At 48.7% G+C, this 140,903-nt stretch overlaps 5 protein-coding genes, 2 long non-coding RNA genes and 1 pseudogene across 9 annotated transcripts in view; 2 read left to right on the forward strand and 6 right to left on the reverse strand.

The window, feature by feature from the left end:
- The window catches only part of CEACAM16 (CEA cell adhesion molecule 16, tectorial membrane component), a 9,982-nt gene extending 9,910 nt beyond the window's left edge, over window positions 1–72 (reverse strand). The window contains exon 1 of the mRNA XM_031660365.1: window positions 58–72. Within this exon, the coding sequence (XP_031516225.1) occupies window positions 58–72 (15 nt within the window). The remainder of the gene's footprint in view (window positions 1–57) is intronic.
- Window positions 73–16,399: 16,327 nt separating this feature from the next.
- CEACAM19 (CEA cell adhesion molecule 19) lies at window positions 16,400–28,693 on the reverse strand. The gene is made up of 8 exons (XM_003915687.5): window positions 28,040–28,693; window positions 27,066–27,434; window positions 23,600–23,750; window positions 20,945–21,028; window positions 19,560–19,606; window positions 18,583–18,668; window positions 17,252–17,305; window positions 16,400–16,456 (listed from the first exon to the last, which is right to left on the reverse strand). Exons 1-8 carry the CDS (start codon window positions 28,092–28,094, stop codon window positions 16,400–16,402), a joined length of 903 nt encoding a protein of 300 aa, XP_003915736.2. The 5' UTR covers window positions 28,095–28,693.
- LOC108583294 lies at window positions 22,307–23,107 on the forward strand. The gene is made up of 2 exons (XR_001897757.3): window positions 22,307–22,594; window positions 22,898–23,107. It is a non-coding gene; the product is annotated as an uncharacterized LOC108583294 (long non-coding RNA).
- An 11,510-nt stretch (window positions 28,694–40,203) lies between the features above and the next one.
- On the reverse strand, window positions 40,204–50,536 carry PVR (PVR cell adhesion molecule). The gene is made up of 5 exons (XM_031659169.1): window positions 50,160–50,536; window positions 47,886–48,182; window positions 44,030–44,147; window positions 41,391–41,539; window positions 40,204–40,561 (listed from the first exon to the last, which is right to left on the reverse strand). The coding sequence occupies exons 1-5, from the start codon at window positions 50,419–50,421 to the stop codon at window positions 40,374–40,376; spliced, it is 1,014 nt and encodes a 337-aa protein (XP_031515029.1). The 5' UTR covers window positions 50,422–50,536; the 3' UTR covers window positions 40,204–40,373.
- A 1,352-nt stretch (window positions 50,537–51,888) lies between these two features.
- On the reverse strand, window positions 51,889–52,550 carry LOC108583293 (annotated as a pseudogene). The gene has a single exon (XR_001897756.3). The product of XR_001897756.3 is annotated as a mitochondrial import receptor subunit TOM6 homolog pseudogene (transcript).
- A 1,748-nt stretch (window positions 52,551–54,298) lies between these two features.
- Window positions 54,299–60,991, forward strand: LOC108583295. The gene is made up of 2 exons (XR_001897758.2): window positions 54,299–54,350; window positions 60,771–60,991. It is a non-coding gene; the product is annotated as an uncharacterized LOC108583295 (long non-coding RNA).
- A 6-nt stretch (window positions 60,992–60,997) lies between these two features.
- On the reverse strand, window positions 60,998–88,493 carry IGSF23 (immunoglobulin superfamily member 23). Of its 2 annotated transcripts, none has more exons than XM_031659168.1 (4): window positions 87,846–88,493; window positions 69,316–69,585; window positions 65,682–65,835; window positions 60,998–61,448 (listed from the first exon to the last, which is right to left on the reverse strand). In XM_031659168.1, the coding sequence occupies exons 1-4, from the start codon at window positions 87,970–87,972 to the stop codon at window positions 61,415–61,417; spliced, it is 585 nt and encodes a 194-aa protein (XP_031515028.1). In that variant the 5' UTR covers window positions 87,973–88,493; the 3' UTR covers window positions 60,998–61,414. The 2 variants fall into 2 exon arrangements, with proteins under 2 accessions (XP_031515028.1, XP_031515027.1); XM_031659167.1 differs by lacking the exon at window positions 87,846–88,493 and adding an exon at window positions 76,610–77,961.
- Window positions 88,494–123,820: 35,327 nt separating this feature from the next.
- Window positions 123,821–138,417, reverse strand: LOC100999467 (poliovirus receptor homolog). Its single transcript, XM_031659170.1, has 6 exons — window positions 138,354–138,417; window positions 135,337–135,684; window positions 133,107–133,403; window positions 129,261–129,378; window positions 125,560–125,708; window positions 123,821–124,730 (listed from the first exon to the last, which is right to left on the reverse strand). The coding sequence occupies exons 1-6, from the start codon at window positions 138,409–138,411 to the stop codon at window positions 124,543–124,545; spliced, it is 1,158 nt and encodes a 385-aa protein (XP_031515030.1). The 5' UTR covers window positions 138,412–138,417; the 3' UTR covers window positions 123,821–124,542.
- Window positions 138,418–140,903: the final 2,486 nt, after the last annotated feature.

The raw sequence follows: 140,903 nt of genomic DNA on the forward strand, positions 1-140,903 counted from the left end.
GAGGCACAGAGAGCGTCCTGGCACCTCCTGCTCCCCCCTCCCCACCTGTGACCTCACCTCACCCTTCTCCATCCTGGCCCAGAGCCCTGGGACCTCATCCCAGTATCAATCAGGATGCCTCCCCGATGTCCCTGGGCACCTCTCACTCACCTTGTCCCAAATTGACCTGGGAGTCTTCTCCCAGAAGTGTTTCTTCTCCTGGTTTCCTTATCAGGGAAGGCGCCACTACCCACCTCATCAATGCGAAAAGAGACCTGGGGCCTCCTCCCTGATGCCTCCCCCTACTCCCCGAACATGCCACCCCTTCTGGCAGCTGACTCTAAGTATATCTTCTCTCCATCCCTGAAGCCCCTGCCCTGGTCTAGGTGACCACCTCACCAGACCACCTTGCGTGGGTCCTCCTGTCTCCCCACCAGCCTCCTCCCTAGTCTCTGGCCCTGGTCTCCCCCTCTCCCATTGCCCCTCCACATGGCAGACAGAGGCTCTTTCTAAAACAAAAACCTGCCTCTGCCCCTCCCTGCTCAGAACCTGCTGTGGCTCCCCAGTGCCCTTGGGAGGAAGCCCAGTTTCCTCGCTGTGGCCCAGGAGGTCTTGCCCGGCCTGACTCCTGCCCACCTGACCAGCTACATGGAACACCTCTTGCTTCTGGGAACCCTCTGCTTCAGTTCTTCTGTCTCACTTGCACTCTACCCAGAATATCCCTGCTTCCCTCTGCTGTATTCCACTGCCTTCCCCAAACCCCCTCCTCCAGGAAGCCCTCCTGGACTCCAAGGCCTGGAATTCCCTGTCCCAGCCCTGACTGCCTTGGGTTCTCGCTGTCTGAGGCTGGGTCTTTTCCCCCCACTGGCCTAGGAGCCTCAGCTGGGCAGGGCTGGGCTGTCACCACCGTGTCTTCAGCACTGCCTAGCAAATCGCCTGGCAAGCGCAGGGGCTCTGAGCATGTTTGTGGAACTGGACACCAGGTGTGGATGACACAGAGAGAGAAGTCTTCAGAGAGGCTCAGGTTCCTTGTGATCTGCTGTCTGCCTGCAGAGTGTGACCAGGCTGGGCTCTAGAGGCACTGCAGCGTCACACCCACCCTTCCCAGTCCGCCCCCATCCTCCATCCCCCGGCCCCTCCTCTGGTGCTTCCGGCTGTGAGCCCAGATCCTTGGTTCAAGCAAGAGCTGCAGGCTCTTTAGCACCTGCTGTGCGCCGCCCCGCTGGGCAGAAAGCAGACAGAGTTCTCATGGGCAGGGGCTTTTGCCTGCTTGTGCAGTGGGTGGGGGGCGGTCATGACACCGACTTCCCTGGGACTCTTCTGAGGATTAAAATAGGCACATGGGGTGCTCAGTGCTGGGCCTGCCTCAGAGCACGTACTGGGGGCACTGCGGCCGTTGTTCCTCCACCATTTGGCAAACGTTTATGGAGCACCTACTATGTGCCGGGCACTGCGCTAGGCGCTGTGGGGTTACAACCATGAATAAAATAGACATAGAGCTGACCTGTTGATTGGGGAGACAGTTAATAGACGAATACAAACATGAGCAGTATTAGAACAGGTGGGGACAATGCTATGGAGAAAAATAAAGCAGGGGAAAGGATGGAGGTGGTCGGGGCACTGGTTTATGCAAGGCAGCAAGGTGACATTGTCAGAGTGACATTGGAGTAGAGGTTCAATAAGAGGGGCCGGGCGCAGTGGCTCACACCTGTAATCCCAGCACTTTGAGAGGCTGAGGCGGGAGGATGACTTGAGCCCAGGAGTTCGAGACCAGCCTGGGCAACGTAGCAACACCTATCTACAAAACATTTAAAAATTAGCCAGGAGTGGTGTTGCACGCCTGTAGTCCCAGCTATTTGGCAGGCTGAGGTAGGAGGATTGCTTGAGCCCAGGAGATTGAGGCTGCAGTGAACTGTGATCTCTCCACTGCACTCCAGCCTGGGTGACAGAGCAAGACCTTGTCTCATTAAGGAAAAAAAAGCACACACCCACAGTAACGTAAAACAGATAATCAGTTTTTTTACATTGATTCTGTGCTGAAATGACATTTTGCATATGTTGTGTTAAATACATTCATTTTGCCTTTCTTCATGAGATGAGGCTGGGAAAGGTCGAACTGTGTTCGTGACTCCAGTCTTGTTCCTGTTGGGCAGTGCTGGACCAGGCAGGAGGTAGTGGTGGCTGAACCAGGGATGGGAGAAGTGGTCAGCTTGTAGATGTATTCTGCTGATATCATTCTTCTTTTTTTTTTTGGAATGGAGTCTTGATCTGTCATCCAGGCTGGAGTGCAGTGGCGCGATCTCGGCTCACTGCAACCTCCACCTCCTGGGTTCAAGCGATTCTCCCACCTTAGCCTCCTGAGTAGCTGGGATTACAAACATGTGCCACAATGCCAGGCTAATTTTAGTAATTTTAGTAGAGATGGGGTTCTCCATGTTGGCCAGGCTGGTCTCAAACTCCTGCCCTCAAGTAATCCACCTGCCTTGGCCTCTCAAAGTGCTGGGATTACAGGTGTGAGCCACTGTGCCTGGTCCATTATTCTTTTTGACAGCTTCAGCTTTTCCTGTTATCTCATCCAGCTCCCCGCTGCCCACCCCCAAGAAAACCCATTTTGCAGACAAGTAAACTGAGGCCCCAGGCCATTGCCTCATGAGGTTGGAGCAGGTGAGTCTTAACTTCTCTGCACAGCCATCTGGGGACACGGTCTATGACCTTGTTTGGTCAGGGTTGCCCCTTGCCCGCCCAGCCCTCCTATCTCACCAGTCACTTAGTTCCCTCGGGAGTGGGAAGGAGGCTGGGAACTCCTTTATCTCCTCTTCAAGACCCTGCCCACCACTGACATCATCAATATGTATTAGATGAAAACGGTGGACTTGGGCCTCCATGGCACAATCCGTGTCCCGTCCTCCCTAGGCAGGGATGGGGAGGCCTCGAGTCGGAGGATTTGGCTGGAGCTAATCTCTTAGGCTGAAGCAGGTTTCCGAACCCCTTTCAGCCTCCCCTTATCTTGGGCGGGGCAGCGGGGGCCATAATATTTGCTCAGGGATCTGACCTCAGGGTGTGGCTTCCTGTTCCAGCCTGGCAAGGCCTGAAATTGACTCTGTCTGGGCCTGGAGAGGTTGTTCTTGGGGAGAAAGGACCAAATGTCCCCTTAATTCCTGGTCCTAGAAAGAGCACCCAGGCGGCCAGGTGCGGTGGCTCACACCTGTAATCCCAGCACTTTGAGAGGCTGAGGCGGGTGGATCACCTGAGGTCAGGAGTTCGAGAGCAGCCTGACCAACATGGAGAAGTCCCATCTCAACAAAACAAAACAAAAAAAATTAGCCAGGCATGGTGGCTGGCACCTGTAATCCCAGACACTCAGGAGGCTGAGGCAGGAGAATCACTTAAGCCCGGGAGTCAGAGGTTGCTGTGAGCCGAGATCGCACCACTGCGCTCCAGCCTGGGTGACAGAGTGAGACTTCATCTCAAAAAAAAAAAAAAAAAAAAGAGCACCCAGGCTTCCATGCAGGCTTCCATGCAGGCTTCCATGCAGGAGAGGAGGCAGGTGGATTGGAGAAGCCCCGGACCTTTCCATAGGCTGTTCCCTGTGCCTGGATACCTGTCCCCACCCTCCTCACCTCATTCATTTGGGTTTTTCCAAGCCATTCAATCATTTAACAAATATTTATCAAGCATGGACTATGTACCAGGCTGTTTGCAAAGGCATATCCTTTCCTTTATTGGGCTAAATCCTATTGGAGGGAGATGGGCAATAATAATTAAAAAAAAAACCCCTGATATGGCATTTAATGCCAGGCAGAGATAAAAGCTATAAAAAGTAAAATAGGTCAGGTGCAGTGGCTCACGCCTGTAATCCCAGCACTTTGGGAGGCCAAGGTGGGTGGATTGCTTGAGGCCAGGAGTTTGAGACCAACCTGGGCACCATGGTGATATCCTATCTCTACAAAAAACATAATAATTAGCCAGGCGTGGTGGTGTGCACCAGTAATTCCAGTTACTTGGGAGTCTGAGATGGGAGAATCGCTTGAGCCCAAGAGGCAGAGATTGTAGTGAACTGAGATTGCACCACTGCATTCCAGCCTGGGCAACAGAGCGAGATCATGTCTCAAAATAAATAAAATCAAATAAAATAGGGCAAGTGGGTAGAGAGGAGCGGGGGTTGCTGTTTTAGTTTGGGAGGTGGTGGTGGTGGCGCTTTCTGGCCTGAAGGAGGTGACAGAGGAGGAGCCTGTGGGTGTGTGGGAGGACGGTGTTTTTGGTAGAAGGTACAAGTGAATTCAAGGCCCTGGGGCAGGAGAGGCTTTGCTGAGCATAAGGACGTCAGGGAGCCTGGTGTGGCCGGAACTGAGTGAGGGACAGGGGAAAGTGGGAGAAGGTGGTCAGAGGGGGACCAGCCACCTAGAGCTTTTCTGGAAGGTGCTGGAGGGGAGGGAGTGAAGGTCAGAGTTAGGGGGATAGAGGCCAGCAGAGAGTGCCAGGGTTCTGTGAGGACCCTAAAGGGACCTGGTTAGGGGTTCCTTCCTCTCTCTCCACCTCATTTTTCCCTTCAGGAAAGTGGGAAGGGGTTGGACTTGATTGGGAATGATGGTTAGGCCTGGGTCAGGCATGGTGCCTCACTCCTATAACCCCAGCATTTTGGGAGGCTGAGGTGTGAGGATTGCTTGAGCTCAGGAGTTTCAGACCAGCTGGGGCAACACAGTGAGTACCATCTCTACCAAAAATAAAATAAAAAGAAAGGCCGGGCACAGTGGCTCACACCTATAATCCCAGCACTTCGGGAGGCCAAGGCGGGTGGATCACCTGAGATCAGGAGTTCGAGACCAGCCTGACCAACATGGAGAAATCCCGTCTCTACTAAAAATACAAAATTAGCGGGGCGTGGTGGTGTGCGCCTGTAATCCCAGTGACTGGGGAGGCTGAGGCAGGAGAGTTGCTTGAACCCAGGAGGCGGAGGTTGCAGTGAGCCGAGATCGCACCATTGCACTCCAGCCTGGGCAACGAGCGAAACTCTGTCTCAAAAAAAAAAAAAAAAAAGAATTTTTTAGAATTATTTTCTCATTCCATTAGAATGGTTAAAACAATTTTTTCTTTTTTTTTTTTGAGATGGAGTTTCACTCTGTCTCCCAGGCTGGAGTGCAGTGGCACAACCTCAGATCACTGCAACCTCTGCCTCCCGTGTTCAAGCGATTCTCCTGCCTCAGCTTCTCGAGTAGCTGGGATTACAGGTGCATGCCACCATACTCAGGTAATTTTTATATTTTTTCAATAGAGATGGGGTTTCACCAGGTTGCCCAGGCTGGTCTCGAACTCCTGACCTCAAGTGATCTGCCCACCTCTGCCTCCCAAAGTGCTGGCTGGGATTACAGGCCTGAGCCACTCTGCCAGGCCAATGGTTAAAACAATTTAAAAACCACTTTTTTATTATGGGAAATTTTACACACCCATTGAAAGCAGAGAGAAGTGTCTCCCCTAGCAACCACATACCCGTCACTCAGCTCATGAGCAATCTGGTTCCCTCTCCTCACCCACGGCCCTCTCCTGTATTATTTGAAAGCAAATCCCAGCCATCAGATCATTTTATAGCTATTTCCGCCTGTATCTTTAAAAGATAAGGACTCATTTTAAAAACACACTCACAATGCCATCATTTCACCAAAACAGTGAACATAAAAATCAACAATTCCTTAATATCTTCAAATGCTCAGTGTTCGAGTTTTCAGTTGTTCAGAAAAGCCATGATTTCTTTAATAATATCATAATTCCTTTTGGGCAGCCATCACTCAAATCTAATTTTAGAACACTTTTATCACCCTGGGAAAATTCCCTTCTGCCAGGATCCAAAAGTGGTTCAATATTTTGAAATTTCTGCCTCAGCAGTGAAGTGCTTTTTGCTGACAGAAACTTACCTGGAACCCCAGTGTGTTCAACATATAAACAAAACCTCAATCCATACCTGTCCACACCTCCCCCAGGTACAGGATCCCCATCCAGGGCTGTAGGCAGACCCGGGGGTGGGGGAGTTGGTGGACGGTGGTGAGGGGGCTGTGTATACCTCTAGTAATCTATCTACATACATTGACTGTGTGACCCTGGGAACCCGCACAAAGCCTTTTTGCACACAGAGTTGAATCGGGAGGGCAGGGTTTTCCCCGTGAATCATAATGACTCTTGGTCATGGCCCAGCCCACTTCCTTCCCTGCCACCAACTTACTCATTTGTAAAGCAAGGAGCCACAGCCCTGAGAATGTAGGGTGTACCAGGGCTCGTGGGAAGAAGAGGTGGCAGAGGGAAGCAGTGTCCCCTGGTGGGCAGAACTTGGGTGGAGAGCCTGGGAGCCAAGGATGGGCATGGAGGAGCATCTTATTTCCAGTCAAGGACATTGGTCTCAACCTAATTAGGCCAAACGCACACACAGTGCCTGAAATTCCACCATCAGCGAGACCTCCTTTGGGTTAAGCATCACTCTCTCCTCTGTGCCCTTTGTAGAGGGCAGACAGCTCTTCTTGGACACACAGATCCCGCTTGAATGGGCACTGGTTTCATCTTGGTTCACCTTCCTTTCAGGTTGGAATGAGCAGAAGACAAAGTTTCGGCGTTAGAAAGACTTTGGTTTCGTTCTCAGCTTGTCCACCGATACCCTGTGTGACCTCACCTTTTTTTTTTTTTTTTTTGAGACAGGGTCTCGCTCTGTCGCCCAGGCTGGAGTGTGGTGGCACAATCACGGCTCACCTCAGCCTTGACCTCTTGGGGTTAAGTAGTCCTTCCAATTCAGTCCCCCAGGTAGCTGGGACCACAGGCACACACCACCACGTCTGGCTAATTTTTAAATTTTTTTGGCTCAGTGTGGTGATTCACGCCTGTAATCCCAGCACTTTGAGAGACTGAGGTGAGTGGATCATTTGAGGTCAGGAGTTCAAGACCAGCGGGGCCAACATGGTAAAACCCCCGTCTCTACTAAAAATACAAAAATAAGCCGGAAATCATTTGAACCCAGGAGGCAGAGGTTGCAGTGAGCCGAGATCATGCCACTGCACTCTAGCCAGGGTGACGGACAGAGGCTCCATCTCAAAATAAATAAATAAATAAAAGTAAATAAATAATTTTTTTATGTGTACAGACTGGGTCTTACTATGTTACCCAGGTTCATCTTGGACTCCTGAGCTCAAGAGGTCCTTCTGCCTTTGCCTTTTAAAGTCAGGGGATTAGGCCGGGCGCGGTGGCTCAAGCCTGTAATCCCAGCACTTTGGGAGGCCGAGACGGGCGGATCACGAGGTCAGGAGATCGACCATCCTGGCTAACACGGGAAAACCCCGCCTCTATTAAGAAAATACAAAAACTAGCCAAGCGAGGGCGGATGCCTGTAGTCCCAGCTACTCGGGAGGCTGGAGCCATGGAACCCGGAGGCGGAGCTTGCAGTGAGCCAGATCCGCCACTGCACCCAGCCTGGCGACAGAGCTTCAGACCCGCCCCCAAAAAAAAAAAAAAAAAAAAAAGTCAGGGGATTAAAGGCATGAGCCACTGTGCCTGGCCAGCTTCACTTACTTAACCTCAATTTCATCTCCAAAATGGGAATACCCTCATAGTATAGTTGGTAAAAAAGTAATTGGGCGGGTTTTGCCATAATATTTTTTTGGCTTTTGTCGCTCACCCAGGGGGTTGGAATGTGCAGTGGCACCATCTCAGCTCACTGCAACTCCCACTCCTAGGTTCAAGCTTTCATTCTCCTGCCTCAGCCTCCCGGAGAGCAAGCAGCTGAGACTACAGCCCACTGCCATGACCCAGCTAAGTTTTGTATTTTTAGTAGAGATGGAGTTTCACTGTGTTGTGCCAGGATGGTCTCAATCTCCTGATCTCATGATCCACCTCAGCCTCCAAAGTGCTGGGATTATAGGTGGTTGTTTTTTTTTGAGACAGAGTCTTGCACTGTCGCCTGGGCTGGAGTGCAGTGGCACCATCTTGGCTGACTGCAACCTCCACCTCCCGGGTTCAAGCGATTCTTCTGCCTCAGCCTCCCAAGTAGCTGGGATTACAGGCACCTGCCACCACGCCCAGCTAATTTTTGTATTTTTAGTAGAGACCAGGTTTTACCATGTTGACCAGGCTGGTCTTGAACTTCTGACCTTGTGATTTGCCCGCCTCAGCCTCCCAAAGTGCTGAGATTACAGGCATGAGCCATTGCACCCTGCCAATTTGCCATTCCTTTTTTTTTTTTTTTTTGAGATGGAGTTTCACTCTTGTTGCCCAGGCTGGAGTGTAATGGCACGATCTCAGCTCACCGCAACCTCTGCCTCCTGGGTTCAAGCGATTTTCTTGCCTCAGTCTCCCAAGTAGCTGGGATTACAGGCATGCATCACCATGCTCAGCTAATTTTTAGTAGAGATGGGTTTTCTCCATGTTGGTCAGGCTGGTCTCCAACTCCCAACCACAGGTGATCTGCCCGCCTCGGCCTCCCAAAGTGCTGGGATTACAGGCGTGAACCACTGCACCTGGCTTGCCATTACTTTTAATGGCAAAGCTTCCTTCCAGAACAGTTGTGAGGTTATCAGTGAATAAATGTAAAGCCCTTAGCACAGTGCATGGCGTATAATAAGTGCTCAATAATGTTTATTATTAATTATTATTATTACATTAGTTCCAGGTCATCTCCCCTACTAGACCTCAAGCTTCCTGAAGGTAGGAGCTGGGCTGATTCATCTTCACCTCTCTCATGCCAGTCAAGTTCATGTAACAGAGTTTGGTGATAGTAATTGCTCAATAAATGTTTGTCAATGAATGAATGGGGACTGCTAGATTGGAAAAGGGAAGGATGTGTTTAACGAGCATCCACACTCCTTGGGCCTCTGCCCTGTGCTGGTCAGTGCTGGAGCCCTTCAGTGATGGAGACAGCACTTGTGCTTATAGGGCTCATAGTCCAGTGGGACAGACCCGTCCCCAGGCAGTGATGGCCCAGAGTGGGCAGGGCTGGGGTGAGTGAGCTCACAGGAGGGATCTGACCCAGCTTGGAAGTCAAGGAGGGCTTCCTGGAGGAGGAGATGAGTTGAGACTTGGAGGGTGAATGGGGTGGGCAGGAAGAGTGGAACTGTGTGCCTGGGGGTGTGCAAGGGCCTGGAAGTGAGATGGAACACAGTGTGTGGGGAAACAGAAAGAAGTTAAATCCGGTGGACTTAGGGGCAAGGGTAGACCAGGGGCAAGGGTGAGAGGGTGGTGGGTGCTGAGAGGTGAGACTGAGCGTCCCCTGGACTTTGCAGGTGTTAGAGGCTGTGGTGAGGAGCTTGGACTCTAAGGGCACTGGGGAGCCACGGATGGTTTTGAGCAGGAAGGGGCTAGGTTGAGTTTGGACTTTAGAAAGATCATTTGGGCTGCTTTGTGGTAGGAGAATGGGAGTGGGGAGGAGTCCAGGTGGGAGGCTGGGGCAGGGAGAGGAGAGAAGCTGCCTGGCCTAGGGCTGGGCTGCAGGGACAGGGGAAGGCCAAGTTCAAGAGGCCTGGAGGGCAGGGCCTGGTGCCTGCAGTGAGCGGGGAGGAAGGTGTCCAGGTTTGGGCTTGGGCAGCTGGATAGACTCTCTGGGTTCCCAGAGGGATAAAGAAGGGCAGTGACAGGGTGGGTGCATTGGGGGGCTCCAGGTAGCTGTCGCGCTTGTGCTTGGGTCTGTGTGGTCCTCTGCTGCCCCCTGCTGGCTCAGAGCTGACCCTGTCTTGCAGCAAGTCTGGCAATAGTGACGACTCAATAAGCACAAACCCCAAACAGTGAAAGAAGGTGACATTTCTGGAGCGACAATGAGTCAGGTGCTACAAGGAGCACTCATGTTCACTGTCCCCACTCCCACACCCCGACCCCGGTCTCCAGCTGTCCCCTCCTGCAGACTCAGGACTGAATTCTCAAACCCGTCTGCTTTCTCTCTCCACTCTTCCTCCCTCTTTCCCTCCTCGCTTTCTTTCCCTTTCTTTTTTCTTTCTCTTTCTTTTCTTTCTCCACCTTTTCCCACCCCCCACTCCTCCTCCCTCCCCCACCCCATTTATTTCTTTCTTTTTAAAAGTATTTTGCAAATCTGGCAGCCTCTGAACCAGATTAGGTTCAGAAAGTCTCCATCCTTTCCTCTTTTTTAAACAGTTTTGAGGTGTAATTCATATACCACACAATTCATCCATGTAAAGCATACAATGTTGGCTGAGTGCCATGGCTCACACCTGTAATCCCAGCACTTTGGGAGGCCAAGGCAAGCAGATCACTTGAGGTCAGGAGTTCGAGACCAGCCTGGGCAATGTGGCGAAATTCCATCTCTACTAAAAATACAAAAATTAGCTGGGCATGGTGGCACATGCCTGTAATCCTAGCTACTCAGGAGTCTGAGGAAGGAGGACTGCTTAAGCCCAGGAGGTTGAGGCTGCAATGAGCCCAGATCGCAACCACTGCACTCCAGCCTGGGTGAAAGAGCAAGACCCTGTCTCTTAAAACGAAAACAAAACCAAAATAAAGGGTATACTTCAACAGCTTTTAGTATATTCACAGAGTTGTGCAGCCATAGTTACAATCAATTTGGGAACATGGCTGGATGCAGTGGCTCATGCCTGTAATCCCAGCATTTTGGGAGACTGAGGTGGGCGGATTGCCTGAGTTCAGGAGTTCGAGATCAGCCTGGCCAACAAACCCTGTCTCTATTAAAAATACAAAAACTAGCCAGGTATGGTGGTATACACCTGTAATCCCAGTTACTCGGGAGGCTGAGGCAGGAGAATCGCTTGAACCCGGGAGGCGGAGGTTGCAGTGAGCTGAGATCATGCCAGCCTGGGTGAACGAGCAAGACTCCATCTCAAAAAACAAAACAAAATAAAACAAACAACAAAAAAAATTGAGAACATCCTATCACCCCTAAGAGAAAGCTTGTATCCACGAGCAGTCACTTCCTCATTCCGCCCTCCCTCCCAACCCTAACAACTACTACATCCACTTTTTGTCTTGATGAATTACCTGGGCATTTCATAGAAATGGGATCCTACCATATGGAGTCCTTTGCGTCTGGCTTCTTGCACTTAGCACAGCGTTTTCTGGGTCTTCTTTGCTGCAGTATGTATCAGGGCTTCATTTATTGTCATGGCTGAATAATGTTCCACTGGATAATACAGCCATGCATCGCTTCATGATGAGGATATGTTCTGAGAAACGAGTCCTTAGGCGATTTCATTGTTGTGTGAACATTATAGAATGTGTTTACACAAACCTAGATGGTAGAGCCTACTACACACCTAGGGTATAGGGTACAGGCTATTGCTCCTAGGTTACAAACTTGCACAGTCTGTGGCTGCGCTGAAAACTGTAGGCAATTGTAGCACAATGATAAATATTCGTGTATCTAAACATAGAAAAGATACAGTAAAAATACGGTATGACAGTCAGGTGTCCTGGCTCCTGCCTGTAATCCCAGCACTTTGGGAGGCCAAGGCACATGGATCACTTGAGGTCAGGAGTTCGAGACCAACCTGGCCAACATGATGAAATCCTGACTTTACTAAAAATACAAAAATTAGCTGGACATGGTGGTGCACACCTGTAATCCCAGCTATTCAGGAAGTTGAGGCAGGATAATCACTTGAACCCAGGAGGTGGAGGGTGCAGCGAGCTGAGATTGTGCCAGTGCACCCCAGCCTGGGCAACAGAGTGAGACCTTCTCTAAAACAAACAAACAAAACAAAACAACAAACAAAAAACTGTATTATAATCTTATAGGACCACTGTCATACATGTGGTCAGTGGTTGATGGAAATGTTACGTGGTGCATGACTGTACCATATATATATATATTTTGACAGAGTCTCACAGAGTCTCACTCTTTTCGCCCAGGCTGGAGTGCAGTGGCACGATCTCGGCTCACTGCAACCTCCACCTCTCAGGTTCAAGCTCCTGAGTAGCTGAGATTACAGGCACCTGCCACCACACCCGGCTAATTTTTACATTTTTGTAGAGACAGGGTTTCTCCATGTTGGCCAGGCTGGTCTCAAACTCCTGACCTCAGGTGATGCAGTCCACCTCGGCCTCCCAAAGTGCTGGCATTATAGGCATGAGCCACTGTGCCAGGCTGACTGTACCATATATGTTTATTCATTTATCCTGACTGGAAGTGATGGCTCATGCTTATAATCCCAGCACTTTGGGAAGCTGAGGCAGGAGGATTGCTTGACCCAGAAATTTAAGACCAGCCTGGGCAATATAGTGAGACCCCATCTCTATTTTAAAAAATACATATCCAGCTGAGTGCAGTGGCTCATGCCTATAATCAGCACTTTGGGAGGCCGAGGCAGGTGGATCACTTGAGGTCAGGAGTTTGAGACCAGCCTGGCCAACATGGTGAAGCCGCGTCTACACTAAAAATACAAAAATTAGCCGGGCATGGTGGTGCACGCCTGAAGTCCCAGCTACTCGGGAGGCTGAGGCAGGAGAATGGCTTGAACCCAGGAGGTGGAGGTTGCAGTGAGCCAAGATTGCGCCTTTGCACTCCAGTCTGGGCAGCAGAGTGAGACTGTCTCAAAACAAAAACAAAAACATAAACAAAACAAACAAAAAACCCATTCATCTGCTCATGGACATTTGGGTTATTTCTACTTTCTGGCTATTGTGAATAGTGCTGCTGTGAACATTTACACAGAAGTGTTTGTGTGGCCATGTTTTGATTTCTCTTGCAAACCTGGCCCAGTCGCAGTGTGTGCAACACTCCTGCTCCACACCCTCCCATTGCTCGAAGCAGTCCCCCAGGAGTTGACCCTCTCCAGCACCTCTTCAGCATGCCAGTTCCAGCATCTGCTCCATTCCTTCACAGCTTCATCACCCCTGACATTGTGTTCCATGTGCTTTGTCTGTGGCCTTTCTCCCACTAGCAGGTCAGCTCTCCAAAAGCAGGCATCACTGTCTGGTTCATGGCTGTCTCCCCAGAGCCTAGAATAGGGCTGTCCACAGCAGATGCTCAATAAATGTTCATTGAAATGATGAACAAACCAATGATTGGCACACTCTTCTCTCCAATCCCCTGTATCCAAACCAGAACCGAATTCTGTCAATGTTTTGTTCTAGAGTGTTGCTCTGTTGCCCAGGCTGGAGTGCAGTGGCATGACCTCGGCTCAATGCAACCTCTGCCTCCCGGATTCAAGCGATTCTCCTGTCTCAACCTACCACCATGCCTGGCTAATTTTTGTATTTTTAGTAGAGACAGTGTTTCAGCATGTTGGCCAGGCTGGCCTTGAACTCTTGACCTCAAGTAATCCGCCTGCCTTGGTCTCCCAAAGTGCTAGGATTACAGGCATTTGCCACCATGGATTTCAGTCCTCCTGCCTGCAGAGCCAGGAGTTCGAGACCAGCCTGGCCAGCATGGTGAAATTCGTCTTTACTGAAAACACACACACACACACAAAAAGTAGCTGGGTGAGGTGGTGTGCACCTGCAGTTCAGCTACGTGGTAGGCTGAGGCAAGAGAATTGCTTGAGCCTGGGAGGCGCAGGTTGCAGTGAACTGAGATCGCGCCACTGCACTCCAGCCTCGGCGAAAGAGCAAGACTCTGTCTCAAAAAAGAAAAAAAAGAAGAGAGAGAAAAGGTGGAATCCCTCACACTTCTAGCCCTGGGCCCTGGCTACCTGGCTGACCTGGTTGACCATCTTAGCAAGGCGGTCAAAGGCCCAGGCATTGGGTGTCTAGAGTGGTCTGGGGATGGAGAAGTCTTCCAGGGAGTATTTGCATACTGAGTCAGCATGAGACGCAACTTCCCCTTCTGTGATTTCTTCCTCATCCTCTGTATTAGTTTCCCGTTTCCTGTAAAAAATTGCCACAAGTTCAGTGGCTTAAAACAACACAAGTTTTTTTATCTTACAGTTCTGGAGATCAAGAATCCAAAAGGGGCCTTGCTGTACTAAAGCCAAGGTTTCAGCGGGACTGTTGCTTTCTGGAGGTTCTAAGAAGAGAATCCATTTTCTTGCCTTTCCCCAATTCTGATTTTTTTTTTTTTTTTTTTTTTGAGACAGAGTCTCGCTCTGTCACCCAGGCTGGAGTGCAATGGCGTGACCTTGGCTCACTGCAACCTCCGCCTCCTGGGTTCAAGCGATTCTCCTGCCTCAGCCTCCCCAGTAGCTGGGATTACAGGCGCCTGCCACCATGCCTGGCTAATTTTTGTATATTTGGTAGAGACGGGGTTTCCCCTTGTTGGCCAGGCTGGTTCTTGAACTCCTGACCTCAAGTGATCCCCCTGTCTCGGCCTCCCAAAGTGCTGTGATTACAGGCGTGAGCCACCACACTTGGCTCTGATTTTTTTTTTTTTAGAGACAGGGTCTTGTTATGTTGCCCAGGCTGGTCTCCAACTCCTGGCCTCAAGTGATCCTCCCACCTTGGCCTCCCAAAGTGCTGGGACTGCAGGCGTGAGCCACCGAGCTTGGCCCTCTTCCAGCTTCTAGAAGTTTCTTGCATTCCTTAGCTCATGGCCCCCTTCTGTCTTCAACCCTCACAATGGCCCACGGAATCTTTCTCACACTGAATTGTTCTGACTCTGAAGTGCTGCCTTGACTTTCGGCTCCTTTTCCCATTTTCAAAGGGTTTTGCTTCCTTTGTTGTCATAGCCCCTCTGACTTACGCTTCCTGTGTCCTTCTTGATTATAAGGACCTGTGTGATTACATGAAGAGCCTGCCAGGGCAATCCAGGATAATCTCCCAAAAGCAGGATGCTGAACTTAATCACAGCTGCATTCTTTTGTCATATAACGTAACATTCATAGGGGTTAGTATGTAGACGTCACTGGGGGCCCGTTATTCAGCCTTTCACAGCACCCTGCCTCCCAGAGCCACAGTCTCAGCAGTGCCTTTCCTGGCCCTGCGCCACGTGCCCCTCCGTCCATCTCCTGACATCAACACCCACCCACCCTTTCCTGCTTCCCCACTCTCTCCACCACACTGGCCTCCTTGCTGCTCTTTTTTTTTTGAGGCGGAGTCTTGCTCTGTCACCCAGATTGGAGTATAATGGTGTGATCTTGGCCCACTGCAAACTCCGCCTTCCAGTTTAAGTAATTTTCCTGCCTCAGCCTCCCCAGTTGCTCCATTTCCCCAATACACTTATCCCCATCTGACAGACAGCGCATGTTCATTATTTTATTTCCTGAGTCTCTCTTTATTTACAGGCGCCCACCACCATGCCCGGCTAATTTTTGTATTTTTAATAGAGATGGGATTTCACCATGTTGGCCAGGCTGGTCTTGAACCCTTGACCTCAAGTGACCTGCCTGCCTTGGCTTCCCAAAGTGCTGGGATTACAGGCGTGAGCCACCATGCCCAGCCGCCTTGCTGCTCCTTGAATGTGCCAGGCATGCTCCTGCCCCGGGCCTTTGCACTTGCTATTCTCTCTGCCTGGAATGCTCTTCCTCCAGAGCCCCACAAGGCTTCCTTCTTCCCCTCCTTCAAGTCTTTGCTCATTTGTCACCTTCTCAGCGAGGACCTCTCTGCCCTCTCTAATTAAAAATCTCAGTCCCCCGATACTCTCGACTCCCCTCCATTTCTCCAATACACTTATCCCCATCTGACAGACAGCGCATGTTCATTATTTTATTTCCTGAATCTCTCCCCTGCCAGAGCGACCCTCTGGGAAAGCAGGAGTTTTGTTTTACTTTCTATCAAGGCTGCAAGAGTCTAGAACTGGGTCTGGCATACAGCAAAGGCTCATTTATTGCTGAATGAATGCGTAGATTGGGGGAGGGGAGGACAAGGTGAGGCCACATTTGGGACCGGGGCTGGGGTGGGGTGGAGAAGGGAGCTGCTGCCCAGAGGGACTCGGTGAGATTCAGGGTGGGGGCCAAGGCCAGCAGCTGGCAGCGGTTTCTGAGAGCGGCTGGGCCTGCCTGAAGGGGGAAGGGGTCCGGCAGCCATGGTCACCTTGCTGGGACTGGCGTGTGGGGCCACAGGCCTGTCAGGCTGGGTCTCTCTGCCACCTGAGGCCTGCATGGCGAGGTGTCTGCCTTGTCCCCAGGGGAAAAGACTCAGGGTCACTGGTGGAGTTGGGGTAGGGCATTGAGGACAGACAGTTGGGAGCCCAGCCAACTGCCTGGGAGGCAGGCCTGAGGCCACCCCCTTGTCCCCAGATATCCAGATCTTGGGGGACTTTGGCAGGGAAAGGGGCCAGAGCCTGATTTTCACAGGCACATGGCCCAGGCCAGCTTGCTTGAAGGAACAGACCGAAGGTGGGCATGCATTCAGGGGCTGTACAGGGACCCAGGCCTGTTACAGTCTCCTGTCCCCCTGCCAGGACACCTGCCCCATGTGCTGCTGAGTCCTTGGCCGAGTCCACCTCATCGGCCCCACAGCTCCCCATGGCCTTGTGCTGCTGGTCTCAGGTGTGAGGCTCCCAAGGGAGGGCTAGGGCCTTGTCTTCTCCCCGGCTGGCCTGGGCCAGGACTCATCAGGAGGTTGGCACCAGCTGGCAGTAGGGGGCAGGGTCGGGGTTTAGCAGGTCCTGCTTGGGGGGGAGAGAGAACAGAATTATGACTGGGTGGAGGGTGAGAGTCTTGGGGAGACAGAGAGGGACAGAGGATGAAAGACAGAGTGAGATGGGGAGAAACCCACAGAAAGAATGGAAGAGCAAGGTGGAAAGAGAGTGAGACGCAGAGAAAAGAGGTCCTGGAAGAACCAGGAAATGAGGTGAACACAGTGCCAGAGACAAAGAGGCAGGAGAGACAGAGAATGGAGAGAGAGACAGAGATGCAGAGAAACAAAGATGTGTAAAGAGATGCATCTTAGACAAGGCAGCATGAACAAACTGGAAACAGAGAAAGAGAGATTAAAAAGGACACAGCCAGAGAAATTGAGAGAGAGAGAGAGTCTAAGAAAGGGGAAGACAGACACACAGACATATGTAGGCCACTCAGAGAGAGACAGAGCCACAGGGACAGACAGCAGACAGGAGGGGATGGAGAGGGACTGAGCCCTGCGGTGGGGTTTCACTGAGGACCCGACTGGCTGTGTGGCCCCGGGCAATCCCCTGTCCCTCTCTGGGCCTTGTTCCTCCTGTGCAAATTCAAAGTTTTGGATCCCTTTTGCAAAGAAGGAAATCGCAGCCTTGGGAGGAAAAGGGACTTGCCAGGGTCTCTCAGGGAGGCGGTTTGGGCTTCTCCGAGAGCTGAGACCATGAGGCTTGTGGGGACGAGGGGAGGAGAGCCCCCAGTTTTGGTTGTCTTGACCCCTCCCCACCCAGGCTTCGGGGCTCCTGGATCCATGGGATCCCCACCACCCCTCCCAGCTCCCAGCTCCATACCTGGTACTGGTGGTTCTCTGGCCCCGCCTGTAGGGGTGGGAGCGTGGGCAGGGGCTGCAAGGCAAGGACACAGGTGAGTGGGCGCTCGGCACCCCCACCCTCTCATCTTTGACCTTTGGTTCTGGGACACTCTCAGATTCCAAGTCCCCATCATCCCTCCCAGACTGCGAGGCCCCTGGGCAGAGGGGATTAGCTTCCTTGCACCTCAGCGTTCTCTTCTGACAAATGGGTACTGGGCCCCAGCTTTGTGTGGTATCCTGTCAACCACTCCGTTAACTCTCAGTCTACCCCTGTCAACACCTCTGGTTCTAAGCTCTTAGCCTTAGTGTTTTAAGTTTCTCTTATTTTTCGCTTTTTTAGAAAAAGACAGGATCTTGCTCTGTCACCCAGGCCAGAGTGCAGTGGTGCAATCATGGCTCACTGCAGCCTCAAACTCCTGGGTTCAAGGGATCCTCCCTCCTCAGCCTCCCTGGTAGCTGGGACTATAGGTGCACACCACCATGCCTAGCTAAAATTTTGTAGATATTTGTAGATATAAAATTTTGTAGATTTGTCTCGCTATGTTCCCCAGGCTGGTCTCAAATTCCCGGCCTCAAGTGATTCTCCCACCTTGGTCTCCCAAAGTGTTGGGATTTATAGGCGTGAGTCATCATGCCCAGCTAAGTTTTTCTTTTTATTTAATCTAAATAACCTCTTTTTTTTTTTTTTTTGGGGGGGGACGGAGTCTCGCTCCTGTCACGCAGGCTGGAGTGCAGTGGCATGACCTCGGCTCACTGCAACCTCCACCTCCTGGGTTCAAGCGATTCTCCTTCCTCAGCCTCCCAAGTAGCTGCGATTACAGGCATGCACCATCACACCTGGCTAATTTCTGCATTTTTAGTAGAGATGGGGTTTTGCCATGTTGGCCAGGCTGGTCTCAAACTCCTGACCTCAGGTGATCCACCCACCTCGGCCTCCCAAAGTGCTAGAATTATAGGCGTGAGCCACCGCGCACAGCCTAAGTAACTCATTTTTATACACTTTTTGTTATATATATAAAACCTCTCCATTATAAAGGGAGTAGCTGCTCAGTGCAGAAAACACAGACAAGTATAAAAGAAAAGAAGATAAAACCCACCCACCAGCCTTCACACCCCAGAGACAAATGCTGCTTCTGTTGTGCTGTTTCCTTCCAGTCTCTTTTCCTTAGGATTTTTAAAAACAGGGAACAATATATAGAGAGTTGAGATTCCCAGACTTGGTGTCAAGGTGGCCCAGAGGACCACGGCCAGCTCAGAGGGGAGGCGCCTGTTAGCATTGGCTTCAGGGGAGAGGCTGGGGACGGGACTCACCTGGGCTGGGTTTATGGACTTCATGTCACTGATGGGGGACACCAGGAGGACCGGAGAGGGCATCACTTCATAGATGTTGTTGTCACCTGAAACAGGGGACAGGGGAGGTACCAGCTGACAGATGGGTCCCACAGGCCACTCTGGCTGCCTGTTGACATTCATTTATTTATTTATTCAACGAACATTTGTGAAAATTCTTCTTCTAGCCAAACCCAGTGCTGGGGACACAGTGGCGACCATGTCAATCCCGGGCCTGCCCTTCCGGGACTCACAGTCCAGTGGGGGACACAGACCAATCTCCAGAGTGACAACCTGGAGTGTTTAGGGCTGGAGTGGGGGGACTAGGGGTGGGTGGGAACCCAAGAGGGGGTGCCTAAGCAGCCTAGCACTCAGTGAGGGCTTCCTGGAGGGGGCATCTGAGATAGTAGAGAGAAGTAAGAGTGAAGCTAAGGCAGGAGAGGGTGAATGCAGAGGTCTGGTGAGAGAGCCAGCTGTGTTTCAAAAACGATGTTTGATCTGTCTTATGAAGGGCCTTGAGAACCATGTTAAGGAGACTAAACTTTGTCCCAGGGGCACAGGGGAGCCATGGAGGGCCTTTGAGCAGAGGAGTAACAGGATCAGAATTTTAGAAAGATCTTGTCTCAGGATGGGTTGGAGATGTCTGGAGGCTGGGAGACCAGTGAGGAGCTGGGTGTGGGGGGGTCTAGGAGGCTGGTAGTGGCCTGTGGGGGTGGATAGGATCCACTCACATGATGGGATGGGGGTGCCAGCCACTGAGAAGAAGAGAGAAAGCAGGTTTGGGGTGGTGCCGATGTGCTCAGATTATGTGGGTGGAGTTCAGGGGGCCCCAGGGAGGTCTCGGGCAGGTGCATTGGGAGGCCCCTGAGTGAGGGAGAATAAGGGGGCTTGTGGCTATGGGGGAGAAGGGAGGAGCTGAGAGGAGGGCTAGGTAGCGAGATCTGGGGCTCTTGCCTTACCAGCATCATGAGCAGGGCCCAATTCTGGCTTCTCTGTGGTCGCCATCCTGGGGACACATGGAGGGAATTGATATTAGGATAGAGAGACACTCAGGTGGGTGGAGAGAGACTTAGAGAGGCTGGAAATCCCACCAGGCCCCTGAAAGCCACATGGTCTCTCCTTCAGAGTGAGCTAGGATGAGGCCTGAACTATCCCAGACTCTTATTCCATAATCCCCATCCGCAGTCCCTCAGTTTCCCTAGCCACCACCTCATGCCAATGAGCAACGTTCCCCAGACATCACAGACATCACCATTTACAGAGATCACCCACATGGTCCTGCTCCATTCATCTGTCTTAGATTTCCTTAATGTTTCTCTTTATATTGATTCATTTGAATATCCTTATTTATTTTTTATTTTTATTTTTATTTTTGAGACAGAGTCTCGCTCTGTTGCCCAGGCTGGAGTGCAATGGCGTGATGTCAGCTCACTGCAACCTCCGCCTCCTAGGTTCAAGGGATTCTCTTGCCTCTGCCTTCGAAGTAGCTGGGATTACAGGTGTGTGCCACCATGCTCGGCTAATTTTTTTTTGTTTGTTTTTGAGACGGAGTCTCGCTCTGTTGCCCAGGCTGGAGTGTAGTGGTGCAATCTCAGCTCACTGCAAGCTCTGCCTCCCAGGTTCATGACATTCTCCTGCCTCAGCCTCCCTAGTAGCTGGGACTACAGGCACCCGCCACCACGCCCGGCTAATTTTTTGTATTTTTAGTAGAGATGGGGTTTCACCGTGTTAGCCAGGATGGTCTCGATCTCCTGACCTCGTGATCAGCTCGCCTTGGCCTCCCAAAGTGCTGGGATTACAGGCGTGAGGCACCACACCCGGCCCATGCTTGGATAATTTTGTATTGTTAGTAGAGACAGGTTTTCACCATGTTCGTCAGGTTGGTCTTGAACTCCTGACCTCAAGTGATCCACCCGCCTTGGCCTCCCAAAATACTGGGATTACAGGTGTGAGTCACTCACCCGTCCTGAATACCCTTAATTTAAAAAGTACACTGGAACCAAGTGAAGTGGCTCATGACTATACTCCCAGCACACTGGGAGACCACGGCAGGAGAATTTTTTGAGGCCAGGAGTTTGAGACCTGCCTGACCCACAAAGTGAGATTCCGTCTCTACAAAAATTAACCAGGCGTGGTGGTGCGCACCTGGGGTCCCAGCTACTTGGGAGACTCGGGGTAGGAGGATAGTTTGAACCAGGGAGGTCGAGGCTACAGTGAGCTATGATTGCACCACTGCACCCCAACCTGGGCAATAGAGTGAGACTTTGAGTCTGAAACAAAAGTACTCTTGACACCACTATAGCGAGTTTGTTAATTCACCAAATAAGTATTTACAAGCACCAACCATGTGCTGGGCGTCACTGAAGGCACTGGGGACACAGCAGAGCACAAGATGGACAGAGATCCCTGGCTCCCTGGAGCAGGCAGTCTAGGGGGGAAAGAGAGGGGAAGAAAATTGGAGTAAAGCATTGACAGTAGAATATCAGAGAGCAACATTCCTTCCCTATGAAGGAAAATGGAGAGGGGGGAGGGGGTGGAAGGTGTGCGTGCGGTTTTGAGTACAAAAAATAATAATTGACTGGGTGCAGGGGCTCACACCTGTAATCCCAGCACTTTGGGAGGCCAAGGCGGGCAGATCACCTGAGGTCAGGATTTGAGACCATCCTGGCCAACATGGTGAAACCCTGTCTCTACTAAAAATACAAAAATTAGCCAGGCGATGTGGTGGGTGCCTGTAATTCCAGCTACTCAGGAAGCTGAGGCAGCATAATTGCTTGAACCCGTGAAGGGGAGGTTGCAGTGAGCTGAGATCGCGCCACTGGATTCCAGCCTGGGCGACAAGAGCAAAACAAGAAGCAAGCAAGCTTGGAAATGGTGCATTCCTGTAGTCCCAGCTACTTCGGGGGCTAAGATGGGAGGATGGCTTGAGCCCAGCAATTCAAGACCAGCCAGGGCAACACAGGGAGATCTTATTTTTACAAAAAGTAAAAAATAAGCTAGGCATGGTGGTGCATGCCTGTAATTCGAGCATTTTGGGAGGCTGAGGTGGAAGGATCGCTTAAGGCCAGGAGTTTGAGGTCAGCTTGGGCAACATAGCAAGACCCCATCTCTACAAAAAATAATAATACAGATAATTAGCCAGGTGTGGTAGCACAGGCCTGTGGTCCCAGTTACCCAGGAGGCTGAGGTGGGAGAATCACTTGAGCCCAGGAGTCTGAGGCTGTAGTAAACTATGATCACGCCACTGCACTCCAGCCTGGGTGATAGAGCAAGACCTTGTCTCTCTAAAAAAGAAAAAAGAAATAGACCAGGCGCAGTGGCTCATGCCTGTAATTCCAGTACTTTGGGAGGCCGAGGCCGGCGGATTGCCTGAGATTAGGAGTTTGAGACCACTCAGGGCAACATGGTGAAACCCCATCTCTACTAAAATACAAAAAAATTAGCCGGGTGTTGTGGTGCATGCCTGTAGTCCCAGCTACTTGGGAGGCTGAGGCACGAAATTGCTTGAGCCCCGGAGGCAGAGGTTGCAGTGAGCCAAGATTGCTCCACTGCACTGCGGCAAGACTGTCTCAAGTTCAAAAAAAAAAAAAAGAAGAAGAAGGAGGAGGAGGAGGAGGAAGAAAGAAGAAAGAAGAAGAAGAGGAAGAAGAGGAAGAAGAGGAAGAAAGAAGAAAGAAGAAAGAAGAAAGAAGAAAGAAAAGAAGAAAGAAGAAAGAAGAAAAGAAAGAAGAAAGAAGAAAGAAGAAAGAAGAAGAAGAAGAAGAAATCCATGGCACATAAGGGAAGAGTTAGGAAAGGAGACAAAATTGCAGCTTTCAAATTCTGGGAACTGGTGAGTGGCAGAAAAATTAGACATCTTATCTACAATCAGTTCAGAATCAATTTCAAGAGACAAAGTTCTGAAGACGCTGATGTCATAAGAAAGGAATTTTTCACGAATAGACTCTCCCTGGGGGAAACAGGACCCCAACTCTCTCTCTCTCCCCACAAAGAGGTAGGTGGCATCTGATAGCTTTGCCTGCCGCTGGCCACTCCCCTTCTTTGAGAATAGCATCCAGTTTTCCTTTGGAGGGCTGGTCTACACTCTCAATTCATTTGATTAAACGGAGTTGGATCTATCCCAGGCTCTGGGGCTGCACAAATAGCCCAAGTTTGGCCAATCAGGGCTTTCCCTGGCCACCAACCCCTGGCCACAGTGATTGGGTCATGAAAAGTCAAGTGATCTGAGTTAAGCCAATGAGAGGTAGACTTGGGGCTTTTGCTGGAACTACCAGGAACAAGGTTGTCTTCTTGCTAGGAATGGCTGAACCGGTGGAGTATAAGCCTGCCCCTTGGGAGTGATCTTGTCGCAACAGGGGAGAGCCTGCCTGAGAATGAAGCCACCGAAGAAAAATAGAGAGTTGAGGAGTATATAAAGGAGTCACTTGAGAACATTGAGCCCCTGGATGCAGCCCTACCTGAAGTTAATAAGTTATGTAGTATTAAACAATTCCTTGTTTTTGGGCAGGGAACAGTGGCGCATGCCTGTATTCTCAGCACTTTGGGAGGCCAAGGCTGGAAGATCACTTGAACCCAGGAGTTCAAGACCAGCCTGGGCAAAACCTCATCTCTACAAAAAAAAAAAAAAAAATTAGCCAGGCCTGGTGATGCACACCTGTAGTCTCAGCTACCTGGGAGGCTGAGGTGAAAGAATCACCTGAGCCCAGGGAGGTCGAGGCTGCAGTGAGTCGTGATTGCACCACTGCACTCCAGCCTGGGTGACAGAGCGAGACCCTGTCTAAAATTCCTTGTTTTTGGTAAGTCAGTTTAAGAATAGGTTTCCTGTCCCTTGCAATGCAGAATTCTGTTTTACACAGGATAGAAAGATCCTTTTCACCCCAGGAGTTCCAAGATTTGATGAGATTGTGTATGAGCCGGATGATGTGACTTGTGGAAGAATCCACGGGGCTTGAGAAGACAGTGGGAGGAGACAGGAGAGGGACGCCTGGGGACCCTGTACCTGTGGCTCTGGCCCTTCCAGTTCCTTGTCACCAGGAGATAGGCAATGCAGCTGATGAGAAGGGCCCCAGCAGCAAGAGATCCAATGATGGTGGCTGCCAGGATCCCAGCGTTGGTGGGCAGGTGTGTACTGGGCAGTTCCTTATTCTTTTCTGAGGGATGAGAGAAAGAAAGAGAGAGAGGGGGGACTGTGCGACGTCTCCTGAGGGCTCCCCCAATCCCCCACCGACTGTATCAGTGACTGCCTGGAGAATTGAGGTGCAGTTTCCTATTTCTAGCCCAGAGCTTTCTCCTGCTTTTCAGATTTGAGTATCCAACCATCTGGGTGGCACATAAAATCCAACATGTCCCAGTGGGCCGGGCGCGTTGCTCACGCTTGTAATCTCAGCAATTTGGGAGGCTGAGGTGGGAGGATCACTTGAGCCCAGGAGTTCGAGACCAGCCTGGACAACATAGTGAGACCCTATCTCTATTAAAAAAATTTTCAACATGTCCCAGATGGAACTCCTCAGCTCTCCCCTATCTCAATGTCACCAGTTCCCTAGGGTTTCATATGATCCTCAGCACATCCAAAATCTGTTTGCTGACAAGCTCCCCAACTCTACCCCATCAAACTGATTTTTTTTTTCTTTTTTGAAACAGCATCTCACTCTGTTGCCCAGACTGGAGTGCAATGTCATGATCGTGGTTCACTGCAGCCTCGAATTCCTGGGCTTTAAGCCATCCTCCCACCTCAGTCTCCCAAGTAGCTGGGACTACAGGCACACACCACCACTCCTGGCTAATTTTAAAATTTTTTGTAAAGAAGAGGTGTCACTAAATTACTCAGGCTGGTCTCAAATTCCTGGACTCAAGCAGTTCTCCCGCCTTGGCCTCCCAAAGTGTTGGAATTACAGACGTGAGTCATCGAGCCCAGAGCCAATCTGCTTTGCTTTTTCTCACCTCAGTTGATGATACCTGAATCCTTTTAGCAGAAGGATGAGGTTCTGGGCTGTGTTTTGCAGGAGATGTAGGGGACTCGGAGGATTCTTAAATTGGACTTGCCAGAATTAAGACCACGCCTACCTGGCTCTTACTCTCTGACCTCCCCGCTTTACTCTCAAACTGGACATCTGTTCTATCCCAACCCTTCGTGGCAGCTAAGCTCATAGATTACGAGATCCTAATGCTGCCTACTGGCTGTGTGACCTTGGGCAAATTACTCCATCTCTCTGTGACTTGGTTCGTCTGTGAAATGAGAATAATACGAATGCCTAGCTCTTAGGGTTGTTATGAAGTTTGAAATACACACATACACACACACACACACACACACACACACACACACACACACACACACACACTGTTCTCTCAATGATCCAACAAAGAAACTCTATGCCATTTTACAGATAAGGAAACTGAGGCATGGAACAGTAAATTGCCTTGCCTGATGGCTCACTATAAGTGCAGTGCTGGGATCATACCCAGGCCACCTGAACTCCCTAATGACCATGCTGTGCAGCTTCCAAAAGGGGCACCTGTGACCTGGGAGCCCCGGAAACGTGGGGAGAAGCCACCTCAGGCTCCATGAGTGAAGTAAGGACTGTTGTCTCCAACCGGACTAGAGGGTCATTTTATGCAGATTTGTGTAATCAAATGAATGCATGTGTTGAATTAACTTTTGCCTATTTCATCCATTTCTCTAAAATTTTTTCTATCCACTGTCCAAAACCCATTTTAAAATTTAACTAGGGACCAGGAGTGGTGGCTCACGCCTGTAATCCCAGCATTTTAGGAGGCTGAGGTGGGTGGATCACCTGAGCTCAGGAGTTGGAGACCAGCCTGGGCAACATGGCAAAACCCAGTCACTACCAATAAATAAAAAAAAATTAGCCGGATGTGATGGCACATGCCTACAGTCCCAGCTACATGGGAAGCTGAGGTGGGAGGATCACTTGAGCCTGGGAGGTGGAGGTTACAGTGAGCCGAGACTGGGCATGATGGCTTACTCTTGTAATCCCAGGACAGGGAGGCCAAGGTGGAAGGATTGCTTGAGGCCAGGAGTTTGAGACCAGCCTGAGCAATACCAGTAAGACCCTGTCTCCACAATTTTTTTTTTTAAAAGGCATGCAATCTATTTACAAGTGCTCTACCCTCATGATCTAATCACCTCCCACAAGCCCCACTTTTTTATTTTTTGAGATGGAGTCTTGCTCTGTTGCCCAGGCTGGAGTTCAGTGGCATGATCTTGGTTCACTGCAACCTCTGCCTCCCGGGTTCAAGTGATTCTCCTGCCTCAGCCTCCCATGTGGCTGGCATTAGAGGCACTTGCCACCATGCCCAGCTAATCTTTGTATTTTTTAGTAGAGCCAGGGTTTCACCATGTTGGCCAGGCTGATCTCGAACTCCTGACCTCAGGTGATCCACCCACTTCAGCCTCTCAAAATGCTGGGATTGCAGGTATGAGCCACTGTGCTTGGGTGGGACCCAAGTCCCACCTTTTAATACCATCATCTTGGAGTTTAGGATTTCAGCATACGAATTCTGGGGTGATCTGCATCCTGTGGAAATGCCAAGGGGCCACAGCACCTCCATCCCTCAATCACCTTCTTCTTGTCTCTCCTCTAAGGTCACTTCTTGAGTGAGGTCTCCCTGATGACCCCCCTTCCCATGTCACATCATTCTGGTTCATGTTCTTTACTCAGCAAGTCATAACCACTGCGTGCCTCTATTTTTCAATCTGTAAAATGGAGACAATAATGGCACCCACCTCATGGAGTTGTTTTAAGGTAAAAATGAGTAAATATAGGGTAGTGGTTCTCAACCAGGGGTGATTCTTATCCCAGGCTGGAGACATTTGGTAATATCTGAAGACATTTTTGATTGTCATGACTAGGAAGGTGCTACTGGTACCCAGTGAGTAGAGGCCAGGGGTGCTGCTGAAATCTCTGCAACGCACAAACCCTCTAGTGGGAAGAACTGGCCAATACAAAACATCAGTAGTGCTGAAGCTGAGAAACTATGCTTTAGGGAAAAGGTTTAAGATGGTGCCTGGCTCTTCACAAGCACCCAAGAAATGCCAGCTGTCATTATTGTCCACCACCCTGTTCCTCACACTTTGCCCCGAGTGGATTCATCAGTAAATACTCGCCTTATGAACATAAAGATTGAGGGATGCATTCCTCACAACCAGGCATACAGTAAGTGCCCAATTAAAATGTGGTTAATGTCAGTGCATGTGAAAGGTAAACGAGATGGTACATTCTCCAGTGTCAGGCACAAGGCAGGCATTTCATAGATATTTTATTAGTTAATGCATGTGAGGGTTAAAGACTATCTCTGGGGACTGGTACACAGTAGACGCTCAATATGTGTCAAGTGAATGAATGAGAGGACCAAATGAAATGGTGTTTGCACAGCACCTGGTGCATGGTAGCTGCTCAGGGCTCATTAGCTTCCTCACCTTATCCCCAGACCCTAACACTTACCAGCTACCTGGACCTCAGTCTTGGCCTTCATAGTCCATTCAGAGTTGATGGTAACGGCTACTTGGTAGGTGCCACTGTCTGTAGGCTGGGCGCGGCGCAGCAGCATAGAACCATTGGGGAAGCCCACGATGTCTCGCTGTCCCATGGCACTGCCATCCCTCTGGGGCCGTTGTATCCCAGGGATGTAGGTAAATAGCCTCGTGCCTCCATACATCTCCTCCCCCAGGTACCAGTTGAAGTCCTGGAAGGTGTCTGGGACACCCTGGACTGACAGGAGAAGGTCCTGATTCTTTTGAGGCTGTTCTGGAATCTTCTGGATGTGGAGGGCTGCCTGGGAGCCTTGGAGCATCCAGAGGACCAGGATTGAGGCTGTGGGAAGTTATAGGGAAGGGCTGAGATCAGGGGTGTTGCCAGGGACCATGGCATGCTCCTCTCTAGACAGAGATCTTCAGCCGGGAGCAAGGACTTTGAGTGCTGCTCATTGGAAACAATGCTGGGATTGATTAGTGATGTCTGCCCTGGGTGCAGGCATGGGAACATAGGCATAGATACCACAGATTTGCCATCCTATTGATCCAGAGGTTTTTCTACCTTGAGATGCTGTGTAGCCTGCTTCTAAACACATAGACTCTCTGAATTCATTCATTCATTTATTCAACCAATACTTATAGGCATATGTAATATATAAACCATAATACCAACTATATATAATACATCTAAACTTCCTTCAATTTCTAGACACTGGAGATATAGCAGGGAACCAAACATACATAAATTCCTGACTTCATGGTCCTAACATTATAGAAAATTCCATAGATAAAATGGCAATGAGGCTGTGATTCTGTTGCCCCTCCCCCATCATACTCTCATTTCATCCTCTCAGGTAATCTTTCCCTACTTCTAAGAGGAAACTTCAATCTCTGGGCTGAGTCCCCATTTTTCCCCTCGGCTTTTAGGGTCTATTTCCTCCTTACCTGAGAGCAGGAGGCTCTTTGAGAAGCAGCCCTGGGTCCCCATGGGAATCTCCATCTTGGCGTCTTGTGGAAATGCCAAGGGGCCACGAGCTGGACACTAAGGGGGCCAGAGGGGTGGGCCCTGGCTGTCTGAAGTAGGCCAGGTCAGTGGGGATCCCAGGGGTGCCTTAGAGACACCGCTGAGGCTGGCCCAGCCCCAGCATGCCCTGTCCATGGGCTCTGGAGGCTCCACCTATACTCCCTGGGATGGAAGCACAGACAGAGGTTGAACCAGTTTTTCAGGGTGACTGGAGAACTTCCCAGGACTCCTCCCCTGACCCTCTTCAACCTCTTTTTCTCACTCAGCGTGACTACAACAGCAGTCACTATAGCAATAGTCATAGCAGCTGCTGTTTGAGCAATTCCCCTGGGTTTGCTCAAACACACACTACCTCATTCAGCAGCCACCATAAATAACTGTTCCCATTGCACAGATGTGGAAACAGAGGCCCAGGAAAAGAAACAAGTCTGCCAATAGACAGAGGTGGGATTTCACCTGTGACTGACTCACTTGAAGGCTCTGAGACAGGCCGGGTGCGGTGGCTCACGTCTGTAATCCCAGCACTTTGGGAGGCCAAGGTGGGTAGATCATGAAGTGAGGAGTTTGAGACCAGCCTGGCCAACATGGTGAAACCCTGTCTCTACTAAAAATACAAAAATTAGTCAGGCATGGTGGTGGGTGCTTGTAATCCCAGCAACTGTGTAGGCTGAGGCAGGAGAATCACTTGAACCTGGGAGGCAAGGGGTTGCAGGGAGCCGAGATCGCGCCACTGCACACTAGCCTGGGTGACAGAGCGAGACTTGTCTCAAAAAAAAAAAAAAAAGCTGTTAGCCTAGTGGTTTTTTATTTTAAGTAATTTATTTTTTTTGAGATGGAGTTTCGTCTTGTTGCCCAGACTGGAGTGCAATGGCGTAATCTCGGTTCACTGCAACCTCTGCCACCAGGGTTCAAGTGATCCTCCCACTCAGCCTCCCGATTACCTGGGATTACAGGCATGTGCCACCACGCCCAGCTAATTTTGTATTTTTAGTAGAGACGGGGTTTCTCCATGTTGATCAGGCTGGTCTTGAACTCCTGACCGCAGGTGATCTGCCCACCTCGGCCTTCCAAAGTGCTGGGATTACAGGTGTGAGCCACCGTGCTTGGCCTGTTTTTTTTTTTTTTTTTTTTCTCTTGAGTCAGGGTCTTGCTCTGTCTTTCCATTCACGAACATTATTTTGTAGTTTTTAAGAGTGTGTGTGTGTTTTTTTTTTTGAGACGCTGTGTCACCCAGGCTGGAGTACAGTGGCACAGTCTCAGTTTACTGCAACCTTCCCAGGTTCAAGCGATTCTTCTGCCTCAGCCTTCTGAGTAGCTGGGATTACAGGTATGTGTTACTATACCCGGCTAATTTTTGTATTTTTAATAGAGATGGGGTTTCGCCATGTTGGCCAGGCTGGTCTCAGACTCCTGATCTCAGATGATCCTCCTGCCTCAGCCTCCCAAAGTGCTAGAAGTATAGGCATGAGCCACTGCACCCAGCCCCAGAGTGTATGTTTTGTACTTTTCTGGATCATGTTTATTCCAAGTGTGTTATTCTTGTTTTTTTTTGTTTTTTGTTTTTTGTTTTTTGAAGACAGGGTCTCACTCTGTTGCCCAGGCTGGAGTATAGTGGCATGATCATTGCTCACTGTAGCCTCCAACTCCTGGGCTCAAGCAATTCTTCCATCTCAGCCTCCTGAGTAGCTGGGACCACAGTTGTACACTAACATCCCTGGCTAATTTTTTTATGTTTTGTAGAGATGGGATCTCACTATGTTGTCCCAGGCTGGTGTTGAACTCCTGGGCTCAAGTGAACCTCCTACCTTGGCTTCCCAAAGTACTGGGAATACAGATGTGACCCACCACACCTGGCTTAGCCTAGTTTATAAAAAGTATTCTCCATTCATTCCAGCATACACTCCCAGTGCCCAGTCGTGGGTGCTGGGTGATGTTGGTGACACAGTGATGATTGAGACCATCTCTGCTCTGCCCTCCATCCACAGTAGGGCACACAGTCCTGTAGGGTGTGGTGGGCAGACCCCTCTCACACAATTATGATCCAGGGTGATCAGGGCTGAGATGGAGGAGCCCAGAAGTCTGGGAGAACCCAAGGAGACACACCTCATTCAACCTGAGGGCTAGGGAGGGCTTCCTGCGGGAGGGGGCATCTGAGCTGAGACCTGGAGTGAGAGTAGAAATGAGGTAGATGATGGGGTGAGGCAGCGTGAGGTGCACCAGGCAGCATAAACAGCAATGCAAGGATGTGGAGGCTGAGATAGTCATCAAGGCGTATTGAGGAGGTTGCAATATCTTGGGTGAGTGGAGGCAGGAAGGAGGGCGTGGGGCATGTGTGTGTAAGGCTGGGAGGTGGGAGAGATCAACTATGCTCTGTTGGTTGGATCAACAGAGCTTGGGTGATGGAGGGTCTAGTGTTATGCTGTTTAATATCATAGCTATTAGTCATATTTAAATATAAATTTAGGCCAGGCACAGGTGACTCACACTTGTAATCCTACCCCTCTGAGAGGCTGAGGTGGCAAGATTGCTTGAGCCCAGGAATTTGAGACCAGGCTGGGCAACATAGTAGGACCCCATCTTTACAGACAAAGAAATTTAAAAAATTAGGTAGGCTTGGTGGCTTTCAACTGTAGTTCCAGTTACTCAGAAGGCTGAGGCAGGAGGATTGCTGAGCCTAGGAGGTCGAGGCTGCAGTGAACTTTGATCATGACACTGCACTTCAGCCTGAGTGACAGAGTGAGACCCTGTCTCAAAAAAAAATACTGAATAGGCCAGGTGTGGTGGCTCATGCCTGTAATCCTAGCACTTTGGGAGGCAGAGGCAGGCAGATCACTTGAGGTCAGGAGTTCGAGACCAGTCTGGGCAACAGGATGAAACGCTGTCTCCACTAAAAATACAAACATTAGCTGGCCGTGGTGGCGCACACCTGTAATCCCAGCTACTTGGGAGGCTGAGGCAGGAGAATCGCTTGAACCTGACAGGTGGAGGTTATAGTGAGCTGAGATTGTGCCACTGTACTCCAGCCTGGGCAACAGAGCAAGACTCCATCTCCAAAAAAAAAAAAAAAAAATTGAAAAAAAAAATATATATGTAAAAGTGTATATATGTGTATAAATATGTATACATAAATGTATATACATGTGTATATATATTCAAAGTAATTAAAATTAACTGCATTAAAAAATGCAGTTCCTCAAACTAGCCACTTTCAAGTGCTTACTAGCCTCATGTGATCAGTGGCTACTCCACTGAACTGCACAGATGGAGAACGTTTTCATCATCATCTCAGAAAGTTCTGTTCGGGAGCGAGAGCTGACCTTGGGAGCCGAGGCAGGCGGTGCCAGGCATTTCTACCCGGTGAGGTCCATCAGGAAGAGACAGCTAGGTCGGGGTGTGGCGTACCCATAGCACTTTGTGTGTGTCTGAGTGTTCCGGACACACGTCTTCAGCTTGTCAGGGGTGATGTATCTTCTAGAGGCCTCAGGTTGAGGCAGATCAGGAATCTTGACGTTAAACTGCCTTGAAGGATGGAGCGGCCCGGCTATAGACTGAATGGCTGCAGACTCCAGGGCAGCTCTGCCATGAGCTGGTGAGTCTGGCTGAAGACCTGGTTCTACCCGCATTTGGCTGGGGGATTTTGTGGCAAATGACTTCACCTCTTTGGGCCTCAGCTTCCTCCACTGGAGAATGGGGATAAGCATCACCACCTCACAGGGATGTTGGGAGAACTGGATGCAAGAGGCCCGGCAAACAAGCAACAAATGCCTGTCATTGTTATTATTATTATTGCTGTTGACCTTGTCTTTGGACTTGCCCCATCTCCCACATTGCCCCCACCCCTTGTGACCCTGCTCAAGAGAAGTGTGTTTTCCCTGGAGGGATTTCCAATCCTCCACAGCCTCAATGTTCCTTAATGCCAGGAAGATTTCATGCTGGGTTCATGGGGTCAGAGTACCCTCAGAATCCACCTTCAATCCTTTTTTTTTTTTTTTTTGAGACAAATTCTCACTCTCTCCCCCAGGCTGTAGTGCAGTAGCACCATCTCAGCTCACTGCAACCTCCGCCTCCCGGGTTCAAGCAATTCTCCCGCCCCAGCCTCCCTAATAGCTGGGACTATAGGCACGCACCACCACGACCGGCTTATTTTTGTATTTCTAGTAGAGACGAGGTTTCACCATGCTGGCCAGGCTGGTCTGGAATTCCTGACCTCAGGTGATCCACCCACCTCGGCCTCCCAAAGTGTTGGGGTAACAGGTGTGAGCCACCGTGCCCGGCCATTCAATCCTTCCTGCAGTTTTGTAGTTTCCTTGGTCTGTCTCCTGGAGAGAGGTTGTTGCAAACCCAGCAGTTATTTCCAGGCATGGATTAAGCAAAGCCAGCTATTCTGGATTTTCCGGTGGCTGGATTCTACTCCCCCTCTGTCTACTTCCCTCCCTCCCTCCCTTCCTCCCCCTCTCTCTCTCTCTTCACCCTTTCAAACAAGGACTTCGATTCATTTTGTATTATTAAAAGAAGAGTAAAGGTTTAATGCAGAACTTTTAGTCAGTACTTAAAAGAGAATACAATTCAAACATGTTACAACAACCCAGACAGAAGTAGTCACTGCTGGTAACAGAGGTCTAGACTTCCATCCTGTCCTGCAGCCTTCATCTGGGCCTCTCCCCAGGCCCAGAGGGCAGGTCGCGATTGGTCCAGCCATCCAGGCGGTCCTATTCTTTTGGCCAGGGATTGGTTAAGCGGCGGGCAGCGCTGGTGAATGAGACCAGAAGAGACGCTGCTGGGTGAGGTTTCTCGTTCCTACAAAGGCTCACCCAGGTAGGGATGGGCAGCTTCTCTGGGTCTGAGTCTGGATGTGATGCCTGGAATGCAGCAGCCATCTTGGCACCAGAGGGTGATGCCAATATGTGGAGGAAAGCAGAACAAACAGCAGAACAGCAGAACAGCAGAACTGGGCCCTGCATGCCGTGCCCGGAGTTGAGCCAGACAATCAGTTTTTTTTTTTTTTTTTTTTGAAGACGGAGTCTCACTCTTGTCACCCAGGTTGGAGTGCAGTGACTCGATCATGGCTTACTGCACCCTCCACCTCCCGGGTTCAAGGGATTCTCCCACCTCAGCCTCTTGAGTAGCTGAGATTACAAGCATGCATGACACGTCTGGCTAATTTTTTTTGTAGAGACAGGGTTTCACTATGGGCTAGTCTTGAACTCCTTACCTCAAGTGATCCACCCGCTGCAGCCTCCCATTACAGGCATGAGCCACTGCGCCCAGCCCATAATTTTTTTTAAAAAGTTAGATTTCAGTAGCATAGGCATTTTCACCACAAGCAATCAGTAACCCAGAGGCTTCTGGGACCTCACAGCTCCTCAAGGTGAGATCATATCGACCTGAAAAGATTCCCGACTCCCATGCAGGAGCAATGCGGAGGGAGGGTGTCCAGTGTTTTAGCCCCTTTATGATCTCCGTTATACCCCGCCCCCCACCAAGACTCTGATATGGATAGTTGCGGTTTTCTTAACCTTACTATAAGTTTATAGAACATCTATACCAAAATTCTGGGCCTACTCTCCATTCCTGGCTCTGTGGATCCCAAGGATGCCCCCTTCCTCCAGAAAGAGGTCATCACCTATGTCGCTGGTGGGAACAGAACTCAGCACAACTTCTGGGAGGGTTCATTTGTCAATATCTATCACAATGACAAGAAACAAACTCTTTGGCCCAGCAATTCCACCTCCAGGAGTGTGTCCTACACTCAGGTGTCAACATGAGCTAAATGACAGTGTGCATTGGCCAGGCATGGGGGCTTATGCCTATAAATCCCAGTATTTTAGGAGGCCGAGGAGGGAGGACTGTTTGAGCCCAGGAGTTTGAGACCAGCCTGGGCAAGATGGCAAGATTCCTGTCTCTAAAATAAATAAATAAATAAATAAATAAAATAAATGACAGTGTCTAAAGTTATTCACTACAACATTGTAATAGTAAAAGGCTGGAAATGATACAAACGCCTGTCCTTAGGGGCCTCGTTAAAAGAGCCCTGTAAATCCCTCCCATGGAATATGAGGTGGCTGTAGAACAACTAAGGTTGTAAGAACAAGAACTCTGAATTACCAGAAACTGAGCAACAAAAGTAAGGTCCAGGGTGGGCACGGTGGCTCATATCTGTAATCCCAGCACTTTGGGAGGCCAAGGCAGGAGAAGCACTTGAGCCCAGGAGTTCCAGACCAGCCTAGGCAACATAGTGAGATGCCCATCTCTACAAAAATTTTTTAAAAATTTAGCCAGGTGGGGTGGTGCCCACCTATATTCCCAGCTATTCTGGAGGCTGAGATGGAAGGATCGTGTGAGCCCAGCAGGTCTAGGCTGAAATGAGCCATGATCACGCCACTGCACTCCAGTCTGGGCAACAAAGTGAGACTCTGTTTCTAAAATAAATAAACAAATACTAAATAAATAAAATGTACTATTCAATGGTTTTGCAATTAATTTTCTAAAATTGTGGTTAAAAAGAGATAACAGAAAATTTGCCATTTTAGCTATTTTTGAGTGTATGACTCAGTGGCATTCATTACATTCATAGTGTTGTGTAAAACTGGATATCCATGTGTAAAAGAATGGAGCTGGACCATTACACTCTAAACACAAATTAGAACGAATCCCTTATGTCTTTTTATAACTTTCAGTTTTGGGAAGTTTCTGTACTATCTAATTTTTTTTTTTTTTTTTTTTGAGAGGGAGTCTGGCTCTGTCGCCCAGGCTGGAGTGCAGTGGCCGGATCTCAGCTCACTGCAAGCTCCGCCTCCCGGGTTTACGCCATTCTCCTGCCTCAGCCTCCCGAGTAGCTGGGACTACAGGCGCCCGCTACCTCGCCCGGCTAGTTTATTTGTATTTTTTAGTAGAGATGGGGTTTCACCGTGTTAGCCAGGATGGTCTTGATCTCCTGACCTCGTGATCCGCTCGTCTCGGCCTCCCAAAGTGCTGGGATTACAGGCTTGAGCCACCGCGCCCGGCCTATCTAATTTTTAAAAATTAGCTTGGCATGGTGAGGGGCACCTGTGGTCCCAGCTACTTGGGAGGCTGAGGTGGGAGGATTGCTTGAGCTCCGGAGTTAGAGGCTACGATGAGCTATGATCATGCCACTGCACTCCAGCCTGGGTGACAGTAGACACTGTCTCTTAAAAAATTTTTTTGGAGAGGAAAAAAAAAACAAAAAAAGACAAGCTGTTCCTAAGGTACCTGGGAATCCTAGCCCTCACAGCCTTCTTCATTTAGCGTCTTGCTTTCATGCCTCCGGTTCCATCCCATGTGGTGATGGTACACATGAAACCCGTCTCCTCCTTCATTTCCACAAGAGACCCCATTGCACACAACCACTGGAGGTACAATAAATAAGTTTTAATGAGATTTTGGGCGCTGGAGAAAGACAAGGAGCTTATGTGCCACCAAAGCAACCAATGTTCCTTTGTCTCCCCAACTCTGTGGGGTCCCACTGGCCTCATCACCCCTTGAACCCTTTGCCACTGCCATCCTGCTGGTTCGTATCTCTTCCCCACACTTCTCTATTCCCCACTCTTCCATCTCTGTCCACAGCAGATCCTCCGTCCCGCTTATTTTATCTTGCAGAGCAGCTCAGGCTTTGCATTCTCATTTAGCATCTTGGCCCAAGGTCTTTTCTCCCTCAAGGTATTTTCCCAAACAGTTTTCTTTATAAGAGGAATTCTGGTGTCTGCCCTCAAGATCATAGACCTTTTTAAAGTAAACTTGTCAGTTGCATCTGAGCAGCTCGACCTCCTGGGTCTTGGAGTGGCATCCATCTTGGTCCTAGGGCGTGTCCTGAGCAACTGCAGGTGCCACCTCCCCTGCATCCCTCCCCCTGGGCTGGAAATAGCATTTGCTTCTTTTGTGGGTTATTTCCTGCCACCGGTCCCAGCTTTGCTGGCTGCAGATGCTGGCCAAAAGGTGGTGACGTGACTACCTTCTTCAAGTTCATGTCCAGTAGTTGCTCTGCTCCTTGGATTGCATACAGGCAGCTGCTTGCGGCCTGAGTTGCAACCTCTGGTGACCAGGGTCAGCGGCTATTTCTTGTAACCACAGAGATCTGTGATTACAGAGAATTGGAAGCTCAAGGCCAGAGGCCAGAAGTTTTTACAAAAATTCTCGGTAGTCCACACCCTTCTGTGGTCTGCTATGCAGTAGAGGCTTAACCTTGCCCAAACAAAGATGGGGCCCTTTATCCTCGGCTCCTGGGCATTCACATCTCAAGCCCTTGGGAATATCCTGCTGTGCTTAGCTGATCTGAGGGGCAGGCCACTCTGGGCACATCATAAATGATGTGATTTATGGTGGGGTCTTTAGGCCCATGATTATTAACTTGATGTATGAGGTCAGTCATGTGGGTGGTAGGCTGCTTATTAGGCACTTTGGGAGGCCAAGGCAGAGAGTATCCCTTGAAGCCAAGAGTTCAAGACCAACCTGGGCAACACAGGAGACCTCATCTCTACAAAAATAAAAAGATTAGCCAGACATGGTGGCACATACCTGTAGTCGTAGCTACTCCAGGAGGCTGAGGTGGGAGGATGACTTGGAGTTGAGAAGTCAAGGCTGCAGCAGGCTGTGATTTCACGCTGCACTCAGTGGGCCCGACAGAGCCAGACCCTGTCTCAGACAAACAAAACTCTGGACACGAAGATCTCGAGTGAGCTGCTCTGGTTGGCAGTACTTGCACGTGTCACATGTACCGTTTGCTGTGAGAATCAGGTGCTGCCTCTATGGCTCCACTGGAGACAGCAGCCAGTAGCAGTAGCCTCATCTCTCCTGGGTGTGGGCTGTGCACCCACTCCTCCCTGTGCTGATCTTAATCCCTATCTTTTACTGTAACTCAAGCTGTAACTGTAGGCTAACAGCTTTCCTGAGTCTAGTGAGTCCTTCTAGCAGTGAGCGGAGGGGTGGTCTTGGAGACTCCTAAACTTGCACCTGCCCCCTGGTTTTGAGGTCTGGCACAGGAGGGAGGCTGGTGCTCTTTGGAGGGTCTTCATCCCATTGGTGAGGTCCCAACTCAGGAGGCCCATATCCTTGCCAGCTCCAGTCTCTCTCCTGCCAGTCCCAGCCCGGTGTCTGCTTGTGCCCTCTGTCTGTGGATCCTGGGAAGGCTGGCCTCTCTGCTCACATCTGAATAGGAGGTATACTAGAAGGGTTTTGCACTTTAGCCTCAGGGCTCTTTTGAACAAAAATCAAACACCTTCCCACCCGAAGCCCAATGTGCAAAGAATGGCAGCCCATCCCTCCCCTCTGGAAGCTGGGGTGCTTCTCAAAAGGTGTGGGTGGAATTGAGGCAGGGTGGGGAGGTGGATATTAAAATGCAGATTCCCTGGCCTATCACAGACCAGACTGTCTGGGGCTGCGTCTTAGCAAACTCTACAGCGATTCTGCCCAGCAGGAAGGGTTGGGAAATGCTGCTTGGGGCACCAGGAGAAAAGACCCAGGCTCTTGCGGGCATCTGGAGACGTCTGGTCTGTAGTCTGTGCAGACCCCACACCCTCCTTAGCTCCAACACTGCACTTACCCCATTAGCCGAGGCGCTGGCATGCTCCTTACCTGGGGAAATAGGAGGGGAAGTCGTCAGGAAGGCATAATGCTGGGAAGCATGGGAAAGACATGCCTGGGTGTCAGGGCCCTGAAAATGTCAAGTTCTGCCTCTGCTATTACATGCAGTGGCGAACACGCCAATGGTATACTGCGTGTGTGAGACAGAATGGGCCGAGGGGTGCTCTGTAAGGATCTAGTGTCAGTTATTCACTTGGTTCGTAAATATCCATAAATATCGAGCCTGGGCTCCTAGGAACCAGATGGATGGGTTTGAGGCTGTCTCATCCTTTGGGAGCTGTGTGAACCCCGGACAGAGTGACTTAACTCTCTGTGGTGGTTTTAGGACCATTCAACAGGGGTGTATTTAGCAAATAGTAGTTATTATTCAGCAAATGGTAAATGTCTATTTTGTGCCAGGTACATTCTAAGTGCTGGGGACACAGCTGTGAACAAAAGAGATAAAAATGCCTGTTCTTGGCGTGGTGGTAGCCTGTAATTCGCTTTACTCTGGGAGGCTGGTGGGCAGATTGCTGGAGTCTAGGAGTTTGGAGAGACCAGCTTTGGGAGCAGCTTTGAAATGAAACTCCATCTCTACTAAAAATATAAAAAATTAGCCAGGCATGGGAGCGCATGCCTGTAATCCCAGCTACTCGAGAGGCTGAAGTGGGAGAATCACCTGAGCATGGGAGGTTGAGGCTGCAGTGAGCCAAGATCACACAACTGCACTACTCCAGTCCGGGCAACAGAGTGAGATCTTGTCTCAAAAAGAAACAAAAAACAAAAAACAAAAAACCTGCTCTTGTGCAGTTTATGTTAATAATAACAATAATAGGGTGGGCACAGTGGCTCACGCCTGTAATCCCAGCACTTTGGGAGGCCGAGGCTGGCGGATCACAAGGTCAGGAGATCGAGACCACAGTGAAACCCTGTCTCTACTAAAAATACAAAAAATTAGCCAGGCACGGCGGCGGGCGCCTGTAGTCCCAGCTACTCAGGAGGCTGAGGCAGGAGAGTGGCGTGAACCCGGGAGGCGGAGCTTGCAGTGAGCCGAGATTGCGCCACTGCACTCTAGCCCGGGGGACAGAGTGAGACTGTGTCTCAAAAAAAAAAAAAAAAAAAAAGATAATAATAGTAACAATAATAGTAATAATAGCAATAACAATCATAGCTAATCCATACCCGGTATGTGGCTTACAATGTGGCACCTGCTGTGTTAAGTGTTTTACTGTATTATGAGGTACCGTCACCCCATTTTACAGATGAGGAAACTGAGTCATACAGATTAAGCTATTTGCCTACAGTGACATCACTAATCAAGCAGTAGCTTGAGCGCCCAGATACAGGCAGTCTGGCTCTGAAGTTGACACATTGAATCACGGAGCAAACACTTCCTCGAGTGCTTCTTTTATGCCCAGCCCAGTGGTAGGTGGTCCTGGGGACATAGTCATGACAGTGACAGCCTCAGGTTTGCTCTCTTGGGGCTCACAGTCCACTGGGGAAGACAAACAAGTCCCCCACAGTGATGACCCAGAATGGGCAAGGCTGGGGTGGGAGAGCCTAGTGGATCCTTGGCCCATGCTTGGGGGTTAGGGAGGGCTTCCTGGAAGAGGCAGCATCTGTCCGGGATGTGAGGCAGCAGCTTTGTTTAGTGGTTGAGGGAAAAGCTTGGTAGTCAAAGATCTGGCTTCTTCTCTCCATCAACCACTTTCCAGCTGTTTGACCATTAGCAGGTACCTTCATCTGTCAAACAAATATTTCCTCCTCTGTGAAACGGGGCTCATGGGAAAACCACTTTGCTGGGTGCTCCTTGATGAGATTGTACAGGCCAGGTGTGGTGGCTCACGCCTGTAATCCCAGCACTTTGGAGGCTGAGGTGGGTGGATCACATGAGGCCAGGAGTTCGAGACCAGCCTGGCCAACATGGCAAAACCCTGTCTCTCCTAAAAATACAAAAATTAGCTGGGCACGGTGGTGCGTGCCTGTAATCCCAGCTACTCGAGAGGCTGAGGCATGAGAATCACTTGAACCTGGGAGGTGGAGGCTACAGTGAGCCAAGATGGCGCCACTGCACTCCAGCCTGGGCGACAGACAGAGAGCCTATCTCAAAAATAAATAAATATATAAATAATAAAAAAAATTAGAAATTGAAATCAAGGGGGTTACACACACAAAGTGGCACGTAGACGGTGCTCAGCAAAGTATCGCTCCTTTGATTACAGAATTAGCTGGCGCACTTCTCCAGAAGGAGCCATGGGAGGGTGCTCCAGGCAGGGGAACAGCCTGTGCAAATCTCGAGGTGTGACAGCATCAGACCCTTTTAGAGCTGAGGATCAGAGGTGCCAGTTCCTGCCAACTTCTCCTAGGAGTCACTCCTGAACAAGGCAGATGGAGTAAGGCTGAGGGGTTAGGCATTATTTCACCCTCTATCCATCTGGCAGGGACTCCCACATCACCTGAATTAAATTCCAAAGTCCCTACCACAGCCTTAAGGCCCTATATGCTCTTCTCCCACTCTGTAAATAAGATTTGTAAATGTAATCAATGAACCAGTGAATGAGACTCCCTGGCTCTGCACCGTCATCGGTCAAATGGGGTAAACCTCATGGCAGTGGGGTGATGATTCAGTGAGAAGCACATGGGAAGGACTCAGCACAGAGCCCAGCACATAGTAGGTGCTCAATTATGGCAGCTCTGGTGATGCTCACTCGAGGGAGACAGATGATGGTGCCAAAGGAACTCACAGGAATATCTGGACCGATAGAAATAAAGCCCGATCCCCAGGAGGGTCAGAAGAATCACGATTCCCAGAATCAGGAAGATGATGATGTTACTGGACATGCCTGAGTGCTCACTGGGAGGTCCCTCTGAAAGACAAGGAAACAGGTATTTAGGTAAGAAAACTCTTGGGGGTTTATCCCTCATTCTTGAAATGGCATCTCGAATTTCCTTGGGGAGCCGCCACTCCACCTGCCTCAGTCTATTTAATTCAGGTGGACTGGATCCCAACCTCTGGTTCCTAGAATGGGACTTTGACACAGGCCTGGCCAATCAGAATATTCCATTCTCCCTGGCTGCTATGATTGGTTCATAGGTGGGCTGTGGCCTAAGCTGGGCCAATGAGCGCCAGCCCTGGGACTTTGGCTACAGTTATTGAAAGTGGTGTGTTTTTTTCTCCTGCTGTTGCTATTGTGGTAGGATGTGAGCCTGATGCTGCTGAGGGCCATCTTGCTTCAAAGCCTGCCTGAGAATAAAGCCAGTATAACAAAAAGCAGAGACAAGGGATGTATAAAATAAAAGTTCCTAGGTTACATGGTTGGAGCCCCTGGGTCTAACCATAAACTGAAGGTGAATTTTCAATAAAGTCCTGTGTTGTTTTTTTGTTTAGACTACTTTGTGTTTCTGTCAATTGCAATTGATAGAGGTCTGCCTAATACATTTGGAAAGGCCTGAGTCCCTGAGAGAGAGGGATTCCACATCTATCCCAACCTGTGTGTATGGAGGGAGTGTATTCAGGCAGCTGAACAACGGTACCAGTGGTATAGGTATGGAGTTAACAGGGGAGTACAACTGGCCCCACTGGTCCTTTTGTGAGAAGGCTTAGGAGAAGGATGGGAGCCAGAGAGCACTGGAGAGGGAACCCTGCCTTGACCTCTTCCTTTGGTCCCTGTTCTCCCGACCCAGGGAGTTCCTCACCTTTGACCTGGACGGTCAGTTCTGCCTGGCGAGCTCCTAGGGCATTGGTGACGTTGCAGATGAAAGTTGTGTTGATTGGTTTGTCCACAGGACGGATCAGGAGCTGGGCGCCCTGGGCCACAGCGAAGGGTGGCAGGGGACCCATGGTCCTGGGAGCGACAGAAAGGTGAGGAGGTGGCCTCTGCTGCAGGTCCGGAGTGACAGTGATTGAGCACTCACTGCGTGCCAGGAACCCTCACACCCTCTATGGCATAAGCGGAGAGCAACTCTGGAGGCCCCCCAACTCTTCCCTTCCTCTCATGCCCACACCCAACCCATTAGCCAATCCTGTCGGCCCCGCCTTAAGATCTACCCAGAATCCCACCGCTCCTCAGGGCTTCCAGGGCCACCTCCCTGCTCTGGCGCGGTGCATCCGGGCCCCCAGCAGCCGCCTCCACACTGGGCTCTGTTTCTGCCCTCGCCCCTCATCTTTCCCCACATGGCCACCAGAGGTCGCCTGTGAACCCTAAGTCAGTTCCCATCCCTCAGCTCAGTACCCTCTGGCGGCTCAGCCTGACTCAGAGTTCAACAGAAGTCTTCTCCTGTCACAGGCCCCACGTGATCTGGTCCCTGCTACCTCTGCCCACGTTTTCCATTACTCTCCCCTTTGCTTCAGCCTCTGCATCCACAGTGGCCTCCTTGTTGGTCCTCAAACTCTCCAGTTAGGTGTCCGGTGTGTTTGCTTATGCAGGATGGATAGAAATGGGTTTGCCCATGCTGTTCCCTCTGCCCGAATGCTTTCCCCCCAGGTACCCGCAGAGCTCACCCTCATCTCCTTCAGGCCTCTGCTGGGATGTCACCTTAGTAACACCTCACTTGGCCACCCTATTTCAACTGCGATGATCACCCTTCCCATCCCCTTCTCTATTTTCTTATTTTTTTTTTTTTGAGGCAGGGTCTTACTCTGTCACCCAGGCTGGAGTGCAGTGACCCCATCTTGGCTCACTGCAACCTCCATCTTCTGGTTGCACAGAATCTCCCCACCTCAGCCTCCTGAGTAGCTGGGACTACAGGTGCATGCCACCACACCCGGCCAATTTTTGTATGTTTTTTGGTAGAGATGGGGTTTTGCCATGTTGGCCAGGCTGGTCTCAAACTCCTAGCCTCGAACTCCTAGCCTCAAGTGATCCTCCCATCTCTGCCTCCCAAACTGCTGGGATTACAGGCATGAGCCATGGCACCCAGTCCCATTCCCTTCTCTGCTTTATCTTTTCCACGGTATTTATCACCATTGCGCACACACTACACACCTCATGACTTTATCTTGCTTCTTGTTTCTTTCACCATTAGAATGGAAGCTCCATATGGGGAAGAAATTTGGTCTGTTTTATTGACCCGCGTACGTCGGTTAGTTGTACCTGGCTTACTTACTACAGTAAGCAGTCAAGGAATACTGGTTTAATGAACAGAGGTGGAGGAGATGGAAGCATCGGGCTTTGGGCACTCTGCAGAGCTGGGATGCAAACGCAGCCATCCGGATCAAGAGCCTGAATTGTGGCACTTTGAGGCAGGACAGTAGTGCACCATCAATCGAAAACCTTTGACCAATTCTCACTGATTAACTGCTGAGTGACTCACTGGGATGGTCACCACCATGGCATATGCAGAGTTGAAAATGGAAAATGACATCTGTGTCCTCTACTGGGGACTGGTTAAATAACTGATGTCATCCACATATGTTGGAATCCCTTCCCTGCCCTTTGGGAGGCCCAGGCGAGAGGACTGCTTGAGTACAGGAGTTCAAGACCAGCCTGGGCAACATAGTGAGATCCTGTCTCTATTCTTAAAAAAATTTTTTTTGGCCGGGCGCTGTGGCCTGCCTGTAATCCCAGCACTTGGGAGGCCGGTGGTCGCGGGACACGCAGGTCAGGAGATCGAGACCATCCTGGCTAACACGGTGAAACCCCGCCCTACTAAAATACAAAACTAGCCGGGCTGGCGGGCGGCGCCGGTCCCAGCTACTCGGGAGGCTGAGGCAGGAGAATGGCGTAGAACCTGGGAGAGATCTGAGCTTGCAGTGAGCTGGGAGATCCGCCACCACACTCCAGCCTGGCCACAGACAGACTCAGTCTCAAAAAAAAAAAAACTTCAGGTCGTTTTAAGAAAGTTTAGAAATTATGCCTGCAGGTTAGACAAGTTTAACACAAGAGGCGAGGACCAGCTTGGAGCCAGGGCTGATTCAAGGGCTTCTGCCTCTCGTGGCTGGTCTTTAACCTGCATGACAACAGCTGCTGACTCTGCACAGCATGGGGTCACGTGGGATTGGGGAAGCATCGAGCACAGAGCAGGCACACCTGCAAGAGCAGGTGCATCCACCAGCCAGGATTAAACCACCTGCTAAACGCCTGAACTGGAAAACAGAGATGTTTCAAAACAGAGATGTCCCCCATTGGGGACCCTGAAGTCAACCTCCTCTTTTTTCTTTTTCTGAATCCCCTGCTCTCTCTTAGACCAGGATTCCAGGCCTCAGCCTCCTCCCTCAGACCCAGGGTTCAGGCTCAGCCTCCTCCCTCAGTCCCAGGAGTCCAGGCTCTCCAGCCCTCCTCCTCAGACCCACAACCACACTCCCAGCCCCTCCTCCCGAAACCCAGGACTCACGCAGGCTCCAGCTGTAGCCTGTGGGTTTCTGCTGCCAAGCAGCCGCTAAGGTCAGGGTGGCCCCATTCTGGCTGAGGTACCAGTTGTTATCATAGCCACAGAGATGGATACCTCTGGGGTCTGCAGGAAATGGACACAGAGGTTCAGAGACAGGAGACTTTGGGAGCTGAGGGCTACGTGTGGGATTCACATCACTGCAGGAAAAGGCCTGGGATATTTGGAAAACAGTGGGAGCTGGAGAGGCCTAGGAGGAGTCTAGGATGGGGTGCCTAGAGAGCAGAAGCCTGGGGAGTCTGTGGTCACTGGGCAACATGGAGAGGCTTGAGGACCTGCTTTTCTCCACTAGCTTTCCCCCAAGGTCCGTGGACCAGGCATGTCTTGGGTGTCCTATGAAAGGCCTCCTCCCTTTTCTCACCTGTGGCACGACCACTCATAACACACCGCAGTGTATTCAAGGTTCACAAGTCCCAAGTGGAAAGAGTCCTGGATAACTCCTGCTCTAGGCTGCTGCTCAGCCATCCCAGATGTGATTTCAATGTCCTCAGGGGCAGGCCAATGGGACACAGGGTTTCGGGGGCAGGGTAGACAGTGTGTAGATCTCTCCTCAGCCAGACCCAGTGACAGTGTTGAGGGACTCCAGGATAGACAGTACCTGAGGAAATCTGTGCACCACTCTGGTCAGTGGGGAGCAGACAGTATAGACAATGATGGGAGGAACAGTATGAATGATGCCTAGAAGAGCTTGTGTGGATATTACTGATGGGCTCAGTGTAGACAGGATATTGGAATATTACAGTAGATGCTACATTGTCAGGCCAGTGTTGAAAATGTAGTGGTGGGGGCAGGAGCTGGTGAAATTAAGACAGGCCCTGTGTGTGTGTGTGTGTAGACAGTATTTGGATGAGCCAGTGTAGACAATGTGGGAGCTTAGTCTAGATCTGCGCTGTCCAATGTGGCACCTACTGGCCACATGTGACCATTGAGCACGCGAAATATAGCCAGGCTGAAATACACACCAGATTTCAAAGGCTTTACTAGGGCAAAATAAATGGGAAAGATCTCAAGAATAATTAAAAAAAACAATTACAAGTTGAAATAATATTTTGGGTATATTGGGCAATTATTAAAATTAACTTTGGCCAGGCTCATGCCTATAATCCCAGTACCTTGGGAGGTTGAGGCAGGAGGATCGCTTGAGCCTAGGAGTTTGAGACCAACCTGGGCAACATAGGGAGATCCTGTCTCTATAAAAAATAAAAATAGGCTGGGTGTGGTGACTCATGTCTGTAATCCCAGCATTTTGGGAGGCCAAGGTGGGTGGATCATGAGGTCAGGAGTTTAAGACCAGCCTGGCCAACGTGGTGAAACCCCATCTCTGCTACAAATACAAAAATTAGCTGGGCACTGTAGCCAGGGCTTGTAATCTCAGCTATTCAGGAGGCCGAGGCAGGAGAATCGCTTGAACCTGAGAGGCGGAGGCTGCAGTGAGCCGAGATCACGCCACTGCACTCTAGCCTAGGTGACAGAGCAAGACTCCGTCACACACACACACACACACACACACACACACAAAAATTAGCTGGGCATGGTGTCACATGCCTGTAGTCCCAGCTACTGAGGAGACTGAGGCTGAGGTGGGAGGATCAATTAAGACCAAGAGATTGAGCCTGCAGTGAGCTGTGCCACCGCACTCCAGTCTGGGTGACACAGTAAGACCCCGCCTCAAATAAATAAATAGATAAATAAATAAACAAATACATTTCATCTCTTTCTTTTCTTTTTTTGATTTTGAGACAGAGTCTTGCTCTGTTACCCAGGCTGGAGTGCAATGGCGCGATCTTGCTCACTGCAACCTCGGCCTCCCAGGTTCTAGCAATTCTCCTGCCTCAGCCTCCCGAGTAGCTGGGATTATAGGCACCTGTCACCATGCCTGGCTAATTTTTGCATTTTTTGAGACCAGCCTGGCCAACATGGTGAAACCCCGTCTCTGCTACAAATACAAAAATTAGCTGAGGCAGGTGGCTCACTTGAGGTCAGGCTGGTCTGGAATGCCTGACCTCAGGTGAGCCACCTGCCTCAGCCTCCCAAAGTGCTGGCGTGAGCCACCGTGCCTGGTCTCTTTCTTTTAACTTTTTAATGGGGTGGCTGCTGGAGAATTAAAAATCCTATATGCAGCTTGTGTGCTATTTCTGTTAGACAGCACTGGTTAGAGAGTCCCTGGGGCTGTCAGTGGAGATAAATGTGTGGTTGTCAATGTCGATGACGCCATGAGGGAGCTGCTGGAGGTAATGCTGTGCAGGAGAACCAGGACAGATGCTGTCAGGGGCCGTGCAGACAGAACACAAGGAGGCCAGTGTGGTGATGTGGGACGAGACTCAACAGCCTGTAAGTGAGCCAGTGTAGACAACATTGGGCAGAGGAGCATGGAGACTACACTGGGGGACTCTGCAGACACTGCTGAGGGGAGCCAGCACAAACAACGTGGGAAGATCAATGCAGCCAGCACCCGGCAGAGATGGTCGATCGTGGCTCAGGGGAACTGGTCGATACAATTTGGGAGGTGAATGCAGACAGTTCTCCAGGGAGTCAGTGTAGACAGTGTCGAGGGGCACTTTAGAGAGTGCCTAGGAGAACCAGTGTAGAAAAAGTGGGGTGTTTATGTAGACAGCGGTCACAGGAGCCAGTGTAGACACCATGTGAGACAGTGAAAACACCCCACAGCTGACGGCTGAAATAGCTGGTGTAGACAATGGGGATAATGCTGTCTGTGGCCCAGAAGAGCCAATGTAGACAATGGTAAGGCAGTGTGGAAAATGGACAAGAGGCCAGGTGCAGTGGCTCACGCCTGTAATCTCAGCACTTCGGGAGACTGGGGCGGGAGGATCACTTGAGCCTAGGAGTTTGAGACCAGCCTGGGCAACATAGCAAAACTCTCTCTACAAAAAATTGTAAAATTAGCTGGGCATGGTGGCTGTACCTGTAGTCCCAGTTACTTGGGAGGCTGAGGGGGGAGGATCACTTGAGCCTGGAAGGTTGAGGCTGTAGGAGCCATGCTCATGCCTGGGTGACAGAGTGAGACCCTGTCCAAAGGAAAAAAAAAAAAAAGGCCGGGCATGGTGGCTCATGCCTGTAATTCCAGCACACTTTGGGAGGCCGAGGCAGGCAGATCACCTGAGGTCAGGAGTTTGAGAACAGCCTGGCCAACATGGTGAAACCTTGTCTCTATTAGAAATACAAAAATTAGACAGGTGTGGTGGCATGTACCTGTAATCCCAGCTATTTGGGAGGCTGAGGTAGGAGAACCACCTGAACTTGGGAGGCAGAGGTTACAATGAGCCGAGACTGTGCCACTGTATTCAGCCTGGGTGACAGAGTGAGACTTATTTCAAAAAAAAAAAAGAAAGAAAGAAAGAAATGGACAAGGGAGTGGGTGTAGACAAGAAGGGCGGCAGTGCTGATTGTGGCCAGGAGAACCAGTGTAGCAATGTGGGGAAAGTTATTGTGGATAGTTGCCTGGGGAAGCAGGTGTAGGCAGTTTGGGGGCAGTGTAGACTGTGCTCAAGGGAGTCAACAGAGTGTGGGGTATCCGTGCAGACAGTGGCTAGAGGAGCCAGGGCAGACAATCTGGGTACCAGCATTGACTATGGCCCGAGTAAATTGGTGTAGGCAATAGGGACAGTGCTGTTTATGGCCCAGGCGAGCTGGTGCAGACAATGGAGGTGGGTCGTGTAGACAGGAGTCAGGGGAGCCAGTGCAGATGAAGGAAGCAATGCCTACAGTGCCTTGGGGAGTCAGTGTAGACAGTGGTGGGGGCAGCCTGGCAGGGGATCTTGCCGTCACTGACTTGGGCACACTCACAGTAGACGGTGAGGTTCACAGTCAGCAGCTGAGGCTTCTCAAAGCTCTCGTGCTCCACCTTGCAGGTCACACTCTTGCCGTCCACCTGGCTTGAGGGCACCAAAATCCAGAGGCTGGTGACAGTGACTGTGCCAGACAGGAACCCTGGCGCCTGGCTGGTATTGGGCATCCCGCCCAGGTCTGAGTGCCAGGTGATGTGGGCCGGCGGGCGACCCCCTGTGGAGACGCAGCGGGCCACGGGCACCGGCTTTCCAGTGAGCTGGACCTTCTGAACCTCAGCTGTGTTCTGGGGCTTGGCTGGGAAGAGGAGCAAAAGCAACAGGTCATTCAATGAACCCCTCCGTGGTAGAAGGAGGCATTCATTAAGGGTACAGGATGGCATGGTGGCTGGGTGGGGTGGCTCATGCCTATAATCCCAGAACTTTGGGAGGCTGAGGTTGGTGGATCGCTTGAGGTCAGGAGTTCGAGACCAGCCTGACCAGGGGAAACTGTCTCTACTAAAAATGAGCCAGGGTGTGGTGGCACACACCAGTAATCCCAGTTACTTGGGAGGCTGAGGCCGGAGAACTGCTTGAACTTGAGAGGTGGAGGTTGCAGTGAGCTGAGATTGTCACTGCTCTCCAGCCTGGGCAACAGAGCGAGAATCTGTCTCAAAAAAAGAAAAAGAAAAAAAAAAAAAGGATACAGGATGGCATGGTTTAAACCCCTGCTGTGTCCCTGAGCAGCTGGGTGGTCTTGGGCAAGTCTGTGCCTCAGTTTCCTTGTCTGTCGACAGGGGTAGTGATGGCACCATAGGCAATGAGAATATGCAGGTAAAGCTCTCAGAATGGCACATAGTAAGTGCTCCATAAATACTGTTTGCTGGAAAGTGCTGGGGCCCAGCAGTGACCAAAATAGCCCTGGTTCTGCCCTCATGGGTACAGTCCAAGGGGGCAGACAGACTCTTTCCTAGGCACTGATGACTCGGAGAGGGCAGGGCTGGGAAGGGGAAACCCAAAGGGGGTTATCCTAGTCTGGGGCTCAGTGGAGGAGAGGAAGCCTGAGCCCTGAAGTTGAGAAGGGAAGTGACTTGCCCACGGTGACACAGCTGTAAGCAGCAGAGCTAGGCTTTCACATAAGGTCTGTCTGACTCCAAAACTACCTTGACCATCTCTTAATCATCATCCTGGTGATTTCCAAACCTGGAACTTGCTTCCCCATCATTACCTGTATTATTTACCGAAGATTTCTCCTTAACTTGACTTGCTGTTTCTGTTTTACCCTCATCCTAAACCATGATACCTGGAATCCCAGGCTTGCTGGAGCAACAAGAGCTGCCTGTGGTCGGGTGTTGTGTGCCAGGCACAGTTCCAAGCCCTTGACATTTCATGAGTTTCTCATGCACAGGCCTGGAATAGTTCTTGGCACATAAGCTTAAAAAAACCAAACAAAACAAAACAAAAACAAGTTGGGCGTGGTGGCACATTCCTGTAATTCCAGCTACAGGAGGGTAGGAACATCCCTTGAGCGCAGGAGTTCCAGGCTGCAGTGAGGACCTGCTGTGACCACACCACTGCACTCCAGCCTGGGCGACAGAGCTAAACTCTGGCTCAAAAAAAAACAGGGTCAGTTTTCTTGAATCCTCATGGTGATCCCCATCCCACAGATGAGGAAACTGAGGCACAGAGACTTCTTGCTCAAGTTCTAAGAGGAGGGCCTCATGGAGCTCATGAAAATGAACGCAGATCCCCTCCTCTTTTGGGTATCAGGATCCTTGCTTTCCTGTCTGTCTGTTTCAACTTTCTCCTTTTTCACCAAATAAAGTAACAGTAACTGACAGCTCTAAGGGGCTCACATGGGCCAGAGGTGAAGCTCTAAGGCTGCACTGGGACACTCAGGACAGCTTTCCAAGGGTGATACTATTGTCACCAACCCTTTTACAAATGAGGAAAGGAGGGGCCCAGAAGAGGCCACCCAGGCCTCCTCCCTTCCTTTTGGGTCCCCTCCCAGCTCCCTTTCCAATACACACCTCCCTCTCCCTAAGGGCCTTCTAACCCGAGGCTTGGGGGTCCTTACTCCAGGGGATCTCTGCTCCCTTCCTGCCCTGCAGCCTCTCCCCCCATGTGCCTCCCCCCACTCCACCCCCATCATTGCGCTGCCCCTCCTTTTGTCCCCAGGGAATCTGCTGTGGAGGGAATCCCCCTCCCTCCCAGGCCTCCCCACTCTTTGCTGACTTCCCTGATCCTCCCACCAAGTCTCCACCTTTCATTCAGCCTCCCCAAAGCCCCTGCTCACCAAGCACTCGGAGCCAGATATCCACGCTCCTGCTGCCCTGTGGGAACGTGACGAACAGGCAGGTGTAGTTGCCTTCATCCTCGACGCGCAACCCGAACATCCTCAGTGAGGCATCCCGCAGTTCTGTGCCCAGTCTGGCGGCCACGAATTCCAGCCGTTTGGGCTCCGAATAGTTGGGGCCCTGCGTTTGGTGGAAGACGGCCATGCTGCCGGATTCACCATGCCGCGACCAAGTCAGCTGTGACACGTGAGTCTCCTCCATGCCGGGCACCTGTAGGTAGCAGGGCAGCGTCACGGAGTCACCCAAGAAGCCGGGCACCTGGGTGGGCGCCTGCACGATGATGTCCCCTGCGGAGAAGCGAAGAGAAGGTGTCAGACCCGGGGCGTTCCTGGGCTAGATAGTGAGGGGCTCCGGGAGCCCGGGCACCTGGGCGTGCAATTGCACGTGGGGCCCTGGAGCCCTGGTGGATGGTGGGGTGTGGGGGGAGGGGGGACTGGGGCACTAGTTGGGGTCAGGGCAGGCGAGGAGGGTAAGGGCGTCCGGGATGGTCTGCAACTTGGCTGTGTTCCTTCACTTTGGCTATTTATTACTATATTTCTTCTATTATTACCGTATTTCCCTCAATCTCAACATCACTGATTTAAAAAATTGTGGTAAATATTGTGGTTAAAAAACTAAATTTACCATTTAAGTCATTTAAAGCATACAGTTCAGTGGCACTACGTACATTTCACGATGTTGTGCAACCGTCACCATTATACAGCTCCAGAACTTTTTCTTTTCTTTTTTTTGAGACGGAGTCTTGCTCTGTCACCCAGGTGGAGTGCAGTGGCACGATCTCTGCTCATTGCAAGCTCTGCCTCCGGAGTTCAAGCAGTTCTCCTGCCTCAGCTTTCTGCGTAGCTGGATGACAGACTCCCACCACCACACCCGGCTAATTTTTTAATTTTTTTTTTAGTAGAGATGGGGTTTCACCATGTTGGCCAAGCTGGTCTTGAACTCCTGGCCTCAAGTGATCCTCCTGCCTCGGCCTCCCAAAGTGCTGGGATTACAGGTGTGAGCCACCGCACCTGGTCCAGAACTTTTTCATCACACTGGTATCTTAGCTTTCACATACCATGACTGTCGTTATTTACAGCACAATTGCCATTAGGGGTTAGAATACCCCCAATGTAGAAAATGGGGAGAAATCCTGGATCTTCAAATCCATGAAAGGCTGTATTATTACTCTGGGTGGATCCTGGTTGGAAGAATGTGGGGGATCGTGGCACAAGAGGAAGGCAATTATAGTGAGGCTTCAGGCCGGTTACTTAACCTGTCTGATTCTTTTTCCTAGTTTGTAAAATGAGACTTAGAACAGTGCACACTCACAGGGTGCTGACACAGATCAGGTGCTATTCTGGGTGCTTCACATATATCTTGGCATTTAATCTTCAAATAGCCCCCTGAGGCCAGCACTACTGTTAACATCATTTTACAGACAGGGAAACTGACACAGAGTATAGCGTCCTCCAAGTCATACAGAGGTTTAGTGGCAGAGGTGGGATTTGAACTCGGGTGGTCAGAGACTGACCTCTAATCCCCCAGGTCCTATATAAAAATCTTTCTGCTAAGGGCCCTAGCACATAGTAGGTCCTCAACATGTGTCAGTGCTTATTGACACTAATAAACATAGTCTTATGCATTCTTTTTTATTTTTTAATTTTTTTAATTTTTATTTTTTGTGTGTGTGTGCGGTATTTATTTCAAATGTTTGTTAAAACAGCACTGTTATTTCTCAGGACAAGAGCAAAGATCACCCCCTGCAGAAGCTTGGGAACTATGTACAGAACTTTATAGAACAAAGGCAATACTTTAGCTTAAGCCTGTCTGCTGACCAGAGAATGGAATTCTGTGTGGACTCAAGGAACAAAAGGAAACTAGGCAGGGAGAGGGAAGAAAAGTGCCCATCTGAATAAAACTTCAGCTGCTATCAGGGCATATCTTCTGGTGGTCACAGATTGTAGGCTGTTTTTTGGAAGATTCGGGTTCAGCACAGGATTCCATTTGTCTACTTGGCTATACCCCCAGCTGAGGTGCCATGAGGTCGATGTCACTCCAGTTCCTGGCCAGCCAAACTCCGGCAGCAGAGTCCCAAATTTAGTATCAAGTTCCTCCAGAAGTCATTCCTATCAGTGGCAAAGCGGTGTACGCCCCAAAGCCAATCTCCCACATTGTCCGGTATTTTGGGAGTTTCATTAGCCGAGCCAGCAGCGCTCACCTGGACCCCACAGGAAGCCATAGTAGCAAGCTTCGCATGGGCCTCAGTGGAGGTTTCTTTTTTATTTTTAAATTTTTATTTAGCTAATTATTTTTGTAGTGATGGGGTCTTGCCATGTTGCCCAGGCTGGTTTTGAATTCCTAAGCTCAAGTGATCCTCCCACCTCAGCCTCCCAAAGTGTTGGGATTACAGGCATGAGCCACTGTGCTTGGCTGCAATCAGCCTGGGCAGCATAGAGAAACCCTATCTCTAACAAAAATACAAAAAAATTAGCCAGGTGTGGTGGTGAGCACCTATAATCCCAGCTACTCCAGAAGCCACAGTGAGAGGATCACTTGAGCCTGGGAAGTCCAGGTTGCAGTGAGCCGGGATTGTGCCACTGCACTCCAGCCTGGGCAACAGAGCAAGACCCTGTCTCTCTCTCTCATACACACACATACACAATAAATATATATATACACACACACAAAATATATAAATACATAAAATATATATTATTTATTTACTCATTAAATGTACAATAAAATATTTTATTATATAGATAACATGTATGTTATAAATATAATATATTTCATATTTACTAAGAAATATATTGTACATTATGATATATTATTATATATAATACATAATATATAAAATTATATATTATTTGTATTATATATAATAATATATAATATATATATAAAATTTATATATAATATATATATTTATCAGGAGACCAGCCTGGCCAACATGGTGAAATCCTGTCTCTGCTAAAAATACAAAAATATTAGCCAGGCATGGTGGCACATGTCTGTAATCCGAGCTCCTCGGGAGGCTGAAGCAGGAGAATCGCTTGAACCCGGGAGGAGGAGGCAGCAGTGAGACAAGATCAGGACATTGCACTCCAGCCTGGATGATGGAGTGAGACTGTCTCAAAATTTAAAAAAAAAAAAAAAAAAAATAAAAAAATGAATGAATGGCCAGTCCCTTGGAGTCAGACACTGGGGGTCAGAGGTAACGTGCTCGGGCGCCACCACCAGGTCCGCCTCCCCAACTTCAACCATCCTCTCCGTCCAGACCCAGCCCGCCAGCAGGCTGCTGGGTTATGGCCTGGGTGTGCTGAGCAGGAACCTGCGTAAGGTAATCCCGCATGAGTCACCATCTGCTGATTTTCCGAGATTCTCTTGCCTTTTTGGGAAATGTCCGCACCCAACTCCATCCCCTTTCCGAGGGGCCCAGAGGAGGGTCTTGTGCCCACCCTGTGTTGCTGCCAATTTCGAGGAAGTTCTAAACCCAACTCCGACCGCCTCCGAATGGCTACGAGGAGGGTCCTGGCCTCGCCCGGTGTTCCCTCAAACCCCGGGGCAGAGACAGGGTGAGGCCGGGCGGCAGGCCAGCTATCTTCGGGGGACCCAGGGCCGGGCACCGGCTTGACCTGGAGCTGGAAGCGAGAGAGGGGCCGCCGGGACTGCAAGTGGGGGCAGGGTCACTCACCGCTCCTGGGGTGGCTGTGGGACAGCGCCAGTAGCGCCAGCAGCAGCGGAGGCCATGCGGCGGCCATGGTTCGGGCCATGCCAGTTGCTCCGGACAGCTGGGCCTCGGGCGGACGCCCTTCGCTTCCCGGCGGCCGCTTCGCTCTGCCGGGCGTGGCTGCCGAGTCCAGCCTCCCGGAGCCAGGGCTGTCCTGGAATCCCCGGTGGGCCGCTCCGTCGCCTGGGGTGGGAAGGGGAATACCCACTTCTTCAAATTCCAGACCAGTGAGCCCAGGGGAGCGCGGCAGTCCCTGTGTGCAAGTGCCACCCAGGCCGTGCCTCCACGGGGTCCCGGGCGCGCCTCTGCGCCTTGCAGGCAGGTCTCTCCGCAGGGCCATCAGCTAAGCAGACGCAAGGCTCGCCTTCAGCGCGCTCTAGAAGAGGCGGCTTCCCGTGTGAGGACGCCCACATCCCAGGTGAGGAAACGGAGGCACGCGGAGAGATTCAGCAGCTTACTAACGACTCGCGGTTGCCGAGTGGCAGAGCTGAGGTTTCAACTCGTGATGGGACAGATCCTGAGCCCGCCAGTCTGTCCTTCCACCCAGCCTAAACCCATGGGCTTTGGGGTCAGACAAGACCTGGGCTCATGTTGAGCAAGTGGTTTCTCCTCGAGGGCCCTCAGATTCTTTATCTGAAAAATGGGCATAGTAGGGCGCGGTGGCTCAGCAATTTGGGAGGCTGAGGCGGAAGGACTGTGTGAGCCCAGGAGTTGGGAGGTTGCGGTAGCCACCAAGGCTTCTGCACCGGGTGACTACAGCGCTTGGGTGACAGACAGACTTGTCTCAAAAAAAAAAAAAAAAAAAAAGTTGGGGGCCATGAAGAAAGTGGCTGACCCTGTAATCCCAGCACTGGGAGGCCGAGGCAGGAGGGATCTGCTGAGGTCAGAGCCCAAGGCCAGCCTGGCCAAATGACACCAACCCATCTACTAAAATACATAAAATTAGCTGGCATGGTGGTGACATGCTCTATAATCCCAGCCACTAGGAGTCTGAGACAGGAAAACCACTTGAACTCCTGGGAGGTGGAGGCTGCAGTGAGCCAAGATCAGGCCTCACTAGGCCTGGGCCAGAGCGCCAGAGACTCTGTCAAAAAAAAGAAAGAGAGAAAAGGCAAGGCTATATGGTCTGCTTAGAAATGCGGAACTGCCAGCCCTAATTTCGGGATATAGTGTGTGTACTAAAGAAAAAGCAGATATACCAACAATAGCAGCAGTGGCAGTGACAATTATTATTGTTGTTTACAGTTAAGCATCAAATAATGTTCATGAGAATGTAGAATTCATTCATTCTTCACTCAACGTATATTTATTGAGCCAGTCAGTATCCCAGGCGCTGGGGATACAGCAGAAAATAAGACAGACAAAAATCTCTGCCTTTAATGAAGACCGTGTTCTGGTGGAGGGAAACAGACCATAAACAGATTAATACCAGAACTCCAGCAGGTCTGGGGGAGATAAGGGTTATAGACCAACCTGCAGTAGGGAGAGGCGAGGAGGGTGGGAGGAAGGGAGGGGGAGAGAGAGAGAGAAATAGAAACAGAGAGACACACTCAGAGATAAGGGCTGGGAGACAGAGACAGAGAGAGATTGAAAGAGATAGAGACACAGCATAGAGCGAGATGAGATTGAAATGAGAGGTGACAGAGAGACTCAGAAAGTCAAACCCTAAAAGAGAGAACCCAAGAGACTTCCTGGTCCCCAGAGGTGTCTGTCCTGGCCAGGGTCTCCATGAGGCTGACTAACAGCTCTTGTCCCTGTTCTCTGACATCCTTATATCCTTTTTATTTTTGTTTTTTTTAGACAGGGTCTCACTATTTCACTGAGGCTGGAGTGCAGTGGCGCCATCGTTGCTCATTGCAGCCTCCACCTCCTGGGCTCAATTCCCTCAGCCTCCTGGGTAGTTGGGACCATGGGCATATGCGATCACGCCCAGCTAGTTTTTAAATTTGTTGTAGAGACAGGGTCTTGCTATGTTGCTCAGGCTCATCTTGAATTCCTGGCCTCAAGCGGTCCTCCCACCTTGGCCTCCCAAAGTGCTGGGATTACAGGCATGAGCCACTGTGCCCGGTCCCACATTCCTGTATCTTTTTGTAAAATCTCTCCTTTGGCTTTTGGCTGGCTTGAAGCTTTCTTTCCCCGGGTGCCCTCTCTAACTTAGATCTGATGCTTGTGTATGACACATCTGATGCTTGGGGTCTCTCACCCTGGATGTATGTAGGTGAATTTCTAAATGGAAACATGGAGGCTGGTCTCTTGGAAATCTCTGAATTTTCTGTGACTCTTGTTCTGCTGAGTTATTTCCAAATTGGGAATCTGTGGCCATTGTTATGTTCCTTCTCTGGACGATGCCATCACCATCTGGGGTTCCCCTACCTCTCTGGGCTCCCCAGTTCCTATCTCCAGGGCCTCCTCTCAGGGCCCTGGAGGGTCAGAGGCTGCTCTGAAGAAGCAGGCTTTGGAGAAAAAGCAAGTTTGGTTTGGGGCATATCTGCTTGCTTCTGTGTTTCTCTGTCAAGAGTCTAAATTCCTTGAGTGTTTGGACCAGACATTTTCTTCACTCAAGTGCTGAAATATCATCTGAAAAAATAGTGAATGGAGATCTCCAATGGGCATCCTATTTTTTGTGTGTTTGTTAGTTTGTTTGTTTTGAGACAGAGTCTCGCTCTGTCTCCCAGGCTGGAGTACAGTGGCGTGATCTCAGCTCACAGCAGCCTCCGCATCCAGGTCAAGTGATTCTTGCGCCTCAGCCTCCCAAGTAGCTGGGATTACAGACCTGCACCACCATACCCAGCTAATTTTTTTTGTGTTTTTTAGTAGAGACGGAGTTTCACCATGTTGGCCAGGCTGTTCTCGAACTCCTGAGCTTAGGTGATCCACCCTCCTCAGCCTCCTGAAGTGCTGGGATTACAGGCGTGGGCCACAACACCCAATGGGCATCCTCTTGATGCTGTGGTTGTCAAACTTCTGGATCCAAAAGGATCATCAAGAAACTTGTGTAATTAAGCAAATATGAATCCATTTCCTTATTCTTCCCTCTCCCATTAAAAAATAAAATGGTGGCATTGTTCTCTTTCTGTTTTTCACTTAGCAACATATCTTGTTATTTTCCCATAGGCAGATATATTGAGCTACCTCATTCATTCGTTCATTCATTCATTCACAGATGTGTAGTATTCCATTACATGAATGTACCATCATTTTTGAAACTATCTTCAGGGGATGGGCTTTTTTGGGTGTTTCCAGCCCTTTTGTACTTGCAAACTGTGCTTCCCTGGGTCATCATGTCCATGGCATTTCCCATGTATGTGACAGTGTCTGTCATATTTATTCCCAGAAGCTGATTTCCTGGGCCAAAGGGCATGCACATTTGTGGTCTAGAGGATATTGCCAAATTGCTGTCCCGCAACCATGCCAGCAAAATATGAGCGTGGAGTGGCTTCTACCCAGAAATGCTCACGGCAGTCAGGGAAGGTTTAAAAATTTCAGATATGCCCCCACCCCCTGTATCTCTACAAAAAATTAAAAATATTAGCCAGGCGTGGTGGCACATGCCCATAGTCCCAGCTACAGCTACTTGGGAGGCTGAGGCTGGAGGATCGCTCAAGCCCCGGAGTTTGAGGCTGCAGTGAGCCATGATTGCACCACTGCACTCCAGCCTGGGTGACAGGGTGAGACTGTCCACCCCAAAAAAGAAAATGTCAGATGTGAAGCTTTGTCCAGAAGGGTGTGATGTAGGAGGCCTGGGAGCAGGGGGAGAAAGAGAGAAAGACATGGAGAGCAAGAAGAGGAGATGGGGAACGAGGACCTAGTGAGACTCCCTGGTTCACCCTGCTTCCACCAATTGGTAGCTGTGGGAACTTAAGCAACCGTATCGCTTCTCTTGCCTCTTTTTTCTCATCCACAAAATACTGGGCCTGGAAAACATGTGGTGTTAGTTAAATAAGAGAAACAAGCAGGCATGGCTGGGCGTGGTGGCTCATGCCTGTAATCCCAGCACTTTGGGAGGCTGAGGTGGGTGGATCATTTTGAAGGGGGCCTGCCCTTCCACCCCTGTGGGTATTTCTTCCAAGGTGGAGACGAGAGACTGAGAAAAGAAATAAGGCACAGGCGCAGGAGGGAGTTGTGGCAGCTTGTGTGGTCTGCAAGGCCAGCAAAGTGAGGAGACCTGCACCGCACTGGTCTCTTGGAGTCTCAGTATTTGTTGATCACTTCTCCCTACCATTCCTGGAAGGGAGCGTGGCAGGACTCATAGGGTAATGGTGGGGAGGTGGGGGTCGCAGGGAGCACGGAGCAAAGGACTCTGTGTCATGGGGCCAAGTTTGGTTGAAAGGTGCTGTGCCTGGATGTGCACGTAGGCCAGATTTATGTGTGACTTTACACAAACATCTCAGTGCAGTAAAGAGCAGTATTGCTGCCAGCATGTCTCACCTCCAGTCATAAAGTGGTTTTCTCCTATCTCAGTAAATAGAATGTACTATCTGGTTTTACATCGAGATATTCCATTCCCAGGGAGGAGCAGGAGACAGATGCCTTCCTCTAATCTCAACTGAAAAAGAGGCCTTCCTCTTTCATTAATCCTCCTCAGCACAAACCCTTTACGGGTATCGGGCTGGGGGACGGTCAGGTCTTTCTCTTCCCACGAGGCCATATCTCAGGCTGTCTCCGTGGGGGAAAACCTTGGACAATACCCAGGCTTTCTTGGGCAGAGGTCCCTGCAGCCTTCCACAATGCATTGTGTCTGGGTACTTGAGACTGGAGAATGGTGGAGACTTTTACCAAGCATACCACCTGCAAACACATTTTTACCAAAGCACATCCTGCACAGTCCTAAATTCATTAAACCTTGAGTCAATACAGCACATGTTTCTGTGAGCACAGGGTTGGGGCTAGGGTTACGGATTAACAGCATCTCAAGGCAGAAAAATTTTTCTTCGTACAGATCAAAATGGAGTTTCTTATGTCTTCCTTTTCCTGCATAGACACAGTAACAGTCTGATCTCTTCCTTTCCCCCACACATTTGAGGTCAGGAGTTCAAGACCAGCCTGGCCAACATGGCGAAACCCCGTCTGTACTAAAAACACAAAAATTAGCTGGATGGTAGTGGTGCGCACCTGGAATCCCAGCTACTTGGGAGGCCGAATCACTTGAGGTGGAGGTTGCGGTGAGCCAAGGTTGTGCCACTGCACTCCAGTCTGGGTGAGAGAGTGAGACCCTGTCCCAAAAAAAAAAAAAAAAAGGAAATAAATTACATGGTTTAAAAAGTTATTTATTTAGCTGCTAACAAATGGCAGCAATTATTATTGGTATCTCCTGGGGCTTATGATTCTTCATCCAAAAAATGGCATAGCATGACATAGTGGCTCAGACCTGAAATCTCAGCACTTTGGCAGGCTGAGGTGGGAGGACTGTCTGAGAATAATGCATTAAAGCTCTTTGGTGCAATGCCTGACAAATATCACTATGGACACCTGGCTGCTGTTTAAACAATTTTTAAACTTTTTAAATTTTTGGCCAAGTGTCGCTCTGGTGCCCAGGTTGAAGCGCAGTGGCACAATCTTGGTTCACTGCAACCTCTTCCTCCTGCGTTCAAGCGATTCTCATGCCGCAGTCTCCCAACTAGCTGAGATTACAGGCACGCACCACCACGTCTGGCTAAGTTTTTTGTATTTTTAGCAGACAAGGCTTCACCATGTTGGCCAGGCTGGTCTTGAACTCCTGACCTCAGGTAATCCACCCACCTCGGCCTCCCAAAGTGCTAGAATTACAGGTGCGAGCCACTGTGCCTGGCCTGCTATGACACATTAATCATGTAAGGTAAATAGTCAGTGGCTGGCACATGGAGAACCCTCAACAGACAAGACTTAGACTGAGTTCTGCCACTATTATTGCTAAGCAGATGCCACATTAGGTGGTTCTGTGTTGGTCACAGAAGTACCGAATGTTCCTCAAATGTGAGATATATCCCCCAGAGGAGTTTCAGCCATATTTATGTGCCCTGTGCCTGCCATCTGTCAGGATCCTCATATGGAGAGGTATTAAACTCGAACAGCGCAAAGCTCAAAGGTTGATCTTATTTGCAAACATGCCTCTCCCACTCTCAGGAAGAGAGGCTTCATGAGAAACCACTCAGAAGTGGTGGTGTTTTTTAGTTTTTGGTTCTATTTGAAAAAGAGAGAAAAAAAAGCAACATGTGTAAAAGACATATTTTGGGGTCTGGCCAATTTCCAAGGTGAAACCTCCCCCCTGTTTACTGAGCACTGAGCTCCCACAGACAGGGATGAGCCTCTGATGCTTTGCTTGCACAATGTGTCACAGCGATGGGACCAAGGATGGCACCGAGTCAACCCATCAGATGCTTTCTTCAGGTGTTTCAGAAACAGGGCAAAGGGAGTCTGGTTAAGTTGGGTTGTTCCCTTGAACAGGGATGTTGGATGTTGTAGACTTGGAAGCTGTGGGATGGGGTCGTTTCCCATGGAAGTGAGAAGGCCAGCCATCTGCAGAGAGAGACAGAGAACTGTGAATTCCATGTGCAGAAGGAAAGAAATTGTAAGGACTTGGGGTGGCGGTGAAGTGTGTGGGTCGGGGAGGCTGGTAGAGAGAACTGTGTGTACTTCCACATTTCTTGGTAGATTGCAAAAATGGCCACAGATTTTTCCCTTCCTAGTAAGAGGTGGAGTCAACTTCCCCATCCCTTGAATTTGGCCAGTCATGTGACTTTGGCCAACGAAGTCCTTTCTGTGGCAGAAGTGATGGCATGTCCCTTTTGAGCTTGAGACTTAAGGGGCATTGCAGTTTCTGCTCTTACTCTTGCAATCCTTTCTCTGCCATGTGAACAAGCTTGGGTCACCCTGCTGGAGGATGAGAGACAACATGAAGGAGAGGCCAGTTGTCCCAGCTATGAGGCTATCCTAGTCCACACAGCCCCTGGGCAATCTGCCAACTGACCCCAGATGAAGGAGCGAGCCCTACAGAGACCAGAAGAACTATCCAGCTGAGCCCAGCCCAAATGGATGACCCATGAAATTGCAAGCTAAATAAATGACTGTTGTTTCAAGCCACTGAATTTTGGGGAGGTAGTTTGTTACAAAGCAAATGCTGACTGTCACACCTATGGATTGCTGAAAAATTTCATAGGTCCTTAGATGAAACTGTTCATTTTAGTTTTTCCTGAGCTACTTCAGTGAGTTTCTTTTGCATGGAGCCCAAGAGGTTTATGAAATATAGAGTGCTTGTTTAGGTTGCTTCCAGGAATTAGATGAGCTGGGCAGATGGGGTGCTGGCAGTTGGCAAAAGGAGAGAAAAGCAGCTCCTGGAGCTCTCCACAGGAGGGGAACATCTCACAGACAAATGATCAGGGAACCAGGAGGGAGAAAGCCACAAATGGACTCTGCCCAGGAACCTCATTCTATTCCCAAACCTAGGATTTCCTTCACACCCTTCCTGGTATTACCTCTTAAGCTGACAGGAGAGTTGCCCACATTTCAGCTGCATATTCCTTTTCTCTGCCTGTCAGTCCTGCAGTGGAGAGAGAGAGAGAGAGACAAAGAGAGAGAGAATGAGAATCATCAACTGAATTATTATTTGCTCCCCAAATTAATATGTACTCCTAACACTCCAATATGACTATATTTGGAGATTGAGTCTTCAGACACAATAAGGTTAAATGAGATCATAAGAGTGGGATCCTGATCCAATAAGACTGGTGTCCGTATAAGAAGAGGAAGAGACACCAGGGATGAGCATAGAGAAAAGGTCACGTGAGGACACAGCGAGAAGGTGGCCTTCTACAAGCCATGGAGAGGGTCGCTATGGGACATAAAATTGGCTGCTACCTTGATCTTGGACTTCCGGCCTCCAGAACTGTGAGAAAATAAATTTTTGTTGTTTAAGCCCCCCAGTCTGTGGCGTTTTGTTACAGCAGCTGGAGCAAACTAATACAATCATCATCATTGAGGTTTATTGAAGGCTCATCACATTCCAGGCACTGTTAATAGCTCATGACTCCCACCATTTTACTTAATCTTCACTCCTGTCTTTGGAGGGAAGTATAATCATATTCCTGGGTTTTTTTTTTTCCTTTTTTCTTTTTTTTTTAGAGGATTTGGAAGCACAAATAAACAAGGCAAAGCAGCTTATTGCGTAAAGCAAATTACTGATAAACGTCTTACTTGTGAAATAACTATTCAGGGAAAGAAATGGAAAGGTTTGGTAGATACAGGAGCAGACTCTGTTGCCCAAGCTGGAGTGCAGTGGCACTATTTCGGCTCACTGCAACCTCTGCCTCCCAGGTTCAAGCGATTCTGTTGGTAAAAGGCCCCCCAAAATCTGGCCATAAACTGGCCCCAAAACTGCCCCTAAGCAGTGGCCTGACCCTCCGGATCTTTCTTTTCCGGAGGACACTTGGCAAAAAGTAGTTGCCCCAGTGACTGTTCGAGCAACGTCTCAAGCAACTGCTGTCAGTTCTATTTAGGCAGGAATCCAGCAAGCTAGAAGAGAAGGGGATTTAGAGGCTTGGCAGTTCCCTGTTAGAATACATCCCCCAGACCAACACGGAAATATTATAGCTACATTTGAACCTTTTCCTTTTTGAGTAATTAAATTACTCAAATAATTTAAACAAGCTATTAATGCTAAAAAAAATGTAGAAATAATCAGCAAGTCAGGCCGCTAGATAGGGGAAAAAAGAAAACTGCTGATCCGGAAATATGTCCAAAATGTAAAAAAGAAAAGCATTGGGCTAATCAATGTCACACTAAGTTTGATAAAGATGGGAACCCGATTTCAGGAAACACCATGAGGGGCCCGTCCTGGGCCCCGTTCCAAACTGGGGCATTTCCAGCTCAGGCCATTCCCTCACCCCTGTACAATGTCTGTCCCCTGCCACAGCAGGTAGTGCCGCAGTAGATTTATGCTGCACAAAAGCTGTGAGCCTTCTGTCTGGGGAACCCCCACAAAAGGTCCCAACAGGAGTCTGTGGACCCTTGCCAGCAGGAATGATAGGATTACTTTTAGGAAGGTCTATTTTAAGTTTAAAAGGGATACAAATACATACAGGAGTCATTGATTTAGATTACCATGGGGAAATTCAAATTGTTATATCTACTTCTGTTCCCTGGAAAGCGGAGCCAGGAGAGCGCATAGCACAGCTCCTGATTGTGCCATATGTGGGAATGGGGAAAAGTGAAATGAAACCAACAGGAGGATTTGGAAGCACAAATAAACAAGGCAAAGCAGCTTATTGGGTAAATCAAATTACTGATAAACGTCCTACCTGTGAAATAACTATTCAGGGCAAGAAATTGTAAGGTTTGGCAGATACAGGAGCAGACATTTCAGTCATTTCTCTACGGCACTGGCTGTCCGCATGGCCAATTCAACCTGCTCAATTTAACATAGTTGGAGTTGGTAAAGCCCCTGAAGTATATCAAAGTAGCTATATTTTGCATTGTGAAGGGCCCAATGGACACCTTGGGACTATTCAACCAATTATAACTTCTGTACCTATAAATTTATGGGGGAGAGATTTGTTACAACAATGGGGAGCACAAGTTCTAATTCCAGAACAATTACATATCCCTCAAAATCAACATATGATGTATGAAATGGGGGATGTCCCTAGTATGGGGCTAGAAAAAAACTTGCAAGTTTTGAAAGAACCACTTCAAATGGAAAGACAAAGTTCCCACCAAAGATTAGAATATCATTTTTGATGGTGGTCATTGTTAAGCTTCCAGAACCTATACCTTTAAAATGGTTAACAGATAAGCCAATTTGGATAGAACAATGGCCGCTGAGTAAAGAGAAACTGGAGGCTTTAGAGGACTTAAAATTGGCCTTTAATAGTTATAGATTTAAAAGACTGTTTTTTCACTATCCCCTTAGCTGAGCAAGACTGTGAACGGTTTGCATTTACAATTCCTACAGTAAACAACCTGCAGCCTGCTAAGTGTTTTCATTGTTTTACAGATGGGTCTAGTAATGGTAAAGCTTCTTATTTTGGCTAGAAAAGTAAAGTTTTCCAGATGCCCTATACTTCAGCTTAGAAAGCAGAGCTTGTAGCTGTAATTGAGGTATTGACTGCTTTTCATATGCCTATTAATGTGATTTCTGATTCTTTATACATGGTCATTCCACACAGTTACTTGAAAATGCTCAGTTATGATTTCATACAGATGAACAACTGATGACAAAAACAAAAAGAGGGAGAAAGGCCTTATACAAGGGTCTAGCTGCCTTCCCCTGCCTCCCCACTCCCTCTCTGACCCACATCCTACTTCTCTGCCCATTCTTCACACTACTGTGGCCACCCTGGGCTCCTCACTATTTCCTGAACATGCCAGGCAATCCTGCCTCAGGGCCTTTGCACTTGCTGTTCCCTCTGCTGGATATGCCATTCTTCCAGACCCTCACATGGCTCCCCACTCCCTTCCTTTGCTCAAATGCTACCGTCCCAGGGAGGCCTTCCCTGACTCGTTAAATGCCACCCCACTCCACAATCTTTGTCCTGCTTCCCAGTCTCACTCCTCTCCTTAGCACTCATCCAACATACTATCTTTTAAAAAAAATTTATTATTATTACTTTTTTGAGACAGGGTCTCACTCTGTGCCCAGTGTGGAGTGCAGTGGCTTGATCCTAGCTCACTGCAGTCTTGACTTCCTTGGGCTCCGGTGATCCTCCCATCATAGCCTCCTGAGTAGCTGGGACTATAAGTGCATGCCACCATGCCTGGCTAATTTTTTTATTTTTGAGAGAGATGACAAGATGTCTTGTCATGTTGCCCAGGCTGGTCTCAAACTCCTGGGCTCAAGTGATCTGCCCACCTTGGCCTCCCAAAGTGCTGGGATTACAGGTGTGAGCCACTGCACCTGGCCCATCCAATACACTATCTATATTTCACTCATTCATTGTGTTTCTTGATGATATCCCCGACCAGAATATAAGTTTCTTGAGGGCACGGACTTTCTGCTGTTTCTTCCCTTGGTATCCTCAGTGCCTGGCACAGAGCGGTCACTCTGCAGATATGTGTAGCGAGGACGAACATAGTACTTACTACATTCCAGGCACTGCTTTAAGTTTCTTAGAAATATTCGCTCACTGGACGGGTGTGGTGGCTCATGCCTGTAATCCCAGAACTTTGGGAGGCTGAGGCAGGCAGATCATGAGGTCAGGAGTTTGAGACTAGCCTGACCAACATGGCAAAACCCCGTCTCTACTAAAAATACAAAAATCAGCCGGGTGTGGTGGTGCACACCTGTAATCCCAGCTACTCAGGAGGCTGAGGCAGGAGAATCGCTTGAACCTGGCAAGCAGAGGTTGCAGTGATCTGAGATCGCTTCACTGCACTCCAGCCTGGGCGACAGAGTGAGACTCCGTCTCAAAAAAAAAAGCAAAAGAAAAATTCACTCATAGCAACCCAGAGGGTCAAATGCTGTTATTATCATCCCCATTTTGCAGATGGGCAAACTGAGGCACAGAGAAGGGGAGTGGCTTGCCCACAGCCTCACTGCTAGTAAGTTATGGAGCTGGGACTTGAAGCCAGACAGCCCAGCTCTAATGTCCTCTTCTATCTCTTTGTTGCTGTGATCCCATTTTGGAAACCAATGAGTCAGATGCGCTCCTCAGGGGTCCCTATCACCCTCCCGGATGGGGGTGTTGGTTTCATCTCTGTTTCCTTGTTGAGCCAGCTCTGTGTCTCATGAGGGTTGAGTGGATGTTGCCCAGTGGACGAGGGTGAGGGATGGAGGTACCTTAGGCTCTGGATGATGGTGAAACACATGCCTGCAATCAGTGTCCCGGCTCCCAGGATCCCAGCCACAAGGAGCCCAATGGCAGAGCCTCCTGACAGGGACAGAGTGGGGTCCGGCTCCATGGGCTCTGCTTCTGTGGGCTGTGCAATGGGTTCTGGGGACCAAGGAGGGGTGAGATTGGAGGAGCCATCTGCCCGCCCTCCCTGCGCACCCCTCCTTCTGCCATTCCCCCTCCCAAGTGTCTCTTCAATCCATCCTTCTCTTCCATCCTCCAGGTCTCTGGTCCCCTCTCCTCCCTGCTGTCCTGCCCCAGTCCAGCGCCCATCCACCTTCCTACCACATGGAAGCCAGGAGGATCTTTCTAAAGCTCGCACCTGACACTGTTCCTCCCCTGCTCAGAACCCTGCTGTGTCTCCCCAGCACCCTGGGGCAGAAGTCAGTTTCTCACCTTAGCCTTTGAGGCCTTGCCACCTGGCCAGCCTCATCTCTCTCATTGCCCTGCCTTTATAGACATGTAACCCTGGACTCCACTCACTTTTCCAAGCTCATCCCTTTCTTTCTCTCTTGCCTCCAGGCCTGTCCACGCTGCACTCTCTCTCTCTGGAATGCCATTTCTCTCTCTTGGCTTGCATAATTCCTTTTTTTTTCTGAGACAGAGTCTCCCTCTGTCACCAGGCTGGAGTGCAGTGGCACAATCTTAGCTCACTGCAACCTCCACCTCCTGGGTTCCAGTAATTCTTGTGTCTCAGCCCCCCTGGTAGCTGGGATTACAGGCACGTGCCACCATTCCCAGCTAATTTTGGTATTTTTAGTAGATTCGGGGTTTCACCATGTTGTCCAGCCTGGTCTCAAACTCCTAGCCTCAAGTGATCCACTCGCCTCACCCTCCCAAAGTGCTGAGATTACAGGAATGAACCACTGTACCTGGTCAGCTTGCATAATTCTTATGTATTGTGGTACCAGCTCAAATGTCCCTTCTTCCAGGAAGCCCTCCTTAACTCCTAGGCTGAGTCCCATAGCTCTCTGGGCTCCCCCATCCCAGCCCTGCCCACTCTGGTGATCACTGTCTGTGGACACAGGACTGTGAGTCTTGTGAAGGCAGGGCTGCAGCTGTCTTGGTCACCAGAGCATTCCCAGCACTGCCCAACATGGGCTGGCCACACAGCAAGTGCTCATAAACATTTCCTGGGCAGCTGATGAATGAGCAAAGGAGGTCTTGGAAGTGTTGTCCTTCTCAATGAATATCAGGGTCACTAGGTGCTATAAGATTTACATTTTTTGGGCCGGGCGCGGTGGCTCAAGCCTGTAATCCCAGCACTTTGGGAGGCCGAGACGGGCGGATCACGAGGTCAGGAGATCGAGACCATCCTGGCTAACACGGTGAAACCCCGTCTCTACTAAGAAATACAAAAAATAGCCGGGCGAGGTGGCAGCGCCTGTAGTCCCAGCTACTCGGGAGGCTGAGGCCGGAGAATGGCGTGAACCCGGGAGGCGGAGCTTGCAGTGAGCTGAGATCCGGCCACTGCACTCCAGCCTGGGCGACAGAGCGAGACTCCGTCTCAAAAAAAAAAAAAAAAAAAAAAAAAAGATTTACATTTTTTCCCCCAGTCCATCAGTCCTGAAGCTCCCACTGGACCCTGGCCAGGGAGGTGAGGTGGGTCTCTGGGACCCAGCCAAGCTGAGATTCCCATCACCCCTTCCATTTCCATGTCCCAGCTCTGAACCTTGACTCATGCATTCTTTGCTACCCCAAATACCCTCCCTCTCTTCTCTCCTGGCCAGTTCCTCTGCATACCTCTAGTTCACTCCAAGCCATGGTAGTCCATTTTCATACTGCTATGAAGAAATACCCAAGACTGGATACTTTATTAAAAAGGAGGCTTAATGGACTCCCAGTTCCACATGGCTGGGGAGGCCTCACAATCATGGCAGAAGGTGAAGGAGGAGCAAAGGCATATCTTACATGGCAACAGGCAAGAGAATGTGTGCAGGGGAACTGCCCTTTGTAAAACAATCAGAACTCGTGAGACTTATAGACTATCATGAGAACAGCATGGGAAAAACTCGACCCCATGATTCACTTACCTCCTACTGGGTCCCTCTCATGACACATGGGGATTATAAGAGCTACAATTCAGGATGAGATTTGGGTGGGGACACAGCCAAACCATATCACCATGTGTCCCTCCATGAATAACACACTAAAAACAATATTCACCATAACAGCTGCTATTCAAGGCCCCTGCTGCCTGACAGTTGTTCTGCCAAACTCAGTCACCCCTTGTTTTCATTCCTTATAACAACCCTGCAGAGGTATATAGGATTACCCCCATTATACACATGAGGAAACTGGGGCTCAGAGAGGGGAAGTCGCTTGCCCTAAGTTACCCAGCCAGGAAGGCATGGGAACAGGGACTGAACTGAGTTTTGACCGGGTCCCAAAATACTTCTCTGATCTTGACAACTTGCTGTTATTTTGATTGCCACCCAGGGCTCCACATACTGACTGCATATGGTAATAGCTACAATTAATAATGACAATGCTAATTGCAACAGTGATATTGGCTCATGGTTATTGAGCACTCATTAGTGTTCAATAGTGCTAGACATTATTGTTTTAAGCTATTCACCTGCTTATCTCATTGAATACTCACAACCACACTCTGGGGTAGGCACTATTATCTTCCCAGTGCTATAGATGAGGAAACTGAGGCACAGAGAAGTCAAGGCACTGGGTCAGAGTCACACAGCCAGGGATTCAAATTCCAAAGCCATTGCTTTGAACCACTCCTTAGATGATGACAATGGTGAATTTTTTTTTTTTTTGAGACAGTCATCCTCTGTCACTCAGGCTGGTGTGCAGTGGTGTGATCACAGCCCACTGAATAAAGAAGAAGAAGATGAAGAAGAAGAAGAGGAGGAGGAAGAGAAGGAAAAGGAGGAGGAGGAGAAGAAAGAAGGAAGAAGAAGAAAGAAGAAAAGGAAAGAAAGAAGAAGAAGACGAAGAAGAAGAAGAGGAGGAGAAGGAAGAGGAGGAGGAGGAGAAAAAAGAAAAAAGAAGAAAGAAGAAAAGGAAAGAATAAAAGAAGAAGAAGAAGAAAAGAGGAAGAGGAAGAAGAAGAGGAAGAAGAAGAAGAAGAAAAGGAAGAAGAAGAGGAAGAAGAAAAGAAAGAAGAAAAAGGAAGAAGAAGAAGGAAGAAGAAAAAGAAGGAAGAAGAAGAGAGAAGAAGAAGAAGAAAGAAGGAAGAAGAAGAAAGAAGAAGGAGAAAGAAGAAGGAGAAGAAAGAAGAAGAAGGAAGGAGAAGAAGAAGAAAGGAAGAAGAAAGGAAGAAGAAGAAGAAGGAAAAAGAAGAAGGAAGAAGAAGAAGAGGAAGAAGAAGAAGAAGAAGGAGGAGGAGGAAGAAGAAAAAGAAGAAGAAGAGAAGAAGAAGAAGAAGGAAGAAGAAGAAAAAGGAAAGAAGGGCCTAATAATGCACAGTCCGCCAGGTGGATGGAACATTGGAATGACATTTTGCCTATAAAGGGTGTCACGGGGACTGGTCATAGAAGGTGGCTCAATGGAATCAGAGAGGCTGCCACAGGCTGGAGAGGGTGCAAGGCTCTTGGGTGGGGTGGCATGGGATGGGGGACTCACCTGGCAGCGAGATGGTCACAGGCTCAGAGACCAGCTGTTTCTTACTATTCGTGGCTATGCACATGTAGGTGCCCAGCTGTTCCCAGGACAACCGTCGGATGAACAGCTTCTCTCCCATCCCACAGGGCACCCCATTGAAGGCCCAGCTCAGCACGGGCTCAGAGTCCATTGTCACCACCCACTGCAGGATCACAGAATAGTTGAGCTCACTCTGGATGACTCCCCGGATAGCAGCTGGGAATGTCTTCAGTGGCATTAGTTGGAGGCTGTCTGTGCAAACAGGGAACAAGGCCACAAGAGTGGACACCACTCAGAAAAGCTGGGCATTTCTTCTGCCCACCATAGAGATGTCCATTCTTTCGTGTGTTCATTCATTCATTAATTCACCAATGAATGTGTTTGAAGAGCCTGGTCTGTGCCCAGTGCCCCCAATCCAACCCCTTGCTCTTCCCACTTCCAATGGCCAGCACCTGCATCCCGTTGCCTGAGGACTTTCACTGCTGGCCAAAGCCTACTCTGCCCATGGAGGCAGCAGGCTGGAAGTGCTGGGGAATGAGCAAACCAGAGAGCAGCCCTCCACAATGCCGGGACAGGTTGGTGTATAAATTCCCCAGCTCCCTCGCTGTCATGTGGGATGACTCTGCAGAGTCGTTCCACACCAGGGCCCTGAGTTCCCCAATGGGACTGTGCTCCAGTTGCCCACAGTAACCAGCTTGGGAACACAGCTTTTATTATTTCCTGGCTTCTCTGCCTAACTTCCTCACTCTCCAGTTTCTTGCACCTCCCAAACAGACTATCTGACTTTGAATCCTCGCCTCTGGATCTGGGTGAACCAAATCTCGGACTCTAAGACTCTAGGACTTGGGGGCTCAGCATTGATTAAACAGATGCAGTCGCTGCCCTCATTAAACTTACAATTGAGTGAGGAGAGGGTCAACAAACAGACAAATACATATAGTGGTTGTAAGTGCTGTGAGGAAAACTGCACAGGGCTGCGGTGTTGGGTAAGCCCATTTCAGGTAAGGTGGGTCAAGGAGGGCCTCTTTGAGGAGGTATGTTTGAGCAGAGTCCTGAAGAAGCAGAGGAAGGAGCCATGTGGATTCCTAAGAAAAAAATGTTCCAGGCAGAGGGAACAGCAAGTAAAAGGCCCTGAGGTGGGTGTGAGCCAAGGTGGGCATAGAGAGGAGGGGAAGGGAGAGAGGGCTGGGAGAAGAAGTCAGAGAGATAATGGGAGCAGATCATGCTGGGGTTTCCTGGGCTAGGGTGAGGACTCTGCTTCTGACTCTGAGTGCAGTGGGACCCATGGGAGGACTGCACAGAGGAGGGACGTGAGTTGGCTTAGGTTTGAACAGGCTCACTCTGACTATCATGTGAGAACTTGACTTTAAGTTTGCAGGAGTGGAAACAGCCCAGTGAGGAGGTGACCCAAGAGGTCCCCACTTCTTGTCCGCATTTTTCAGGTGAAAGGCTCTGAGGTTTGGGGGTCATTAGGGCCAGGGTTCGTGGTTAAGTAGGGACACATCTGGGATTTGAATTCCCAGACCGTACTGGGAACTTCCACTTAGAGCTGATTTCTGATTTCAATGCTGTGTTCTAAGTGACAAGAACTTTAGCACAACCAGAGAGCTCACGGAAGGCTTCCTGGAGGAGGTATCTGAGTTAAGCCTTGAAGGAGGAGAAAGAGCCCACTAGGTGTACGAACAAGAGGCAGTGTAATAGCCACCTGGATTGGTCTGGTTTTTTTTGTTTTTTGTTTTTTTTTCTCGAAATGGAGTTTTGCTTTTTCATCCAGGCTGGAGTGAAGTGGCGTGATCTCGGCTCACTGCAACCTCTGCCCCCCGGGTTCAAGCAATTCTCCTGCCTCTGCCTCCCTATAGCTGGATTATAGGCATCCGCCACCACATCCAGCTAATTTTAGTGTTTTTAGTAGGGATGGGGTTTCGCCATGTTGGCCAGGCTGGTCTTGAACTTCTGACCTCAGGTGATCCACCCGCCTCGGCCTCCCAAGGTGCTGGGATTACAGGCATGAGCCACCATACCTGGCCATGGATTGGGCTCTTACCATGAGCCAAGCACACATGTTAATCCATGGCTTGTTATACTGCAAGCAAGACCCATGCCCAGGTGTCTAAATCATTTAGTAGACTGTGATCAACATTTAAAACATGGAAAGAAATATTATAGAAAACATCAGAGAGCATTGCTCATAGTAATAACTGTCATTACACTTTCCTTTTGGTTAGTTGTGGGATATACTGGGCATGATGTGAAAAGCATTTCTTATGAAAGCCACTGGATGTATTCATTTAATCCTCACAACAATCCTATGATGTAATTATGATTATTCCTTTTTTCTTTCTTTCTTTCTTTCTTTTTTTTGAGACAGGGTCTTGTTCTGTCACCCAGGCTGGAGTGCAGTGGTGCAATCATAGCTTACTGCAACCTCCACTTCCTGGGCTCAAAGGTTTCTTCAGAGTAGTTGGGATTACAGACGTGCACCACTACGCCCAGCTATTTTTTGTAGAGATGGGGTCTCACCTTGTTGCCCAGTCTGGTCTTGAACTCCTGGGCTCAAGTGATCTACCCACCTTGTCCTCCCAAAGTGCTGGGGTTAAAGGTGTAAGCCACTGTGCCTGGCCTTATTCCCATTTTGATGAGAAAAGGAAGGCTCAAAGAAATCAAGTCCTTTGAAACAAACAGGGCTATTATTTTTTTCTTTTTGAGACAGGGTCTTGCTGTGTCCCCCAGGCTGGAGTGCAGTGGCAAGGTTACAGCTCACTGCAGCCTCAACCTCCCGGGCTCAAGGGATCTTTCCATATCAGCCTCCTGTGTGCCTGGGACTATGGGCGCACATCACCAGGCTTGGCTAATTTTTAAATTATTTGCTGAGATGGCGGTGGGTGGGGGGGTGTCTCATCATGTTGCCCAGGCTGGTCTCGAACTCCTGAGCTCAAGCAATCCTCTCACTTCAGCCTCCCAAACTGCTGGGATTACAGGTGTGAGCCATAGCACCTGGCCAGGGCTAACATTTACTTGCTGTTTGTCAGGCATTGTAGGCATTTAGCACAGATTAACTCACTTACTCCTCACAGTCAACCTATGAGGTAGGTTCTGCTATGACCTCATTGCACAGATGGGGAAACAGAAAGTTACTTTTTTGCAGGGACTCAGGGGCATAATAGATGGCAGAGGGATTTGATCCAGGGAGTTCTGGCTGCAGAGCCTGCACCACCGAGCATGAGTTCCTGCAACCTCTCTCTTTAGAAAGGGCGCTTCGGGCTGAAAATGGCATAGGCAAAGGTGTGGAGCTAGGCCTTTAGAAGAATTAGCCTTCAGGCCAGCCACGGTGGCTCATGCCTGCAATCCCAGCACTTCGAGAGGCCAAGGCAGGTGGATCACCTGAGGTCAGGAATTCGAGACCAGCCTGGCCAACATGGTGAAACCCTGTCTCTACTAAAAATACAAAAATTAGCTGGGCGTGTTGGCGCGTGCCTGTAATCCCAGCTACGCAGGAGGCTGAGGCAGGAGACTCGCTTGAACCCGGGTGGCAGAGGTTGTAGTGAGCTGAGATCACACCACTTCACTCCTCCAGCCTCGGTGACAGAGCAAGCCATCTCAAAAACAAAAAAAATTAGCCTTCAAATCACAGAAATACAGATGGATGAACCTCAGCGGTCCATAAATTCTCTGGGAGGGGAGTAAAAACCCCTCTGTGCAGAAGCGGGGTTCTAAGCGCGATACCCACCTTTACATTGTACCATGGAGATGTTGCCGGGCTGGAGAGGCGGCACGGAAGTAGAGAGGCCCCAGGATCAATGAGTCGTCATACGACCTTTGCTCAGTCCTTTGCTCATCACATGACCACAGGCCATTGATGTCACCTCTCTGAGCCTCAGTTTCCCCACCTGTGCAATGGGTTGCTGCTCAGAGCTGCCGCTCCTTGGGCTGCTGGGAAATCATTCAGTGTCTGGCACGTCAAGAATGCCCAGTGAACTGGCTCCCTTCACTATTTTTTTTATTTTTTATTTTTTTGAGGTGGCGTCTCGCTCTGTTGCCCAGGCTGGAATGCAGTGCCGCAATCTCGGCTCACTGCAACCTCTGCCTCCTGGGTCAAAGCAATTCTTCTGCCTCAGTCTCTCAAGTACCTGGAAATACAGGTAGGTGTGTGCCACCACACCTGGCTTAATTTTTTGCGTTTTTATCAGAGATGGGTTTTGCCATGTTGGACAGACTGGTCTCAAACTCCTGGCGTCAAGTGATCCGCCTCCCTCGGCCTCCCAAAGTGCTGGGATTATAGGCGTGAGCCACCGCGCCCGGCCCTATCGACTGACTTCTATTTTGCTTCAAATATAATTTTGAATGTTGCTCCTGCAGATAAACTTTCTGATGGAATTGTTCATTTAGTGTCTGTCTCCCATGATGGACTGAGAATTCCATGGTGGGAGAGATCAACTCTATGTTGTTTACTGGGGAATTCTCCCTCCTCCAGGAAGTCCTCCCAGACTCCTCAAAGGGGCCAAGTGCTTTCTGGGCTCCCACAGTCCTGTGGGTTCCATCCAGCCCTGCCAACTCTGGGTCATCATTATCTGGGAATCAGTCTGTCTCCCTCCCTGGACTGCGAGTGCAAGGATGAGAGGAAGAGGCCAGGGCTGTCTCAGTCCCTATTGTGTCCCCAGCACTGCCTAGTACAGGGTAGGTGCTGATGACTTGTTGAATAAATGGATAGCAAAATGTTCCCACTCCCCCAAGCCTTCCCCCAAAGTCCAAGCCCTCCTAGCCCATATCACTGTTCTTAGGGATGAACCCCTTTTCTACACACCCGTTCATGTGCCTGCTGTGGAGATGGGAGCGCACGTGGAGTGGGCTGACTAGTGAGTGGCCTCCCTGGATGATCTAGAGGCCAAATGCTTTGGGTTGGAAGGAATACTTGGCTAAACCCTTTGGGATTCCGAGGGGTGGGGATAGGGGTGAGCCCCAAAGGCATTCTCCACTAGCAACCTGTGGCAGAATGTGCTGGATGGCTGCCAACATCTCTTCTCGCCTTCTTCATTTAGTCACAAAACCCCACATTCTAGCTAGGGAGATGGCTGCCTGGAATAAAGACTACATTTTTAGCTCCTCTTGCAACTAAGTATGACCAAGTGACTAGATTCCAGCCAATGGGATGTGAGCAGCCACTATGCTGGGCCTTAAAAGGAAGGCATTTTCACCTCCCTTCCCCTCTCTCTGGTATGTTGGTTGCAATGCAGACGTGATGGGAGTCACCTTGGATCCCATAGATGTGACAATACCCTGTCAATAATGGAAAAACTCGAAGGACCCTACATCTTGGCACCATGGAGCCACTGCAGCATCCTTAAACTGCTTATGCCAGACTGTTATGGGAAAGAGAAATAAACTCCCATCTTGCTTCAGACACTGGAATTTTCTTTTTTTTTTTTTTTTTGAGACGGAGTCTTGCTCTGTCGCCCAGGTTGGAGTGCAGTGGCGTGGTCTTGGCTCACTGCAAACTCCAACTCCTGGGTTCAGGCAATTCTCCTTCCTCAGTCTCCTGAGTAGCTAGGATTACAGGTGCCTGCCACTATGCCTGGCTAATTTTTGTATTTTTAATAAATACGGGGTTTCACCATGTTGGTCAGGCTGGTCTTGAACTCCTGACCTCCTGATCCGCCCGCCTCAGCCTCCCAAAGTTCTGGGATTACAGGCGTGAGCCACCGTGCCTGGCTGACACTGGAACTTTTCGAGTCTTTGTTAGAGCATCAGAATCTGAACCCTAACTAAGTTGATCTCTGTTATGAACTGAATTGAGTCCCCCACCAAACATATATGTTGAAACTCTAACCCCCAGTACCTCAGAATGTGACTGTATTTGGAGATAAGGTCTTTAACGAGGTGATTAGGTTAAAATGAAGTCCTTAGGGTGGGCCCTAATCCAACCTGACCAGAGTCCTTATAGGAAGAGGAAGTTTGGACACACAGAGAGACACCAGGGATGTGCACACACAGAAGAAAGACCATGCAAGGACAGGATGAGAAGGCACCCTTCTGCAAGTCAAAAAAGAGAGGCCTCAGAGGAGATGAAACCTGCCAACACCTTCATCTTGCAATCCATCCTTCAGAACTTGAGGGAGTAAGTTTCTGTTGATTAAGCCTAGAGTATTTTGCCCAAACTGACTAAGAGTCTCTGGACTATCTTCTGAAAGGAGGATGGGTCTGGTTACTCTCAGGACTTTGTTTTCCTAATTCAGATATGAAAGTTTGAGTCCAGGTGATAAAAATATAGATGAGGTTGAAGGCTGCTACCAGAGACCTTCTCTACATTTCCCAAGTGACGATGAATGTGTATCTCATGATTGTCTGTTGCAAGGCTTGGCTGGTATAATTTGGATATTTATCCCTGCTGAAACCTCATGTTGAAATGCGATCACCAATGTTGGTGGTGGGGCCTGGGTAAAGCTGTTTGGGCCATAGGGGCGGATCCCTCATGGCTTGGTGCTGTCCTCATGGTAGTGAGTTCTCATGAGATCTGATTGTTGTAAAATGTGGCACTTCCTCTCTGACTCTCTCTCTCTCTTGCTCCTGTTCTCACCGTGGGAGACAGCTGCTCCTCCTTTGCCTTCCGCTATGATTAAAAGCTCACTGAGGCCTCCCTAGAAGCTGAGCAGATGCTGGCACCACGCTTCCACCTGTGGAACCATGAGCCAGTCAAACGTCGTCTTCTTTTTGTTTTAAATAAATAACCCAGTCTCAGGTATGTCATTATAGCAATGCAAGAACAACCTAACACAATGACAAAAAATAGCCACAACACATTGCAACTCCTCTCCTTAAGAGGTGGGACCTCTTTCCCTCCTGTTGAAGCTGGGCTGGCCATGTGACTTGCTTTGGCCAATGGAAGGTGGCGGAAGCAATGGCGGTCAGTTTTGAGCCTGGGCCTGAAGGAGTTTTGGAACTTCACCTCTTATTCCTCTTCCATTGCTCAGTGCACAAACCCAGGATAGCCTGCTGGAGGTTGGGAGGCTCTGCGGCCCTCTCACCCCCATCACTCCAGCCACCAGCTGGTCCATGGCCAGGCACATGAAGGAGGTCATTCTCGATCAGCCAACACCCAGACACCTCAACAGCTGACCACAAGAACTGTCCAGCTGGATAAGTGATTGACGTTTTAAGTTTTGGGGTGGTTTAATGGGGAGCAATGGATAACCAGCACAGAATGTGTCCTGTGGGCTCTTCTGGGGTCCTGTGGGTCTGCTTTCTGAGAAGTCAATCCCTCCCACTGTGGGGCCCCACTCACTCTTGACATGGATCTGCTTTGTTGCACTCCTGCGTCCCCTGCTGGTTTCCAGCACAACGGTGTAGCTGCCCGAGTCCTGGGCCGTCACGTTTCTAAGGACCAGGCTGCCTTGGGTTCCCAGTATCTCCCGGCCAGTGTGAGCAGGTCCTGGGAGGCCCTCCGGGGAGAATATCATGGCTGCTGGCTGGGTGTCATACCCTCGGAACCAAGACGTGGTGAGAATACCTTCAAGACTTCCGGTGACAGGAAGGTGGACACTGGCTCCTTCGGTCAAGATGTTCAGCTGTGCCGAGAAGGGCAGCTCCGAGAAGACAGAGCAGGTGCAGGATGTGAGCAGGGTGCCTTGGAGGAGCAGGGAAGGAGGAGGAGATGAGGGGAGCAAGTGAGACCAAAGGCGAAATGCTGTCCCTGCAAGTGACCGTTCCCAAGCCACTGAAAGTGAGCGTGGAGCATCAAGAGTTGCTGATGACGGTGACAATAATGATAAAAGTAGAGTAGAAATAACAGAGAATATTCACTAGCACCCACCACAAGCCTGACTCTGTTCGAAGTGCTGAATGTGTATCAAATCATTGATTCCTCTCCTTGATCCCATGAAGCACACACTTATATTATACTGGATGTTGCAAAAATTGGTTTTCTACCCTTCTCTGCTCCACTCTGCTGTCTGAAAGGCTGACTTCTCTGAGCTGTGTTGTTGGGGTCCCCTTACCTTTTACTGCTGGTTGGTTTCTGTCAGCGGGCACATTGGCAGAAGAGGAGAGGGCAGCAGGGGAGTAAGTTTGAAGGGGTTAGTCCTACAGTTGGCTGGGTCCTTTTGTTCCAGCCCACAGCCCCTGTTGAGTGTCCCTCTCCATATACTACTACTGTCTTCTGGTTCTGGGATCTGCTTTGCTCCTTATGGCTTCTAGCCTGAGGGAGGTGACAGCTCCCTGCTGTTGTTAGCCCCTGGGTGCTGTATTATCCCATGTTGTTCTTCCTATGCCTCACCTACACCTCTGCTGCAAATAGTCCCTGTCTTAAACTCTCCTTTCTACTCCCTTAGAGTAGACCATCTGTTTCTTGCCTCAACCCTGATAGGACTGTTATGCCAAATTTACAGATGAAGAAACAGAGGCTCAGAACATTTAAAACATTTTTCCAGGATGTCATAGGTGGTAAACAGCAGTACTGTGATCCACAAGCAGGCAATCAAAACTCTCAGCCACTAAACTATACTGCCCAACTCTTGCCTTAGTTTCTGTCACTTCCTCTCATTAAATTTCCATATTGCTTAGAAATTGGAGGCAAACCCTTGGAGTTTGGTTCTGGATCCCAGCAGTTACCTAACCTATTATTTCTCTCAGTGGAATGGTGTGGTAGGAATACAAGCTCTAGCCATAAAAGACTAAAAAAAAAAAAAAAAAAAAAAAGATATAAAATGAAAAGAAACACCTGAAAGGTTAAAAAAAAATCCCATCATTCGCAAAGTCAAAAGAACAATGACAACCAGGAGAAACTCTTTCTAACTGATGTCATGAAGAGCTCATTTCACTAATATATAAAAAGCTCCTGGAAATCAATAAGAAAAATATCAGCAACCCAACAGAAAAATACACATAGCATATGAATAGGCAATTCATAGAAAAGAAAATTTAACTGTCTCTTGACATAGAAAAAATGCTCAATTCTACTCATCATAAGAGAAATGTAAATTAAAACAAACCAAAATAACCCTTCCAGCAAAGATCCAAAAGTTTGATGACTTGTTGTTATGGTGATGCTGAGGGCAATAGGAACTCCCACACTTTGCTCGTACAACCACTACAGAGGGCAATCTGGCAAAGTCTTTCAAAACTATAAGTTCCTATAGCCTTTGACCCCATAATTAAATGTCAAGGAATGTGTTCTATAGATAGACTTTCACAGAACAAAATGACTAGTGCATAGTGTTTTTTTTTACCACACCTTATTTACAATGCAAAAGATTGGAAATACGCAACTCTTCAACAATAGAGGACTGATTAAATAAATAATGAACCATTATTTCCACACAATGGAATAATATAGCTATGCCAAAGAATGAGGAAGAATTCATGAACTCTATGAACTGAGTGGGAAAAAATCACTGAGGAAAGCAGTTAAGATACAAATGACAGCCTGGGCTACATAACAAAATCCTATCTCTACAAAACAATTGAAAAATATTAGCCAGGCATGGTGGTGCATGCTTGTAGTCCCAGCCACTTGGGAGGCAGAGCCAGGGGGATCACTTAAGCCCAGGAACTGGAGGCTGCAGTGAGCTATGATTGTGCAGCTGCGCTCCATCCTGGGCAACAGAGTGAGATCCTTTCTCAAAGAAAACCAGTAATAACAACAACAACAAAAACCCACACAAAAATCTGAGTTCAAGCTGCCAAATAGTCTAGATGATATGTTACTGTTGGTGTAAATGAGGGAGAAAAAATATATATATTTGCATTGGTTTGTAAATGGATAAAGAAACAGAAAACAGTGACAATTTGTGTGTGTGGTGGGGGGAGTGACATGAGGAACTGGGTAATGTGAATAGGATAAAAAGACAAAGTATTCTATATATCTTTGAGATTGAACCATGAGATTGTATAGCCTACTCTAAATTTAAAAAACTTGAATTAAAGAAATGAGAATATAAATTAGGTTCTTCTTTGCCTCTCTCACACACATGCATGTAGGTACACATAAATTTACACCAGAATGCAGTTACCAGAATTGGACTGTCTGGGTGCAAGTCTTGAAACTTACTAACTCTGGTGACTTTTGGAAAGTTACTCAACCTCTCTGGGCCTCAGTTTCCTTATCTATAAAATGGGAATAATATCTCCTTTTTATGACTTTGTGAGGATTTTTATCTAAGGAACAAAGATTCTCAACTGGGGACAGTGTTGCCACCAAGGGGACAATGGCAATGTCTGGAAATCTTTTTGGTTGTTACAACTGGGGTTGGGGGAGGGTGTCCTACTGGCATCTTTTGGGTAGATGCCAAGGATGCTACCATGTGCAGGTCAGTCCTCAATAACAAAGCACCATCTGTCCCTAAGTGCTAACATATGTATTTTTTGCTCTTTTTTTTTTTCTTTTTTAACAAAGAAAAAAGATTTATTTTGGCTCACAGTTCTGGAGGCTGGGAAGTCCAAGTGCATAGTACTGGCATCTGGTAAGGGCCTTCTTGCTGTGTTATTCCATGGCAGAAGTGCAAGTGAGCACTCTAGATAGAAAATGGAGTGTTAATATTGAGAAGCCCTGCTCTAATGTTTGTGAAGAGTTGAGAACAGTATACTAACAAGGTGACTGTGGCTAAATGCTTGACATTATAATTATCATTATTTTCATTGTTATCATTCTTGCCTCAACAGCAAGACCTGGGTGTACGGTAATCACTTATTTTAAAAATCTCTTGAAAAAGCAATATAATAGATGGCTACCTTTAAGGATCAGAAGTATCCACTTACAAGATGAATGTTAAAACATCAGCTCTCTTCCTGGTTAAATGAATGAAATGTGGTGGCTAGAGATAACCACTCCCAGGAGCTCATCACCAGATACAAACATGCTGGGCTCTGGAAGGGTGTGTGCGATCTCAGAAGCAGCTTCAGGTGATCAGCTGACACTGCATGCTGGCTGAGTGCCAGGGACCATGCCAAGCCCTACCAACTTGGTATCCTGACCAGGATACCTCATTGAGCCCCCTGAACAACTCTGAAGTTGGTGCTGGTCTGTTTTACAGGCAGGGAAACTAAGGGACAGCAAATTTGAGTCTCAGATTCAAGGTCATAGTGGAGAGCTGGGAGTTGTGGGGGGTCACTCATTGCCCATCTCCATTGAGTTAATCTCCAGGTCAACAGCTGGTGTAACTGCCCTTCCTCCCTCCCTCCCTCCCTCCCTCTCTCTCTTTCTTTCTTTCTTTCTTTTTCTTTCTTTCTTTTTCTTTTTTTGAAACAAGGTCTCACTCTGTGGCCAAGGCTAGAGTGCAGTGCTGTGATTATAGCTCATTGCAGCCTTGAACTCCTGGGTTCAAGCAATCCTCCCACCTCAGCATCTCAAGTCTCTGGGACTGTAGGTGCACACCACCATGCTCAGCTAATTTTTAAACATTTTTTGTAGAGATGGAGGTCTTGCTATGTTGCCCAGGCTGGCCTTTGTGATTCTCTGGCCTTAAGTGATTCTCTCCTGGCCTTAAGTGATTCTCTCACCTCAGACTCTGAAAGTGCTGGGCATGAACCACCATACCCGGCCTTGGTGTGACTTTTTTACCCACCCTGCTCATAAATCTTCCATGGCTCCCTAGTAACCTTAGGACACAGTGAAGATTCCTTCTCTTGGTTCTCCTACTACTGCTCCCTACTTCTCTCAGCACTCTCCCCTCATTCTCTGCATCAGCCAGACTGAACTCCTTGCAGTTGTTTTGGCCTTCAGGCCTTTGCCAATGCTATTCTCCCCACCTAGAATATCATTCCTCTTGACTCTTTAACTTCCTGTGATTAAAGTTTTTTGCATAGATAGGCTGGGTGCAGCGGCTCACACCTGTAATCTCAGCACTTTGGGAGGCTGAGGCAGGTGGATCATTTGAGGTCAGGAGTTCGAGACCAGCCTGGCAACATGGCAAAACCCCATCTCTACTCAAAATACAAAAATTAGCTGGGTGTGGTGGTGGGCTTCTGTAATTCCAGCTGCTGGGGAGGCTGAGGTAGGAGAATTGCTTGAACCTGTGAGGTGGAGGTTGCAGTGAGCCGAGATTGCTCCAGCCTGGGTGACAGAGCAAGGAAAGAAAGAAAGAAGGAAGGAAGGAAGGAAGGAAGGAAGGAAGGAAGGAAGGAAAGAAGAAGAAAAGAAAGAAAGGAAGAAAGAAAGAAGAAAAGTTTTAAAAGAAGGAAGAAAGTGAAGGAAGGGAAAGAAGGGAAGGAAAGGAAGAAGGAAAGAAGAAAGGAAGGAAGGAGGGGAGGAAAGAAGGGAATGAAGGAAGGAAAGAAGGAAAGAAGGGAAGGAAGGGAAGGAAAGGAAGGAAGAAAAGAAAGGAAGGAAGGAAGGAAAGAAAGAAGGAAAGAAGGGAAGGAAGGGAAGGAAAGGAAGGAAGGAAAGAAAGAAGGAAAGAAGGGAAGGAAGGAAAGAAGAGAAGGAAAGAAGAGAAGGAAGGAAGGAAAGAAGGAAAGAAGGGAAGGAAAGAAGGAAGGAAGGAAGGAAGGAAGGAAGGAAGGAAAGTTTCTGCACAGGCATTCCCTCTTCTAGTCTTCCTGACCCTTAGGCGTGCTTGCTAATACATACTACAGTGTTTGGACGGGGACTTCGAATGACTTTGATGGGGGTGATGGAAGGTCTTCCCACAAAATGACAGGAATAAAGTCTTATAACTTTAATATAACTTATAAATACCTGCTCAAGGTTTTGCTTTTCTATTCTGATGGAATAAAATGCTGCATTCATACACTATCATGGAACAAAGCACACAGAGATGCGGTTTGTGTCAGCAATGCCCTACCTTTCTGAGGTTCTGTTTTGATTTCGACAGCTTCAAGGTCTTGCCTGGTCACTGCCTCCCCAGCTTCTGATCTCAGCCCTCTCTTCTGGGTCTCCCTCTTCCCCCTGCATGGTCCCTCCCCACCCACTCTGGGTCACTGCTTACTGGACATGGCTCTGTCTTTCCCCCTGGACTGTGAGCCCTGGGAGGACAGGGCTGAGGCTGTCTTGGTCATGGTAGTGTCCCCTCCACCATCCCATGCAGGCTGGACACAGAGGGAACACTTGGGGAGTGTTTGTTGAACAAATGACCAGAATTCCAGGCCATGCAGTCCGCATTCTGGAATTGCGTTCTAACTCTGACACAGCAGCAGGTAACTGGTGATTCCGGTAGTGTCCCCAAAGCATCCTAAGAAGAAGACCTCACATCTTAGCCACCCTTGCTCTATCTGTTGTGGAAGCATAGCTCTACCTGTAGATTTTTAGGCTGCTAGACCTGGGTTCACAACCCTGACTCTACCACTTATTATTTCTGGGCTCTGAGCCTTAGTTTCTCCACTCATCAAGGAGGGAGGGTGAGAGTCCCATTTCACAGGAGTGCCTGAGATGCAATGAGATCATGAATTTTTAGGGCTGCTGTACTCATCTGTTTTCACCTTGCTGATAAAGACATACACGAGACTGGGTAATTTATAAAGAAAAAGAGGTTTAATGGATTCACAGTTCCACGTGGCTAGGGAGGCCTCACAATCATGGCAGAAGGCAAGAGGCAAGTCTTATGTGGGGGCAGGCAAGAGAATGAGAACCAAGCAAAAGGGATTTCCCCTTATAAAACCATCAGATCTGGTGAGACTTATTCACTACCACAAGAGCAGTATGGGGGAAACCATGCCCGTGATTCAATTATCTCCCACCAGGTCCTTCCCACAACACGCAGGAATTTTGGGAGCTACAATTCAAGATGAGATTTGGGTGAAGGCACAGCCAAATCATATCAGCTGAGGTCAATCTAACTTAGGTACTAGCACTCTCAGCTTGAATGCATCGGCCTCCCCAGGCCAAACCTGTTTCTCATTCTCATTCCAGTGAGAAATCCTCATTCTCATTCCCAGTGAAGAGGTCCTGTTCTCTGGGGCAACCTAACTGCTCTCTCCTCTGCTGGAAATTGTGAAAACTATACTCTACCTGGCATTGTCTCTAGAACATGCCTTCCTTCCTCTGCTTTTCTACACATGGCTTTAACTGAGAGCCTATATATGTATGTGTGTGTGTGTGTGTGCGCGCGCACGCACGTATGTGTGTGTGTAATTTACAGCTTTATTGATATGTAATTCATATACTGATAGAGTTTGAATATTTGTCCCTTCCAAATCTCATACTGAAACGTGATCCCCAATGTTGGCGCTGTGGCCTAGCGGGAGGTGTTTGGGTCATGGGGGCAGATCCCTCGTGAATGGCTTGGTGTCCTCTCCATGGTAGTGAGTGTTCTAGCCTGGTTAGTTCACTCAATAGTGGGTTGTTTAAAAGGGCCTGGCATCCTTTTCTCCCTTTCTCGCCATGTGATGCACCTGCTCCCCCTTCATTGTCCGCCATGATTGTAAGCTTCCCGGGACCTCACTAGAAGCAGATGCTGGCACCACATTTCTTGTCTTGTACAGTTTGCAAAACTGTGAGTTAAATCAACATCTTCTTTTTAAAAAAAAAAAATAAATTACCCAGTCTCAGGTATTCCTGTATAGCAACACAAAATGAGCTAATGCACATACCAATCCATTTACTCCTACCCAACACCCCCACCCAACATGTTCTCACCACCTTCTTTTGAAATAGTAGTGGGTTATAATTCAATGTGAATGGTACATTTTTAAAGGGTGACATAATGTTTGTTCTGGACACTGATTAAGTTATAACCTTGCCTCTATTTTTTCTTTTTAAAATTAACAAATACAAATTGTGTATTTTTATGGTGTACAATGTGATGTTTTAAGATATGTATACATTGTGGAATGACTAAATTGAGCTAATTAACATATGCATTACCTCATGTCCTTATTTTTTTTGTGGCGAGAACACATAAAATCTACTTTCTTAGCCAATTATTTACTCATTCAAAGTGTACAATTCAAGAGCTTTTAGCATACTCACAGAATTGTGCAACCATCACCACAATCAATTGTAGAACATTTTCGTCACCCCCCAGGAAAACCCTGCGTCTCTTGGGCACCACACCCTAATCCTTTCACTCCTGATGGGATTTTTTTTTTTTTTTTTTTTAAATATAAGAGTAGGCTGGTGTGTTGGCTCACACTTGTAATCCTAGCACTTTGGGGGGCCAAGGCTGGAGGATTACTTGAGCCAGAAGTTCAAGACTAGCCTAGGCAACAGAGTGAGGCCCCGTCTCTACAAAAATAAAAACTTAGCTGGGCATGGTGGCACGCGCCTGTAGTCCTAGCTACTTAGGAGGCTGAGGTGGGAAGATTCCTCAAGTCCAGGACTTAGAGGTTTCAGTGAGCTATGATCCTGCCACTGCACTCCAGCCTGGGTGACAGAGCAAGACCTTTCTCCCTCTCTCTCTTTTTCTCTCTTCCTCTCTCTATATATAGTATTACTCATATATACTCATATATGTATATATCCATTTTTATACCATAAAACTTAGACACCTAGAGATAAACACTATGTTTTGGAACCTTTTTTTTTTTTTTTTTTTTTTTTTGAGATGGAGTTTCACTCTTGTTGCCCAGGCTGGAGTGCAATGGCATGATCTCGGCTTACCGCAACCTCTGCCTCCCAGGTTCAAGTGATTCTCCTGCCTCAGCCTCCCTAGTAGCTGGGATTATAGGCATGTGCCACCATGCCCGGCCAATTTTGTATTTTTAGTAAAGACAGGGTTTCTCCATGTTAGTCAGGCTGGTCTCAAACTCCCGACCTCAGGTGATCCTCCCGCCTTGGCCTCCCAAAGTGCTGGGATTACAGGCGTGAGCCACTGCACCCGGCCATGTTTTGGAAACTTACTATTTTTTTTTTTAAGCTTTATGTTTCTTATTGTTTCTTTCTTTCTCTCTTTCTTTCTTTCTTTCGTTCTTTCTTTCTTTCTTTCTTTCTGTCTGTCTGTCTGTCTTTCTTTCTGTCTTTCTTTTTTGAGATGGAGTCTTGCTGTGTTGCCAGGCTGGAATGCAGTGGCGCAATCTCAGCTCACTGCAACCTCCCCGTCCTGGGTTCAAGCGATTCCCTTGCCTCAGCCTCCCGAGTAGCTGGGACTACAGGCACGCGCCACCACGCCTGGCTAATTTTTTTGTATTTTAGTAGAGACAGGGTTTCACCATGTCGGCCAGGATGGTCTTGATCTCCTGACCTCGTGATCCACCTGCCTTGGCCTCCCAAAGTGCTGGGATTACAGGCGTGAGCCACCACACCCGGCTGTTTCTATTTCTTTTAAACAAAAAGTAGAATTACATTCAGCAATTCTTACAAGGCATCACAGAAAACAACCTTTGCTCCTCATTATAGAATAATTTGGAAAGTAAAGTAAAAAGCAGCAAAACAAATCCTTAAGCTTGATACTCAGATAACCACTTTGGGGAGTATATTTTCTTTGAGGGTTTTTCATAATTTTTAAAATTAATTTTTAATCACACAAGAGCTTTTCCTTAGGAAAAAATGTAGACCCATCTAAAGCCAAATCTCCCTTGACCTCCACCCCTACGCTTGTCCTCGTCACACTCTCCAGGCACCTGCTGTTATCGAGAGAACATTTTGTGTTTACAGAGTTGAAGTTTGCGACAGAGTTGAAGTTTGCGGCACAGTTGCTTTGTTTTTGTTTGAACAATGTTTTGTAAGCTCCCCCACCTCACTTTGCAAACATGTTGTAAACCACTTTCTAAAAGCTGGTTGCTATTTTATCCAGTGGCACAGCCAATTCCCAAAGTACCCCACCCTCCCCGCCCCCACCCCAGGAAGAGCCAGCAACGCACAGCATGCCTTGTTTGCATAATAAAACTACAGCCGCCTAAGAGAAACTTTCCAGCCTCCTTTTCTTTCCTTCCTCCCCTCTGCCTACTGCCCTGAGAGACGCCTAAGAGACAACGGCTCTGATGAAATAGGGAAGAGGCCTACCGCGTTCCTTTCCACCTTCCAGACACAGGCCTGAGCTGGCGACAGAGCAATGCTTTGAACTAGGTGGACTTTGGGGTTTTAAAATTACACGGAACTGAACTTTTTTTTTTTTTTTTTTTTAAGGTGGAGTTTCGCTCTTGTTGCCCGGGCTGGAGTGCAATGGCACGATCACAGCTCACCACAACTTCCGCCTCCCGGGTTCAAGCAATTCTCTTGCCTCAGCCTACCAAGTAGCTGGGATTACAGGCACGCGCCACCACGCCCGGCTAATTTTGTGATTTTAGTAGGGACGGGGTTTCTCCATGTTGGTCAGGCTGGTCTTCAACTCCCAGCCTCAGATGATCCGCCCACCTTGGCCTCGCAGAGTGCTGGGATTACAGGCCTGAGCCACCGCGCCCGGCTCAGAACTGAACTTTTAAGACCTGGATAAGGAAGCAATTCATTCACTATCTGAGAGGCAGATGTGTGTGGTCTCTGGAAAGTGTGGTCTGGGAAGCCAGCCCATCTGGCTTCAAATCTTCAGTTTGCCACTTCCAAGTGTGCGACCTGGAGAGGGCACATGACCTCTCTGAACCTCAGTTTCCCCTTCTGTGAAATAGGGATCATACATCCCTGATCTCAAAGAGTTGTGATAAGACTTAAATGTTACTACAGAAAAGCACTTAGAACGGGCTGACAGGCTGGGTGCAGTGGCTCACGCCTGTAATCCCGGCACCTGGGGAGGCCGAGGCAGGAGGATCTCTTGAGCCCAGGAGTTCGAGACTAGCCTGGGCAACATAGTAAGACCTCATCTCTACTAAAAATAAAAAATTAGCTGGGTTTGGTGGCGTATACCTGTGGTCCCAGCTATGCAGGACGCTGAGGCAGGAGAATGGCTTCAGCCCAGCAGGTTGAAGCTGCAATGAGCCATTATCAGGCCCCTGCACTCTGGCCTGGACAACAGAGCAAGACCTTGTCTCAAAACAAAACAAAACAAAACAAAACGAAAAAACAAAAGCCCCAAACAGGCTGGTGTATAGACCTATTCAGTTACAGTGACCTTCTATTATGGCTGATGTTATTATTTTATGATTGCTATTATTTATATTTACTATTACTAGGTTGCAGATTGCTGGGGTGAGACAGGGCATTCTGGTGGAAGGGGGCTGGGCTGGGGTCTCAAATTCTGATCCTGCCCCTTGCCAGCCCTGCCATCTTGGGTAGGTGACCTGGTCCCCTCTTTGCACCTCACTTCCCTTCTTCCTAAAAGAAGCCAATAGGGTCATCTCTTGTGGCAGAGTGACATTCAAGAATTCCCATGAGTTGGGTGCCTAAGCTGCATGGGCCTCAAACTGACAGGGTCGAAGCTCTGAGTGGGGGCGACTTGGACTTGTAAGGAGACTCTCTCCTCCTTGTCCCTGGCCCATGGTGAAGCCACTGTCTCCAACGCACCTGTTAAAAATAGCTTCCTCCAGGCAGGGGTGTGGCTGGAGCTGATGTCCAGAGGACTCCTCATCTTGTATTCTGTCCAAGGACTGTGCAGAGAAGGTCTCCTCGTCACATGTGGGGTCTTTATAGACCTATACAGTCATGTCTGCAGCCCTGGCCCCGCCCTGCAGGACCCTGCCTACGATGACCATGCCCTACCCTGGCCACTTCCCCACATGACTTACCAAGTTGGCTCGGAAGTCACCTCCAGCCGCATCCTTCTCCAGTATCGGGTCAGTGGTGATGGTGGGTGGGGACCAGGCTGGGACAGTGTCCCTGGGGAGGGGGCTCTGAGGCTTTGCTCTCATTCTCTCACCCTACAATCCCCACGGGGAGATGGAGGGAGAAGCAGAATCGCCCGCTCCTATCACTCACGTCAAAGTTAAGGAATGGCCAAAGGTCAACCTGGTAGGAGGTGACAGGGCTTTCTGCTGGCCTCCTGGCTTCTCCCCTGGACTCTGAACCACACCTTTTCTCCTCTGTAAAATGGAGGCATTAATAATAGTGCCTGCCCCAGAGTCAGACGGGGCCATGGACACGAGGCGCTTCAACGAATGGCAGTCACTATGAAGTTAATGCTAATTATAATTTGGTGTCTAGGATGTCCTGGAGGCATGTTTAGAATCCCATTATCAGGACCTCGCTCAGACTATATCCTGAATTTTAGATTCTAGAAGGATAAGCTACACTAGCTCCTTTTTCCTCACCCTTCTCACTCCCTGGGTCTATTCTTTCCTCCTCGAATAATAATTATCATGCTCAAACTAATAGCTGGTGTTTGTTGAACACCTACTACATGCTGGACACAGCATTAACCCTGTAACACGGTTGCCTAATTGAATCCTCATACCAACCTCGAGGGGTCGATATGGGCATCTCCATTTTCCCATGATGCACAGGGGCTGAGTAACTCACCTACTGTCACACAGTCGTTCACAGGGGCTTTCTGCCATTTTTTGGAGGCACCAACACAGGGCCTTTGCATGAGCCGTTCCCTCTCCTTAGAACCTTACTCATGTAATCTCAAAGCTGACTGTATCTTATTATTTTGGCTTAATTCACGCATATCACCCTTTCAAAAAGGCCTTTTTTTTGTTTGTTTTGTTTTGTTTTTTGAGACAGAGTCTCGCTCTGTCTCCCAGGCTGGAGTGCAGTGGCACGATCTCAGCTCACTGCCAGCTCCGCCTCCTGGGTTCATGCCATTCTCCTGCCTCAGCCTCCCAAGTAGCTGGGACAACAGGTGCCCGCCACCACGCTCGGCTAATTTTTTGTATTTTTAGTAGAGATGGGGTTTCACTATGTTAGCCAGGATGGTCTCGATCTCCTGACTTCGTGATCCGCCCACCTCGGTCTCCCAGAGTGTTGGGATTACAGGCGTGAGCCACCGTGCCTGGCAAAAAAGGCCTTTCTTAATGCCTGCTGCAACTCAGTTCCCCAGCTCTTTGCTAGCAAGCCACACTGTTTTGTTTTCTTTACATCATTGACTGCTATCTTAGATGATTTATTTCTTTGTCCACTTGTGTTATCTGTCTCTCCTTCCTTAGTCCCACCTCTCCAACTTGAATGTCAGATCCAGGAGGGCAGGGATGTTGTCTGGCTTGTGGCTGTGTCCCTAGTGACTAGAACAGTGCCTTGCACATAACAGGTCCTCAATACATGTTTTTGTTTTTGAGATGGGGTCTCACTCTATCAGCCAGGCTGGAGTGCACTGGCACGGTCACAGGTCACTGCAGCTTTAACCTTCTGGATTCAAGCAATAATCCTGCCTCAGTCTCCTGAGTAGCTGGGACTACAGGTTCACGCTACCATTCCCAGCCAATTAAAAAAATTTTTTTTTTGGTAGAGATAGTCTCACTATATTACCCAGGCTGGTCTCGAACTTCTGGGCTCAAGTGATCCTCCCGTCTCAGCCTCCCAGAGTGCTGGGATTACAGGCATGAACCACCTACCCAGCTTACATGTTTTCTTTTTAGTGAATAAATAAAGAGCAAGTGAGTGAAATGGGAGTGTTCAGACTTGAACTCAGATCTGTCTGATGCAGAAGCTCATGCTTTTCCCTCCCAGAGAGGTTCAGGTTCCACCCAGGGGCTAAGGTTCACCCATGAGTCTCTAATAATAGTTGTCATCAGGTGACACAGTTATTCCTTTATTAGCATTTGCTAAAGTGCTTCTTTTATGGTTGGTCTGAAGTCCTCTGAGGGAGTGATTAGCTAGGTCAGGAGACCACTGTAGACAAAAAGTAAATATTTGCAATGCAATTAATAACCATCTGGGGTTTCTGCCGAGCCAGCGGTCTCTTTTATCCAAGTAACAGCACCTGGAGTTCTCTTTTGGAAACCAACCTCCTCATGGCTCCAGGGAGGTGAGGGGCCCAGGACTGACCAATCAGAGCACTTCATCCCCCGACAACAGTGATTTCTGGAGAGCTGGGCATGGCGCCCAAAACAAGCCAAGGAGAAGCAGTCTCTTAGGGATTTTTCTGGAACTCTGGGGAATAAAGCAATTTTTTTTTTCTATTTCTAAAATTTTATTTATTTATTTAGAGACAGAGCCTTGCTCTGTTGCTCAAGTTGGAGTGCAGTGGCGTGATCTCTGCTCACTGCAACCTCCAGCTCTCAGGTTTAAGAGATTCTCATGCCTCAGCCTCCAGATTAGCTGGGATTACAGGCATGTGCCACCATGCCTGGGTAATTTTTTTTGTATTTTTAGTAGAGACAGTCTTTCACTATGTTGCCCAGGCTGGTCTCGAACTCCTGGCCTCCAAAGACCCACTTGCCTTGGCCTCCCAAAGTGGTGGGATTATAGGCGTGAGACACCGCACCCAGCCTAAAAGCATTTTTTTCTTGCTTCCGGGTTTGCTGAGCTGAAGAGATCTCAGTGTGTAGCTGCTGGGGGCCATCTTTCTATCATGAGTAGAGAGGTTGCCTAAAAACGGGGCTAACACATATGAAAGCATAGTCAGTGCACGGAAAGAGAGATTTCTAATGGCATCATTTAAACACCTAGATTCAGCTGTGCCTGATATCCATGCTGATCCTTCAGCTTATGTGCTATGCTGGTCTGTGTATTCTCATTGTTTCCCCTGAAGTCAGTTTGTTTTGGGATTACTTTAAATCCCAAAAGAACTTTGATTGAAGCCAGGCGCGGTGACTCACACCTGTAATCCCAGCACTTTGGGAGGCCAAGGTGGGCAGATCACCTGAGGTTGAGAGTTCGAGACCAGACTGACCAACATGGAAAAACCCCATCTCTACTAAAAATACAAAATTAACTGGGCATGGTGGTGCATGCCTGTAATTCCAGCTACTCGGGAGGCTGAGGCAGGAGAATCGCTTGAACCCGGGAGGCGGAAGTTGCAGTGAGCCAAGATCGGGCCATTGCACTCCAGCCTGGGCAATAAGAGTGAAACTCGGTCTCAAAACAAACAAAGAAAAAAACAAAAAACAAAAAAGAAAACACAAAACAAAAAAAAGCACTTTGATTGAAAGGAAAAATGGAAAACAGAGCTTTGAAAGGATCTGACTCTCTACTCCAGCTGAGATTCAGGCTGAATAAGGGAAGACTCTGGGGAGGAGATGGTGAAGCTGACCGCTGTGGGAGGAGGAGAACTTAGCAGGTCACTGTTTCTGAGAACTGCAGAACTCCATGCAAACCTCTGCATTAAGAGATGACCAAGGCCAGTTGTAGTGGCTCATGCCTGAAATCCCAGCCCTTAGGGAGGCCGAGGTGGGAGGACTGCTTGAGGCCAGGTGTTTGAGACCAGCCTGGGAAACATAACGAGACCCCATTTCTACAAAAAAATAAAAAAATTAGCTGGGCATGGTGGCATGCATGCGCCTGTAGTCTTAGCTATTTGGGAGGCTGAGGTGGGAGGATTGCCTGTGCTCAGGAGTGTGAGACCGCAGTGAGTTATTATTGAGCCACTGTGCTCCAGCCTGGGCAATGGAAGGAGACTCTGTCAAAAAAAAAAAAAAAAAAAAAAGGAAAGAAAGAGAGATGATCAAACTTTAGCAGGGCGTCTAGCAGAATAAGGTCATGTTCTTAGGATGACTCCAGCACCCCCATTAAAATGCCACCTGAGAAAGCTCTACCTTGCCAGGAGAATTTACTGTCTGACCGAGCCAACATCTGGCAATATACCCCTAATTTCCCTTTTCAGAACATTTACTAAAAAGGGCCTACAATTGTGAATCCTTCCTCTTTCAGAAGTGTGTGTATATGTGTCTATACCCTACAACTTAGGGGTGTTTCTAGAGGATCTGAAAGCCATTCCTTTGAAATAGAATCATCAGAAGGAGAGGACCTCCGTTTCCCGGTCTCTGTGGGAGGATAGAATTCTAACTATGACAATTGCCAACTAGCAGACACAGCTGGCCTAATCCTACTGACACTGTACAATTTTTTTTTTTTTTTTAAGATGGAGTCTCGCTCTGTTGCCCAGGCTGGAGTACAGTGACATGATCTCGATTTACTGCAACCTCTGCCTCTCAGGTTCAAGAGATTCTCCTGCCTCAGCCTCCTGAGTAGCTGGGATTACAGGTGCACACCACCATGCCCAGCTAGTTTTGGGGTTTTTAGTAGAGACGGGGCTTCACCATGTTGGCAAGTCTGGTCTCGAACACCTAACCTCAGGTGATTTGCCTGCTTTGGCCTCTGAAAGTGCTGGGATTGCAGGCATGAGCCAGCCAACATTTTATGATTTTTCCTTGCAGTGCGCTTCTCTCCCCATCCCTCATTCTGCCTTCTAGACACCCAGCCACCTCTGCAGTAATCTGAATGGAGCTCAGCTCTTTCCCCTACTGCCAGTGGTTACTGAATAAGATCTTTTTCATAGCTTTAACTGATGTCCCACTTTGTTTATTGCAAACATTTCTCAAACCTCAGTGTTTCTCATACCACATTGGTAATTCTTTCCATATGCACACATCACTTACACTTTTTTTTTCCTCTTTTGTTTTTGAGACAGTGTCTCGTTCTGTAGCCCAGGCTGGAGTGCGGTGGTGTGACCACAGCTCACTGCAGCCTTGACCTCTCAGCTCAAGCGATCTTCCTGCCTCATCCTCCTGAGTAGCTGGGACTACAGACACATACCACCACGGCTGGCTAATTAAAAATATTTTTTTTGTAGAGTTGGGGTCTTCCTATGTTGCCCAGGCTGGTCTCAAACTCCTGGGTGCAAGTGATCCTCCTGCTTTGGCTTCCCAAAGTGCCGGGATTATAGGCCTAAGCCTCTACACCTGGCTACACTTTTTTTTTTTCCTTTTGAGACAGAGTCTCACTCTGTCACCCAGGCTGGAGTGCAGTGGCGTGATCTCAGCTCATTGCAACCTCTGCCTCCTGGGTTCCAGTGATTCTCCTGCCTCAGCCTCCCAAGTAGCTGGGATGACAGGCGCCCACCACCATAATTTTTGTATTTTTAATAGAGACAGGGTTTCAGCATGTTGGCCAGGCTGGTCTTGAACTCATGATCTCAAGTGATCCACCTGCCTCGGCCTCCCGAAGTGCTGGGATTACAGGCGTGAGCTACTGTGCCTGGCCTTTTTTTTGTATTTTTAGTAGAGACGGGGTTTCACTGTGTTAGCCAGGATGGTCTCGATCTCCTGACCTCGTGATCCGCCCGTCTCGGCCTCCCAAAGTGCTGGGATTACAGGCTTGAGCCACCGCGCCCGGCCTACACTTTTCTTTACTCAATATTTTTCTTTAAAATGACTCATCTAAAATAAGTTCACTCATTTTTTTTAAACAATAACATCCACAAAATTATCTACGAATATGCTAATTACATTTAAATGTAGATGACAGTAACAAAATGAAAATAAAACATATCTGTCCACATACCATGTGGAATTTTTTGGTGTGTCACCAAAAGAACAGGAGCCCCGTATGGAGAAAACAGTCATGACAATTGCTAGTATTTATGAAGAATTTGGCTCTGAGCCTGGTCCTACTCTTTGCATATATTAGCTTTACATATATTCGTTTATGTAACTTCACACTTTACATCATTTAGCTCTTTTATCCTTTCAACAACACTATGAGGCAGGTGCTGCCGTTCTCCTATTGCAGAAGAGGAAACAGAGGCACAGAGAGGTTAAGTGACTTATCAAGGCCACAAAGCTGCTGAATCGCTGGGCAGACCCAGGTATCAGGCTCTGGAGCCTGTGGTCTTAAGTGCAACAACCTTTTTTTTTTCTGAGACGGCGTCTTGCTCAGTCGCCCAGGCTGGAGTGCGGTGGCGCGATCTCGGCTCACTGCAAGTTCCGCCTCCCGGGTTCACGCCATTCCCCTGCCTCAGCCTCCCGAGTAGCTGAGACTACAGGTGCCCGCCACCGCGCCTGGCTAATTTTTTTTGTATTTTTAGTAGAGACGGGGTTTCACCGTGCTAGCCAGGATGGTCTTGATCTCCTGACCTCGTGATCTGCCCATCTCAGCTTCCCAAAGTGCTGGGATTACAGGCGTGAGCCACCGCGCCTGGCCCAGTGCAACAACCTTTTAAAGTCATTTGTATCTCCTAACATCCCTAGCTGGTAGAAATTGCTTCAATTTTTTTACATGAGGAAACAGAGATTCATAGAGGTTAAACGAATTGTCCAAGGTCATGTGCGCGTAAGTGGCAGAACCAGGATTTGGACTTAGGGATTTGGACCTTGAATCCTGAGTTTGGCTCTGTGATAGGTGAAGAGAGGTCGGTGTTGGGTGAGAGTGTGGGCTGTGGGAGGAGCATTCCAAGTTGAAGGGACAGGTTCAACTTGTCCTTCCGTCCTGGAACCACTTGGAATCTGTTAGGAATAACGTTTAAAATTTTAAGGAAATTGAACCCTTGACCAAAGGATTTTTAGCAAAGTAATTTTATTTTTGTGCAGAGGCGTGTCTCTTTGGCCAGTTGCCATGAGAGCATACCTGAACAAAGGGGCACAAGAGTCTATTTTTGACGCAAGTCTTGCTCCTGTACCCTTTCCCCATTGGCTGGGGTTGGGTTGTACAATTTAAACTAATTTTGGTTGGCTAAACATTTGTGTTTTTTCAGATAAGGTGGGTACGTAAAAGAAAGTGGAGAGGAAAGGGGAAGGGGTGTTTGTAATAAGTTAGAAAGTTATTATTATTTTTTTTAATAAGGAAAGGAATGTGAGCTGGTATTGATAATGCTTGGTACTGCGGCATGTCTGAGCATTTAACAAAGGCAAAAAAAGAGGGGGTACTATAAATTAAAAAATATAAAAGATTGATTGGGTTATCTAAAAAAAAAACAAAACAAAAAACCTCATCATATTCCACAAATCCATGTGCCCAGCTTCAAACAGACCCTCAGCAACCTCTGGAAATCCGTTTATATCTCCTCGGTCAGTTCCTGGTTCCAATTTTCTCAGCAGTCATTCCAGCCTTTACAGCCATATACAAAGCCTAGATCACTCTCATAGTTATACCCGAGAACCAGCTTGGCTTCCTCTGGTTAAATTTCACTTGTTGGGTCTGAACACATTTTATTTCCTGCCCTCACCCATGAACTTGTGAGCCAGCCTCACTTCCTTCCTCCCATCCTCAGACAATGAATTTACTGACATTCAAGGTCAAGACCTGTTCTCCCGGCTCCTTGAGTCCCTAGACCATCAGTCATCATTCCTCCTGCCCTGTGTGAGGGAATCCTGCATTTCTCACATCTCTGTGAGAAGGATGTGTCACCGACCTGAGCTGGGTCTGTTTGCCTGCACACAATGGAAAGCCACACACCAAAGCCTTGGGATTTTTTTTTTTTTTTTTTTTTTTTTTGATAGAGTCTGAGTCTGTTGCCCAGGCTGGAGTGTGGTGGGACGATCTTGGTTCACTGCAAGCTCCGCCTCCTGGGTTCATGCCATTCCCCTGCCTCAGCCTCCGGAGTAGCTGGGACTACAGACACCCACCACCATGCCCGGGTAATTTTTTGTATTTTTAGTAGGGACAGGGTTTCACCGTGTTAGCAAGGATGGTCTTGATCTCCTGACTTCGTGATCCGCCCGCCTTGGTCTCCCAAAGTGCTGGGATTACAGGCAAGAGCCACCGTACCTAGCCAACCTTGGGATTTTGTAGAGAGAAAAGTGTATTGCAAGGCTGTTAAGCAAGGAGACAGAAGTCAGGCTCAAATATGTCTCCCTGAGCTAGGGGTTGGGACAGGTTTTATAGTCCCAAGGGTAATGAGCATGATCTGATTGGATCTTGCCTTATTGTGAACATTTCCCAAACCTCAGTGTTTCTCGTACTACATTCGTAATTATTTGCAGGGAGGCATGATCTGATTGGATCTTGTAATGAGGTGATGTGGGGAGATATGATTTGATTGGACCCTGCCCTGGGGTGATGCCAGGGCTCGATGTGATTGGATCCTGGATCCCGCCATCCAGTGTCCGCTTCTTAATTCAATCCTCACTTCTCAGTCTGAGTACTTAGGTTCCACTCAAGGTTACACATTTGGTTCCCCTGGGCATGCTTAAATTACGGACCTTCAATCTGGGAGTCCATGGCAACTGAAAAACAACTCACAATTTTGTTACATAAAAGTTGAATCAGATTGGTCTGGTGTGATTACAAATGCCCCTATCATTCTCAGTCGAAGGCATCCCCTGCCCCTCCTGGAGGTTTTGGAAATATCTTCGTACAATTTTACTTATTTATTTATTTATTTATTTGGTACAGATGGGATCTCGTTTTGTTGCTCAGGCTGGTTTTGAACTTGGGGCCTCAAGTAATCCTCCCACCTCAGCCTCCCAAAGCACTGGGATTAGAGGCATGAGCCACTGTGCCCAGCCCATCTTCCTATAGTTTGGTTGTCACAATGTCTGAGGATGAAACAGTAGTGACATTTATTGGGCAAAACCTCCTGCAATAATAGGTGGGACTGTCCCATATAACAGAAACTTGTCTCAGCTAAAATATTAATCATGCTCCAGTTAGAAATCTGAAGTTGGAATAAGGCTTTTGGCTTTTGTCCCCTGCTATGAGATTGGTAAGTTTGGGAGAAGAAAATGAGCTTACTTGGTTCAGATCCTCTCCTTCTCCCATTTTTTGGATTTACCTGTCTCCAGAAAGACTACAGTTTGGTCTGCTTCCTCGTACCGTGTGACAATGTACTTGCACTAGCAGAGGTAGCAACTATTGGGGTTGTAAATATATATGGCAGAGAAGCCAGTGGTGCCTCCCCAATCTATGAGTCCTTTCATAGAGGAGTTTAAGTTTGGCCCATGGTTGCCTGGAATAAAGACTAAATTTCCCAGCCTTCCTTGCAGCAGCTGTGGTCATGTGAGCACATTCTGGTGAATGGTATGTGAACAGAAGAGTTGTGTGCCATTTCTGGGTCATGCCCTTCAATAAAGGTCTCCCTTTCTTGTTTTCCCTTCCTTCAGGTGGAGGTAGGGACATGTTAGGGTGACCTGGGAACAAGCATGGGGACATGCTAGGGGCCCTGGAAACAAGCATGTCGATGAAAAGAGTCAAGTCCTCTAATATAAACATGTTTTTTGAGACAGAGTCTTGCTCTGTTGCCCAGGCTGGACTACAGTGGTACAATCTTGGATTACCGCAACCTCTGCCTCCTAGGTTCAAACAATTCTTATGCCTCAGCCTCCCGAGTAGCTGGGATTACAGGTGTGCACCACAACGCCCAGCTAAGTTTTTTTATTTTCAGTAGAGATGGGGTTTCACCATGTTGGCCAGTCTGGTCTCGAACTCCTTACCTCAGGTGATCTGCCCACCTTGGCCTCCCAAAGTGCTGGGATTACAGGCATGAGCCACTGTGCCTGGCCCTGTAAAATATTTTAAGAGATTTATTCTGAGCTAAATATGAGTGACCATAGCCCATGACACAGCCCTCAGGTGACCCTGAAAACATATGACCAAGATGGTTGGGGTGTAGCTTTGTTTTATACATTTTAGGGAGACACGAGACATCAATCAAAACATTTAAGATATACATTGGTTCAGTCCAGAAAGGTGGGATAACTCAAAGTGGTGGGGGAGGGGCTTCCATATAGGTAGATTTAAAAATTTTTCGATTGGCAATTGGTTGAAAGAGTTATCATCTATAGAAAGGAATGTCTGAGTTATGATAAGAGATCATGGAGATCAGCGTTTTATGATGCAAACAAAGCCTCCAGGTAGCAGCCTTCAGAGAGAATAGATTGCAAATGTTTCTTATCAGACTTCAGGTCTGTGTTGATGTTAAATGCTGGTCTGTTTTTCCTGAACTCCGAAAGGGATGAGGCCATAATGAGGCACTGATATAGGAGCTAGAAAATTATTTAGGCAGATAGTAAGGGCAACAGAGTCCTTGGTGAAATTTCCCTTTTAACAAAAAGCAGCCCCAAAGTCACGTCTTTTCTACAAAGAGCATCTTGAAAAATTGAGCTGTAAACATAGACAAGCAAACTAGAAGCTCGCTTGGGTGAATGCCGGCAGCTGTGCCAATAGAAAAGGGCTACCTGGAGGCCAGGTATGTTCAACATGGAGGCTCCATCTTCCCTTTTCTTTGTCACCACATGTACAGTAAAGCAAGCAGGCGGCATGGCACCAGCCAGGTAGAGAGCCCATCTGCATAATAAAAGATTGGGGTGTGGTGGCCAGTTTTTTCAGCAGCTATGTAAAAGGTATACCTAGTACCCCAGAACTTAAAGTATAAAAAAAAAAAAAAAAAAAAGATACACCTAGCCCCATCCAGTTCTTTGCATGCCATGCAAATGGCACACCTGGTTGAACCAATCTTTCATGCCCTATGTAAATCAGACACTGCCTTTTCAAATTCATCTATAAAACCTCCTGCACTTCACTGTGGACCAGAAAACCCTCTTGGGATCCCCTCTCAATGCAGGAGACAGCAAAATTTTCTCTTTATTTCACCTATTAAACCTCTGCTCCTAACCTCACTCCTTGTGTGTCCACGACCTTGATTTTGTTGGTGTGAGGCGACGAATCTCGGGTATTATCCAAGACGAACAACCCTGCTTCAGCACGTTCGACCCCTACCCCCATCCCACCCGTCATGGGCTGAACCAGTCTTTCAGGTTAAATTTGGGGTGGCCTGGCTGAGGAGGGAGTCCATTGAGATGGTTTAGGTGTGTAGTAGGTGGCGGCGTTGAATTATATTTTTGGTTTACAAGCTCAGCATCATAGGGATAGCAGAGAACAAGATGGAAGAGCACGGACTCACGATACCCTCACAAAGCAGAGGTGCATACCAGCTAGGACTGTTACAGGACAGAGAAAAATGCATTTCTATGGAATTTAAGCCACTGTTATTTTTAATCTATCACCAGCATCCAAACTTACATCTGATGTTAAGATATTTAGATTGGAGGTGACAGGAGGCAAGGGAGGTGATGACAAACCCATTGGGCTCCACAGCTTGGCCACATTCCCTGATACTGCATATTGCTTAGGAAATACTGATGACATGCTGATCTGTCTCTCTCTCTCAATTGGTTCTGACTTCTGGCCAGGACTAAGGATGTCATTTGTTGATGAAGAAAGCTAAGCTTGAAAATATTTGAAGATATTTATTCTTAGCCAAATGTGAGGACCATGCCCTATGATGCAGCCTCAGGATATCCTGAGAATGTGTGCCCAAGATGGTTGGATTACAGCTTGATTTTGTACATTTTAAGGGGACAGAAGTTATAGGCAGACATCAATCAGTACATGTAAGGTACACACTGATTCAGCCCGGAGAGGTGGGACAACTTGAAGTGGGGCAGAGGGGTTACAGGTCATAAACGGATTCAAAGATTTTCTGATTAGCAATTGGTTGAAAGAGTTAAGTTATCATCTCAAGACCTGGAATCAATAGAAAGGAGTGTCTGGGATAAGATAAGTTATTGTGGAGACCAAGGTTCTTTTTTTTTCTTTTGTGACAGAGTCTCACTCTCTTGCCCAGGCTGGAGTGCAGTGGCGTGATTGCGATCTTGGCTTACTGCAACCTCTGTATCCCAGGTTCAAGCAATTCTCCTGCCTCAGCCTCCTGTGTAGCTGGGATTACAGGCACCCACCACCACGTCTGGCTAATTTTTTATATTTTTAGTAGCGATGGGGTTTTGCCATTTTGGCCAGGCTGGTCTCGAACTCCTGACCTCAAGTGATCTGCCTGCCTTGGCCTCCCAAAGTGTTGGGATTACAAGCGTAAGCCACTGCACCCGGTTTATATATATATTTTTGAGATACCACTGAAGCAGTGTCATTGTCTGGGGTAAATACCCGAGATTCGTTGTCTCACAGTCACAGAAAACTAAGACATGGACCGCCAGAGTGAGATAAAGAGGGGAAATTTAGTAGGTGAAAGAAAGAGAAGAGCTCTCTGCGCAGAGAGGGGTCCTGGAGAAAATAAGTTGCCACTTCGGCAGTGAAATGCAGAAGGTTTTATAGATGAAATTGAGGAGGCAGTGTCTGATTTACATAGGGCATGAAAGATTGGTCAGACCAGGTGTGCCATTTGCATAGCACATGATGAACTGGTTAGGACTAAGCGTGCCGTTTGCATAGTGCGCAAAGAAGCTGGCTGCCCCACCCAGCTTCATTGTGTGGATAGGTTGTCTACCTGGCCAGTGCCATGTGCCTGCTTTTTTTTTTTTTTTTTTTTTTTTTTTTTAACCGCACATGTGGTAACAAAGGAAAGGAAAGATGGAGCCTCCATGTTGAACATACCTGGCTTCCAGGTAGCCCTTTTCTATTGGCACAGCTGCCGGCATTCACCCATGCAAGCTTCCAGCTTGCTTATCTATTTCTGCAGCTCGATTTTTCAGGCTGCTCTTTGTTTAGAAAAGAAATGATTTTGGGGCTGGTTTTTGTTAAAAGAGAAATTCCACCAAGGACTCTGTTGCCCTTACTATCTGCCTAAATCATTTCTTTCTATCTCCTGTATCACCACCAGTGACTAGCTTTGTGTGTTTTGAGAGGCTCTTGCCTGTGTGAATTCAGCAAGCCCCGCATAGGTCTGGAGTTGACAATTCCAGTAGCAGCAAAACAGCAGCTTTTTGATTCCCCACCTGCCTGTGATGGTGGAGACAACAGCTCCTCTGATGGGTCAGTTTTGCAGCTTCAGGTCATCGTGGGGGCCTAATGGAGTCAGAGTCCTTTCTCTTTTCCATCAGAGGACACTCAGATGTCTGTCCCAGGGATGGATCTGTTCCCTTCGCCTTCTGAGAAATTGAATTAGGCCAGGTGCAGGGTCTCACATCTGTAATCCCAGTGCTTTGGGAGGCCAAGGTGGGAGGATTGCCTGAGACCAGGAGTTCCTGATCAGCCTGGGCAACACAGTGAGACTTCATCTATTTAAAAAAAAGTTAGCTGGGTATGGTGCATGCCTGTAGTCCCAGATACTCAGGAGGCTGAGGTGGGAGGATTGCTTGAGCCTATGAGTCCGAGGCTGCAGTGAGTTGTGATCCCTGTCACTGCACTCCAGTCCCAGCCAGTCCCAGGAGACAGAGTGAGACCCCGTCTTTATTTTTTTATTTTTTATTTATTTTTTTTTTTTGGAGACGGAGTCTCGCGCTGTGTCACCCAGGCTGGAGTGCAGTGGCGCGATCTCGGCTCACTGCAAGCTCCGCCTCCCAGGTTCAGGCCATTCTCCTGCCTCAGCTTCCGAGTAGCTGGGACTACAGGCGCCCGCCACCACGCCCGGCTAGTTTTTTGTATTTTTAGTAGAGACGGGGTTTCACCATGTTAGCCAGGATGGTCTCGATCTCCTGACCTCGTGATCCGCCCGCCTCGGCCTCCCAAAGTGCTGGGATTACAGGCTTGAGCCACCGCGCCCAGCCCCCCGTCTTTAAAAAAAAATAAAAAAAGTAAAAAACAAACAAAAAAGAATTTGAGTTAATTCAATCTTCAATCAAATTAGAAGCACAAGAATGTCCTAACAACAGACTGACCCCTGAAATATCTTGGGAAACACAAGTGCAATAGCATTCCAAATGAAAGCAATTTTCTCATCTTGCTGTTTTCAGCCACCGTCCATATATCAGCATAAAGGAAAATATTCGTTTAAATGAGAGAAGACTGTTACATTATCTTTATGTTTTAATAAAAATATCTAGCAGAGTCCTGGGTGGTCTTTTTAGTTCTATGAGGGTGGAGGAAGGGAGAATGGCCAATGAAAACTCATAATTCTTTGTACTTTTTAGGAAAAAGGAGTGTCATTACCAGGAATAACAAATTATAAATGAAGACAATCAGCCCAGCTTTGGGAAGTTAGAGGTGGCTCTCGCAGGATGCAGCAACAGCAGTCTCTGAAGTCTGGGTGTCTTATAGGACTCCTTTGTGAGAACCACATTTACAAGGAAGGTTTTATGAGGGAAAGAGCATCTGCTTTTCTATAGTTGCAGAAGAGAGAATGATTTTCTCTTTTTTAGGCTGCTGAGATTTTTTATTTCCAGGAGTTACAACAGCCTAGAGTTTCAAGGCAAACTCTTGCAATCACATTTTTTAGTCCTGAGAGGAGAACAAAGAAGCGGCTCTAACACAGTAAAAATGTAACAATATGGGAAAGGAAATAGGAGTACCAGGATTACTAATAAATAGAAGATGATGCATGCAGCATTTTGCATCCCCAAGATAAATAAACAAAGCAGGAAAGAAGAGTGCAAACTTTGGTTGTGTTGTGCTAGGATGCCTGAGAATCTGGGCCAGTCATTTGGACTGAAGAACCTGTCACTTTCAGCTGTATCTCATTCAAAGGTTAATGATGACATTAGGTTTTCCCATATCTTGGAATAATATCCACATCTGCCCAATTGTCTCTTGAAGAGTGGCATTTGGAAAACTCTTGACTTCTTGCAAAGCTGAGACGTCTACAATGGTGACAACTTGCAGTCTTCAAGTTTTACTTGAGTTTCCCCTCTGCCTCTTGGTGTCGACCCCACATTAACAAACATTTTCAGGGACATTCCTCCCTGCCTCCTGTGTTCCTGTTCCTCATCCCATCCTATGCTTAAATGAGACTGGGCTATGTTTCAACGAGAAAACCAGCCCCTCAAATATGACTTTTGGATGCTTTTGGCCATACAAAATTGATAACTCAATTCAAAGTGGTTTAAAACACTGACATGTATTATCCTATGTAGCAGGGATTCCAATGAAACGGCAGTTCCCATGTTGGTCGATACAGTGGCTCAGTAATAACACCAAGGATCCAGGTTCTTCATCTTCCTACCCCAGCCTCAGCAGGTTGTCCTCTCATGGTGACTTCCCTCCCAGTCCAAGATGGTGGCCAGCCACATCCATAGACACAAAAGGGGAATTGCTGCTCCTAGTTCTCTTCAAGATCCAATAAAATCTCTCCCATCAGCCCCCAGCAGACTTCCTGTCACTTGGCATTGGCCAGAACCTGGTCTCATGCCCATTCTTCTTTCCCTTTTCTCCAACTGTCCAAAGAGTACCCAAAGGTTTCTGCTCCCAACTCCCAATTCCCACTCATCTAGAGAGCTGGTCAGGACCCTAACAGGTATGCCTGAGAGAATAGTTATGTGCTATCTGGGCCAGGCTGCCCTCTGCTCTTCTCCTAGACTGTCCTCCATTTGCCACCAAATTCTTCCTGTTGCTTGTCTATGACTCTGTCATTTGGGCTGTAACAAGAGTAATCTATCTTGTGTGAATGATATATAGTACTATTATTATTGTTCTATCTCATCCTGCTCCACCTTGCCCTGCCCTTCTCTGGAAGTGGATACAAGGGCGATACCCCACTCAAGCTAGTTCTTACACCCCCTTCTCATCCCAGTTTGCTGTGGACCAGAATCAGGACCACTGCCTTGCCCACCTTGATGGGAGCCATTTATTGTGCTCTGTGTGAATGGCGTCCCCTGGTGGTGGAGGCATGTATTTTGGGTGAGGACAGGGGTGGGATGAGGGCTCATCTAGATGGGGGTGCAAGACTGGATCTTTCATCTCTGGGTTGGGGAGGTGAAGAAGATCAGAACCCACCCCATTTACAGTTCTCGAAGATCACCAGGTAAACACTCCCTGTGGCTGCCACACGGGAAGAGTGAATTGTTGATTCATGTTGGCTCCCAGCTGGGCAGGGTAGGGACCTTGTCCTGGCTGGGGCTAGGATTCTTATCAAGAGTTTATTCTGGCTGGGCTCCAAGAGGAGATGAATGGCTGCTTGGCCTTGGGCCTGTTTCCCAGGTCGCCATCTGCTCCAGGTGAGTGACATCCACTGGCCCACTGTGGGTAGTTTTTGGTGGAATCAGTTCTCCAAATGTCTGTCAGGAAACTTTTCAGTTTAGAGACCCTCAGGGGCTGAAGGTTTAGGATGCCCACCATCTCTGCAGAAGGAATAAGGTTTCAGAAGAGATGCTTCTGATGTCCATGTCCTCTACGTCCTTGGTAATGCATACCCTGATTTTTAAATGGATGCATGGGAGTTCAGCAAAAAATATGTTCTCTAGGTTCCCTGGAGCTAAGTGTGGCCACGTGGCTGAATTTTGGCCAATAGATAGAAGTGGAAGTGTTATATGAGGCTACCAGGACTGGCCTTAAGGACAACTTTTGTTCCTAATCCTTTCACTACTGACCAGATTATGGATATGATGGCTGGAGCTCTGGCAGCCATCTTGGACCCCAAGTTATATAGTGAAGATGACAGACCAATAATAATTGAAGGAGGCTGCGTCCCCAGGATTATGAAACTGCCACACTTGCCCCGAACTCTCTATCTCCAGACTCCATTTATGTCAAAGAGAAACTTCCATCTTATTGAGGACATTTGATTTTGGGGTTTTCTGTTACTTGCAGCTGAAGCTAGTCTTAACAGAATGCTCTCTCTGGGAGGAGGAGTGCAGGATGCATCCTGTCAGGGCATGTGTAACTCTTAAGGGTCTTTTGGGTCTAGATGGCAGGAGTCCAACTTGAGGCAGTTTACACACAAAGGGAAAGTTGTTATAAATGAGTTCCAAGACAGGAGAGCATAGAGACACCCAGAACCAGAGGCTCAAATCCCCTCAGGGACCTCTCTCTCTGTGTCCCTCTCTCTCTCAAAGTGCCTCCCAAAGTGCTGGGATTAGAGGCATGAGCCACCACACCCAACCTCTATTTTTAATTTTTTGAGGAGCCACCATACTGTCTTCCACAACAGCCATACTAGGTTACGTTCCCACCAACAGCACACAAGGTTTCCAGTTGCTCCATATCCTCGCCAATCCTTGTTATTTTCTGTTTTTGTGATAGTGGCCATTCTAATAGTTGCGAGGCAATATCTCATTGTAGTTTAGATGTGTCTTCCTGTAATGATTAGTGATGGTTGAGTATCTTGTCATGTGCTTATTGGCCATTTATTATGTTCTTTGGAGAAATGTCTATGCAAGTTCTTTTTGCCCATTAAAAAATTTGTGTTTTTTTAAATTGTTGCGTTCTAGAAGTTTTCTGTATATTCTGGATATCAATCTCTTATCAGAAATATGATTTGCGGCCGGGCCCGGTGGCTCAAGCCTGTAATCCCAGCACTTTGGGGAGGCCGGACGATGGATCAACAGGTCAGAGATCGAGACCATCCTGGCTAACACGGGGTGAAACCCCGCCTCTACTGGGAAAAACACAAGAAAATTAGGCCGGGCTGCAGGTGGTGGGCACTGTAGTCCCAGCTACTCTGGGAGGGGCTGAGGCAGGAGAGAATGGCGTGAACTGGGCGGAGCCAGTGAGCCGAGATCGGCTACTGCACTCCAGCCTGGGCACAGAGCAAGACTCACCTCAAAAAAAAAAAAAAAAAAAAAAAAAAAAAAAAAAGAAATATGATTTGCAGTTGGGCATGGTGACTTACATCTGTAATCCCAGCACTTTGTGAGGCTGAGTTGGGAGAATTGCTTGAGCCCAGGAGTTTGAGACCAGCCTGAGCAATGTAGTGAGATCTCATCTCCACAAAAATCTAAAAAATTAGCCAGGCATGGGGTGGCACACACCTGTCGTCCCAGCTACTTGGGAGGCTGAGGTGGGAGGATTGTTTGAGCCCAGGAGTTTAAGGCTGTAGTGAGCTATGATTGCACCACTGCCCCCCAGCCTGGGTGACAGAGCAAGACCCTTTCTCAAAAGAAAAGGAAAGAAGGAAAGAGGGAAGGAAGGAAGGAAGGAAAGGAAGGAAGGAAGGAATGAAGGAAGGAAGAAAGAAAGAAAGAGAGAGTGAAAGAGATCGAAAGAAGGAAAGAAAGAAAAAAGAGAGAGAAAGAAAGAAAGAAAAGCAAAGAAAGAGAGAGAGAGTGAAAGAGATCGAAAGAAGGAAAGAAAGAAAAAAGACAGAGAGAGAGAAAGAGAGAGAAAGAAAAAGAAAGAAAGAAGAAAGAAAGAAAAAGAAAGAAAGAAAGAAAAGAAAGAAAGAAAGAAAGAAAGAAAAAAGAAAGAAAGAAAGAAAGAAAGAAAAGAAAGAAAAGAAAGAAAGAAAGAAGAAGCAATATGATTTGCAAATATTTTCTACAGGCACCTGGGAGGCTGAGGTGGGAGGATCACCTGAGTCTAGGAGGTTGAGCTGCTTGAGCCATGATACTGCGATCCTGCCACTACACTCCAGCCTGGGTGACAGGGTGAGACACTATCTCAAAAACATTCAAACAAACAAACAGCCTAAATTATATCTCGCCCCTTCTTTGCTCAAAGCCTCCAGTCTCAGACTGAGTCAAAGCCAAAGTCCACAGTGACTGTATAATCCACACTCACCCCCTCTCACCCTGCAGTTCTCTGCCCTCTCCTTTTACCCTCTCCCCTCACTCACTTTCCTCCAGCTACACCCTCTACTCCCTGTTCCTCACACAGCCAGGCTACCCTCCAGCTCCAGGTGGACCTCTGCCCTGGGACGCCCTCCCTCGTCTAGACGGTCCTCTCCCAGATCTGCCCTGGCTTCTTCCCTCACCTCCTCCAGGTCTGCTCAAGCATCTCCCCCTCAGAGAACCTCTCCCCAATCTCCTAGCATTCTAACATTCCTCATCTCCCTTCCCCGTTCCTGCCTTCTCCATAGCATCGACCATCCTCAGACAGACCCTGTAATTTGCCCATTTGCCTTGTTCATTGGCTGTCTCCTGGCTGGATGTCAGCTCCTCAAGGGCAGGGACTTGGTTCTGCACCCTGCCACATCTCCAGCACCCAGCACAGTGCCTGGCTTCATTAATTAATTAATTAATTCGTTCATTCAACGTTCAACTATGAAGGATCAGCTGAGTTCCAACTGGCAGGAGTGCTCGCTAAGTTTTTTTTTTTTTTTTTTTTTTTTTTTTTTGCTCTGTCACCCAGGTTGGAGTGCAGTGGAGCAATCATCTCATTGTAACCTCAAATTCCTGGGCTCAAGAGATACTCTTACCTCAGCCTCCCATGACCACAGGTGTGTGCCACCACACTCAGCCTATTTTAAAAGAATTTTTGAGGTCGGGCACAGTGGCTCATGCTTGTAATTCCAGCACTTTGGGAGGCTGAGGTAGGCAGATCACTTGAAGCCAGGAGTTCGAGACCAGCCTGGCCAACATGGTGAAACCCTGTCTCTACAAAAAATACAAAAATTAGCTGTGGGAGGCAAGCCACCCAGGTACCGAGACAAGAGACCAAGGGCGTGAACTGTTCCAGTATAATAAAATATGTAAAATAAGAATAGTTATACAAGATATAGATCATAGATATGATTACATATGAATATCATTAATCACTAGTTTGTAGCAATTACTCTTTATTCCAGTATTATAATAATCCTCGCTCTACAATCATAACCGAGGAAAACCCAGGCCATATGGAGATAGGAACTGAGGGGACATTGTGAGAAGTGACCAGGACAAGAGTGTGAGCCATCTGTTATGCCTGGACAGGGCCACCAGAGGGCTCCTTGGTCTAGTGGTAACACCAGCGTCTGGGAAGATGCCCGTTGCCAAGCAGACCGTGGTCTAGCGGTAGCATCAGTGTCAAGGAAAAACACCCACTACTGAGCAGACTCTACTCAGTTCAGAGAAGACTCTACTCCTCCAGCTCTTGTGGAAGACCTTCCATCAGTCAGGCCTGCCCACAGTTATCCAGAGGCCTAACCGTCTCCCTGTGATGCTGCGCTTCAGTGGTCATGCTCCTGGTCCACTTTCATGTTCCATCCTGTGCACCTGGCTCTGCCTTTTAGATAACAGTAGCAAAATTAGTGAAAGTACTAAAAGTCTCTGATATGCAGATATAATGGCATAAGCTGTCTCTCTCTCCTCTCTCTCTCTGCCTTGGCTGCCAGGCAAGGAAGGGCCCCCTGTCCAGTGGGCATGTGACCCACGTGACCTTATCTATCATTGGAGATGGCTCACACTGCTTACCCTGCCCCTTTGTCTTGTATCCAATAAATATCAGCGTAGCCTGGCATTCGGGGCCACTACTGGTCTCCACGTCTTGGTGGTAGTGGTCCCCCAGACCCAGCTCTCTTTTATCTCTTTGTCTTGTGTCTTTATTTCTACAATCTCTCGTCTCCACACACAGGGAGAAAAACTCACCGATGCTGTGGGGCTGGACCCTACATTAGCCAGGCATGGTGGCATGTATCCCCAAAAGTGGGGATGGTTCTACACATTGTATAGCGGTGATGGTCCAGTTGTTAAATATTTGATGGGTGGAATGGTTTCACACTATAGAGTTAAAAGGGGTTAAGTATTTTAAAAAGCAGCAATGCCAGCAGGCACGTCCTATTTTATCTTCAGAATGGGGCTGTGAGTTGGGTGTGGTTGTGTCCATTTTACAGATGGGGAACATGAGACCCAGAGATGTGAAGGGGATTCTTTTGTAAAATAATAAAGTGTGCGTATAAATATGTGAAGAGAGAAGACTAGAAGAATATGCCAGTTAGCAAAATGTTAACTGGAATTAAATAGCTCTCCACAGTGTGATTATGGAGGTTTGCAATTTATCTTTTTAATTAATCTGAATTTCTCAATTTTTCCACCATGAAGGTGATACAGGAGGTAGAAAGAAATTATTTAGGCAGAGAGTGGGGGTAAAAGAGTCCTTCGTAGAGCTTCCCTTATAACAAAAAACAGCCCAAGAAATCTTTTTTTTTTTTTTTTCCTAACAAAGAACAGCCTGAAAAATCGAGCTACAAACATGGATAAGCAAGCTGGAAGCTTGCATGGGGAATGCTGGCAGCTGTAATCCCAGCTACGCAGGAGGCTGAGGCAGAAGAATCACTAGAACCTGGGAGACAGAGGATGCAGTGAGCCTCATGGCATTGCATGAGATCATGCCATTGCACTCCAGCCTGGGTGGCAAGAACAAAACTCTGTATAAATAAATAAATAAAAAATAAATAAATGGACTTCTTGGGGGGCAGGCATGTTCACCATGGAAGCTCTATCTTCCCTTTTTTGTTAGCACGTGTACAGTAAGAAAGAAATTGGCAACATGGCTCAGCTCAGGCAGAGAACCCACCTGCATAATAAAAGATTGGGGTGGGGGCTGCCAGAAATTCACTCCCTATGCAAATAGCACACCTTGTTCTAACCATTTGTTTATGCCCTATGTAGATCAGACAGTGCCTCCCTACCAGCTCATCTAAAAAACCTCCTACATTTCACCATGGACCAGCAACCCATTTTTCTGGGATCCCTCTCTGTAGCAGAGGCTAGTCTCTTTCTTTTGCCTATTAAACTTCCATTCTCAACCTCGCTCTTTGTGTGTCTGCGTCCTTGATTTCTGTGGCCATGAGACAACGAACCTCGAGTATTACCCCAGACAGTGAGGCTGTTTCAAAGGTGTAAAATGTATTCCAGCTACTGTTTAGTGAGTGGTCATTAGGTGTCCAGCTCTGGGCTGTGGGCTTTTCCCATTGTGTGGAACAGACTCTGAGTTGGCCCCAAGGTAGAATATGGCAAAGGTGATAGATGTATATGGTTCTGTTACCAGAAAGGGATCCTGATCCAGATCTGAAGAGTGGGTTCTTGGACCTCGCACAAGAACAAATTTGGGGAAGTCCATACAGTAAAGTGAAAGTAAGTTTTTTAAGAAAGTAAGGGAGTAAACAGTAACTACTCCATAGGCACAGCAGTGGCATGGGCTCCTCAGTTGAGTATACTTATAGTTACTCTTTGATTATATGCTAAGCAAGGGGTGGATTATTCATGAGTATTCCAGGAAAGGGGCAGGGATTTCCTGGAACTGAGGGTTCTTCCTCTTTTCAGACCATATAGGATAACTTCTGGACATTGCCATGGCATTTGTAAACCGTAATGGTGCTGGTGGGAGTGTCTTTTAGCATGCTAATGTGTTATAATTAGAGTAGTCAGGACAACCAGAGGTCAGTCTTGTCACCCACCATCTTGGTTTTGGCCGGCTTCTTTACCACATTTCATTTTATCAGCAAGATCTTTATGACCTGTGTCTTATGCTGGCCTCCTATCTCATCCTGTGACTACAAACACCTAACCTCTTGGGAATGTAGCCCAGTAAGTCTCAGCCTTATTTTACCCAGCTCCTATAGAAGATGAAGTTGTGAAATGGCCTTGTTTCTGGGGTGACACCTGAGGTTCGTTGTCTCACAGCCATGGAGAACAAGGACACAGACACACAAAGAGTGAGGTTGAGAGTGGAAGTTTAATAGGTGAAAGAAAGAGACTAGCTGTCTGTTACAGAGAGGGGTCCCAGAAAAATGGTCGCTGGTCCATGGTGAAATGCAGGGAGTTTTATAGATTAGCTGGTGTGGAGGCAGTATCTGCTCTACATAGGGTGTGAAAAGCTGGTTAAGACCAGGTATTCCATTTGCATAGGGTGTGAATTTCTGGCAGCCCCCACCCCAGTCTTTTATTATGCAGGTGGGTTTTCAGCCTGAGCTGCACCATGTTGTCCATTTCTTTCTTACTGTGTAGTTGCTAACAAAAAAGGAAGATGGAGCTTCCATGGTGGACATGCCTGCCCCCAGGTAGCCCTTTTCTTTCTTTTTTAAAATTTATTTTTATCTTACTTTAAGTTCTGGGATACATGTGCATGTCAGGTCTCTGAGCTCAAGCCCACATGTATACATCCAGATGGTCTGAGGCAATTGTAGAACAACAAAAGAAGTGAAAATGGCCAGTTCCTGTCTTAACTGATGACATTATCTTGTGACATTCCTTCTCCTGGACAATAAGTCTCTGGAGCTCCCCTCCAAGCACCTTGTGACCCCTGCCCCTTCCCGCAAGAGAATAATCCCCTTTAACTGTAATTTTCCAGTATGTACCCAAATCCTATAAAACCCCTATCTCCCTTTGCTGACTCCTTTTTTGGACTCAGTCTGCCTGCACCCAGGTGATTAAAAAGCTTTATTGCTCACACAAAACCTGTTTGGTGGTCACTTCACATGGACGTGCATGACTGTGCAGAATGTGCAGGTTTGTTACATAGGTATACATGTGCCATGGTGAACTGCTGTACCTATCAACCTGTCATCTAGGTTATAAGCCCCGCATACATTAGGTATTTGTCCTAATGTTCTCCCCGCCTTCCCCCCACCTCCTGACAGGTCCCAGTGTGTGGGACCCCCTTTCAGGTAGCCCTTTTTCTATTGGTGCAGCTGCTGGCACTCCCCCATGCAAGCTTCTAGCTTCCTTATGTTTGCAGCCCAATTTTTCAGGCTGCTCTTTGTTAGGAAAAATGATTTCTTGGGCTCCATTTTGTTAGAAAAGAAGTTCTGTTGAGAACTCTTTTGCCCTGACTATCTACCTAAATAATTTCTATCTCCTGTATTGGTTGCTCTGGTTCAAACACCTCTCGCAATTCTGTGACACAAAGTTGTAACTCTCATCTTTCCAGGAGACTCTCTCCCTTGCCGGCTTTGAGGAAACAAGTGGCCATGTTGGGAGGCTCATGTGCCAAGGGACTGAAGGCAGCCCCCAGGCAAAATCCAGCAAGAAATGGAGGTCCTCAGTCCTACAACAGTTGAATGTTGCCAGTGTAGCAGGACAAGCTGCAGACAAAATGCCTCAGACACCAAGTTAAAGAAGGAAGGCTTTATTCGGCCAGGAGCTTCTGCAAGACTCACATCTCCAAAAACCAAGCTCCCTGAGTGAGCAATTCCTGTCCCTTTTAAGGGCTTACAACTCTAAGAGGGTCTGCATGAGAGGGTCGTGATTGATTAAGCAGTGGGTACATGACTGGGGGCTGCACATACTGGTAATCAGAATGGCACAGATCAGGACAGGGATTTTCACAGTGCTTTTCTATACAATGTCTGGAATCTATGGATAACATAACCAGTTAGGTCAGGGATCGATCTTTAGCTACCAGGCCCAAGGTGTGGCACTGGGCTGTCTGCCTGTGGATTTCGTTTCTGCCTTTTAGTTTTTACTTCTTCTTTCTTTGGAGGCAGAAATTGGGCATAAGACAATATGAGGGGTGGTCTCCTCACTTACCAACACCCTGGTTTCCAAGTAGATTCTTCTCCAGTTGAGCCTCAAATGAGACAGCAACTCTGGTAGACATTTGGTTGCAGCTGCAAACCAAGAAATAGCTAAGACAGGTCTCAATCAATTTAGAATTTTATTTTGCCACAGTTGAGGATTGTGATCCATGACACAGCCTCAGGAAGTCCTGAGAACATGTGTCCAAGGGGTTGGGTCACCACTTAGTTTTATACATGTTAGGGAGACAGAAATTATAGGCAAACACATAAATTGATACATGTAAGGTATACATTGGTTTAGCTCAGAAAGGCGGGACATCTTGAAGCTGCAGAGTGGGCTGCCAGGTCATAGGTGGATTTAAAGATTTTCTAATTGGCAATTGGTTGAAAGAGTTAAGTTCTGCCTGGAGAGTTGAAATCAGCTTGAGTTAAGGTAAATGGGGCCTGGGTTGTAAAGGTCAAGGCTCTTGTCACGTAGATGAATCTTCCAGGTAGCAGGCTTCAGAGAGAATAGATGTGAATGTCTCTTATCAAAGGTGTTAAACTCTGGAGGGACCTATTAAAAGATTCTCAGCTGGGCGTGGTGGCTCACGCCTGTAATCCCAGCTCTTTGGGAGGCTGAGGCATGTGGATCATGAGGTCAGGAGATTGAGACCATCCTGGCTAACACGATGAAACCCCGTCTCTACTAAAAATACAAAAAATTAGCTGGGCGTGGCAGCATGCACCTATAGTCCCAGCTACTACGGAGGCTGAGGCAGGAGAATGGCTTGAACCTTGGAGGCGGAGGTTGCAGTGAGCCTAGATTGTGCCACTACACTCTAGCCTAAAAAGATTCTCTATAGAATGCGAATTTTCCCTAGAAGAGACAGCTTTGCAGGGCCATTTTAAAATATATCAAATAAATATATTTTGGGGTAGAATACTTTGATTTCCTTTTAGGGCCTGTTACCTGTCGTGTGATGCTATACTAGAGTCAGGTTGGAGGTGGTATCTTATTGGTATCAAGGGTCTGTTCTGTCAGTCTCTGGATCTCTATCTTCATGTTAATGCTGGTCACTTGTGCGTGGATTCCAAAGGGAGGAGAGTATAATGGGGCATGCCTAACATCTCCCCGTTCCTGTCACAGTCTGACTAGTTTTTCAGGTTCTAACGGGCTCTCTTGGCTGAGAAGAGAATCTATTTAGTCAGATGGGGAGGTGGCGGGTGGGCTGGGGTGAGGGCGCTGAGAAGTTTATTTTTGGTTTGCACAACCTGGGGAGACCCTGGAACAGAGGCCCCAGTTAAGCCATGCCTCGTCTCCTGATCTATAGAAACTTTGAGATGATATGTCTGTTGTTTTAAGCAGTCAAATTTGTGGTAATACTGTTATGTAGCAATAGACTGTTCCATTTTGTCTTCTGAATATCGATATGAGGTAGGTGTGGTTGTGTCCATTTTACTGATGGGGAAACTGATGCTCAGAGATGTGAGGGGCTTGCTTGAAATGGGCAACTCCCAGATCTCAGTGGCAGATGGGGACTGTCAGGCCTCTGAGCCCAAGCTAAGCCATCGCATCCCCTGTGACCTGCACGTATCCAGATGGCCTGAAGTAACTGAAGAATCACAAAAGAAGTGAAAATGGCTTGTTCCTGTCTTAACTGATGACATTCCACCACAAAAGAAGTGGAAAGGGCCAGTCCTTGCCTTAACTGATGACATTACCTTGTGAAATTCCTTCTCCTGGCTCATCCTGTCTCAAAAAACTCCCCCACTGAGCACCTTGTGACCCCCTCTCCTGCCCGCCAGAGAACAACCCCCCTTTGACTGTAATTTTCCTTTACCTACCCAAATCTTATAAAACAGCCCCACCCCTATCTCCCTTCACTGACTCTCTTTTCGTACTCAGTCTGCCTGCACCCAGGTGAAATAAACAACCTTGTTGCTCACACAAAGCCTGTTTGGTGGTCTCTTCACATGGACGCGAGTGAAATTTTGGTGCCATGACTCAGATCAGGGGACCTCCCCTGGGAGATCAATCTCCTGTCCTCCTGTTCCTTGCTCTGTGAGAAAGATCCACCTATGGCCTCAGGTCCTCAGACCAACCAGCCCAAGGAACATCACATCAATTTTAAATCAGGTAAGTGGCCTCTTTTTACTCTCTTCTCCAACCTCTCTCACTATCCCTCAACCTCTTTCTCCTTTCTATCTTTGTGCCACACTTCAATCTCTCCCTTCTCTTAATTTCAGTTCCTTTCCTTTTCTCGTAGAGACAGGAGACACGTTTTATCTGTGGACCCAAAACTCTGGCGCCGGTCACGGACTTGGGAAGACAGTCTTCCCTTGGTGTTTAATCACGCGGGGACGCCTGCGTGATTATTCACCCACATTTCAGAGGTGTCTGACTACTCAGGGATGCCTGCCTTGGTCCTTCACCCTTAGCGGCAAGTACCACTGTTCTAGGGGCCAAGAATCCTCCCGACCCCTTCTCTCAGTGTCTCTACTCCTTCTCTGCTTTTCTGGGAAGCAAGAACCCCCCAACCCCTTCTCTCCATGTCTCTACCCCTTCTCCACTTTCCTAAGAGGCATGAACCCCCCGACCCCTACTTTCCATGCCTCTACCCCTTCTCCACTTTCCTGGGGGGCAAGAACCCCCTGACCCTTTCTCTCCATGGCTCTACTCTCTCTTTTCTCTGGGCTTGCCTCCTTCACTATGGGCAAGCTTCCTCCCTCCATTACCCCTTCTTCTCCCTTAGCCTGTGTTCTTAAAAACCTAAAACCTCTTCAACTCACACCTGACCTAAAACCTAAATGCCTTATTTTCTTCTGCAATGCTCCTTGACCCCAATACAAACTTGACAGTGGTTCCAAATAGCCAGAAAATGGCACTTTCAATTTTTCCATCCTACAAGATCTAAATAATGCTTGTCATAAAATGGGCAAACGGTCTGAGATGCCTGATGTCCAGGCATTCTTTTACACATCAGTCCCTCCTTAGTCTCTGTTCCCAATGCAACTTGTCCCAAATCCTACTTCTTTCCCTCCCACCTGTCCTCTCAGTCCCAACCCCAAGCGTCACTGAGTCTTTCTAATCTTCCTTTTCTACAGACCCATCTGACCTCTCCCCTCCTAGCCAGGCTGAGCTAGTTCCCAATTCTTCCTCAGCCTTTGCTCCTCCACCCTATAATCCTTTTATCACCTCCCCTCCTCACACCCAGTCTGGCTTATAATTTCGTTTTGCCACCTGCCCAGCAATTTCCTCTTAAAAAGGTGGCTGGAGCTAAAGGCAGAGTCAAGGTTAATGCTCCTTTTTCTTTATCCGACCTCTCCCAAATCAGTTAGTGTCTAGGTTCTTTTTCATCAAATATGGAAAAGCCAGCCCAGTTCATGGCCTGTTTAGCAGGAACCCTGAGACACTTTACAGCCCTAGACCCTGAAAGTTCAAAAGGCCATCTTATTCTCAATATACATTTCATTTTATTACCTAGACTGCTCCCAACATTAAATAAAGCTCCAAAAATTAAATTCCAGCCCTCAAACCCCACAACAGGACTTAATTAACTTCCCTTTCAAGGTGTACAATAATAGAGTAGAGGCAGCCAAGTAGCAACATATTTCTGAGTTACAAATCCTTGCCTCCACTGTGAGAGAAACCCCAGCTGCATCTCCAGCACACAAGAACTTCCAAACACCTAAATCGCAGTGGCCAGGTGTTCCTCCAGGCCCACCTCTCCCAGGAACTTGCTACAGCCCAACTTGAACTGCACCCCAAAAACTTGGATAGAGTCTGAAAACTCACCAACCAAACAAGTAATTACGCTGAACCCCCTTGGGCACTCTCTAATTGGATGTCCTGGGTCCTCCCAATTCTTAGTCCTTTAATACCTGTTTTTCTCCTTCTCTTATTCCGTTTAGTTTTTCAGTTCATACAAAACCATATCCAGGCCATCACAATAATTCTATATGACAAATGTTTCTTCTAACAACCCCACAATGTCACCCCTTACTACAAAATCTTCCTTCAACTTCGTACAAAACCATATCCAGGCCATCACCAATAATTCTATATGACAAATGTTTCTTCTAACAACCCCACAATATCACCCCTTACCACAAAATCTTCCTTCAACTTAATCTCTCCCACTCTAGGTTCCCACGCTGCCCCAATCCCGCTCGAAGCAGCCCTGAGAAACATCGCCTATTATCTTTCCATGCCACCCCCCAAAAAAATTTTTTTGCTGCCCCAACACTTCAATACTGTTTTATGTTAGGGACACTCAGAGCAGTCTCAACTCCAAAGAAGAGTTGGACGGTTCCTGTCCTGCTGCAGTGTAACTGCATTCCTTCTTGTTCCAGGAGGTGGCGACTTTTCCTATCCTGGGAACTGAAACTGCCTTTGCAAAAGATGTATCAGTGAGAAAATTATAACACTAATCCAACCCCCATCTTGCCCTTCCCTTAATTATTCCTGGGCTATTGGGCCAAGCTAGCTTTGGAAGACATTTAGGCTACAGTTTAAATAGTAGGTCTTGCCCAAAACTCAACTGCTTTGGTAAAGCTAATAGGAGTGTCAGAGGCATCTGAACCAGAGCGACTCCATTTTGAATAAGGGCTAGGAAAATGAGGCTGGGACTTGCTGGGGTTCATTCTCAGAAAGTGAGGCATTCCTAGCCTCTAGATGTTTATGGTTAAGGGAATAAAACAGACCTAGACTTGGGAGTGTCCCGATATGTCAATATCTGGAGAACAAAGGCATCCCTAATTTAATTTTGCTTTAAAGATAATAGTATCTTGCAAAATACAGTAATTAAGAAAATTAATCCTTTATCACAAACCCTTGTAGCAGAGCACATCTCCCTGTTTCTAGAGTACAATCTATATCTTTGCTTGACAGCAGCATCATACCTAGGGTAGACGCATTCCTCCTCTTACTTTCAGGAACGCCCTACTCTTGCCTATGCAGTAACTGTCCTTTCACCATTGTACTTCCTTAATAAACTCGCTTTTAGTTTGCACCACAGACTTGCCCTGAATTCCTTCTTGTGTGAGATCCAAGAACCCTCTCTTGGGGTCTTGCTGGATGGGGACTCTTTCCCTGTAACAGGAGGCCATCCAGCTGAGGGGGAGAGAAGGCTGAGTCCTGTTAAGGTGCAGACATTATTTCAGAGGCTATAAGATATGCAACTTCCCCAGTTACTCCTGAAAACAACAACACTACTGATGACTGGCCTTTTGAGATATCTTTCTAGGAGATGATTTGAGTTCAAACTCCACCTCCCATGTGGTGTGGCCAGCCTCACGTCTACTAAACTGTTTCTTTACTACCATGGTCTTTCTTCATACAGTGGGCAGGAAGAACCCCTCAAGTAGTTACGGAACTGGGAAGCCTGATGCCTAATGAGGATGAGAATTAAGACTAATGAACAATAATGATGATAATGAAGACAATACTTCTAATTTATATAGAAAGTTCTCACACCTGCAGAGGGCATGGATGCTCAATGGAGTAGACTGCACAGTCCATTGGCCTCTTTGCTTCTCATTCAGCCTCCGTTTCATGCCACCCACAACTCCCATTGATTCACTGCCTCCGAGTAAGTTGTACTGTGCTTTCGCCTCGGCTAACAGCAGATTGGCCATTGCATTTATCATTCAGATCTCCAAGAGCCCGCCTACCCCAGATACCCACTGGCTAGTCCTGACCACTCCAAGTCAGGTTGAACCCCCATCTCACCAGGACTCCGTGCAGCCTGTAGTTCCAGCCTGAAGAGTTTGAGTCACTGTCCCGGGTAGTGGGGCAGAATCTGGACACCTCATCCTGCTGCTGTTTCCCCTCTCTGATCCCCACCTGGCCCTAGCTACCTCCCCGGGAGCTTGACCCTGGAGGAGACAGTGCTTTTGGTATGGACTGGAGGAGACACTGGGCAGACAAAGGCGCGCTGTCTGCCGAGCCACTGCAGCAGAGGCAGCCCTGCACACTACCTGGCGACCGCGATAGTGTACCTGTGCCTGGAGCTGCAGTGAGTGGTATGGCCGCCAGGTGGCGTTGCTGCCAAAAAGCAAAGCCACGAATTACCTGGTCAGGTGGGCAGTCGGGCAGGGCCTGTGGGTTCTGAAATGGAAGCTTCTTCCTCATTGCATTTTGCTCTCTCCACTATTTGGGTTTAGAAAACAAATCCTTCTGTACCATTATCATTTTGTAAACTGCACATACTCCATTATACAGATCCCGTGTGTGTTCCAAATCTTTCATAACAAGACAGGGGAAAATGAAGCCGGTGACATTGGCTGAGTGTCTAGGGAAACTTCTTCATCCTCGAGTTTTCTCCTCTCTGAATTTTAACTTCTTTTAACCTCTTCTGAGGTTTAAAGAAAATGCTCAGTGTTGTATTCAAGTCAAATATAGATTAAAGGTCTAGAACTGAAAAAAAGAAAAAAATTCCAAATTCTGGTTACTATTGTGGACTAGCCAATTACCCCCATATTTAACAACATCCCTTCTAGTTCACTCACATTTTGTGGGTGGGGGATTTGGGAAGTGGTCTGCTGGACAGGACTTGCTTGGGGTCTCTATGTAGCTGCAGTCAGATGGTGGCCAGGGCTATACTACAGTCACCTGAAGCCTTGGCTGGGATGATGTCCAAAATGGCTCACTCTGTGACTTGCTTCTGATGTTGGTTGCTGCCTGGGAGCTCAGTGGGGGCGTGAGGTGCCTCCATGTGGCCTCTCCAGCATAGCTGTCCCAGGATGAATGCACTTCTTACTTGGCAGCTAAATGAAGTTTAAGTGTGGTAGGCAGAATAATATGCCTTCTCCTCCTGCTCCAAAGACGGTCCCCTCAGAATCCATTGAATCTGAGACTATATTACATTGCATGGCAAAAGGGACTTTACAGATGTAGTTAGTTAAGAATCTTGAGATGAGGAGACCATCCTGGATTATCCAGGTTAGACCCAATGTAATCACACGGGTTCTTATAAGCGAGAAGCAGAAGGATCAGAGTCAGAGAAGGTGATGTAGTGAGGGAAGCAGAAGTCGGAGTGATGTGAGGATCTATGAGCTTAGGAACGCAGGTGGCCTCTAAAAGCTGGAAAAGGCAAAGACATAGATTGTACTCTAGAAACTGCAGAAAAGGCCTGGCACCGCCTGCCATTTTAGCTATTTTTGAGTATATGATTCAGTGGCATTCATTACATTCATAGTGTTGTGTAAAACTGGATATCCACGTGCAAAAGAATGGAGCTGGACCATTATACTCTAAACACAAATTAGAACGGATCCCTCATGTCTTTTTATAACTTCTAGTTTTGGGAAGTTTCTGTACTATCTAATTTTTAAAAATTAGCTTGGCATGGTGAGGGGCACCTGTGGTCCCAGCTACTTGGGAGGCTGAGGTGGGAGGATTGCTTGATCCTCGGAGTTAGAGGCTACAATGAGCTATGATCATGCCACTGCACTCCAGCCTGGGTGACAGTAGACAGTGTCTCTTAAAAAATTTTTTTGGAGAGAGAGAAAAAAAAAAGACAGGCTGTTCCTAAGGTGCCTGAGAACCCCAGCCCTCACAGCCTTCTTCATTTAGCATCTTGCTTCCATGTCTCTGGTTCCATCCCATGTGGTGATGCTACACACGAAACCCATCTCCTCCTTCATTTCCACAAGAGACCCCATTGCACACAGCCACTGGAGGTAAATAAATAAGCTTTAATGAGATTTTGGGCGCTGGAGAAAGACAAGGAGCTTATGTGCCACCAAAGCAACCAATGTTCCTTTGTCTCCCCAACTCTGGGGTCCCACTGGCCTCATCACCCCTTGAACCCTTTGCCCCTGCCATCCTGCTGGTTTGTATCTCTTCCTCACACTTCTCTGTTCCCCACTCTTCCATCTCTGTCCACAGCAACTCCTTCGTCCCGCTTATTTTCTCTTGCAGAGCAGCTCAGGCTTTGCATTCTCATTCAGCATCTTGGCCCAAGATCTTTTCTCCCTCGAGGTATTTTCCCAAACAGTTTTCTTTATAAGAGGAATTCTGGTGTCTGCCCTCAAGATCATAGACCTTTTTAAAGTAAACTTATCAGTTGCATCTGAGCAGCTCGGCCTCCTGGGTCTTGGGTCGCATCCATCTTGGTCCTATAGGAGCGTGTCCTGAGCAACTGCAGTGCCACCTCCCCCTGCATCCCCTCCCCCTGGAGCTGGAAATAGCATTTGCTTCTTTTGTGGGTTATTTCCTGCCAGTCCCAGCTTGCTGGCTGCAGATGCTGGCCAAAAGTGGCGGCAGCTGACTACCTTCTTCAAGTTCATGTCCAGTAGTTGTCTCTGCTCCTTGGACACGCCACAGGCAGCTGCTTGCGGCCTGAGTTGCAGCCTCTGGTGACCAGGGTCAGCGGCTATTTCTTGTAACCACAGAGATCTGACGGATACAGAGAATTGGAAGCTCAAGGCCAGAGGCCAAGTTTTTACCAAAATTCTCTGGTGGTCCACACCCTTCTGTGTGGTCTGCTATGCAGTAGAGGCTTAACCTTGCCCAAACAAAGATGAGGCCCTTTATCCTCAGCTCCTGGGCATTCATCTCCAAGCCCTTGGAATATCCTGCTGGTAGCTGATCTGAGAGTCTTGGGCCACTCTGGGCCACATCATAAATGATGTGATTTATGGTGGGGGTCTTGGGCCACACGGTATTGGCTTGATGTATGAGGTCAGTCATGTGGGTGGTGAGCTGCTTAATTCGGCACTTTGGGAGGCCAAGGCAGAAGTATCACTTGAAGCCAAGAGTTCAAGACCAGCCTGGGCAACACAGGGAGACCTCATCTCTACAAAAAATAAAAAGATTAGCCAGACATGGTGGCACATACCTGTAGTCGTAGCTACTCAGGAGGCTGAGGTGGGAGGATGACTTGGAGTTGAGAAGTCAAGGCTGCAATGAGCTGTGATTTCACCGCTGCACTCCAGTGGGCCGACAGAGCCAGACCCTGTCTCAAGACAAACAAAAAACTCTGGACACGAAGATCTCGAGTGAGCTGCTCTGGTTGGCAGTACTTGCACGTCGTCACATGTCGTTGCTGTGAGAATCAGGTGCTGCCTCTATGGCTCCACTGGGAGACAGCAGCTGGTAGCCGGCGCCTCATCTCTCCTGGAGTGTGGGCTGTGCACCTCCTCCCTGTGCTGATCTTAATCCCTATCTTTTTACTGTAACAAGCTGTAACTGTGAGCCTAACAGCTTTCCTGAGTCTAGTGAGTCCTTCTAGCAAATGAACGGAGGGTGGTCTTGGAGACCTCTGAACTTGCACCTGCCCCCCTCGTTTTGAGGTCTGGCACAGGGAGGGAGGCTGGTCTCTTTGGAGGGGGTCTTCATCCATTGGGGCGGGGTCCAACTCCGGAGGCCCATGTCCTTGCCAGCTCCAGTCTCTCTCCCTGCTCAGTCCCGACGGTGTCACCTTGTGCCCTCTGTCTGTGGATCCTCGCAAAAGCTGGCCTCTCTGCTCACATCTGAATAGGAGATATACTAGAAGAGAGTTTTCATACTTTAGCCTCGGGGCTCTTTTGAACAAAATCAAACATCTTTCCACCGAAGCCCAATGTGCAAAGAATGGCAGGCCCATCCCCTCCCCTCTCCCTGGAAGCCAGGGCGGTGCTTCTCAAGGTGTGGCCACGGTGGAATTGAGGCGGGGTCGGGGGAGGGTGGATATTAAAATGCAGATTCCCTGGCCCTATCACAGACCAGACTGTCTGGGGCTGTGTCTTAGCAAACTCTACAGCGGATTCTGCCCAGCAGGAAGGGTTGGGAAATGCTGCTTGGGGCACCAGGAGAAAAGAGCCAGGCTCCTGCGGGCATCTGGAGACGTCTGGTCTGTAGTGTGTGCAGACCCCACACCCTCCTTAGCTCCAGCACTGCACTTCAATTCCCATTGTAATGAGGCATGCTCCTTACCTGGGGAAATAGAAGGGGAAGTCGTCAGGAAGGCATACTGCTGGGAAGCATGGGAAGAAGACATGCGGGTGTCAGGTCCCTGAAAATGTCAAGTTCTGCCTCTGCTATTACATGCGGGCGCCATTTCCCTTAATGGTATACACGTGTGTGAGACAGGGATGGCGAGGGAGCTCTGTAAGGATCTGGTCATTCAGTTATTCACTTGGTTATTAAATATCCATAACTATCGAGCCTGGGCTCTAGAACCAGATGGATGGGTTCAAATTCCATCTCTGTCCTTTAGGAGCTGTGTGAACTTGGACAAGTGACTTAACTCTCTGTGCTCCCAGCTCTCCTGACTATTCAACAGGGTGTATTTAGCAAATAGTAGTTATTATTCAGCAAATGGTAAATGTCTATTTTGTGCCAGGTACATTCTAGGTGCTGGACACAGCTGTGAACAAGAGATAAAAATGCCTGTTCTTGGCCAGGCGTGGTGGCGCATGCCTGTAATTCCAGCACTCTGGGAGGCTGAGGTGGGCAGATTGCTGGAGTCTAGGAGTTTGAGACCAGCTTGGGCAACACAGCGAAACTCCATCTCTACTAAAAATATAAAAAATTAGCCAGGCATGGGAGCGCATGCCTGTAATCCCAGCTACTCGAGAGGCTGAAGTGGGAGAATCACCTGAGCATGGGAGGTTGAGGCTGCAGTGAGCCAAGATCACACAACTGCACTACTCCAGTCCGGGCAACAGAGTGAGATCTTGTCTCAAAAAGAAACAAAAAACAAAAAACAAAAAACCTGCTCTTGTGCAGTTTATGTTAATAATAACAATAATAGGGTGGGCACAGTGGCTCACGCCTGTAATCCCAGCACTTTGGGAGGCCGAGGCTGGCGGATCACAAGGTCAGGAGATCGAGACCACAGTGAAACCCCGTCTCTACTAAAAATACAAAAAATTAGCCAGGCACGGCGGCGGGCGCCTGTAGTCCCAGCTACTCAGGAGGCTGAGGCAGGAGAGTGGCGTGAACCCGGGAGGCGGAGCTTGCAGTGAGCCGAGATTGCGCCACTGCACTCTAGCCCGGGGGACAGAGTGAGACTGTGTCTCAAAAAAAAAAAAAAAAAAAAAGATAATAATAGTAACAATAATAGTAATAATAGCAATAACAATCATAGCTAATCCATACCCAGTATGTGGCTTACAATGTGGCACCTGCTGTGTTAAGTGTTTTACTGTATTATGAGGTACCATCACCCCATTTTACAGATGAGGGAACTGAGTCATACAAATTAAGCTATTTGCCTATGGTGACATCACTAATCAAGCAGTAGCTTGAGCGCCCAGATACAGGCAGTCTGGCTCTGAAGTTGACACATTGAATCACGGAGCAAACACTTCCTCGAGTGCTTCTTTTATGCCCAGCCCAGTGGTAGGTGGTCCTGGGGACATAGTCATGACAGTGACAGCCTCAGGTTTGCTCTCTTGGGGCTCACAGTCCACTGGGGAAGACAAACAAGTCCCCCACAGTGATGACCCAGAATGGGCAAGGCTGGGGTGGGAGAGCCTAGTGGATCCTTGGCCCATGCTTGGGGGTTAGGGAGGGCTTCCTGGAAGAGGCAGCATCTGTCCGGGATGTGAGGCAGCAGCTTTGTTTAGTGGTTGAGGGAAAAGCTTGGTAGTCAAAGATCTGGCTTCTTCTCTCCATCAACCACTTTCCAGCTGTTTGACCATTAGCAGGTACCTTCATCTGTCAAACAAATATTTCCTCCTCTGTGAAACGGGGCTCATGGGAAAACCACTTTGCTGGGTGCTCCTTGATGAGATTGTACAGGCCAGGTGTGGTGGCTCACGCCTGTAATCCCAGCACTTTGGAGGCTGAGGTGGGTGGATCACATGAGGCCAGGAGTTCGAGACCAGCCTGGCCAACATGGCAAAACCCTGTCTCTCCTAAAAATACAAAAATTAGCTGGGCACGGTGGTGCGTGCCTGTAATCCCAGCTACTCGGGAGGCTGAGGCATGAGAATCACTTGAACCTGGGAGGTGGAGGCTACAGTGAGCCAAGATGGCGCCACTGCACTCCAGCCTGGGCGACAGACAGAGAGCCTATCTCAAAAATAAATAAATATATAAATAATAAAAAAAATTAGAAATTGAAATCAAGGGGGTTACACACACAAAGTGGCACGTAGACGGTGCTCAGCAAAGTATCGCTCCTTTGATTACAGAATTAGCTGGCGCACTTCTCCAGAAGGAGCCATGGGAGGGTGCTCCAGGCAGGGGAATAGCCTGTGCAAATCTCGAGGTGTGACAGCATCAGACCCTTTTAGAGCTGAGGATCAGAGGTGCCAGTTCCTGCCAACTTCTCCTAGGAGTCACTCCTGAACAAGGCAGATGGAGTAAGGCTGAGGGGTTAGGCATTATTTCACCCTCTATCCATCTGGCAGGGACTCCCACATCACCTGAATTAAATTCCAAAGTCCCTACCACAGCCTTAAGGCCCTATATGCTCTTCTCCCACTCTGTAAATAAGATTTGTAAATGTAATCAATGAACCAGTGAATGAGACTCCCTGGCTCTGCACCGTCATCGGTCAAATGGGGTAAACCTCATGGCAGTGGGGTGATGATTCAGTGAGAAGCACATGGGAAGGACTCAGCACAGAGCCCAGCACATAGTAGGTGCTCAATTATGGCAGCTCTGGTGATGCTCACTCGAGGGAGACAGATGATGGTGCCAAAGGAACTCACAGGAATATCTGGACCGATAGAAATAAAGCCCGATCCCCAGGAGGGTCAGAAGAATCACGATTCCCAGAATCAGGAAGATGATGATGTTACTGGACATGCCTGAGTGCTCACTGGGAGGTCCCTCTGAAAGACAAGGAAACAGGTATTTAGGTAAGAAAACTCTTGGGGGTTTATCCCTCATTCTTGAAATGGCATCTCGAATTTCCTTGGGGAGCCGCCACTCCACCTGCCTCAGTCTATTTAATTCAGGTGGACTGGATCCCAACCTCTGGTTCCTAGAATGGGACTTTGACACAGGCCTGGCCAATCAGAATATTCCATTCTCCCTGGCTGCTATGATTGGTTCATAGGTGGGCTGTGGCCTAAGCTGGGCCAATGAGCGCCAGCCCTGGGACTTTGGCTACAGTTATTGAAAGTGGTGTGTTTTTTTCTCCTGCTGTTGCTATTGTGGTAGGATGTGAGCCTGATGCTGCTGAGGGCCATCTTGCTTCAAAGCCTGCCTGAGAATAAAGCCAGTATAACAAAAAGCAGAGACAAGGGATGTATAAAATAAAAGTTCCTAGGTTACATGGTTGGAGCCCCTGGGTCTAACCATAAACTGAAGGTGAATTTTCAATAAAGTCCTGTGTTGTTTTTTTGTTTAGACTACTTTGTGTTTCTGTCAATTGCAATTGATAGAGGTCTGCCTAATACATTTGGAAAGGCCTGAGTCCCTGAGAGAGAGGGATTCCACATCTATCCCAACCTGTGTGTATGGAGGGAGTGTATTCAGGCAGCTGAACAACGGTACCAGTGGTATAGGTATGGAGTTAACAGGGGAGTACAACTGGCCCCACTGGTCCTTTTGTGAGAAGGCTTAGGAGAAGGATGGGAGCCAGAGAGCACTGGAGAGGGAACCCTGCCTTGACCTCTTCCTTTGGTCCCTGTTCTCCCGACCCAGGGAGTTCCTCACCTTTGACCTGGACGGTCAGTTCTGCCTGGCGAGCTCCTAGGGCATTGGTGACGTTGCAGATGAAAGTTGTGTTGATTGGTTTGTCCACAGGACGGATCAGGAGCTGGGCGCCCTGGGCCACAGCGAAGGGTGGCAGGGGACCCATGGTCCTGGGAGCGACAGAAAGGTGAGGAGGTGGCCTCTGCTGCAGGTCCGGAGTGACAGTGATTGAGCACTCACTGCGTGCCAGGAACCCTCACACCCTCTATGGCATAAGCGGAGAGCAACTCTGGAGGCCCCCCAACTCTTCCCTTCCTCTCATGCCCACACCCAACCCATTAGCCAATCCTGTCGGCCCCGCCTTAAGATCTACCCAGAATCCCACCGCTCCTCAGGGCTTCCAGGGCCACCTCCCTGCTCTGGCGCGGTGCATCCGGGCCCCCAGCAGCCGCCTCCACACTGGGCTCTGTTTCTGCCCTCGCCCCTCATCTTTCCCCACATGGCCACCAGAGGTCGCCTGTGAACCCTAAGTCAGTTCCCATCCCTCAGCTCAGTACCCTCTGGCGGCTCAGCCTGACTCAGAGTTCAACAGAAGTCTTCTCCTGTCACAGGCCCCACGTGATCTGGTCCCTGCTACCTCTGCCCACGTTTTCCATTACTCTCCCCTTTGCTTCAGCCTCTGCATCCACAGTGGCCTCCTTGTTGGTCCTCAAACTCTCCAGTTAGGTGTCCGGTGTGTTTGCTTATGCAGGGACTGATGGATAGAAATGGGTTTGCCCATGCTGTTCCCTCTGCCCGAATGCTTTCCCCCCAGGTACCCGCAGAGCTCACCCTCATCTCCTTCAGGCCTCTGCTGGGATGTCACCTTAGTAACACCTCACTTGGCCACCCTATTTCAACTGCGATGATCACCCTTCCCATCCCCTTCTCTATTTTCTTATTTTTTTTTTTTTGAGACAGGGTCTTACTCTGTCACCCAGGCTGGAGTGCAGTGACCCCATCTTGGCTCACTGCAACCTCCATCTTCTGGTTGCACAGAATCTCCCCACCTCAGCCTCCTGAGTAGCTGGGACTACAGGTGCATGCCACCACACCCGGCCAATTTTTGTATGTTTTTTGGTAGAGATGGGGTTTTGCCATGTTGGCCAGGCTGGTCTCAAACTCCTAGCCTCGAACTCCTAGCCTCAAGTGATCCTCCCATCTCTGCCTCCCAAACTGCTGGGATTACAGGCATGAGCCATGGCACCCAGTCCCATTCCCTTCTCTGCTTTATCTTTTCCACGGTATTTATCACCATTGCGCACACACTACACACCTCATGACTTTATCTTGCTTCTTGTTTCTTTCACCATTAGAATGGAAGCTCCATATGGGGAAGAAATTTGGTCTGTTTTATTGACCCGCGTACGTCGGTTAGTTGCACCTGGCTTACTTACTACAGTAAGCAGTCAAGAAATACTGGTTTAATGAACAGAGGTGGAGGAGATGGAAGCATCGGGCTTTGGGCACTCTGCAGAGCTGGGATGCAAACGCAGGCCATCCGGATCAAGAGCCTGAATTGTGGCACTTTGAGGCAGGACAGTAAAGGCACCATCACACCAACTGAAACCTTTGACCAGCAATTCCTTCCACTGACAACTGCTGACAAGTGACCACTGGGGATGGTCACCACCATGGCGTTTGCAGAGTAGAAAATGGAAAATGACATCTGTGTCCTCTTACTGTATCTGCTTAAATAACTGATGTCATCCACATATGCTGAATCCCTTCCCCTGCCCCTTTGGGAGGCCCAGGCGCAGAGACTGCTTTGAGTACAGAGTCTAAGACCAGCCTGGGCAACATAGTGAGATCCTGTCTCTATTCTTAAAATTGTGTTTTTGTTTTTGTTTTTAAAGTGATGGAATGCCAGCAACATTGAAAAAGGGGCCAGGTTAGCCAGGCGTGGTGGTGTGTGCCTGTAGTCCCAGCTATCTGGGAGGTTGAAGCTAGAGGATCACTTGAGCGCAGGAGTTCAAGGCTGCAGTGAGCTGTGATTGTGCCACTGCATTCCAGCCTGAGCAACAGAGTGAGGCCCTGTGTCAAAAAAAAAAAAAAAAAAGCAGGGGTGCTGGGGGTGCTCTGAAGTGCATAATATTGATGGATGAATAGAGGGACTGAAGGAATCACAGAAACATGATAAAGCAAGCACAGTAAAATGTTAGTGGGGGAATCCACGTGGTGGAATCTTAGGTGCTCACTGGAAAATTCCTGACTTTTCGGTATGTTTGACAGTCTTCCTAATACAACGCGGGGGAAAATGGAGTGTGGATCTCTGTGCTTTGACATGGAAAGGTATTCACAAGATACAGGAAAAGTTTCAAAATTATATGTATAGCATAATTCCAGTCTTTGTTTAGAAACAGAAAGAAGACAGAAGGATGTATAATAAGTGGTCACTGGTTATTTCTGGAGGTGGCTGGGTACACTTGACTATAGGTGCTACTTTCTTCTTTTTGCTCATAACTAAATTGTTTGATATTTCTACAGTGGATACAAGTTAGTTTTGTAATAAGGAAAAAGATGTAAGGCTGGGCGAGGTGGCTCACACCTGCAATCCCAGCACTTTGGGAGGCTGAGGTGGGTTGATTGCTTGAGCCCAGGAGTTGGAGACCAGCCTGGGCAATGTGGCGAAACCCTGTCTCTGCAAAAAAATACAACAAAATTAGCTGAGTGTGGTAGTGTGTGCCTGTAGTCCCAGCTACTCAGGAGGCTGAGGCAGAAGGATCACCTGAGCCCAGGGAGGTCCAGGCTGCGGTGAGCTATGATCACACCGCTGCACTCCAGCCTCGGCGACAGAGTCCCTTCTTAAAAAAAAAAAAAGGTGGTTCAGTAAAATTATGTAAATTATGTAAAATTATGTATTATAAAATTTTGTATTATCCCTTTGCCTTTCTCTTACCCTGCTCTTGACCCCAGCTTCAGTATGAATCTGGGGAAATCTTATTGCTGTGAGCCTCAACTTTCTCATCTAGACAATGGGGATAGTACTTGCTCCATCCAGAGATAACCAAGTAGGTTACACAAGGTGACGGTGAGGTGGTTACAGTCTAGAGTGGGGGTGTCCAATCTTTTGGCTTCCCTGGGCCACACTGGAAGAACTGTCTTGGGCCATACATAAAATACACTAACACTAATGATAGCTGATGAGCTAAAAAAAAATTGCAAAAAAAAAAATCTCATAATGATTTAAGAAAGTTTACAAATTATGCGGCCTGCAGGTTAGACAAGCTTGGCCAAGAGGCGGAGGACCAGCTTTGGAGCCAGGGCTGATTCAAGGGCCGCTTCTGCCCTCTTGTGGCTGGTCTTTAACCTGGGCATGACAACAGCTGCTGACTCTGCACAGCATGGGGTCACGTGGGATTAGGGGGAAGTACCGGGCACAGAGCAGGCACACCCCAAGAGCAGGTGCATCCACCAGCCAGGATTAAACCACCTGCTAAATGCCTCAACTGCAAAACAGAGATGCCCCCCACTGGGCATCTCTTCCCTCCTCTTTTTTTCTTTTCTGAATCCCCCTGCTCTCTTAGACCAGGATTCCAGGCCCCCAGCCTCTCCTCCCTCAGACCCAGGGGTCCAGGCCCAGCCCCTCCTCCCTCAGTCCCGAGTCCAGGCCCCCAGCGTCTCTTCCCTCAGACCCACAAATCCACACCCCCAGCCCCTCCTCCCTGAGACCCAGGACTCACGTGCTCCAGTTGTAGCCTGTGGGCTCTGGGTTGCTGCGAGCGTCGCAGGTCAGGGTGGCCTCATTCTGGCTGAGGTACCAGTTGTTATCATAGCCAGAGATGGATACCTCTGGGGGGTCTGCAGGAAATGGACACAGAGGTTCAGAGACAGGGAGACTTTGGGGAGCTGAGGGCTACGTGGGATTCACATCACTGCAGGAAAAGGCCTGGGGATATTTGGAAAACAGTGGGAGCTGGAGAGGCCTAGGAGGAGTCTAGGGAGATGGGGTGCCGCAGAGAGCAGAAGCCTGGGAGTCTGTGGTCACTGGGCACATGGAGAGGGCTTCTGAGGACCTGCTTTTCTCCACTAGCTTTCCTGGGTGGCCCGGACCAGGCATGTCTTGGGTGTCCTGCGGGAAAAGGCCTCCTCCTTTTCTCACTCATAGGCAATGACCACTCATAACACACGGCAGTGTATTCAAGGCTCCGACAAGTCCTGCGGGAAAGAGTCCTGGATAACCCTGCTCTAGGCTGCTGCTCAGCCATCCCAGATGTGATTTCAATGTCCTCAGGGGGCAGGCCAATGGGACAGGGTTTTTTGGGGGGCGAGGGGTAGGAGTCAGTGTAGATCTCCTCCTCGCTCAGACCCAGTGACAGTGTTGAGGGACTCCAGGATAGACAGTACCTGAGGAAATCTGTGTACCACTTGCCTGGTGGGGGAGCAGGCAGTATAGACAATGATGGGAGGAACAGTATGAATGATGCCTAGAAGAGCTTGTGTAGATATTACTGATGGGCTGTGTAGACAGGGTATTGGAATATTACAGTAGATGCTATATTGTCAGGCCAGTGTTGAAATGTTGTGGTGGGGGTGAGATCACCCCCACATATAGAGTGTGTCCCTGGGAGCTGGTGAAATTAAGACAGGCCCTGTGTGTGTGTGTGTGTAGACAGTATTTGGATGAGCCAGTGTAGACGATGTGGGAGCTTAGTCTAGCTGTCCAATGTGGCACTTACTGGCCACATGTGACTACTGAGCACCCGAAATATAGCCAGGCCAAAATACACACCAAATTTCAAAGGCTTTACTAGGGCAAAACAAATGGGAACGATCTCAAGAATAATTTTAAAAAATTACAAGTTGAAATAATATTTTGAGTATATTGGGGTACGTAAAGGCAATTATGAAAATTAACTTTGGCCAGGCACAGTGGCTCATGCCTGTAATTCCAGTACCTTGGAGGGTTGAAGCAGGAGGATCACTTGAGCCCAGGAGTTCGAGACCAGCCTGGGCAACATAGGGATATCATGTCTCTACAAAAAAATTTAAAAAGGCCAGGTGTGGTGGCTCACATCTGTAATCCCAGCACTTTGGGAGGCCAAGGTATGGGGATCATGAGGTCAGGAGTTTGAGACCAGCCTGGCCAACATGGTGAAACCCCGTCTCTACTACAAATACAAAAATTAGCCAGGCACTGTAGCCAGGGCCTGTAATCCCAGCTACTCGGGAGGCTGAGGCAGGAGAATCACTTGAATCTGAGAGGCGGAGGCTGCAGTGAGCTGATATCGCGCCACTGCACTCTAGCCTGGGTGACAGAGCAAGACTCCATCAAACACACACACACACAAAATTAGCTGGGCATGGTGTCACACGCCTGTAGTCCCAGCTACTCAGGAGACTGAGGCTGAAGTGGGAGGATCACTTAAGCCCAGGAGGTTGAGGCTGCAGTGAGCTGTGCCACTGCACTCCAGTCTGGGTGACACAGTAAGACCCCGTCTCAAATAAATAAATAGATAAATAAAGAAACAAATAAATTTCATCTCTTTTTTTTTCTTTTTTTGTTTTTGAGATGGAGTCTTGGTCTGTTGCCCAGGCTGGAGTGCAATGGCACGATCTCGCTCACTGCAACCTCTGCCTCCCAGGTTCAAGTGATTCTCCTGCCTCAGCCTGGCCAGTAGCTGGGATCACAGACACCCGTCACCATGCCTGGCTAATTTTTGCATTTTTTAGTAAAGACGGAGTTTTACCACATTGGTCAGGCTGGTCTTGAATGCCTGACCTCAGGTGAGCCACCTGCCTCAGCCTCCCAAAGTGCTGGCGTGAGCCACCGTGCCTGGCCTCTTTCTTTTAATTTTTTTAATGGGGTGGCTGCTGGAGAATTTAAAATCCTATATGCAGCTTGCGTGCTATTTCTGTTAGACAGCACTGGTTAGAGAGTCCCTGGGGCTGTTAGTGAAGATAAACGTGTGGGTGTCAATGTCGATGACGCCGTGAGGGAGCTGCTGGAGGTAACGCTGTGCAGGAGAACCAGGACAGATGCTGTCAGGGGCCGTGCAGACAGAACACAAGGAGGCCAGTGTGGTGATGTGGGGCGAGACTCAACAGCCTGTAAGTGAGCCAGTGTAGACAACATTGGGCAGAGGAGCATGGAGACTACACTGGGGGACTCTGCAGACACTGCTGAGGGAAGCCAGCACAAACAACGTGGGAAGATCAGTGCAGCCAGCACCCGGCAGAGATGGTTGATCGTGGCTCAGGGGAACTGGTCGATACAATGTGGGAGGTGAATGCAGACAGTTATCCAGGGAGTCAGTGTAGACAGTGTCGAGGGGCACTTTAGAGAGTGCCCAGGAGAACCAGTGTAGAAAAAGTGGGGTGTTTATATAGACAGTGGTCATAGGAGCCAGTGTAGACACCATGGGAGACAGTGAAAACACCCCACAGCTGATGGCCGAAATAGCTGGTGTAGACAATGGGGATAGTGGCTGGGTTCATGCGGCCCAGAAGAGCCAATGTAGACAATGGTAAGGCAGTGTAGAAAATGGACAAGAGGCCAGGTGCAGTGGCTCACGCCTGTAATCTCAGCACTTCGGGAGACTGGGGTGGGAGGATCACTTGAGCCTAGGAGTTTGAGACCAGCCTGGGCAACATAGCAAAACTCTCTCTACAAAAAATTGTAAAATTAGCCAGCATGCGGCTGTACCTGTAGTCCCAGTTACTTGGGAGGCTGAGGGAGGAGGATCACTTGAGCCTGGAAGGTTGAGGCTATAGGAGCCATGCTCATGCCCCTATACTCCAGCCTGGTTGACAGAGCGAGCACCTGTCCAAAGGGAAAAGGAAAAAAAAAAAAAAAAAGGCCAGGCACGATGGCTCATGCCTATAATTCCAGCACACTTTGGGAGGCTGAGGCAGGCAGATCACCTGAGGTCAGGAGTTTGAGAACAGCCTGGCCAACATGGTGAAACCCTGTCTACTAAAAATACAAAAATTAGCCAGGTGTGGTGGCATGCACCTGTAATCCCAGCTATTTGGGAGGCTGAGGTGAGGGAGAACCACCTGAACTGGGCAGAGCAGTAGTGAGCCGAGACTGCGCCACTGAATTTCCAGCCTGGGTGACAGAGTGAGACCTTATTCTGTTATTAAAATGGACAAGGGAGTGGGGTGTAGACAAGAAGGGCAGTAGCTGATCAGGCCAGGAGGAACCAGTGCAGCAACATGGGGAAGGTCATTGTGCATAGCTGCCTGGGGAAGGCAGGCAGCTCTGGGGGGGCAGTGTAGACTGTGCCCAAGGGAGTCACCAGGAGTGTGGGGGTATCCAGCAGACAGTGGCTAGAGGAGCCAGGGCAGACAATCTGGGTACCAGCATTGACTATGGCCCGAGTAAATTGGTGTAGGCAATAGGGACAGTGCTGTTTATGGCCCAGGCGAGCTGGTGCAGACAATGGAGGTGGGTCGTGTAGACAGGAGTCAGGGGAGCCAGTGCAGATGAAGGAAGCAATGCCTACAGTGCCTTGGGGAGTCAGTGTAGACAGTGGTGGGGGCAGCCTGGCAGGGGATCTTGCCGTCACTGACTTGGGCACACTCACAGTAGACGGTGAGGTTCACAGTCAGCAGCTGAGGCTTCTCAAAGCTCTCGTGCTCCACCTTGCAGGTCACACTCTTGCCGTCCACCTGGCTTGAGGGCACCAAAATCCAGAGGCTGGTGACAGTGACTGTGCCAGACAGGAACCCTGGCGCCTGGCTGGTATTGGGCATCCCGCCCAGGTCTGAGTGCCAGGTGATGTGGGCCGGCGGGCGACCCCCTGTGGAGACGCAGCGGGCCACGGGCACCGGCTTTCCAGTGAGCTGGACCTTCTGAACCTCAGCTGTGTTCTGGGGCTTGGCTGGGAAGAGGAGCAAAAGCAACAGGTCATTCAATGAACCCCTCCGTGGTAGAAGGAGGCATTCATTAAGGGTACAGGATGGCATGGTGGCTGGGTGGGGTGGCTCATGCCTATAATCCCAGAACTTTGGGAGGCTGAGGTTGGTGGATCACTTGAGGTCAGGAGTTCGAGACCAGCCTGGCCAACACGGGGAAACTGTCTCTACTAAAAATGAGCCAGGGTGTGGTGGCACACACCAGTAATCCCAGTTACTTGGGAGGCTGAGGCCGGAGAACTGCTTGAACTTGAGAGGTGGAGGTTGTGGTGAGCTGAGATTGTCACTGCTCTCCAGCCTGGGCAACAGAGCGAGAATCTGTCTCAAAAAAAGAAAAAGAAAAAAAAAAAAAGGATACAGGATGGCATGGTTTAAACCCCAGCTGTGTCCCTGAGCAGCTGGGTGGTCTTGGGCAAGTCTGTGCCTCAGTTTCCTTGTCTGTCGACAGGGGTAATGATGGCACCATAGGCAATAAGAATATGCAGGTGAAGCTGTCAGAATGGCACATAATAAGTGCTCCATAAATACTGTTTGCTGGAAAGTGCTGGGGCCCAGCAGTGACCAAAATAGCCCTGGTTCTGCCCTCATGGGTACAGTCCAAGGGGGCAGACAGACTCTTTCCTAGGCACTGATGACTCGGAGAGGGCAGGGCTGGGAAGGGGAAACCCAAAGGGGGTTATCCTAGTCTGGGGCTCAGTGGAGGAGAGGAAGCCTGAGCCCTGAAGTTGAGAAGGGAAGTGACTTGCCCACGGTGACACAGCTGTAAGCAGCAGAGCTAGGCTTTCACATAAGGTCTGTCTGACTCCAAAACCACCTTGACCATCTCTTAATCATCATCCTGGTGATTCCCAAACCTGGAACTTGCTTCCCCATCATTACCTGTATTATTTACCGAAGATTTCTCCTTAACTTGACTCGCTGTTTCTGTTTTACCCTCATCCTAGACCATGATACCTGGAATCCCAGGCTTGCTGGAGCGACAAGAGCTGCCTGTGGTCGGGTGTTGTGTGCCAGGCACAGTTCCAAGCCCTTGACATTTCATGAGTTTCTCATGCACAGGCCTGGAATAGTTCTTGGCACATAAGCTTAAACAAAACAAAACAAAACAAAATAAAACAAAACAAAAACAAGTTGGGCGTGGTGGCACATTCCTGGAATTCCAGCTACAGGGAGCGCAGGAGCATCCCTTGCACGCAGGAGTTCCAGGCTGCAGTGAGGACCTACTGTGACCACACCACTGCACTCCAGCCTGGGCGACAGAGCTAAACTCTGGCTCAAAAAAAAAACAGGGTCAGTTTTCTTGAATCCTCATGGTTATCCCCATCCCACAGATGAGGAAACTGAGGCACAGAGACTTCTTGCTCAAGTTCCAAGAGGAGGACCTCATGGAGCTCATGAAAATGAACGCAGATCCCCTCCTCTTTTGGGTATCAGGATCCTTGCTTTCCTGTCTGTCTGTTTCAACTTTCTCCTTTTTCACCAAATAAAGTAACAGTAACCCCGGGGCACTCAGGACAGCTTTCCAAGGGTGATACTATTATCACCAACCCTTTTACAGATGAGGAAAGGAGGGGCCAAGAAGAGGCCACCCAGGCCTCCTCCCTTCCGGGTTCCCTCCGAACTCCTTTTCCAATATACCCCTCCCTCTGCCTCAGGGCGTTCTGACCCCAAGATTGGGGGTCCTTATGCCAGGAGATCTCTGCTCCCTTCCTGCCCTGCAGCCCCTCCCCCCATGTGCTCCCCCGACCCCACCCCCATCTCCTTTTGTCCCCAGGGAATCTGCTGTGGAGGGAATCTCCCTCCCTCCCTGGCCTCCCCGGCCTCCCCACTCTGCCGACTTCCCTGATCCTCCCACCAAGTCTCCGCCTTTCATTCAGCCTCCCCAAAACCCCTACTCACCAAGCACTCGGAGCCAGATATCCACGCTCCTTTTGCCCTGCGGGAAGATGAAGAACACGCAGGTGTAGCTGCCTTCATCCTCCACGCGCAACCCGAACATCCTCAGCGAGGCATCCCGCAGCTCCGTGCCCAGTCTGGTGGCCACGAATTCCAGCCGTTTGGGCTCCGAATAGCTGGGGCCCTGCGTTGGGTGGAAGATGGCCATGCTGCCGGATTCACCATGCCGCGACCAAGTCAGCTGTGACACGTGAGTCTCCTCCATGCCGGGCACCTGTAGGTAGCAGGGCAGCATCACGGAGTCACCCAAGAAGCCGGGCACCTGGGTGGGCGCCTGCACGACGATGTCCCCTGCGGAGAACCGAAGAGAAGGTGTCAGACCTGGGGCGTTCCTGGGCTAGATAGTGAGGGGCTCCGGGAGCCCGGGCACCTGGGCGTGCAATTGCACGCTGGGGCCCTGGAGCCCTGGTGGACGGTGGGGTGTGGGGGAAGGGGGGACTAGGGCACTAGTTGGGGTCATGGCAGGCGAGGAGGGTAAGGGCATCTGGGATGGTCTGCAACTTGGCCTTGCTCCTTCACTTTGGCTATTTATTACCATATTTCTTCTGTTATTACCGTATTTCCCTCAATCTCAACATCATTGATTTTAAAAATTATGGCAAATATGTGGTTAAAAACTAAATTTACCATTTAAGCCATTTAAAGCATACAGTTCAGTGGCACTACGCACATTTCACAATGTTGTGCAACTGTCACCACTATATAGCTCCAGACTTTTTTTTGAGACGGAGTCTTACTCTGTCACCCAGGTGGAGTGCAGTGGCACGATCTCTGCTCATTGCAAGCTCTGCCTCTGGAGTTCAAGCGGTTCTCCTGCCTCAGCTTTCCGTGTAGCTGGGATGACAGGCTCCCACCACCACACCCGGCTAATTTTTAATATATTTTTAGCAGAGATGAGGTTTCACCACGTTGGCCAGGCTGGTCTTGAACTCCTGACCTCAAGTGTTCCTCCTGCTTCGGCCTCCCAAAGTGCTGGGATTACAGGTGTGAGCCACCGCACCTGGCCCAGAACTTTTTCATCACACTGGTGTCGTAGCTTTCACATACCATGACTGTCGTTATTTACAGCACAATTGCCATTAGGGGTGAGAATACCCCCAATGTAGAAAATGGGGAGAAATCCTAGATCTTCAAATCCATGAAAGGCTGTATTATTACTCTGGGTAGGTCCTGGCTGGAAGAATGTGGGGGATCGTGGCACAAGAGGAAGGCAATTATAGTGAGGCTTCAGGCCAGTTACTTAACCTGTCTGATTCTTTTTCCTAGTTTGTAAAATGAGACTTAGAACCGTGCACACTCACAGGGTGCTGACACAGATCAGGGGCTATTCTGGGTGCTTCACATATATCTTGGCATTTAATCCTCAAATAGCCTCCTGAGGCCAGCACTACTGTTAACATCATTTTACAGACAGGGAAACTGACACAGAGTATAGCGTCCTCCAAGTCATACAGAGGTTTAGTGGCAGAGGTGGGATTTGAACTCAGGTGGTCAGAGACTGACCTCTAATCCCCCAGGTCCTATATAAAAATCTTTCTGCTAAGGGCCCTAGCACATAGTAGGTCCTCAACATGTGTCAGCGCTTATTGACAATAATAAACATAGTCCTATGTATTCTTTTCTATTTTTAAATTTTTATTTAGTTAATTATTTTTATAGAGATGGGGTCTTGTCATGTTGCCCAGGCTGGTTTTGAATTCCTAAGCTCAAGTGATCCTCCCACCTCAGCCTCCCAAAGTGTTGGGATTACAGGCATGAGCCACTGTGTTTGGCTGCAATCAGCCTGGGCAGCATAGCGAAACCCTATCTCTACCAAAAATACAAAAAAATTAGCCAGGTGTGGTGGTGAGCACCTATAATCCCAGCTACTCCAGAAGCCATAGTGAGGATAGCTTGAGCCTGGGAAGTCCAGGTTGCAGTGAGCCCGGATTGTGCCACTGCACTCCAGCCTGGGCAACAGAGCAAGACCTTGTCTCTCTCAGACACACACATACACACACACACACAATATATATACGTATATATACACACACATATACATACACACAAAATATATAAATAAATAATAAAATAAATATTTCCTCATTGAATGTATAACAAAATATATATTATTTATTATATAAATCTTATAAATATATAATATATTTAATATATATTTAAGAAATATATTGTATATTATTATATAATATATTATTGTTATATAATACATAATATATAATATATATTATTATAATATATAACAATAATATATAATATATATATTCATCAGGAGTTTGAGACCAGCCTGGCCAACATGGTGAAATCCTGTCTGCTAAAAATACAAAAATATTAGCCAGGCATTGGTGGCACATGTCTGTAATCCGAGCTACTCGGGAGAGTGAAGCAGGAGAATCGCTTGAACCCCGGAGGAGGAGGCTGAAGTGAGCCAAGATCAGGGACATTGCACTCCAGCCTGGCTGGGATGGAGTGAGACTGTCTCAAAGAACAGAACACGAATGGCCAGGTCCCCTGAGCCACACTGGGAGTCAGAGGGGCACGGTGTCAAGTAGCCACCACGTCCTGCCTCCCAACTTCAACCATCCTTCCGTCCAGACCTTGCGCCTGCCAGCAGGGCCGCTGTTGCGTGGGCCTGGTTTGGAAGTGGAGGAGGGAACCTGGGTAAGGTAATCCCGCATGAGTCACCATCTGCTCATTTTCTGAGATTCTCTTGCTTTTTGGGAATGTCCGCACCTGTTCCAGTCCCTCTCGAAAATCTGGCGAGGCCCAGCTCTACCCTGCCACCTGAGGAAGGTTCTAAACCCAACTCCGACCGCTCTCCGAATGGCTACGTGCCCCTCCAACCCCGCAGAGATGGGGTGCCGGGCGGCGCCGTCATCTTCGGGGACCCAGGGGCCGAGCATCTGGGGCCCTGGATGGCGGTTTTCGGGGAGCGAGGGCTGCCGACCGCGCGGGGCCACCACCGGTTCCTGGGGTACGCCAGACAGCACCTGAAGTGCCAGCAGTGAGCAAAGCGGCCATGCTGGTGGCCATAAGGGAGTTTGCCCTGGCAGCTGGCTTCGGGCGGCGTCTCCTTCCTTTGCCCTTTGGCGCCGCTGGTTCTGCTGCGGCTGCTGTGTTCGGCCCTGGAGCTCAGGTCCTGGAATTCGGGGCCCGCCAGGTGCTCAGGTGGGGCAAATACCCACTCTTCAAGCCCAGACATGACGGGAGGAGAGGGGAGTTGGCGGCGAGTCCCCTCAGGCGCGGGGGCGTCACCCAGGCTGCGCCCTCACCACGCCCCGGCGCGCCTGCGCCTGCGAGTCTCCGGCGCTTCAGTCCCGCTGAGCATGCCTGCCGCTCCCGCTGCTCTGTGAAGAGGCGGTTCTTTATAATTTTCCACATCCTGGCGGGCGTGGAGGGAAACCGGAGGCACGCGGAGAGACCGGCAGCTTAATAACGACCGCCGCTGAGCAGGAGCTGAGGTTTTAAACCCCTGTGATGGGACAGATCCTGAGCCCGCCAGGCTGTCCTTCCACCCAGCCTGTTAAACCCAGCGGGCTTTGGGGGTCACAACCTCACAAGCTGAGCAAGTGGTTTCCTCCTGGCGGCCTCGTGACTCGGCCCAGCAAGAGTAGCTGTGGGTCTAGGCCTGAAATTCCAGCACTTTGGGAGGTTGAGGCGGAAGGACTGTGTGAGCCCAGGAGTTAGAGGCTGCGGTGAGCCACCCTGGCTCCCACTGGCAGCTTGGGTGACAGAAGAGTCAGACCCACTCTAAAACAAACAAAACAAAAACAAAACAAAAAGGTTGGGGCTGGGGCGCAGGCACAGTGGCTGACCCCTGTAACCCAACACTGGGAGCCACAGAGGACCAGCTTGAGAATGGTTCACACAGCCTGGCCAACATGACACAAACCCATCTTTACTAAAAATAAAATAGCTGGCATGGAAAGGCATAATCCCAGCCACTAGGGAGCCCGGTAATGAGAAAATCACTTGAACCTGGGAGGTGGAGGCGGTGAGCCGTGACCAGGCCCTCCCACCTTAGCCTGGGGTGACAGATGCAGACCTCCGTCAAAGAAAGAAAGTGCGCACAGCGTGGTCTGGGCACAAACAACCGCCAGTCAACGGCATATGCAGTGTGTAATAAATAAAAAGCAGATATACCAATAATAGCAGCAGTGGCAGTGACAATTATTGTTGCTTTACAGTTGCCATCAAATAATAATGTTCATGAGAATGGTAATTCATTCATTCTTCACTCAACGTATATTTATTGAGTCAGTCAGTATCCCAGGTGCTGGGGATACAGCAGAAAATAAGACACAAAAATCTCTGCCTTTAATGAAGACCGTGTTCTAGTGGAGGGAAACAGACCATAAACAGATTAATACCAGAACTCCAGCAGGTCTGGGGGAGATAAGGGTTATAGACCAACCTGCAATAGGGAGAGGAGAGGAGGGAGGGAAGGAGAGGGAGAGAGAGAGGAAGGGAAGGAGGGAGAGAGAGAGAGGGAGGGAGGAAGAAGGGAGAGAGCGAGAGGGAGGGAGAAAGAGAGAGAGAAACAGAGAGACACACTCAGAGATAAGGGCTGGGAGACAGAAAGATTGAAAGAGATAGAGACACAGCATAGACAGAGCGAGATGAGAGAGAAATGAGAGGTGAGAGATTCAGAGAGCCAAATCCTAAGAGATAGAACCTGAGAGACTTCCTGGTCCCCAGAGGTGTCTGTCCTGGCCAGGATCTCCGTGAGGCCGACTAACAGCTCTGGTCCCTGTTCTCTGACATCCTTATATCCTTTTTATTTTTATTTTTTTTTAGACAGGGTCTCACTATTTCACTGAGGCTGGAGTGCAGTGGCGCCATCATTGCTCATTGCAGCCTCCACCTCCTGGGCTCAACTCCACCTCAGCCTCCTGGGTAGTTGGGACCATGGGCATATGCGAACACGCCCAGCTAGTTTTTAAATTTATTGTAAAGACAGGGTCTCGCTATGTTACTCAGGCTGGTCTTGAATTCCTAGCCTAGAGCAATCCTCCCACCTTAGCCTCCCAAAGTGCTGGGGTTGCAGGCATGAGCCACTGTGCCCAGCCCCACATTATTATATCTTTCTGTAAAATCCTTCTTATGGCTTTTGGCTGGCTTGAAGCTTTCTGTCTCCGGGTACCCTCTCTAACTTAGATCTGATGCTTGTGTATGACACATCTGATGCTTGGGGTCTCTCACCCTGGATGTATGTAGGTGAATTTCTATGGAAACATGGAGGCTGGTCTCTTGGAAATCTCTGAATTTTCTGTGACTCTTGTTCTGCTGAGTTGTTTCCAAATTGGGAATCTGTGGCCATTGTTATGTTCCTTCTCTGGACGATGCCATCACCATCTGGGTTTTCCTCACCTCTCTGGACTCCCCAGCTCCTGTCTCCAGGGCCTCCTCTCAGGGACCTGGAGGGTCAGAGGCTGCTCTGAAGAAGCAGGCTCAGAAGAAAAAGCAAGTTTCGTTCCGGGCATATCTGCTTGCTTCTGTGTGTTTCTCTGTCA

The sequence above is a fragment of the Papio anubis genome, chromosome 20 (assembly GCF_008728515.1).
Source record: "Papio anubis isolate 15944 chromosome 20, Panubis1.0, whole genome shotgun sequence".
Classification (NCBI taxonomy): domain Eukaryota; kingdom Metazoa; phylum Chordata; class Mammalia; order Primates; family Cercopithecidae; genus Papio; species Papio anubis.

Coding starts and splice junctions, on each gene's coding strand:
- CEACAM19 (XM_003915687.5), bottom strand. CDS start 28,094: ATGGAGATTCCCATGGGGACCCAGGGCTGCTTCTCAAAGAGCCTCCTG. Junction 27,435..28,039: donor AAAGAGCCTCCTGCTCTCAG/GTAAGGAGGAAA, acceptor AACTTCCCACAG/CCTCAATCCTGGTCCTCTGG. Junction 23,751..27,065: donor GACTGAGGTCCAGGTAGCTG/GTAAGTGTTAGG, acceptor CTCATCCCTCAG/AAAAGAATAAGGAACTGCCC.
- PVR (XM_031659169.1), bottom strand. CDS start 50,421: ATGGAGGAGACTCACGTGTCACAGCTGACTTGGTCGCGGCATGGTGAA. Junction 44,148..47,885: donor TGTGAACCTCACCGTCTACT/GTGAGTGTGCCC, acceptor CATTTCCTGCAG/ACCCCAGAGGTATCCATCTC. Junction 40,562..41,390: donor ACTGACCGTCCAGGTCAAAG/GTGAGGAACTCC, acceptor CTTGTCTTTCAG/AGGGACCTCCCAGTGAGCAC.
- IGSF23 (XM_031659167.1), bottom strand. CDS start 76,784: ATGATATTCTCCCCGGAGGGCCTCCCAGGACCTGCTCACACTGGCCGG. Junction 69,586..76,609: donor AAAGCAGATCCATGTCAAGA/GTGAGTGGGGCC, acceptor CTGTTTGCACAG/ACAGCCTCCAACTAATGCCA. Junction 61,449..65,681: donor ACCATCATCCAGAGCCTAAG/GTACCTCCATCC, acceptor TCTCCACTGCAG/GACTGACAGGCAGAGAAAAG.
- LOC100999467 (XM_031659170.1), bottom strand. CDS start 138,411: ATGGCCGCTTTGCTCACTGCTGGCACTTCAGGTGCTGTCTGGCGTACC. Junction 129,379..133,106: donor TGTGAACCTCACCGTCTACT/GTGAGTGTGCCC, acceptor CATTTCCTGCAG/ACCCCCCAGAGGTATCCATC. Junction 124,731..125,559: donor ACTGACCGTCCAGGTCAAAG/GTGAGGAACTCC, acceptor CTTGTCTTTCAG/AGGGACCTCCCAGTGAGCAC.